The 144,179-nt window shown below is 46.7% G+C and overlaps 1 protein-coding gene across 1 annotated transcript; it reads left to right on the top strand.

Moving 5' to 3' along the window:
- The first annotated feature begins 61,824 nt into the window (after window positions 1-61,824).
- Window positions 61,825-133,505, top strand: BAD (BCL2 associated agonist of cell death). Its single transcript, XM_063944965.1, has 5 exons — window positions 61,825-62,114; window positions 62,571-62,712; window positions 86,112-86,287; window positions 102,870-103,021; window positions 133,244-133,505. Exons 2-4 carry the CDS (start codon window positions 62,571-62,573, stop codon window positions 102,993-102,995), a joined length of 444 nt encoding a protein of 147 aa, XP_063801035.1. The 5' UTR covers window positions 61,825-62,114; the 3' UTR covers window positions 102,996-103,021; window positions 133,244-133,505.
- Window positions 133,506-144,179: the final 10,674 nt, after the last annotated feature.

The raw sequence follows: 144,179 nt of genomic DNA, 5'->3' as shown, positions 1-144,179 counted from the left end.
CCCATATCGTCGGCGACATTGGAGACGTGGCAGTCGGCGGGTCAACATAGGTAAGTATGTGTGTGTCGGCATGTATGAAATAAACTTTTACTTTCATGGTGTCTGTGTCCTGTTTTTATTTGGGTATTTTTTTTCCAGTACAACTACAGGTACCAGCGGGCCCGTTTTTCTCCCGCATGCTGGTACTTGTGGTTCTCCAAGTACCAGCTTGCGGGGGAGGCTTGCTGGGACTTGTAGTACTACTGGAAAAAACAATATTCTTTCATTTTTCCAAAGGCTATCAGCCCCCCATCCGCAGCCCTTGGATGGGGGGGACAGCCTCGGGCTTCACCCCTGGCCCTTGGGTGGCTGGAGGGGGGGGACCCCTTGATTGAAGGGGTCCCCACTCCTCCAGGGTACCCCGGCCAGGGGTGACTAGTTGCGTATTTAATGCCACGGCCGCAGGGCGCTGTATAAAAGTGACCCCCGGCTGTGGCATTATCTACCCAGCTAGTGGAGCCCGATGCTGGTGTAAAAAATACGGAGGACCCCTACTCTTTTTGTCCCCCGTATTTTTTGCACCAGCACCAGGCGCAGAGCCCGGTGCTGGTTTTAAAAATACGGGGGATCCCCTGTCAGTTTTTCCCCCGGATTTTTAGAACCAGGACCGGCTCGAAGAGCCCGAGGCTGGTTATGCTTAGGAGGGGGGACCCCACGCAATTTTTTTTCGGGTTTTTTCCCGTTTTTTTAACATTTTTTAAAATCTAATCAAAATCTGTCAAATCGGCCGTTTTTCGACAGCGGGACTGTCGAATACGTTTTTTATTGAATATGTTGAATTCCGGCACCCACCTGCCGGAATTCGACGGTCGAATTGTGTCGAATTAAAAAACGGGCGAAAAATTGCCGCGATGCATATACCCCTTTATCTGCCTCCCCTGCAGTGCACATGGTTTTGCCCAACTGCTAAAAAATTTCCTGCTGCGATCAACTTGGAATTACCCCCATGGTTTTGCCAGTTGGCTAACAAAAATCCTGTTGCGATCAACTCAGAATTACCCCTAAAGTTCCTGCTGCGATCAACTCAGAATTACCCCCATTATTTCTTAGTTCATGACTGTACCTAAATTCAAAGGATAGCCAGGCGTCCTAAAGAATTAAAATGTCTCAAAGAATTTAACATTTACACATTAACAGCACAGTTAGATTGTTAATTTTCTGAAAGCAAATTTTACCATTTTTCTCTTTTTATTATCTAAACTTTGTACATGAATATGTGATGAGCTGGAGTACTTGGTATACAAGACAAGTGTATTCAACTTCTACTCACATGAGTAAGAATGATATGCAGGTCGTTGTCTTAAGCCAAAGTAGGGATGGACATTGCATGGCTAGCTATAGATATTCTGCATCGATATCAATCTATATTTTTTCACCCATACAATGCTCACCATAAATCACACGGATCAATTATACCATAATGACAGCTGTCCCCAGCGGTGCAAGTGGGCGGGTACGGGTGGGTACGGCGTACCCTTAAGAAATCAGCCGTGGGTACGCCGTACAAACGCCAACAGGCCGCCGCTCCACGCTGCTCCGTCCCTCCCTCCCTCTGTTGCTCACCGCCGCTTATGTGAGGGGAGGAGAGCGCAGCCTGCGCCTCTCCTGCCCCTCAGTGTCTTCGTTCAATTCAGCGCCACCCGTGAGCCAATCAGAGTTCGCGGACCGTGCCCGACCGCGAGCTTTGATTGGCTCACGGATCGGCGCTGAATTGAACTAAGACACCCGCACCCGCCGGAGACTGAGGGGAAGAAGAGGCGCAGGCTGCACTCTCCTCCCCTCACACACACACACACACACACAAAGGACAGCAGCAGCGGTGAGCAGCGTGGAAGGAGGGGCGCATGTAAACCAGGCACTGGGAGCATATCTGGCACTGGGGGCATATCTGGCACTGGGGGGGAGGGCGGACATGTGTATCTGGCACTGGAGGCATATCTGGCACTGGGGGATCATGTATACCTGGCACTGGGATCATATCTGGCACTGGGGGGGACATGTGTATCTGGCACTGGGGGCATATCTAGCACTGGGGGGGGGCATTTATACCTGGCACTGGGCGCATATCTGGCACATGTGTATATGGCACTGGGGGCATATCTGGCACTGCGGGGACATGTGTATCTGACACTAAGGGCAAATCTGGCACTGGGGGGAATGTGTATCTGGCACTGGGGGCATTTCTGTATCTGGCACTGGGGGCAGGACTGGGACCAAAAATAGGCCCTGGCATTTTTGAAGCACACAGGCCCACCTCGGTGTCAGCATCTGACTCCTCCCCTTACTATTCCCGACTCCTCCTACTTCTTAGTCTATGCTCTTACAAATATAAATTAATATTATAACAACATACAAGTGTACATCATTCTGTATTAAAATACACACAACCATTGGTTGAAGTGGAAATGTTGAAGTGGGGGTATGCAAAAATGAAGGTTGTAACTAAGCGCGCGCGCTCCAGAAAAGGGGCATGGACACGCATGCGCCCCATTCACTAGAATGAGAGCGTCTGTGTGCACTCCTGGCGGGGCTAAGCGGCAACCAATCAGACAGAGAGTGTCCCATAGAGGGTGTGGCCAATTAAAATGGGACGTGATACACAGACATATGCCCCGAATAGTGCAGTGCCAGATCCACAATTGCCCCCACAGTGCCAGGTATACAAATGCCCCCACAGTGCCAAGTATACAAATGCCCCCCACAGTGCCAGGTATACAAATGCCCCACAGTGCCAGGTATACAAATGCCCCCACAGTGCCAGATCCACAAATGCCCCCACAGTGCCAGATCCACAAATGCCCCCACAGTGCCAGATCCACAAATGCCCCCACAGTGCCAGATCCACAAATGCCCCACAGTGCCAGATCCACAAATGCCCCACAGTGCCAGATCCACAAATGCCCCCACAGTGCCAGATCCACAAATGCCCCCACAGTGCCAGGTATACAAATGCCCCCACAGTGCCAGATCCACAAATGCCCCACAGTGCCTGGTATACAAATGCCCCCCACAGTGCCAGATTCACAAATGTCCCCACAGAGCCAGATCCACAAATGCCCCACAGTGCCAGGTATACAAATGCCCCCACAGTGCCAGCCAATTGCCCCCACAGTGCCAGGTATACAAATGCCCCCACAGTGCCAGGTATACAAATGCCCCTACAGTGCCAGATCCACAAATGCCCCACAGTGCCAGGTATACAAATGCCCCCACAGTGCCAAATCTACAAATGCCCCCACAGAGCCAGATCCACAAATGCCCCACAGTGCCAGGTATACAAATTCCCCCACAGTGCCAGCCAATTGCCCCAACAGTGCCAGGTATACAAATGCCCCTACAGTGCCAGGTAAACAATTGCCCACACAGTGCCAGCCAATTGCCCCCACAGTGCCAGGTATACAAATGTCCCTACAGTGCCAGGTAAACAATTGCCCCCACAGTGCCAGCCAATTGCCCCCACAGTGCCAGGTAAACAATTGCCCCCACAGTGCCAGCCAATTGCCCCCACGGCAGTGCTGCAGCTGCTTACCGCTGCTGCTGCTGCTCCTCCGGCTCCTCCGGCTGGGATGTGACTGAGGCTGTCAGGAGATGAAAGCGCGCCAGCGCGCTATGTCTGGCGGCGTGTAGCGGACTTCAAACCAGCCGCCGGTTCGTGAGCCAATCAGAGCTCAAGGAACGGCAGCGGCGGCTCCTGATTGGCTGCCGGTCCGCGAGCTCTGATTGGATCACGAACCGGTGGCTGGTTTGAAGTCCACTATACGCCACCAGACATAACCGCGCTGGCGCGCTCTCCTCCCCTGACAGCTGAGACACGCTGCCGCCGGACTGAGCGGCAGCGTGTCTCAGTGAGCGCTGGAACGGCCCACGTGGCCATCGGCCCTTCTGGCATTTGCCAGAAGTGCCAGATGGCCAGTCCGGCCCTGTCTGGCACTGTGGGGGCATTTCTGTGTCTAGCATTGGGGGGCAATGTATATCTGACACAGTGGAGGCATTTGTGTATCTGGCACTGTGAGGCAATGTATATCTGGCACTCTGGGGGCATTTGTGTATCTGACACTGTGGGGCAATGTGTATCTGGAACTGTGAGGCAATGTATATCTGGCACTGTGGGGGCATTTGTGTATCTGACACTGTGGGGCAATGTGTATCTGGCACTGTGAGGCAATGTATATCTGGCACTCTGGGGGCATTTGTGTATCTGGCACAGTGAGGCAATGTGTATCTGGCACTGTGGGGCAACGTGTATCTGGCACTATTGGTGTCATATGTGTATCTGCCCCTCCCCCCATATGTGTATCACGCCCCCATTTTCATTGGCCACACCCCATGTGACAATTGGCTACACCCATTTACTGGCGCGCGCTCCTTCGGCGCGCGCACGCAGTACCTGTGAGACGTATTTTCTGCTTGCACCACTGGCTGTCCCAGGGCACAAACTCACATGCCAGGACTACTCTGAGGGAAATACAGCATCCCATTACCATTGATGTGATGATTGACATTAACAACAACTCATTAGTAACTTGTGATTTAATAATTGTGGAGGGGAAACTTGTGACTATGGTTTAATAATTTAGAATGCAAAAACTTAAACCCCAAAATGTGTGCAGCACATTGCGCTGAATGAGATTAGCGTCTACAGGAATATTGATAATAGAAAATATATGTTTATTACGTCAATGATTATTGCACTTATTTGATCTACATATGCCTATTCCGTATGGATTTGGATTGTCGATACAGGACCTACAATTGTTTATCTCTACACACCAAGTTCCTCCTATACCGTCCTTATCACATGATGTTCTTATATATTATATATTCTTTGGAAAATATTTTAAATTGTTGCCAACTTGTTCCCACTATTTGCAAACTGTTACAGTAGAGTGGGACCATTAAAGCTCAATTATATAAATTATCCTAGTGCTTAATATTGCTATATGTATTTAAAATGGTGAAAAAAATAAGAATTTACTCACCGGTAATTCTATTTCTCGTAGTCCGTAGTGGATGCTGGGAACTCCGTAAGGACCATGGGGAATGGGCACTCTAGAAGAAAGATTAGGTACTATCTGGTGTGCACTGGCACCTCCCTCTATGCCCCTCCTCCAGACCTCAGTTAAGGAAACTGTGCCCGGAAGAGCAGACACAACAAGGAAAGGATTTGGAATCCAGGGTAAGACTCATACCAGCCACACCAATCACACTGTACAACTTGTGATAACCATACCCAGTTAACAGTATGAACAACAACTGAGCCTCAGTAACAGATGGCTCATAACAATAACCCTTTAGTTAAGCAATAACTATATACATGTATTGCAGAGAGTCCGCACTAGGGACGGGCGCCCAGCATCCACTACGGACTACGAGAAATAGAATTACCGGTGAGTAAATTCTTATTTTCTCTGACGTCCTAGTGGATGCTGGGAACTCGGTAAGGACCATGGGGATTATACCAAAGCTCCCAAACGGGCGGGAGAGTGCGGATGACTCTGCAGCACCGAATGAGCAAAGGCAAGGTCCTCCTCAGCCAGGGTATCAAACTTGTTGAACTTAGCAAATGTGTTTGAACCCGACCAAGTAGCAGCTCGGCAAAGCTGTAAAGCCGAGACCCCTCGGGCAGCCGCCCAAGAAGAGCCCACCTTCCTTGTGGAATGGGCTTTTACTGATTTAGGATGCGGTAACCCTGCCGCAGAATGAGCCTGCTGAATCGTGTTACAGATCCAGCGCGCAATAGTTTGCTTTGCAGCCGGAGCACCCAGTTTGTTGGGTGCATGCAGGAAAAACAGCGAGTCAGTTTTCCTGACTCCAGCCATCCTGGCTACATAGATTTTCAAAGCCCTGACTACATCAAGTAACCTGGAGTCCTCCAAGTCCCGAGTAGCCGCAGGCACCACAATAGGCTGTTCAAATGAAACGCTGATACCACCTTAGGGAGAAATTGGGGACGAGTCCTCAACTCTGCCCTGTCCATATGGAAGATCAGATACGGGCTTTTACATGACAAAGCCGCCAATTCTGACACACGCCTAGCTGAAGCCAAGGCCAACAGCATGACCACCTTCCACGTGAGATACTTTAGCTCCACGGTCTAAAGTGGCTCAAACCAGTGTGACTTCAGGAAATCCAACACAACGTTAAGATCCCAAGGTGCCACTGGAGGCACAAAAGGGGGCTGAATATGCAGCACTCCCTTAACAAACGTCTGAACTTCAGGCAGTGAAGCCAGTTCTTTTTGAAAGAAAATAGATAGGGCCGAAATCTGGACCTTTATGGATCCTAATTTTAGGCCCTGATAAAGCTGATTGTATACCTTAGAACACAAGCTATTTACTAATATCGTGAAGCCGTAATGGCCGCTGTCCCTCGTGCACGTGCTACGCACTTCGTACGCTATTTGCGTACAAAGACCTCGCACGTGGTACTCAAGTTACGTACACACGCTGCGCTGTGAGTATGGAATACAGACAGCGAGCGTACACACAGATAATAACCTTTTAAACCTTACACAGAGTATGCTTATACTGTAAATCTTAGTGTTGAGATACTGCAATGATATAACACTGTTTAACCTTGGTCTGTAAGCTAGCTGTTTGAACGATTGAGATGCTCAGCAACCCTTAATAACAAATGGTGAGACACACTCCTTGCTAAGGTTCCAGCACCTTTACTAACAATATTTAGCTAAGTAAAAGGGAAAAAAACAGTTAACAGTTCATACACTACAGGCTAACATTAAAATCTAACAGAATAACTAAACAGAAATATACACAATAGCGAACGATCGCAAACACAAATACATCGACTAAGAATGAATGGCTAACATTAAAACGGGTAACAAAGTGGCCACAGAGAAACATACCATACGGGGAACACTCGCTAGCGCAACCGGATCCAGTCCTCCAATTATCAGAGATAAATGTTGATGAGAGAGAGTACTGGCCGGTCTGGGGACAGTGACCCTTATATACACAACATACAGTGTACTACAAAGGGCCCTACAATCTTATTGTTCATTGGACACAGGAATGTCTCTCCGCATTATAACAAAAGGTCATAGGTTAGTTTGAACAGGTGGGCTGTGACTATATCAAACTGCTCAGGTGGGAGGGAATCTCAGAATTCCCGCCGCATGGATAATGAACCGCAAATATAGTAAATGTCCAGAAACTACTAATAGACATAACTATACGCAGGAGCGATTAATCTTTACCTAACCAGCACCGGATTGTTCCTAATAAAATGTTCTTTAGTTAGGTACCAAACACCACTGCTCAAACCCTGTCTGACCCTTCGTATCATGCAAAGAGGAATTCCTCTGTCCAGCGACCAGTTACATTAAACAAACTTACAGTCATTATTAAGGGGAACATTATCTATAAAACATACTATTTGGTTTTATTATTTAACGATTGAGTCGCCCGCTAGACGCACACAAACTCTACCATAAATGCACATACCACGCGCTCGAGCGCATGGCCGAGGAGGCGCCATCACGCAGCTGCGAGTATCCGCACGCACGGGAGAGAATGTGCACGTGCAGCGGGCAAGCGCATGAGGTGAATATATGGCAACGTGTAGCATGATATTTTTCCGACTTTGACAGTCCACCCTTTGGCAGTCATCAATAACTGCCACTTCCTAAAACAGTTCAAAAAGAAAAATATATGTCATAATGTAAATACCATTTTATGATTGGGTAAAGGGAGGAGAGGAGCAGGTGGGAAAAAAGTATGACCTAGTGAGATAGTAGAAGCATGTGTGTATGAATCCATGTTTGAGGGGTCATGTATCATCGTGCCGTACGTGTTTTAAATCAAGCTTCGAGGTATTGCGAAGTATACATTTGAATCCTTCTTATCCCGTATTACGGGTCTGTGGATGGGCTGTCAAACTTTACCGAGCTCTTTTCGGCTTTTGGTTGCAACAAATGGGGGAACACATTTAGTTGATGATACATGAATGGGGGGATATGTGAGTGCTGATATCTGTATCTATATTCCCTATCGACTATGTGTGTCATTACCATAAGGTTGTAGAGGTGAAGATAAGAAGCAATTATTATAAATGCAGTCGTAAACTATGTGAGTTTAATATGCATTTGCTGATTGAGGTCTTGTCTGAAGTCTTGTCTTGATGTACATGTTGTCTGATGTCTCTCGGTGCTTTTGCTATAAATAACGAGCAAAAGTTGTTCCATTGTCCATAAAGTTACAGTCTCTAAAGTATTGGGCTATCGTAAAAGTTAAAGTCACTAGGGAAATTGGGGCTTGTAGCATAGTTCATCAATGGTCTGTATAAAAGAGGTTGTCAAATTCTTCTTCCAAGCGGATGTCTTCGTACCTTGGAGGAAAACAAAGGAGAAACGGGTGAAAGAAACGGACCGTGGAATCACATTTTCATCACAACATTGGCCCTCATTCCGAGTTGTTCGCAGAGATTCATCGCATCGCAAATGTACAAAACCTAACTAACCGCGCATGTGCAAAAGCGTAAATCCGCATGCGCGAGCACAACGATACGACAAATGTGCAAAAATACTTTTTAAAAAAACCACACGTTACTCACAAACGAAAACGGGGAGTGGCGGAGGCGTGGCGGAGGCGTGGCGGAGGCGAGACTTCGCAATGGTCCGACATGGGCGTGAAAGTGGGCATACAGTGTGGGAGTATACAACTGGCAATAGGCGTGTTTTTCGCATAAAAACATTTTCGCTGTTAAAACTAACATAGGAATCCGTTGCAATCTTCACGCAGCAGCCGAGTAGGTTTGAAGTTACTCTGCATTTGCGAAGTACTGTTACAAGTGTGTATGCACTAATTAGCAGTTAATTGGAGAGCACATTCATCTGTTGGCCAATTACTTGTTAAATACTGCTCAGATGAAAGTCAGCAAACAGCAATTGTCTTAACCCACATTACATGTTTATTCTAATCACATATAAATCTGTCACACTGCCAAATAAGGTTGTTATTTGTGTTCAAGTTGGTGTGTAAACATTTTTTTAAAGGGCAGGTTTTAATGTGTGTAAAACTACCAAATCCAAACAAGTAAAATTATCCAAAATGTAATTTAAAAGCTGCAACATTTTACATAAATAAACAGACACCACCATAATGCAGCATACGCTTACATTTCTGCATAAATGATACTTTAATCTTTGTTTTTAAGATCTGTCAATGTTTTAAATGATGTCCTGTTGCCCATAGTAAATAATAAAATGAGTTGTGTCATTTTTATTAATATGGACCTTAAAGTGTGCTGCAAGGCATACCTGTAGGATTTTAAAAGATGCAATTGTTTTAGGAATTTGCAGATTGTTCCCTTGTTTCCCAAGTGTCTATATGCTTACCTAATCTTCCTGGCACTAAGATTTACCTAATGCATTACCTTGAATAAAGTACACAGTTTGTTAATTTTTTTATTTTTTTATTACTGTAGTAATATATTTTTACATCAAAACAACATGGCTACAGGTGAGTCTCACAGGCAGAGATGGACCAAGCAGCAAGCAGATGGCACTGACAAAAATGATATAGCAGAACTCAGTACTCGGAAAACTCCAGCTTCTGACCAAATGATAATTTGAAGTAAAGAAAATTAAAAAAAAACCCTGCCAGACAACAATATTGGGCCAACTGAGAAAGAATTAGGATCCACCACACAAACACAGCAATACATAGCACACTAGTAAGAGGAAGATGGCTCTGGTGTTTCAGAAAAAAAGCTCACAGGCTACAATACCTCCAAACATTATTCATACATTTCACTAAGAGGGAGTTAGCCATTCTGGCCACACAAGCCAACTCCAAAATAACATAGAGACAACATGAAAAACATGGGTGCTGCACATCTGGAGAGACATCACTTTCTTTTTTTTCTCCCCGCCTGAGGCTGATCTTCTTGGCTTGGTCTGCGGAGCGACCTTCGTTGGCCCTGCCCAGTGGGCTGTTCTTCCTGGGCAGGGGCAGGGGAGGGAGCCGATGTGGGTGGCTCTCTGCCACTGTGGGCAAGGGAGACAGCGATGGCCTGGAGGCCTTGCAAGATGTTAGTTGCAAGGCTTTGGAATGAGGAGGCAAGTTGTTCTTGTCCCTGCCTGATCTCTGCCAGACCTTGGCAGAGTTGAGCAACACCTTGCTCAACACTGGTTCGGTGTTTACTGAGCCGGACAGCTATCTGGCTTACCTCCCGGATGACCCCGTCTTGAAAAGCATTTAGGCTCTCACCATACCTAGCTATTTCAAGCAGGATCTCCGGGATAGCAGAGGGTTGGGTGGGGGGGCAAGTTGGAACCTGGAGAGGTGGGATTTGTCGTCCCACACTGCCAGACCCACTAGGTCCCTCCACCTCAGCCTCAGCCACATAACCCTCCTGTGACTCCAACTGCTCACCCCCCTGTGCTGTGTTATGTTGCAAGCAAATAGAAGAATGTGTGGGAAAAGAGTACAAAAAAGAATTAGGTATTGTTTTAGAAATACAGTTTAAAGACCACACAAATAAGTGTGTAAACTTACCTGGCAAGTCATGTTCCGTCAGGATCTCAGGCAGGTCCGTGTCCATATTAGACACCCCTTGGGCCTCCTCATAACTGACACAGGCCATCGCCATCTCCTCCAAGTCTGTAAACTCCACAGCGACAGCTGGTCCTCCACCTGTAGCCCTTGAGGCATTCCACTCCGCAGACCTCTTTGCCTTCAGGCGGGATTTGAAGTCGGCCCAACTACATATGTTTGGGGAAATAGGGGCAAGGTAGAGTATTATTAATTTTGGACATAAATATATAGGACACATGTTCTGCTTTTGTTTGCTATACACAACATCACATGTAACTACATTTTTAAGACTACTTAGCACAGAGAATGGACTGGCAAGATGCACTTACCGTCGTCTAACTTCCTGTGATGTTCTGACGATAGAGCCGACTTCATTCACAGAATGTGTGATGTCCCTCCAGATGCGATCTTTCGTAGCAGCACCCATGTTTTTTGGTCCTCTATGTATTTGTTACATGGCCTGCGTGACCAAAACACGCAACTCCCTCTTAGTGAATGCTGGCTGTCTTTTTTTTTCGTCTGGAGGTAGCCTGTGAGCTTTGCTCCTGTTGCTCCTCACCATCTTCCTCGTCACTAGCAGCTTCTGTCTGTTGTGCTTGTGTGGCTAATGAAGATTCTCCCTCAGTTTGGCCAGTATGTGTGTCTGGCAGGGTATCCCCACTTAATTGTTGGGGCTCAGAAGCTGAAATTTCCAGAGTACTGGGTCCTGCGTCTTCCACATCCGCAGAGGCGGATTCCATCATTCGTCTCTGACAATCTATGCGTTTTTTTGCCAATGCCATCTGCTGCTGCATAATGCGGTCCATCTCTGCTGCTAAATCCTCACGAGTAGCCATGTTGGAGATGTCTGTACTGTGTTTGAACCCGACCAAGTAGCAGCTCGGTAAAGCTGTAAAGCCGAGACCCCTCGGGCAGCCGCCCAAGAAGAGCCCACCTTCCTTGTGGAATGGGCTTTTACTGATTTAGGATGCGGTAACCCTGCCGCAGAATGAGCCTGCTGAATCGTGTTACAGATCCAGCGCGCAATAGTTTGCTTTGAAGCCGGAGCACCCAGTTTGTTGGGTGCATGCAGGAAAAACAGCGAGTCAGTTTTCCTGACTCCAGCCATCCTGGCTACATAGATTTTCAAAGCCCTGACTACATCAAGTAACCTGGAGTCCTCCAAGTCCCGAGAAGCCGCAGGCACCACAATAGGCTGGTTCAAATGAAACGCTGATACCACCTTAGGGAGAAATTGGGGACGAGTCCTCAACTCTGCCCTGTCCATATGGAAGATCAGATACGGGCTTTTACATGACAAAGCCGCCAATTCTGACACACGCCTAGCTGAAGCCAAGGCCAACAGCATGACCACCTTCCACGTGAGATACTTTAGCTCCACGGTCTAAAGTGGCTCAAACCAGTGTGACTTCAGGAAATCCAACACAACGTTAAGATCCCAAGGTGCCACTGGAGGCACAAAAGGGGGCTGAATATGCAGCACTCCCTTAACAAACGTCTGAACTTCAGGCAGTGAAGCCAGTTCTTTTTGAAAGAAAATAGATAGGGACGAAATCTGGACCTTTTAGGGATCCTAATTTTAGGCCCTGATAAAGCTGATTGTATACCTTAGAACACAAGCTATTTACTAATATCGTGAAGCCGTATTGGCCGCTGTCCCTCGTGCACGTGCTACGCACTTTGTACGCTATTTGCGTACAAAGACCTCGCACGTGGTACGCAAGTTACGTACACATGCTGCGCTGTGAGTATGGAATACAGACAGCGAGCGTACACACAGATAATAACCTTTTAAACCTTACACAGAGTATGCTTATACTGTAAATCTTAGTGTTGAGATACTGCAATGATATAACACTGTTTAACCTTGGTCTGTAAGCTAGCTGTTTGAGCGATTGAGATGCTCAGCAACCCTTAATAACAAATGGTGAGACACACTCCTTGCTAAGGTTCCAACACCTTTACTAACAATATTTAGCTAAGTAAAAGGGAAAAAAACAGTTAACAGTTCATACACTACAGGCTAACATTAAAATCTAACAGAATAACTAAACAGAAATATACACAATAGCGAACGATCGCAAACACAAATACATCGACTAAGAATGAATGGCTAACATTAAAACGGGTAACAAAGTGGCCACAGAGAAACATACCATACGGGGAACACTCGCTAGCGCAACCGGATCCAGTCCTCCAATTATCAGAGATAAATGTTGATGAGAGAGAGTACTGGCCGGTCTGGGGACAGTGACCCTTATATACACAACATACAGTGTACTACAAAGGGCCCTACAATCTTATTGTTCATTGGACACAGGAATGTCTCTCCGCATTATAACAAAAGGTCATAGGTTAGTTTGAACAGGTGGGCTGTGACTATATCAAACTGCTCAGGTGGGAGGGAATCTCAGAATTCCCGCCGCATGGATAATGAACCGCAAATATAGTAAATGTCCAGAAACTACTAATAGACATAACTGTACGCAGGAGCGATTAATCTTTACCTAACCAGCACCGGATTGTTCCTAATAAAATGTTCTTTAGTTAGGTACCAAACACCACTGCTCAAACCCTGTCTGACCCTTCGTATCATGCAAAGAGGAATTCCTCTGTCCAGCGACCAGTTACATTAAACAAACTTACAGTCATTATTAAGGGGAACATTATCTATAAAACATACTATTTGGTTTTATTATTTAACGATTGAGTCGCCCGCTAGACGCACACAAACTCTACCATAAATGCACATACCACGCGCTCGAGCGCATGGCCGAGGAGGCACCATCACGCAGCTGCAAGTATCCGCACGCACGGGAGAGAGTGTGCACGTGCAGCGGGCAAGCGCATGAGGTGAATATATGGCAACGTGTAGCATGATATTTTTCCGACTTTGACAGTCCACCCTTTGGCAGTCATCAATAACTGCCACTTCCTAAAACAGTTCAAAAAGAAAAATATATGTCATAATGTAAATACCATTTTATGATTGGGTAAAGGGAGGAGAGGAGCAGGTGGGAAAAAAGTATGACCTAGTGAGATAGTAGAAGCATGTGTGTATGAATCCATGTTTGAGGGGTCATGTATCATCGTGCCGTACGTGTTTTAAATCAAGCTTCGAGGTATTGCGAAGTATACATTTGAATCCTTCTTATCCCGTATTACGGGTCTGTGGATGGGCTGTCAAACTTTACCGAGCTCTTTTCGGCTTTTGGTTGCAACAAATGGGGGAGCACATTTAGTTGATGATACATGAATGGGGGGAAATGTGAGTGCTGATATCTGTATCTATATTCCCTATCGACTATGTGTGTCATTACCTTAAGGTTGTAGAGGTGAAGATAAGAAGCAATTATTATAAATGCAGTCGTAAACTATGTGAGTTTAATATGCATTTGCTGATTGAGGTCTTGTCTGAAGTCTTGTCTTGATGTACATGTTGTCTGATGTCTCTCGGTGCTTTTGCTATAAATAACGAGCAAAAGTTGTTCCATTGTCCATAAAGTTACAGTCTCTAAAGTATTGGGCTATCGTAAAAGTTAAAGTCACTAGGGAAATTGGGGCTTGTAGCATAGTTCATCAATGGTCTGTATAAAAGAGGTTGTCAAATTCTTCTTCCAAGCGGATGTCTTCGTACCTTGGAGGAAAACAAAGGAGAAACGGGTGAAAGAAACGGACCGTGGAATCACATTTTCATCACAACATTGGCCCTCATTCCGAGTTGTTCGCAGAGATTCATCGCATCGCAAATGTACAAAACCTAACTAACCGCGCATGTGCAAAAGCGTAAATACGCATGCGCGAGCACAACGATACGACAAATGTGCAAAAATACTTTTAAAAAAAACCACACGTTACTCACAAACGAAAACGGGGAGTGGCGGAGGCGTGGCGGAGGCGAGACTTCGCAATGGTCCGACATGGGCGTGAAAGTGGGCGTACAGTGTGGGAGTATGCAACTGGCAATAGGCGTGTTTTTCGCATAAAAACATTGTCGCTGTTGAAACTAACATAGGAATCCGTTGCAATCTTCACGCAGCAGCCGAGTAGGTTTGAAGTTACTCTGCATTTGCGAAGTACTGTTACAAGTGTGTATGCACTAATTAGCAGTTAATTGGAGAGCACATTCATCTGTTGGCCAATTACTTGTTAAATACTGCTCAGATGAAAGTCAGCAAACAGCAATTGTCTTAACCCACATTACATGTTTATTCTAATCACATATAAATCTGTCACACTGCCAAATAAGGTTGTTATTTGTGTTCAAGTTGGTGTGTAAACATTTTTTTAAAGGGCAGGTTTTAATGTGTGTAAGACTACCAAATCCAAACAAGTAAAATTATCCAAAATGTAATTTAAAAGCTGCAACATTTTACATAAATAAACATACACCACCATAATGCAGCATACGCTTACATTTCTGCGTAAATGATACTTTAATCTTTGTTTTTAAGATCTGTCAATGTTTTAAATGATGTCCTGTTGCCCATAGTAAATAATAAAACGAGTTGTGTCATTTTTATTAATATGGACCTTAAAGTGTGCTGCAAGGCATACCTGTAGGATTTTAAAAGATGCAATTGTTTTAGGAATTTGCAGATTGTTCCCTTGTTTCCCAAGTGTCTATATGCTTACCTAATCTTCCTGGCACTAAGATTTACCTAATGCATTACCTTGAATAAAGTACACAGTTTGTTAATTTTTTTTTTTATTATTACTGTAGTAATATATTTTTACATCAAAACAACATGGCTACAGGTGAGTCTCACAGGCAGAGATGGACCAAGCAGCAAGCAGATGGCACTGACAAAAATGATATAGCAGAACTCAGTACTCGGAAAACTCCAGCTTCTGACCAAATGATAATTTGAAGTAAAGAAAATAAAAAAAAAACCCTGCCAGACAACAATATTGGGCCAACTGAGAAAGAATTAGGATCCACCACACAAACACAGCAATACATAGCACACTAGTAAGAGGAAGATGGCTCTGGTGTTTCAGAAAAAAAGCTCACAGGCTACAATACCTCCAAACATTATTCATACATTTCACTAAGAGGGAGTTAGCCATTCTGGCCACACAAGCCAACTCCAAAATAACATAGAGACAACATGAAAAACATGGGTGCTGCACATCTGGAGAGACATCACTTTCTTTTTTTTCTCCCCGCCTGAGGCTGATCTTCTTGGCTTGGTCTGCGGAGCGACCTTCGTTGGCCCTGCCCAGTGGGCTGTTCTTCCTGGGCAGGGGCAGGGGAGGGAGCCGATGTGGGTGGCTCTCTGCCACTGTGGGCAAGGGAGACAGCGATGGCCTGGAGGCCTTGCAAGATGTTAGTTGCAAGGCTTTGGAATGAGGAGGCAAGTTGTTCTTGTCCCTGCCTGATCTCTGCCAGACCTTGGCAGAGTTGAGCAACACCTTGCTCAACACTGGTTCGGTGCTCACTGAGCCGGACAGCTATCTGGCTTACCTCCCGGATGACCCCATCTTGAAAAGCATTTAGGCTCTCACCATACCTAGCTATTTCAAGCAGGATCTCCGGGATAGCAGAGGGTTGGGTGGGGGGGCCAGTTGGAACCTGGAGAGGTGGGATTTGTCGTCCCACACTGCCAGACCCACTAGGTCCCTCCACCTCAGCCTCAGCCACATAACCCTCCTGTGACTCCAACTGCTCACCCCCCCTGTGCTGTGTTATGTTGCAAGCAAATAGAAGAATGTGTGGGAAAAGAGTACAAAAAAGAATTAGGTATTGTTTTAGAAATACAGTTTAAAGACCACACAAATAAGTGTGTAAACTTACCTGGCAAGTCATGTTCCGTCAGGATCTCAGGCAGGTCCGTGTCCATATTAGACACCCCTTGGGCCTCCTCATAACTGACACAGGCCATCGCCATCTCCTCCAAGTCTGTAAACTCCACAGCGACAGCTGGTCCTCCACCTGTAGCCCTTGAGGCATTCCACTCCGCAGACCTCTTTGCCTTCAGGCGGGATTTGAAGTCGGCCCAACTACATATGTTTGGGGAAATAGGGGCAAGGTAGAGTATTATTAATTTTGGACATAAATATATAGGACACATGTTCTGCTTTTGTTTGCTATACACAACATCACATGTAACTACATTTTTAAGACTACTTAGCACAGAGAATGGACTGTCAAGATGCACTTACCGTCGTCTAACTTCCTGTGATGTTCTGACGATAGAGCCGACTTCATTCACAGAATGTGTGATGTCCCTCCAGATGCGATCTTTCGTAGCAGCACCCATGTTTTTTGGTCCTCTATGTATTTGTTACATGGCCTGCGTGACCAAAACACGCAACTCCCTCTTAGTGAATGCTGGCTGTCTTTTTTTTCGTCTGGAGGTAGCCTGTGAGCTTTGCTCCTGTTGCTCCTCACCATCTTCCTCGTCACTAGCAGCTTCTGTCTGTTGTGCTTGTGTGGCTAATGAAGATTCTCCCTCAGTTTGGCCAGTATGTGTGTCTGGCAGGGTATCCCCACTTAATTGTTGGGGCTCAGAAGCTGAAATTTCCAGAGTACTGGGTCCTGCGTCTTCCACATCCGCAGAGGCGGATTCCATCATTCGTCTCTGACAATCTATGCGTTTTTTTGCCAATGCCATCTGCTGCTGCATAATGCGGTCCATCTCTGCTGCTAAATCCTCACGAGTAGCCATGTTGGAGATGTCTGTACTGTGTTTGAACCCGACCAAGTAGCAGCTCGGCAAAGCTGTAAAGCCGAGACCCCTCGGGCAGCCGCCCAAGAAGAGCCCACCTTCCTTGTGGAATGGGCTTTTACTGATTTAGGATGCGGTAACCCTGCCGCAGAATGAGCCTGCTGAATCGTGTTACAGATCCAGCGCGCAATAGTTTGCTTTGAAGCCGGAGCACCCAGTTTGTTGGGTGCATGCAGGAAAAACAGCGAGTCAGTTTTCCTGACTCCAGCCATCCTGGCTACATAGATTTTCAAAGCCCTGACTACATCAAGTAACCTGGAGTCCTCCAAGTCCCGAGTAGCCGCAGGCACCACAATAGGCTGGTTCAAATGAAACGCTGATACCACCTTAGGGAGAAATTGGGGACGAGTCCTCAACTCTGCCCTGTCCATATGGAAGATCAGATACGGGCTTTTACATGACAAAGCCGCCAATTCTGACACACGCCTAGCTGAAGCCAAGGCCAACAGCATGACCACCTTCCACGTGAGATACTTTAGCTCCACGGTCTAAAGTGGCTCAAACCAGTGTGACTTCAGGAAATCCAACACAACGTTAAGATCCCAAGGTGCCACTGGAGGCACAAAAGGGGGCTGAATATGCAGCACTCCCTTAACAAACGTCTGAACTTCAGGCAGTGAAGCCAGTTCTTTTTGAAAGAAAATAGATAGGGACGAAATCTGGACCTTTATGGATCCTAATTTTAGGCCCTGATAAAGCTGATTGTATACCTTAGAACACAAGCTATTTACTAATATCGTGAAGCCGTAATGGCCGCTGTCCCTCGTGCACGTGCTACGCACTTCGTACGCTATTTGCGTACAAAGACCTCGCACGTGGTACGCAAGTTACGTACACACGCTGCGCTGTGAGTATGGAATACAGACAGCGAGCGTACACACAGATAATAACCTTTTAAACCTTACACAGAGTATGCTTATACTGTAAATCTTAGTGTTGAGATACTGCAATGATATAACACTGTTTAACCTTGGTCTGTAAGCTAGCTGTTTGAACGATTGAGATGCTCAGCAACCCTTAATAACAAATGGTGAGACACACTCCTTGCTAAGGTTCCAACACCTTTACTAACAATATTTAGCTAAGTAAAAGGGAAAAAAACAGTTAACAGTTCATACACTACAGGCTAACATTAAAATCTAACAGAATAACTAAACAGAAATATACACAATAGCGAACGATCGCAAACACAAATACATCGACTAAGAATGAATGGCTAACATTAAAACGGGTAACAAAGTGGCCACAGAGAAACATACCATACGGGGAACACTCGCTAGCGCAACCGGATCCAGTCCTCCAATTATCAGAGATAAATGTTGATGAGAGAGAGTACTGGCCGGTCTGGGGACAGTGACCCTTATATACACAACATACAGTGTACTACAAAGGGCCCTACAATCTTATTGTTCATTGGACACAGGAATGTCTCTCCGCATTATAACAAAAGGTCATAGGTTAGTTTGAACAGGTGGGCTGTGACTATATCAAACTGCTCAGGTGGGAGGGAATCTCAGAATTCCCGCCGCATGGATAATGAACCGCAAATATAGTAAATGTCCAGAAACTACTAATAGACATAACTATACGCAGGAGCGATTAATCTTTACCTAACCAGCACCGGATTGTTCCTAATAAAATGTTCTTTAGTTAGGTACCAAACACCACTGCTCAAACCCTGTCTGACCCTTCGTATCATGCAAAGAGGAATTCCTCTGTCCAGCGACCAGTTACATTAAACAAACTTACAGTCATTATTAAGGGGAACATTATCTATAAAACATACTATTTGGTTTTATTATTTAACGATTGAGTCGCCCGCTAGACGCACACAAACTCTACCATAAATGCACATACCACGCGCTCGAGCGCATGGCCGAGGAGGCGCCATCACGCAGCTGCGAGTATCCGCACGCACGGGAGAGAATGTGCACGTGCAGCGGGCAAGCGCATGAGGTGAATATATGGCAACGTGTAGCATGATATTTTTCCGACTTTGACAGTCCACCCTTTGGCAGTCATCAATAACTGCCACTTCCTAAAACAGTTCAAAAAGAAAAATATATGTCATAATGTAAATACCATTTTATGATTGGGTAAAGGGAGGAGAGGAGCAGGTGGGAAAAAAGTATGACCTAGTGAGATAGTAGAAGCATGTGTGTATGAATCCATGTTTGAGGGGTCATGTATCATCGTGCCGTACGTGTTTTAAATCAAGCTTCGAGGTATTGCGAAGTATACATTTGAATCCTTCTTATCCCGTATTACGGGTCTGTGGATGGGCTGTCAAACTTTACCGAGCTCTTTTCGGCTTTTGGTTGCAACAAATGGGGGAACACATTTAGTTGATGATACATGAATGGGGGGATATGTGAGTGCTGATATCTGTATCTATATTCCCTATCGACTATGTGTGTCATTACCTTAAGGTTGTAGAGGTGAAGATAAGAAGCAATTATTATAAATGCAGTCGTAAACTATGTGAGTTTAATATGCATTTGCTGATTGAGGTCTTGTCTGAAGTCTTGTCTTGATGTACATGTTGTCTGATGTCTCTCGGTGCTTTTGCTATAAATAACGAGCAAAAGTTGTTCCATTGTCCATAAAGTTACAGTCTCTAAAGTATTGGGCTATCGTAAAAGTTAAAGTCACTAGGGAAATTGGGGCTTGTAGCATAGTTCATCAATGGTCTGTATAAAAGAGGTTGTCAAATTCTTCTTCCAAGCGGATGTCTTCGTACCTTGGAGGAAAACAAAGGAGAAACGGGTGAAAGAAACGGACCGTGGAATCACATTTTCATCACAACATTGGCCCTCATTCCGAGTTGTTCGCAGAGATTCATCGCATCGCAAATGTACAAAACCTAACTAACCGCGCATGTGCAAAAGCGTAAATACGCATGCGCGAGCACAACGATACGACAAATGTGCAAAAATACTTTTAAAAAAAACCACACGTTACTCACAAACGAAAACGGGGAGTGGCGGAGGCGTGGCGGAGGCGTGGCGGAGGCGAGACTTCGCAATGGTCCGACATGGGCGTGAAAGTGGGCATACAGTGTGGGAGTATACAACTGGCAATAGGCGTGTTTTTCGCATAAAAACATTTTCGCTGTTAAAACTAACATAGGAATCCGTTGCAATCTTCACGCAGCAGCCGAGTAGGTTTGAAGTTACTCTGCATTTGCGAAGTACTGTTACAAGTGTGTATGCACTAATTAGCAGTTAATTGGAGAGCACATTCATCTGTTGGCCAATTACTTGTTAAATACTGCTCAGATGAAAGTCAGCAAACAGCAATTGTCTTAACCCACATTACATGTTTATTCTAATCACATATAAATCTGTCCCACTGCCAAATAAGGTTGTTATTTGTGTTCAAGTTGGTGTGTAAACATTTTTTTAAAGGGCAGGTTTTAATGTGTGTAAGACTACCAAATCCAAACAAGTAAAATTATCCAAAATGTAATTTAAAAGCTGCAACATTTTACATAAATAAACAGACACCACCATAATGCAGCATACGCTTACATTTCTGCATAAATGATACTTTAATCTTTGTTTTTAAGATCTGTCAATGTTTTAAATGATGTCCTGTTGCCCATAGTAAATAATAAAATGAGTTGTGTCATTTTTATTAATATGGACCTTAAAGTGTGCTGCAAGGCATACCTGTAGGATTTTAAAAGATGCAATTGTTTTAGGAATTTGCAGATTGTTCCCTTGTTTCCCAAGTGTCTATATGCTTACCTAATCTTCCTGGCACTAAGATTTACCTAATGCATTACCTTGAATAAAGTACACAGTTTGTTAATTTTTTTATTTTTTTATTACTGTAGTAATATATTTTTACATCAAAACAACATGGCTACAGGTGAGTCTCACAGGCAGAGATGGACCAAGCAGCAAGCAGATGGCACTGACAAAAATGATATAGCAGAACTCAGTACTCGGAAAACTCCAGCTTCTGACCAAATGATAATTTGAAGTAAAGAAAATTAAAAAAAAACCCTGCCAGACAACAATATTGGGCCAACTGAGAAAGAATTAGGATCCACCACACAAACACAGCAATACATAGCACACTAGTAAGAGGAAGATGGCTCTGGTGTTTCAGAAAAAAAGCTCACAGGCTACAATACCTCCAAACATTATTCATACATTTCACTAAGAGGGAGTTAGCCATTCTGGCCACACAAGCCAACTCCAAAATAACATAGAGACAACATGAAAAACATGGGTGCTGCACATCTGGAGAGACATCACTTTCTTTTTTTTCTCCCCGCCTGAGGCTGATCTTCTTGGCTTGGTCTGCGGAGCGACCTTCGTTGGCCCTGCCCAGTGGGCTGTTCTTCCTGGGCAGGGGCAGGGGAGGGAGCCGATGTGGGTGGCTCTCTGCCACTGTGGGCAAGGGAGACAGCGATGGCCTGGAGGCCTTGCAAGATGTTAGTTGCAAGGCTTTGGAATGAGGAGGCAAGTTGTTCTTGTCCCTGCCTGATCTCTGCCAGATCTTGGCAGAGTTGAGCAACACCTTGCTCAACACTGGTTCGGTGCTCACTGAGCCGGACAGCTATCTGGCTTACCTCCCGGATGACCCCGTCTTGAAAAGCATTTAGGCTCTCACCATACCTAGCTATTTCAAGCAGGATCTCCGGGATAGCAGAGGGTTGGGTGGGGGGGCCAGTTGGAACCTGGAGAGGTGGGATTTGTCGTCCCACACTGCCAGACCCACTAGGTCCCTCCACCTCAGCCTCAGCCACATAACCCTCCTGTGACTCCAACTGCTCACCCCCCTGTGCTGTGTTATGTTGCAAGCAAATAGAAGAATGTGTGGGAAAAGAGTACAAAAAAGAATTAGGTATTGTTTTAGAAATACAGTTTAAAGACCACACAAATAAGTGTGTAAACTTACCTGGCAAGTCATGTTCCGTCAGGATCTCAGGCAGGTCCGTGTCCATATTAGACACCCCTTGGGCCTCCTCATAACTGACACAGGCCATCGCCATCTCCTCCAAGTCTGTAAACTCCACAGCGACAGCTGGTCCTCCACCTGTAGCCCTTGAGGCATTCCACTCCGCAGACCTCTTTGCCTTCAGGCGGGATTTGAAGTCGGCCCAACTACATATGTTTGGGGAAATAGGGGCAAGGTAGAGTATTATTAATTTTGGACATAAATATATAGGACACATGTTCTGCTTTTGTTTGCTATACACAACATCACATGTAACTACATTTTTAAGACTACTTAGCACAGAGAATGGACTGGCAAGATGCACTTACCGTCGTCTAACTTCCTGTGATGTTCTGACGATAGAGCCGACTTCATTCACAGAATGTGTGATGTCCCTCCAGATGCGATCTTTCGTAGCAGCACCCATGTTTTTTGGTCCTCTATGTATTTGTTACATGGCCTGCGTGACCAAAACACGCAACTCCCTCTTAGTGAATGCTGGCTGTCTTTTTTTTCGTCTGGAGGTAGCCTGTGAGCTTTGCTCCTGTTGCTCCTCACCATCTTCCTCGTCACTAGCAGCTTCTGTCTGTTGTGCTTGTGTGGCTAATGAAGATTCTCCCTCAGTTTGGCCAGTATGTGTGTCTGGCAGGGTATCCCCACTTAATTGTTGGGGCTCAGAAGCTGAAATTTCCAGAGTACTGGGTCCTGCGTCTTCCACATCCGCAGAGGCGGATTCCATCATTCGTCTCTGACAATCTATGCGTTTTTTTGCCAATGCCATCTGCTGCTGCATAATGCGGTCCATCTCTGCTGCTAAATCCTCACGAGTAGCCATGTTGGAGATGTCTGTACTGTGTTTGAACCCGACCAAGTAGCAGCTCGGTAAAGCTGTAAAGCCGAGACCCCTCGGGCAGCCGCCCAAGAAGAGCCCACCTTCCTTGTGGAATGGGCTTTTACTGATTTAGGATGCGGTAACCCTGCCGCAGAATGAGCCTGCTGAATCGTGTTACAGATCCAGCGCGCAATAGTTTGCTTTGAAGCCGGAGCACCCAGTTTGTTGGGTGCATGCAGGAAAAACAGCGAGTCAGTTTTCCTGACTCCAGCCATCCTGGCTACATAGATTTTCAAAGCCCTGACTACATCAAGTAACCTGGAGTCCTCCAAGTCCCGAGTAGCCGCAGGCACCACAATAGGCTGGTTCAAATGAAACGCTGATACCACCTTAGGGAGAAATTGGGGACGAGTCCTCATCTCTGCCCTGTCCATATGGAAGATCAGATACGGGCTTTTACATGACAAAGCCGCCAATTCTGACACACGCCTAGCTGAAGCCAAGGCCAACAGCATGACCACCTTCCACGTGAGATACTTTAGCTCCACGGTCTAAAGTGGCTCAAACCAGTGTGACTTCAGGAAATCCAACACAACGTTAAGATCCCAAGGTGCCACTGGAGGCACAAAAGGGGGCTGAATATGCAGCACTCCCTTAACAAACGTCTGAACTTCAGGCAGTGAAGCCAGTTCTTTTTGAAAGAAAATAGATAGGGCCGAAATCTGGACCTTTTAGGGATCCTAATTTTAGGCCCTGATAAAGCTGATTGTATACCTTAGAACACAAGCTATTTACTAATATCGTGAAGCCGTAATGGCCGCTGTCCCTCGTGCACGTGCTACGCACTTTGTACGCTATTTGCGTACAAAGACCTCGCACGTGGTACGCAAGTTACGTACACACGCTGCGCTGTGAGTATGGAATACAGACAGCGAGCGTACACACAGATAATAACCTTTTAAACCTTACACAGAGTATGCTTATACTGTAAATCTTAGTGTTGAGATACTGCAATGATATAACACTGTTTAACCTTGGTCTGTAAGCTAGCTGTTTGAGCGATTGAGATGCTCAGCAACCCTTAATAACAAATGGTGAGACACACTCCTTGCTAAGGTTCCAACACCTTTACTAACAATATTTAGCTAAGTAAAAGGGAAAAAAACAGTTAACAGTTCATACACTACAGGCTAACATTAAAATCTAACAGAATAACTAAACAGAAATATACACAATAGCGAACGATCGCAAACACAAATACATCGACAAAGAATGAATGGCTAACATTAAAACGGGTAACAAAGTGGCCACAGAGAAACATACCATACGGGGAACACTCGCTAGCGCAACCGGATCCAGTCCTCCAATTATCAGAGATAAATGTTGATGAGAGAGAGTACTGGCCGGTCTGGGGACAGTGACCCTTATATACACAACATACAGTGTACTACAAAGGGCCCTACAATCTTATTGTTCATTGGACACAGGAATGTCTCTCCGCATTATAACAAAAGGTCATAGGTTAGTTTGAACAGGTGGGCTGTGACTATATCAAACTGCTCAGGTGGGAGGGAATCTCAGAATTCCCGCCGCATGGATAATGAACCGCAAATATAGTAAATGTCCAGAAACTACTAATAGACATAACTGTACGCAGGAGCGATTAATCTTTACCTAACCAGCACCGGATTGTTCCTAATAAAATGTTCTTTAGTTAGGTACCAAACACCACTGCTCAAACCCTGTCTGACCCTTCATATCATGCAAAGAGGAATTCCTCTGTCCAGCGACCAGTTACATTATACAAACTTACAGTCATTATTAAGGGGAACATTATCTATAAAACATACTATTTGGTTTTATTATTTAACGATTGAGTCGCCCGCTAGACGCACACAAACTCTACCATAAATGCACATACCACGCGCTCGAGCGCATGGCCGAGGAGGCACCATCACGCAGCTGCGAGTATCCGCACGCACGGGAGAGAGTGTGCACGTGCAGCGGGCAAGCGCATGAGGTGAATATATGGCAACATGTAGCATGATATTTTTCCGACTTTGACAGTCCACCCTTTGGCAGTCATCAATAACTGCCACTTCCTAAAACAGTTCAAAAAGAAAAATATATGTCATAATGTAAATACCATTTTATGATTGGGTAAAGGGAGGAGAGGAGCAGGTGGGAAAAAAGTATGACCTAGTGAGATAGTAGAAGCATGTGTGTATGAATCCATGTTTGAGGGGTCATGTATCATCGTGCCGTACGTGTTTTAAATCAAGCTTCGAGGTATTGCGAAGTATACATTTGAATCCTTCTTATCCCGTATTACGGGTCTGTGGATGGGCTGTCAAACTTTACCGAGCTCTTTTTGGCTTTTGGTTGCAACAAATGGGGGAGCACATTTAGTTGATGATACATGAATGGGGGGATATGTGAGTGCTGATATCTGTATCTATATTCCCTATCGACTATGTGTGTCATTACCTTAAGGTTGTAGAGGTGAAGATAAGAAGCAATTATTATAAATGCAGTCGTAAACTATGTGAGTTTAATATGCATTTGCTGATTGAGGTCTTGTCTGAAGTCTTGTCTTGATGTACATGTTGTCTGATGTCTCTCGGTGCTTTTGCTATAAATAACGAGCAAAAGTTGTTCCATTGTCCATAAAGTTACAGTCTCTAAAGTATTGGGCTATCGTAAAAGTTAAAGTCACTAGGGAAATTGGGGCTTGTAGCATAGTTCATCAATGGTCTGTATAAAAGAGGTTGTCAAATTCTTCTTCCAAGCGGATGTCTTCGTACCTTGGAGGAAAACAAAGGAGAAACGGGTGAAAGAAACGGACCGTGGAATCACATTTTCATCACAACATTGGCCCTCATTCCGAGTTGTTCGCAGAGATTCATCGCATCGCAAATGTACAAAACCTAACTAACCGCGCATGTGCAAAAGCGTAAATACGCATGCGCGAGCACAACGATACGACAAATGTGCAAAAATACTTTTAAAAAAAACCACACGTTACTCACAAACGAAAACGGGGAGTGGCGGAGGCGTGGCGGAGGCGAGACTTCGCAATGGTCCGACATGGGCGTGAAAGTGGGCGTACAGTGTGGGAGTATGCAACTGGCAATAGGCGTGTTTTTCGCATAAAAACATTGTCGCTGTTGAAACTAACATAGGAATCCGTTGCAATCTTCACGCAGCAGCCGAGTAGGTTTGAAGTTACTCTGCATTTGCGAAGTACTGTTACAAGTGTGTATGCACTAATTAGCAGTTAATTGGAAAGCACATTCATCTGTTGGCCAATTACTTGTTAAATACTGCTCAGATGAAAGTCAGCAAACAGCAATTGTCTTAACCCACATTACATGTTTATTCTAATCACATATAAATCTGTCACACTGCCAAATAAGGTTGTTATTTGTGTTCAAGTTGGTGTGTAAACATTTTTTTAAAGGGCAGGTTTTAATGTGTGTAAGACTACCAAATCCAAACAAGTAAAATTATCCAAAATGTAATTTAAAAGCTGCAACATTTTACATAAATAAACAGACACCACCATAATGCAGCATACGCTTACATTTCTGCATAAATGATACTTTAATCTTTGTTTTTAAGATCTGTCAATGTTTTAAATGATGTCCTGTTGCCCATAGTAAATAATAAAACGAGTTGTGTCATTTTTATTAATATGGACCTTAAAGTGTGCTGCAAGGCATACCTGTAGGATTTTAAAAGATGCAATTGTTTTAGGAATTTGCAGATTGTTCCCTTGTTTCCCAAGTGTCTATATGCTTACCTAATCTTCCTGGCACTAAGATTTACCTAATGCATTACCTTGAATAAAGTACACAGTTTGTTAATTTTTTTTTTTATTATTACTGTAGTAATATATTTTTACATCAAAACAACATGGCTACAGGTGAGTCTCACAGGCAGAGATGGACCAAGCAGCAAGCAGATGGCACTGACAAAAATGATATAGCAGACCTCAGTACTCGGAAAACTCCAGCTTCTGACCAAATGATAATTTGAAGTAAAGAAAATAAAAAAAAAACCCTGCCAGACAACAATATTGGGCCAACTGAGAAAGAATTAGGATCCACCACACAAACACAGCAATACATAGCACACTAGTAAGAGGAAGATGGCTCTGGTGTTTCAGAAAAAAAGCTCACAGGCTACAATACCTCCAAACATTATTCATACATTTCACTAAGAGGGAGTTAGCCATTCTGGCCACACAAGCCAACTCCAAAATAACATAGAGACAACATGAAAAACATGGGTGCTGCACATCTGGAGAGACATCACTTTCTTTTTTTTTCTCCCCGCCTGAGGCTGATCTTCTTGGCTTGGTCTGCGGAGCGACCTTCGTTGGCCCTGCCCAGTGGGCTGTTCTTCCTGGGCAGGGGCAGGGGAGGGAGCCGATGTGGGTGGCTCTCTGCCACTGTGGGCAAGGGAGACAGCGATGGCCTGGAGGCCTTGCAAGATGTTAGTTGCAAGGCTTTGGAATGAGGAGGCAAGTTGTTCTTGTCCCTGCCTGATCTCTGCCAGACCTTGGCAGAGTTGAGCAACACCTTGCTCAACACTGGTTCGGTGCTCACTGAGCCGGACAGCTATCTGGCTTACCTCCCGGATGACCCCATCTTGAAAAGCATTTAGGCTCTCACCATACCTAGCTATTTCAAGCAGGATCTCCGGGATAGCAGAGGGTTGGGTGGGGGGGCCAGTTGGAACCTGGAGAGGTGGGATTTGTCGTCCCACACTGCCAGACCCACTAGGTCCCTCCACCTCAGCCTCAGCCACATAACCCTCCTGTGACTCCAACTGCTCACCCCCCCTGTGCTGTGTTATGTTGCAAGCAAATAGAAGAATGTGTGGGAAAAGAGTACAAAAAAGAATTAGGTATTGTTTTAGAAATACAGTTTAAAGACCACACAAATAAGTGTGTAAACTTACCTGGCAAGTCATGTTCCGTCAGGATCTCAGGCAGGTCCGTGTCCATATTAGACACCCCTTGGGCCTCCTCATAACTGACACAGGCCATCGCCATCTCCTCCAAGTCTGTAAACTCCACAGCGACAGCTGGTCCTCCACCTGTAGCCCTTGAGGCATTCCACTCCGCAGACCTCTTTGCCTTCAGGCGGGATTTGAAGTCGGCCCAACTACATATGTTTGGGGAAATAGGGGCAAGGTAGAGTATTATTAATTTTGGACATAAATATATAGGACACATGTTCTGCTTTTGTTTGCTATACACAACATCACATGTAACTACATTTTTAAGACTACTTAGCACAGAGAATGGACTGTCAAGATGCACTTACCGTCGTCTAACTTCCTGTGATGTTCTGACGATAGAGCCGACTTCATTCACAGAATGTGTGATGTCCCTCCAGATGCGATCTTTCGTAGCAGCACCCATGTTTTTTGGTCCTCTATGTATTTGTTACATGGCCTGCGTGACCAAAACACGCAACTCCCTCTTAGTGAATGCTGGCTGTCTTTTTTTTCGTCTGGAGGTAGCCTGTGAGCTTTGCTCCTGTTGCTCCTCACCATCTTCCTCGTCACTAGCAGCTTCTGTCTGTTGTGCTTGTGTGGCTAATGAAGATTCTCCCTCAGTTTGGCCAGTATGTGTGTCTGGCAGGGTATCCCCACTTAATTGTTGGGGCTCAGAAGCTGAAATTTCCAGAGTACTGGGTCCTGCGTCTTCCACATCCGCAGAGGCGGATTCCATCATTCGTCTCTGACAATCTATGCGTTTTTTTGCCAATGCCATCTGCTGCTGCATAATGCGGTCCATCTCTGCTGCTAAATCCTCACGAGTAGCCATGTTGGAGATGTCTGTACTGTGTTTGAACCCGACCAAGTAGCAGCTCGGCAAAGCTGTAAAGCCGAGACCCCTCGGGCAGCCGCCCAAGAAGAGCCCACCTTCCTTGTGGAATGGGCTTTTACTGATTTAGGATGCGGTAACCCTGCCGCAGAATGAGCCTGCTGAATCGTGTTACAGATCCAGCGCGCAATAGTTTGCTTTGAAGCCGGAGCACCCAGTTTGTTGGGTGCATGCAGGAAAAACAGCGAGTCAGTTTTCCTGACTCCAGCCATCCTGGCTACATAGATTTTCAAAGCCCTGACTACATCAAGTAACCTGGAGTCCTCCAAGTCCCGAGTAGCCGCAGGCACCACAATAGGCTGGTTCAAATGAAACGCTGATACCACCTTAGGGAGAAATTGGGGACGAGTCCTCAACTCTGCCCTGTCCATATGGAAGATCAGATACGGGCTTTTACATGACAAAGCCGCCAATTCTGACACACGCCTAGCTGAAGCCAAGGCCAACAGCATGACCACCTTCCACGTGAGATACTTTAGCTCCACGGTCTAAAGTGGCTCAAACCAGTGTGACTTCAGGAAATCCAACACAACGTTAAGATCCCAAGGTGCCACTGGAGGCACAAAAGGGGGCTGAATATGCAGCACTCCCTTAACAAACGTCTGAACTTCAGGCAGTGAAGCCAGTTCTTTTTGAAAGAAAATAGATAGGGCCGAAATCTGGACCTTTATGGATCCTAATTTTAGGCCCTGATAAAGCTGATTGTATACCTTAGAACACAAGCTATTTACTAATATCGTGAAGCCGTAATGGCCGCTGTCCCTCGTGCACGTGCTACGCACTTCGTACGCTATTTGCGTACAAAGACCTCGCACGTGGTACGCAAGTTACGTACACACGCTGCGCTGTGAGTATGGAATACAGACAGCGAGCGTACACACAGATAATAACCTTTTAAACCTTACACAGAGTATGCTTATACTGTAAATCTTAGTGTTGAGATACTGCAATTATATAACACTGTTTAACCTTGGTCTGTAAGCTAGCTGTTTGAGCGATTGAGATGCTCAGCAACCCTTAATAACAAATGGTGAGACACACTCCTTGCTAAGGTTCCAACACCTTTACTAACAATATTTAGCTAAGTAAAAGGGAAAAAAACAGTTAACAGTTCATACACTACAGGCTAACATTAAAATCTAACAGAATAACTAAACAGAAATATACACAATAGCGAACGATCGCAAACACAAATACATCGACTAAGAATGAATGGCTAACATTAAAACGGGTAACAAAGTGGCCACAGAGAAACATACCATACGGGGAACACTCGCTAGCGCAACCGGATCCAGTCCTCCAATTATCAGAGATAAATGTTGATGAGAGAGAGTACTGGCCGGTCTGGGGACAGTGACCCTTATATACACAACATACAGTGTACTACAAAGGGCCCTACAATCTTATTGTTCATTGGACACAGGAATGTCTCTCCGCATTATAACAAAAGGTCATAGGTTAGTTTGAACAGGTGGGCTGTGACTATATCAAACTGCTCAGGTGGGAGGGAATCTCAGAATTCCCGCCGCATGGATAATGAACCGCAAATATAGTAAATGTCCAGAAACTACTAATAGACATAACTATACGCAGGAGCGATAAATCTTTACCTAACCAGCACCGGATTGTTCCTAATAAAATGTTCTTTAGTTAGGTACCAAACACCACTGCTCAAACCCTGTCTGACCCTTCGTATCATGCAAAGAGGAATTCCTCTGTCCAGCGACCAGTTACATTAAACAAACTTACAGTCATTATTAAGGGGAACATTATCTATAAAACATACTATTTGGTTTTATTATTTAACGATTGAGTCGCCCGCTAGACGCACTCAAACTCTACCATAAATGCACATACCACGCGCTCGAGCGCATGGCCGAGGAGGCACCATCACACAGCTGCGAGTATCCGCACGCACGGGAGAGAATGTGCACGTGCAGCGGGCAAGCGCATGAGGTGAACATATGGCAACGTGTAGCATGATATTTTTCCGACTTTGACAGTCCACCCTTTGGCAGTCATCAATAACTGCCACTTCCTAAAACAGTTCAAAAAGAAAAATATATGTCATAATGTAAATACCATTTTATGATTGGGTAAAGGGAGGAGAGGAGCAGGTGGGAAAAAAGTATGACCTAGTGAGATAGTAGAAGCATGTGTGTATGAATCCATGTTTGAGGGGTCATGTATCATCGTGCCGTACGTGTTTTAAATCAAGCTTCGAGGTATTGCGAAGTATACATTTGAATCCTTCTTATCCCGTATTACGGGTCTGTGGATGGGCTGTCAAACTTTACCGAGCTCTTTTCGGCTTTTGGTTGCAACAAATGGGGGAGCACATTTAGTTGATGATACATGAATGGGGGGATATGTGAGTGCTGATATCTGTATCTATATTCCCTATCGACTATGTGTGTCATTACCTTAAGGTTGTAGAGGTGAAGATAAGAAGCAATTATTATAAATGCAGTCGTAAACTATGTGAGTTTAATATGCATTTGCTGATTGAGGTCTTGTCTGAAGTCTTGTCTTGATGTACATGTTGTCTGATGTCTCTCGGTGCTTTTGCTATAAATAACGAGCAAAAGTTGTTCCATTGTCCATAAAGTTACAGTCTCTAAAGTATTGGGCTATCGTAAAAGTTAAAGTCACTAGGGAAATTGGGGCTTGTAGCATAGTTCATCAATGGTCTGTATAAAAGAGGTTGTCAAATTCTTCTTCCAAGCGGATGTCTTCGTACCTTGGAGGAAAACAAAGGAGAAACGGGTGAAAGAAACGGACCGTGGAATCACATTTTCATCACAACATTGGCCCTCATTCCGAGTTGTTCGCAGATATTCATCGCATCGCAAATGTACAAAACCTAACTAACCGCGCATGTGCAAAAGCGTAAATACGCATGCGCGAGCACAACGATACGACAAATGTGCAAAAATACTTTTAAAAAAAACCACACGTTACTCACAAACGAAAACGGGGAGTGGCGGAGGCGTGGCGGAGGCGAGACTTCGCAATGGTCCGACATGGGCGTGAAAGTGGGCGTACAGTGTGGGAGTATGCAACTGGCAATAGGCGTGTTTTTCGCATAAAAACATTGTCGCTGTTAAAACTAACATAGGAATCCGTTGCAATCTTCACGCAGCAGCCGAGTAGGTTTGAAGTTACTCTGCATTTGCGAAGTACTGTTACAAGTGTGTATGCACTAATTAGCAGTTAATTGGAGAGCACATTCATCTGTTGGCCAATTACTTGTTAAATACTGCTCAGATGAAAGTCAGCAAACAGCAATTGTCTTAACCCACATTACATGTTTATTCTAATCACATATAAATCTGTCACACTGCCAAATAAGGTTGTTATTTGTGTTCAAGTTGGTGTGTAAACATTTTTTTAAAGGGCAGGTTTTAATGTGTGTAAGACTACCAAATCCAAACAAGTAAAATTATCCAAAATGTAATTTAAAAGCTGCAACATTTTACATAAATAAACAGACACCACCATAATGCAGCATACGCTTACATTTCTGCATAAATGATACTTTAATCTTTGTTTTTAAGATCTGTCAATGTTTTAAATGATGTCCTGTTGCCCATAGTAAATAATAAAACGAGTTGTGTCATTTTTATTAATATGGACCTTAAAGTGTGCTGCAAGGCATACCTGTAGGATTTTAAAAGATGCAATTGTTTTAGGAATTTGCAGATTGTTCCCTTGTTTCCCAAGTGTCTATATGCTTACCTAATCTTCCTGGCACTAAGATTTACCTAATGCATTACCTTGAATAAAGTACACAGTTTGTTATTATTATTTTTTTTTTTTTATTACTGTAGTAATATATTTTTACATCAAAACAACATGGCTACAGGTGAGTCTCACAGGCAGAGATGGACCAAGCAGCAAGCAGATGGCACTGACAAAAATGATATAGCAGAACTCAGTACTCGGAAAACTCCAGCTTCTGACCAAATGATAATTTGAAGTAAAGAAAATAAAAAAAAAACCCTGCCAGACAACAATATTGGGCCAACTGAGAAAGAATTAGGATCCACCACACAAACACAGCAATACATAGCACACTAGTAAGAGGAAGATGGCTCTGGTGTTTCAGAAAAAAAGCTCACAGGCTACAATACCTCCAAACATTATTCATACATTTCACTAAGAGGGAGTTAGCCATTCTGGCCACACAAGCCAACTCCAAAATAACATAGAGACAACATGAAAAACATGGGTGCTGCACATCTGGAGAGACATCACTTTCTTTTTTTTCTCCCCGCCTGAGGCTGATCTTCTTGGCTTGGTCTGCGGAGCGACCTTCGTTGGCCCTGCCCAGTGGGCTGTTCTTCCTGGGCAGGGGCAGGGGAGGGAGCCGATGTGGGTGGCTCTCTGCCACTGTGGGCAAGGGAGACAGCGATGGCCTGGAGGCCTTGCAAGATGTTAGTTGCAAGGCTTTGGAATGAGGAGGCAAGTTGTTCTTGTCCCTGCCTGATCTCTGCCAGATCTTGGCAGAGTTGAGCAACACCTTGCTCAACACTGGTTCGGTGCTCACTGAGCCGGACAGCTATCTGGCTTACCTCCCGGATGACCCCGTCTTGAAAAGCATTTAGGCTCTCACCATACCTAGCTATTTCAAGCAGGATCTCCGGGATAGCAGAGGGTTGGGTGGGGGGGCCAGTTGGAACCTGGAGAGGTGGGATTTGTCGTCCCACACTGCCAGACCCACTAGGTCCCTCCACCTCAGCCACATAACCCTCCTGTGACTCCAACTGCTCACCCCCCTGTGCTGTGTTATGTTGCAAGCAAATAGAAGAATGTGTGGGAAAAGAGTACAAAAAAGAATTAGGTATTGTTTTAGAAATACAGTTTAAAGACCACACAAATAAGTGTGTAAACTTACCTGGCAAGTCATGTTCCGTCAGGATCTCAGGCAGGTCCGTGTCCATATTAGACACCCCTTGGGCCTCCTCATAACTGACACAGGCCATCGCCATCTCCTCCAAGTCTGTAAACTCCACAGCGACAGCTGGTCCTCCACCTGTAGCCCTTGAGGCATTCCACTCCGCAGACCTCTTTGCCTTCAGGCGGGATTTGAAGTCGGCCCAACTACATATGTTTGGGGAAATAGGGGCAAGGTAGAGTATTATTAATTTTGGACATAAATATATAGGACACATGTTCTGCTTTTGTTTGCTATACACAACATCACATGTAACTACATTTTTAAGACTACTTAGCACAGAGAATGGACTGGCAAGATGCACTTACCGTCGTCTAACTTCCTGTGATGTTCTGACGATAGAGCCGACTTCATTCACAGAATGTGTGATGTCCCTCCAGATGCGATCTTTCGTAGCAGCACCCATGTTTTTTGGTCCTCTATGTATTTTGGACATGGCCTGCGTGACCAAAACACGCAACTCCCTCTTAGTGAATGCTGGCTGTCTTTTTTTTCGTCTGGAGGTAGCCTGTGAGCTTTGCTCCTGTTGCTCCTCACCATCTTCCTCGTCACTAGCAGCTTCTGTCTGTTGTGCTTGTGTGGCTAATGAAGATTCTCCCTCAGTTTGGCCAGTATGTGTGTCTGGCAGGGTATCCCCACTTAATTGTTGGGGCTCAGAAGCTGAAATTTCCAGAGTACTGGGTCCTGCGTCTTCCACATCCGCAGAGGCGGATTCCATCATTCGTCTCTGACAATCTATGCGTTTTTTTGCCAATGCCATCTGCTGCTGCATAATGCGGTCCATCTCTGCTGCTAAATCCTCACGAGTAGCCATGTTGGAGATGTCTGTACGGCCAGGTGTGTGGCTATTTATACCTACGTGCGGCGCGTTCATTCACACAGGTGTACAGTATGCTAATAGTGCTACTGATTGTACTGCTTATTTAAGTGCCTGGTTTGCACGCTGTGAGTGTGTTGGTGATGAATGGAGTTTCTGTGTCGTGCGAGAAGGTGCTCTTTTGTACTTTGCAGAGTGAGTAATTTTAGCATTGTCAAGCATACAGTTTTCCGTTTATTAGCTTATAGCATATACACCGTATTGCCTTTTTTTTGCGATTTTCCGTTTGTGAGTATTCCTGCAATCGTCTTTTTGTTAAATGCAGGTATGTTTGTTGGTGCAATGCAGGTGTTTTTCTGAATTTGTAAGAATATCTGTTTTTAGATGTTGTTTTTCATTTTTTTATTTTATTTTTTGGCCTAACCTGTACTTTAGTGTTTCTGTTTTGTTTTTAAAATTTAAAATGTTGCTCTTACCCTCATTTTGTGTCTCTTGTAGGTATTTTTGCCTGGAGAATTAATCCACATTTATTTTGTTGGCAAGTTAGCCTTTTTTCTTTGGCCCAGTTTAAGCACAAAATCATCTCTGTTGTTTTCTGGAGCAGGTAAGTCCCCTAGGCCTGTGTGTGTGTCTGTTTGTGCTAATGGTCTATATGTGCTCTTACCCTCATTTTGTGTCTCTTGTAGGTATTTTTGTCTGGAGAATTAATCCGCATTTATTTTGTTGGCAAGTTAGCCTTTTTTCTTTGGCCCAGTTTAAGCACAAAATCATCTCTGTTGTTTTCTGGAGCAGGTAAGTCCCCTAGGCCTGTGTGTGTGTGTCTGTTTGTGCTAATGGTCTATATGTGCTCTTACCCTCATTTTGTGTCTCTTGTAGGTATTTTTGGCTGGAGAATTAATCCGCATTTATTTTGTTGGCAAGTTAGCCTTTTTTCTTTGGCCCAGTTTAAGCACAAAATCATCTCTGTTGATTTCTGGAGCAGGTAAGTCCCCTAGGCCTGTGTGTTGTGGAGTCTGTGTGTGTTCAAAGTGTTTAGCTTATGTTTGTCATCACTAATTTTTTTATTTTTTTTATTTTACCGGATTGATACGCAAAGTAGTGCTGTTCTTGCCTGTAATAGCTACTAAAGGGCTCCATTTTGTTTAGAATGTAGTTTTACTTTTTTACATATTTTTCATTATTTATACTTAGCTGTTTGAAATATTTGTGATGCTTTTATTATATGTGTATGTTTGGTTTGTTTACACATTGAGTTTTTGTTTGGTTAACCTATGTTTGTTCTTACAATTTAATTTGTGCTTTCCCTTTTTTTACACAATTTATACTTGGTCCGTAATTGAAACCAGAATAAATGTCGTATGCTCCTGCAGTAAGTTTACACCCAGACAATGTTACTTTGATTAATGTTGTAAATTTGAAATTTGAAATTGTCTTATTCTCAATATTATTACCTTTATTTTAAGTTGGTGATGTCGGTATTTGTGGCTGCTGAAGCCCTCCCACCCCAACCCACGGAAGCACTCCCACCCCAACCGCCAGCCCGCCAACCACAACCGGCTCCTCATCAACCAAGGCAACGGAGGCGTGCTAGGCCACCAATTTCCCCCACCCGTGTCCTCCTTTTTGGGATGCCAGATTATGTGGTTGTGCGAAGATACAGGCTGCCACCACATCTAATCCTAGACACTCTCTCCATAATAGAGAGTGATCTGGAGTCTTCAATTCGGTTTCCTACAGCAATACCACCATTGACACAATTCCTTGCTGTGTTACATTTTGTGGCCACAGGGTCATTCCAACATGTTGTGGGAGACCTGGTTGGCATGTCGCAGGGCCAGTTCAGTAAGGTCCTGCGGCGTGTCAGCCAGGCTTTCATAAAGCGTGTGAAGCAATTTATTGCTATGCCTTTGGATGATGGTGCCCTAGATGTGGTGAAGCGGCAATTTGAGGAAGGTGGTAGTCGCTTCCCACATGTTATTGGGGTTGTGGATGGGACACATGTAGCTATTGTGCCACCAAGACATAATGAAGAAATTTATAGAAGCAGGAAACTGTTTTATTCTCTGAATGTAATGGTTGTTTGTGGCCCATCCCTCCAGATCCTTTCCCTGAATGTCATGTTTCCAGGAAACTCACATGATGCTTATGTCATTAGACAATCAGGGATATGGCAGAGATTAAGATCAAGTCAACGAGCAGACATGTGGTTATTGGGTGAGTTGGCCAACATAATTTGCTGCAAATTTTTTAAAAATACATAATATTCTCATTCTAATTTTATCTTCTCATCAAACAGGAGACCGTGGATATCCTTGCACCCCCTGGCTCATGACTCCTTACCGTAATCCCAGGCCAGGACCACAGACGGCATTTAACTCCGCGCTTACTGCCACTAGACAGCTGGTGGAGCGCACAATTGGGGTCCTTAAAGGACGTTTTCGTGTGCTCCACCGCACTGGTGGCGACATCATGTATTCGCCGGAGATGGCAAGTAAAATAGTGGTCCTGTGCGCTATACTACATAACATCGCAGTAAGGAGTCGCGTAGAGCTTCCTCACACAGAGGAATTGCCAGATGAGGAGCCAGGGGTTGTCCGTAGATTCGGTGGGGGGAGTGTTTCACGGAGGGGAAGACAAGTAAGGGCAAGCATTGTGGAAGAATATTTCAGGTATAGTGTTTTTTTTTGTTTTACTTTTAGAAATTTATAAAAAACACTGTATGCTTATGCTCATTTTGGTCAGATGTCATTTCGATAGCTATTGTAAGGTCATTGTGTAATTGTTAGGGTGTGTGGGAATATCTGATTATGTTTTAAAAAAATAACATTAAACATGTTAAGCTTACAATGTTTTTTCATTGAATCTAATAATGTGACGTGCCTAAATAGTGTCCTTATTTGATTTTTTTCATCTAATCCTGTTTTTTACAAAAATAAACACCAACAAATGATACTAAATGTTGGCCACTTTGTGACTGTGCAGCTGATTTATCACACAAAATGTGGTGAGTACACAGAGTTTTGTGTTAATTTAATTCTAAGTGTGTGTGTGTCCGTGTGTGTGTGGGTGTTTGTGTTGGGGGTTGTGTGAAAATAAAAAATTTTTTCGCTTCCGCGACTGCGTATTTCCGCTCTAGAGAAATTACCACTCTGCTCTTAACAGCATTGCAGACATCAATAAAGTTTATTTTAATAACAGCATAGATTTTAGACCAATCACATGCTAACACACACTATAAATATATGCCCAAAAAAGGAAAACGCCATTGCCATGATGCGTGCAGCACCATTCACACGGCGGGAACTCCGCTTGCTAGTGGCGGTGATGGACCGACGCGTAGGCCGCGTAGGGCGTTTTATCCCAAATAGGGTTAAACGCGAGGCCTACGCGGAGGTCCGCCGCCTGCTACGGAGCCGCCTCCGCTGCCGCAGGAGCATAATCCAATTAGAGAGGCGCTGGAGCGACCTGCGGAGGCGCACGCCAGACCTCCTGGCGGAGCTCCGCCAACAGATTAGGACCCTACGTGTCCGCAGTAAGTAACATTTCGTGCTGTGACGGGTTTTACGCATAACCTTTGCAAACTTTAGTTAAGTGTGAGTGCAAAAATGTTTTATAAAAAAATTAGCATGAGTGTGTGTAGGTAGGTTATGCAGTGATGCATACCTCCCAATATGACCTTTTGCAAGAGGAACAGAATACTCTGCTTAGGGATTTGTCACTTAATTGTTAGTCTCAAGTTTTCTCAGCACAAGTGATGGCAATCATACATTAAGAGGGAAGTGACGGAGCAGAACATTATGTCCCTCCTGGAGAGACTCCTGTTGGGAGGTATGGTACTGACTGTATGTTGTGCATAATTACTACACAGGAAGAGAACTGAACAAAATAACCTGCTCAGTGGTTCACCAAATGTTAAAAATGTGTGCGTTTTATTACACTGGGGATGTTGTTTAGATTTTAAAATGTTTTTTTTTTTTTTTTTTGGATAGAAGGTATTTTTTTTTTTTAACAGATAATAGGTTTGTTGGCTAAGGCCAACATCAGCCTAATATATATTTCACTAACTTAGTAATGTTAACCCTGTCTCTTTAACATGGTACAGAACCGAGTAATAGGAATATGCTGTGGGACAAAATAATTATGTTTTAATACAAATTTAACATATGTCATTATAGGGCGAGCACAACGGCAAGGGGCTGGTGCTGGTAGGCAACAACAGCAACTTTCACCATCACCATCCCCTTCACCATCACCCTCCCCCTCTCCGGCCCAATCACCCTCTCCTGCCCAATCCCCCTCTCCGGCCCAATCACCCTCTCCTGCCCAATCCCCCTCTCCGGCCCAATCACCCTCTCCTGCCCAATCCCCCTCTCCGGCCCAATCACCCTCTCCTGCCCAATCCCTCTCTCCGGCCCAATCACCCTCTCCTGCCCAATCCCCCTCTCCGGCCCAATCACCCTCTCCGGCCCAATCCCCCTCTCCTGCCACCTCTCCCTCTCCTGCCCAATCCCCCTCTCCTGCCACCTATGCCTCACCTGCACAAACCCCCTCTGCAGGCCACACCCCCTCTCCAGCCCAAGCCCACAGTTTGGACAAATTCCCCTCTCTGCCCCCCTCACCCGCTGTGTCCCTAAATAACTCACCCACACCCTAACCCTATAATTCAAAATCCCACTCTCTAACTACATCCCCCTTCCATCCACTCACACAATTTGACCCTCCTTCCCCCATCCTGCCTCCTTCCCCCATCCAGCACCCATCCCCCATCCAGCCAACCTCACCCCTCCAGCCTCCATCCCCCAGCCAGCAACCACCACCCATCCAGCCTCCATCACCCAGCCAGCCGACGTCGCAGACAGAATGGGCAGCAGAGGCCCCGGAGCCACTACAGGGAAGTGTCCAAGTGGCAGAGGAGAGTAAGTTCCCACACATTAATTATTTTTTTTTAAATGTAAAAATATAAACATTATAAAAAATGCAGTTTTGTACTGTGGCCAATCTTTTGTCTAGGTTAAATGCTTGTCTTCTTCATCATGGTATGGATGATGCATTCACATTTGTGTGCGTGACATTATATGTACAGTGTGTACATCTGGTTGTTAATCACTATGTTGACAGGTTTGCCTGCACAACAAGGTTTGTATGTGAAACATTTTATGATACACATTTAGACCCCAGTTATTTTTTGGGTGTTTTTTTACTTTTACAATTGAGCTTGGCTATTGCAAAATTTACAAACAAAAGTCGCAGGAGTCACTTTGTTAGCCAGACTAACGACACAATGATATGTGTTATGAAAGTTACACGCCAAAAAATAAAAGTTGCTTTTGAAACACATGTTTGACGTGATATTTGATGTAAGGCAACCTTACAGGGAGTATGGGGATGCTAGGATATGTTGTCCTTCTGAAGATGATAATATGCAGTATGATGATGCAGGTGAAAACATCACACAAAAAATGTCTGCTTCACTACAGATGTGACTGCTGACCAGTATGGGGTTACATGTACTAATTTTGGGCTGTGATTGTAGCTTGGAGATTTACCATAGCAAACAAACAATAACAACTTCTCTGAAATTTACCACCTTCTACAAGATAAGTTTAATGAGATTGGTTGCTATGGGCAACATCACATCTTAAATATAACTCCCATCTTAGGAAATGTACATCATGGTGTGTTAAACTTTTACACATAGGCAATTTTTAAGAAAAAACATTGCTGAGTATGCTTGTGTGGTGCTATGCTACTGTTTGGAAATTTATACTTCCATGATGTATCTCATTTTATCTTAAAGTGTGCTTTGTGGAATTGTAATGTAATAGGTAATATTTTTTTTTATTATAAAAATTATTTACTCTGCATTTCAGATGTTGCCATTGGAGATCCCTCAAGCCTGGCAGGCATAATTGCAAGAATGCAGTCGAATTTGGAGGCCATGTTGGCTGAACTGAATAATTTAAAAGAATTTGTTCTCAAGAAATAAAACTGTTTTTTTGTAAAAAATTATTCTTAAAAGATTTTTGTTTAAAAAAAAAAACAAATTGTGTAACAAATAAATACACATTTTGAACCGTTATGCGCTTGTGATGTTTTGATTGCCCAAAAATTAAAGGATATTACAAAACAGAAATTGGTTAACAAACAAATAATAAGATTTTACTTACCGATAAATCTATTTCTCGTAGTCCGTAGTGGATGCTGGGGACTCCGTCAGGACCATGGGGAATAGCGGCTCCGCAGGAGACAGGGCACAAAAGTAAAAGCTTTAGGATCAGGTGGTGTGCACTGGCTCCTCCCCCCATGACCCTCCTCCAAGCCTCAGTTAGGATACTGTGCCCGGACGAGCGTACACAATAAGGAAGGATTTTGAATCCCGGGTAAGACTCATACCAGCCACACCAATCACACTGTACAACCTGTGATCTGAACCCAGTTAACAGCATGATAACAGCGGAGCCTCTGAAAAGATGGCTCACAACAATAATAACCCGATTTTTGTAACAATAACTATGTACAAGTATTGCAGACAATCCGCACTTGGGATGGGCGCCCAGCATCCACTACGGACTACGAGAAATAGATTTATCGGTAAGTAAAATCTTATTTTCTCTGACGTCCTAGTGGATGCTGGGGACTCCGTCAGGACCATGGGGATTATACCAAAGCTCCCAAATGGGCGGGAGAGTGCGGATGACTCTGCAGCACCGAATGAGAGAACTCCAGGTCCTCTTTAGCCAGGGTATCAAATTTGTAGAATTTTACAAACGTGTTCTCCCCCGACCACGTAGCTGCTCGGCAGAGTTGTAATGCCGAGACCCCTCGGGCAGCCGCCCAGGATGAGCCCACCTTCCTTGTGGAATGGGCCTTGACAGATTTAGGCTGTGGCAGGCCTGCCACAGAATGTGCAAGTTGAAATGTGCTACAAATCCAACGAGCAATCTTCTGCTTAGAAGCAAGAGCACCCAGTTTGTTGGGTGCATACAGGATAACAGCGAGTCAGTTTTCCTGACTCCAGCCATCCTGGAAACCTATATTTTCAGGGCCCTGACAACATCTAGCAACTTGGGAGTCCTCCAAGTCCCTAGTAGCCGCAGGTACCACAATAAGCTGGTTCAGGTGAAACGCTGACACCACCTTAGGAAGAAACTGGGGACGAGTCCGCAGCTCTGCCCTGTCCGAATGGACAATCAGATATGGCTTTTGTGAGACAAAGCCGCCAATTCTGACACTCGCCTGGCCGAGGCCAGGGCCAACAGCATGGTCACTTTTCATGTGAGATATTTCAAATCCACAGATTTGAGCGGTTTAAAATGTGATTTGAGGAATCCCAGAACTACGTTGAGATCCCACAGTGCCACTGGAGGCACAAAAAGGGGGTTGTATATGCAATACTCCCTTGACAAACTTCTGGACTTCAGGAACTGAAGCCAATTCTTTCTGGAAGAAAATTGACAGGGCCGAAATTTGAACCTTAATGGACCCCAATTTGAGGCCCATAGACACTCCTGTTTGCAGGAAATGCAGGAATCGACCGAGTTGAAATTTCTTCGTGGGGCCTTCCTGGCCTCACACCACGCAACATATTTTCGCCACATGTGGTGATAATGTTTTGCGGTCACCTCTTTCCTGGCTTTGACCAGGGTAGGAATGACCTCTTCCGGAATGCCTTTTTCCCTTAGGATCTGGCGTTCCACCGCCATGCCGTCAAACGCAGCCGCGGTAAGTCTTGGAACAGACCTGGTACTTGCTGAAGCAAGTCCCTTCTTAGCGGCAGAGGCCATGAGTCCTCTGTGAGCATTTCTTGAAGTTCCGGGTGCCACGTCCTTCTTGGCCAATCCGGAGCCACGAGTATAGTTCTTACTCCTCTACGTCTTATAATTCTCAGTACCTTGGTTATGAGAAGCAGAGGAGGGAACACATACACCGACTGGTACACCCACGGTGTTACCAGAACGTCCACAGATATTGCTTGAGGGTCTCTTGACCTGGCGCAATACCTGTCCAGTTTTTTGTTCAGGCGGGACGCCATCATGTCCACCTTTGGTCTTTCCCAACGGTTCACAATCATGTGGAATACTTCCCGATGAAGTCCCCACTCTCCCGGGTGGAGGTCGTGCCTGCTGAGGAAGTCTGCTTCCCAGTTGTCCACTCCCGGAATGAACACTGCTGACAGTGCTATCACATGATTTTTCGCCCAGCGAAGAATCCTTGCAGTTTCTGCCATTGCCCTCCTGCTTCTTGTGCCGCCCTGTCTGTTTACGTGGGCGACTGCCGTGATGTTGTCCCACTGGATCAATACCGGCTGACCTTGAAGCAGAGGTCTCGCTAAGCTTAGAACATTGTAAATTGCCCTTAGCTCCAGTATATTTATGTGGAGAGAAGTCTCCAGACTTGATCACACTCCCTGGAAATTTTTTCCCTGTGTGACTGCTCCCCAGCCTCTCAGGCTGGCATCCGTGGTCACCAGGACCCAGTCCTGAATGCCGAATCTGCGGCCCTTTAGTAGATGAGCACTCTGCAGCCACCGCAGAAGAAACACCCTTGTCCTTGGAGACAGGGTTATCCGCTGATGCATCTGAAGATGCGATCCGGACCATTTTTCCAGCAGATCCCACTGAAAAGTTCTTGCGTGAAATCTACCGAATGGAATCGCTTCGTAAGAAGCCACCATTTTTCCCAGGACCCTTGTGCAATGATGCACTGACACTTTTCCTGGTTTTAGGAGGTTCCTGACTAGCTCGGATAACTCCCTGGCTTTCTTCTCCGGGAGAAACACCTTTTTCTGGACTGTGTCCAGAATCATCCCTAGGAACAGCAGACGTGTCGTCGGAAAAAGCTGCGGTTTTGGAATATTTAGAATCCACCCGTGCTGTCGTAGAACTACTTGAGATAGTGCTACTCCGACCTCCAACTGTTCTCTGGACCTTGCCCCTATCAGGAGATCGTCCATTTTCTTTGAAGAAGAATCATCATTTCGGCCATTACCTTGGTAAGGACCTGGGGTGCCGTGGACAATCCAACCGGCAGCGTCTGAAACTGATAGTGACAGTTCTGTACCACGAACCTGAGGTACCCTTGGTGAGAAGGGCAAATTGGGACATGGAGGTAAGCATCCCTGATGTCCCGGGACACCATATAGTCCCCTTCTTCCTGGTTCGCTATCACTGCTCTGAGTGACTCCATCTTGATTTGAACCTTTGTATGTAAGTGTTCAACTATTTCAGATTTAGAATAGGTCTCACCGAGCCGTCTGGCTTCAGTACCACAATATAGTGTGGAATAATACCCCTTTCCTTGTTGTAGGAGGGGTACTTTGATTATCACCTGCTGGGAATACAGCTTGTGAATTGTTTCCACTACTGCCTCCCTGTCGGAGGGAGACGTTGGTAAAGCAGACTTCAGGAACCTGCGAGGGGGAGACGTCTCGAATTTCCAATCTGTACCCCTGGGATACTACTTGTAGGATCCAGGGGTCCACTTGCGAGTGAGCCCACTGCGTGCTGAAACTCTTGAGACGACCCCCCCCACCGCACCTGAGTCCGCTTGTACGGCCCCAGCGTCATGCTGAGGACTTGGCAGAAGCGGTGGAGGGCTTCTGTTTCTGGGAATGGGCTGCCTGCTGCAGTCTTCTTCCCTTTCCTCTAACCCATGGCAGATATGACTGGCCTTTTGCCCGCTTGCCCTTATGGGGACGAAAGGACTGAGGCTGAAAAGACGTTGTCTTTTTCTCCTTTATACGGCAATACTTCCATGTGCCGTTTGGAATCTGCATCACCTGACCACTGTCGTGTCCATAAACAACTTCTGGCAGATATGGACATCGCACTTACTCTTGATGCCAGAGTGCAAATATCCCTCTGTGCATCTCGCATATATAGAAATGCATCCTTTAAATGCTCTATAGTCAATAAAATACTGTCCCTGTCAAGGGTATCAATATTTTCAGTCAGGGAATCCGACCAAGCCACCCCAGCGCTGCACATCCAGGCTGAGGCGATCGCTGGTCGCAGTATAACACCAGTATGTGTGTATATACTTTTTAGGATATTTTCCAGCCTCCTATCAGCTGGCTCCTTGAGGGCGGCCCTATCTGGTGACGGTACCGCCACTTGTTTTGATAAGCGTTTGAGCGCCTTATCCACCCTAAGGGGTGTTTCCCAACGCGCCCTAACTTCTGGCGGGAAAGGGTATACCGCCAATAATTTTCTATCGGGGGAAACCCACGCATCATCACACACTTCATTTAATTTATCTGATTCAGGAAAAACTACAGGTAGTTTTTTCACACTCCACATAATACCCTTTTTTGTGGTACTTGTAGTATCAGAAATATGTAACACCTCCTTCATTGCCCTTAACAAGTAACGTGTGGCCCTAAAGGAAAATACGTTTGTTTCTTCACCGTCGACACTGGAGTCAGTGTCCGTGTCTGTGTCTGTGTCGACCGACTGAGGTAAAAGGACGTTTTAACGCCCCTGACGGTGTTTGAGACGCCTGGACAGGTACTAATTGGTTTGCCGGCCGTCTCATGTCGTCAACCGACCTTGCAGCGTGTTGACATTATCACGTAATTCCTTAAATAAGCCATCCATTCCGGTGTCGACTCCCTAGAGAGTGACATCACCATTACAGGCAATTGCTCCGCCTCCTCACCAACATCGTTCTCATACATGTCGACACACACGTACCGACACACAGCACACACACAGGGAATGCTCTGATAGAGGACAGGACCCCACTAGCCCTTTGGGGAGACAGAGGGAGAGTTTGCCAGCACACACCAAAAACGCTATAATTATACAGGGACAACCTTTATATAAGTGTTTTTCCCTTATAGCATTTTAATATATATAGTCATATCGCCAAATAAGTGCCCCCCCCTCTCTGTTTTAACCCTGTTTCTGTAGTGCAGTGCAGGGGAGAGCCTGGGAGCCTTCCCACCAGCATTTCTGTGAGGGAAAATGGCGCTGTGTGCTGAGGAGAATAGGCCACGCCCCCTTTTCGGCGGGCTTCTTTTCCCGTTTTTCTGAGACCTGGCAGGGTTAAATACATCCATATAGCCCCCAGGGGCTATATGTGATGTATTTTTAGCCAGAATAAGGTACTATCATTGCTGCCCAGGGCGCCCCCCCCAGCGCCCTGCACCCTCAGTGACCGCTGCTATGAAGTGTGCTGACAACAATGGCGCACAGCTGCAGTGCTGTGCGCTACCTTATGAAGACTGAAAAGTCTTCTGCCGCCGGTTTCTGGACCTCTTCACTTTTCGGCATCTGCAAGGGGGTCGGCGGCGCGGCTCCGGGACGAACCCCAGGGTGAGACCTGTGTTCCGACTCCCTCTGGAGCTAATGGTGTCCAGTAGCCTAAGAAGCCAATCCATCCTGCACGCAGGTGAGTTCACTTCTCTCCCCTAAGTCCCTCGATGCAGTGAGCCTGTTGCCAGCAGGACTCACTGAAAATAAAAAACCTAACAAAACTTTTACTCTAAGCAGCTCTTTAGGAGAGCCACCTAGATTGCACCCTTCTCGGCCGGGCACAAAAATCTAACTGAGGCTTGGAGGAGGGTCATGGGGGGAGGAGCCAGTGCACACCACCTGATCCTAAAGCTTTTACTTTTGTGCCCTGTCTCCTGCGGAGCCGCTATTCCCCATGGTCCTGACGGAGTCCCCAGCATCCACTAGGACGTCAGAGGAAAAAAAAAAAAAAAAACATATTTAAAACATACAAATTAGGTTAGTTAGTAGCTAATTTATTATAAAAACATGTAAGCACATACATTCACACACTAAACATCCACAACAAATTAAACTCTTTTCATTTCGGCAAGACACGGCTTACACATCTCTTGCACTTCTTTAAAAATAAACATGGTAATGTACAATTATGCATACAAAGTGTTCTTGAGGTATTCTTTGCAGACTTAATGGGTCATGCACACAATCAATTACACTAATTGGAATTGGAATTGAGGGACGCTTGCTGAGTTAGAATTGCAAGGTATCATGTAAATTAGTAGATAAATACCATTGCTATGCGTTTGTTTGCTAAAGCCTTAGCACATTTAAGAGAAATGTGTAAATCTAAGATGACATCGTATTTTTGCTATGAAGTTTGTGCGTATACGTTGGATTCGCATTACTGCGTTGGAATATGGCATACGCCTACCTTGTGTAATACTGCGTACGAAATTGCAAAAATACGTTGGGGGCGGATGTTCGCAATTTTACAACATTATCGCAACTTTGCGAATATGTTGTGCAAACGAAAAACTTAGCGACCAACTCGGAATGACCCCCATTGTCTCTATCGTTGGGTCATAAATCAAATTAGTTGTTGTTATTACAGTGTCCTCGCTCCTCAGACTCATCACTCTGGTACTACCTTTACACTTCGTTAAAGTCCGAACGCATCTAAATATCAGGCCAACCAATATGACGACTCCCAGAATACACAAGAGAAATTTCCCTACGTCCATTATAATACCTTGGGTCCATTCTCCTAAACCAGAGAACCAATTTCGTGGGTTCAACCATGACACCCAACTGGTCAGCTCATTACCCACGGCAGCGAGTGTGAGATTGTGTTTCCTTCGAAACTCCCATTTTAATTGTAAAATGTCATCCATTTTTTGGTCTATGACCTCGGCCGGGTCCTCCGTGCTGTTTGTAATGTACGTGCAGCACTTTATTCCATATTGAGTTGCTAGGGTAACACAATACCCGCCTGTCACAGCTGTGAGGTAATTAAGAATCATCCTATGCTGAACCAGTTCTGTTTTGTAGGCTTGTAACTCTTTCCCAGTGTACCTGAATGTGTCGTCATACATTTCGGTGATATTGTCTAATAAATTTGCAAGCGCAGATATATATCTATAATTTATCACTCCTCTGGCGGTACGAGTGATATCTAACGCGAGTAGGAATTGAATCCCGGTGGATTCATGGATCAGATCAGAGGCTGAATGCTCTGTCCTCTCTATCAGGTGCCGTTTAACGACGTGCTCGTAATGAGTGTGAGTATAAGGAGCTTGGGCACTGCGGTGAATATCTTTCATTTTGTTATGGGTTACAGTCATTACTTCAGGCAGTACTTTTCCAATATAGCACAATCCCTCTGAGTTTGGGGCAAGCCACTTATACGCCTTTCTCCCGCATATGAAATATGCATCATCGGGGAGAACATATGGGACGGAGTATGACATTATCATGTTACAAATTTTCCATGTGAAATCTCCTAACCCTAATTCTCCCATCTGTTTAGTACACGTATCTGTCTGTACGATATATACACAGTATCCTGGTGACACTTCTCCAACTCGCATAGTCCTACCTCCTAGAGTGTACCTATACCGGAAAAATCTTCCATGATCGGCTATCTGGCGTATAAGTTCTGTGTCTATGGGCATTCTGTCGGCTCTGTATGAAAAGGTCATGGTTTGATTACTCCATGACACTTCCCAATTTCCCGGCTTTCGGGGATTGGAAATGTTAAAGCATACTAAGGACCTATCCACATGATATTGGTGGAGCTTCAAACTAGGAGGACTAGAGATATTAAACCTCTTGTCCACCGGCCTCCCACCACTTAGATCAAGTACCTCTCCTACAGTTAAAGGGAATGGTACTAGTCCTGATTTGCTATGACCTTGAGGTACTTGAGAGCATACCCAACAGTCTGTCTGGTTTAACACTTTACCCACTAAGGAGTGATAGTCACTCAATGGATGCCGGTCCATGTGGACATTAAAACTGGACTGACATTTCTTGATGCACCCATCCTCAACTATATTGTCACAATGCCTACAAATGCAGTTCTCTTCAGCTAACAATCCTTCACAATTTCTTCTATTGTCAATGCTACCAGATCGTTTTCTGATACTCGCCTTTGCTCGGAGATTATGTTGCTCTTGGAAATTTACGCCTGCATCCTGGTCATCAGAACCCATTCCAGATCCTCTCTCAACCTCCATGGTACTCTCACCGAAACAGACTGCTCTGGTCAACATCATGGTCAACAGGAAAATACGGATCACAGTCTCTTAGGGCAAGTCCATCTTAGAGGAGTAAAAGGAGAAAAAATAAGAAGGGGGAAAGGAAATAGGAGGGAGGTGGGAACTGGAGAAAATAACAAATGGGAAAAAGAAATCTGGCTCGACAAGCTTCCGGTCTTATTATTCTCAGCGCTCAGGTGTCGTCTCAATCCTCCCTGAACAGACACTCTAGTGATACAACCTCTACCGTCTGTTCTTTATCACGGGACCTCTCTGGGTCAGTGGCCTTTTTACAATGAGACGAATGGACCCAAGTCTCTCTCTCGGCAACCTTCAATGCTGTTGTGCTGGTCAATAAGACTTGATATGGTCCTTCCCATCTGTCAATAAGGCAACCTGAGCGTAGAAAATTCTGTACCATTACATAATCCCCAGGTTCAATGTCATGACAATTACTGTCTGGCAGATCAGGAATCACCAACTTTAGATTATCATTCTGATTCCTCAATTGCTTACTCATTTTAACCAAATACTTTACGGTTACTTCATTGTTACATTTCAAATCATCCTGGGGGTTAATCATAACATGGGGTTGTCGACCAAACAGAATTTCAAAAGGAGACAGATTAAGAGGGGACCTGGGAGTGGTTCTGATGCTGTATAATACAATTGGCAAAGCTTCGGGCCATAACAGTCCTGTTTCAGTCATTACCTTGCTCAATTTATTTTTAATAGTGCTGTTTACTCTTTTCACTTTCGCACTCGCCTGGGGGCGGTACGGAGTGTCCAGCTTACTATTAATTCCCATCAACTTACACATTGTTTGAAAGACTTCACCTGTAAAATGGGTACCCCTATCACTTTCAATGATTCTAGGGATACCATACCTACACACAAATTCCTGCACAATTTTCTTTGCAGTAAATACAGCGGTATTTGTGGCCGCGGGAAATGCTTCAACCCAATTTGAGAACACATCAATACAGACCAATGCATATTTTAAATTTCTACAAGGTGGCAATTGTATGAAATCAATTTGTATTACCTGGAAAGGGCCATCTGTCGGAGGGATATGGGATGGCTCTGTCGGTATTGCCTTTCCGATATTCTTCCTCAAGCAGGTGAGACATGTCATCGCTCTTTTACCCGCATGGGAAGAAAATCCTGGGGCGCACCAATAAGCTCTTACGAACTTACACATTCCTTCTTTGCCTAGATGAGTCAGCCCATGTGCCGCTTCCGCTAGACTTGGAAGGTATGATCTGAGTGCCACTGGCTTACCCTGTCCATCTGTCCAGAGTCCTGAGGACTCCTGGCCATATCCCTTTGACCTCCAAACTGCCTTTTCCTGTGGGGAACACAAATTTTGCATTTCACACAATTTCTGTGTGTTTACAGTATTAAATACCATCAGTTGTGTACTGTCTGTTTGTATGGGGTTACTAGCTGCTGATTTAGCAACTTCGTCTGCTCGGCTGTTACCAAGTGATACCGGGTCTTGGCTATATGTGTGAGCTTTACACTTGATAACAGCCACTCTGTCGGGTTCCTGTATCGCTGTTAGAAGTCTTTTGATGTGGGCTGCATGCGCTACGGGTGTACCAGCTGCCGTCATGAAATTTCTGAGGCGCCATAGGGCCCCGAAATCATGGACTACTCCGAAGGCGTACCTAGAATCTGTGTAAATATTGGCTGACTTGCCCCTAGCCAATTCGCATGCTCTGGTTAGGGCAACCAGTTCAGCAACTTGTGCTGAGTGTGGTGGGCCTAGCGGTTCCGCTTCTATGGTACCTTGGTCATCTACGACTGCGTATCCAGTACACAAGTCTCCCGAGTCCGTCTGTCTGTGACAACTACCATCAGTGTAGAAAGTAAAATCTACATCTTCCAGTGGGTTGTCACTGATGTCAGGCCTTGCCGTGAAATTTTGGGTCAAATATTCCATACAATCATGCCTGTCATCCCCTGTACTAAATCCTCCTTCACCATCACTCTCATCCTCCACCCTTTGTGCCTGTCCAGGCACACCTGGGAGATACGTTGCAGGATTTAATGCGCTGCATCTCCTTATGGTGATGTTTACGGGGGCCATCGATGCCAATTCCCATCTTGTAAACCGCGCTGATGAGACGTGTCTGGTTTGGGCCGAATTCAGTAAGGCTGACACTGCATGTGGTGTATGAATTGTGAGGTTGTGTCCTAGCACTACATCTTCGCTCTTTGTGACTAGCAATGCTATTGCTGCAACACTTCGCAAGCATGTGGGGAGGGATCGTGCTACCGTATCGAGCTGGGCGCTATAGTAGGCTACCGGCCTGCTGGCATCACCATGCTTCTGGGTTGAGACACCTGCCGCGCACCCAGCACTCTCTGTTTCGTACAGCTCAAAGGGTTTCCCATAGTCTGGCATACCTAATGCCGGTGCCTGCGTTAGGCACTGTTTGAGTCTCTCAAATGCCATCTCGGATTCGTCTGTGTGCGAAATCCGATCAGGTTTGCTTGATGACACCATCTCCTGCAAAGGTAGGGCCAGTATGGAAAAACCTGGGATCCAGTTACGGCAATACCCACACATTCCTAAAAATGTTCTAATCTGTTGCTGGGTTTGTGGCAGGGTCATGTCACGAATTGCTTGAATTCTATCAGCGGTAAGGTGTCTCAGTCCTTGTGTTAAACAGTGTCCCAAATACTTCACACGGGTCTGGCATAATTGTAACTTGTCCATGGAAACCTTGTGTCCTGTGTCTGAAAGATGAAACAGGAGTTGTTTCGTATCTCTCAGGGACGCTTCCAGTGAATCTGAACACAGCAGTAAATCATCCACATACTGTATCAATATTGATCCACTCTCTGGTTGGAAAGACTGTAAACAATCATGCAGGGCCTGTGAGAAAATGCTTGGACTGTCTATGAAACCTTGTGGTAATCGAGTCCAAGTGTACTGAACTCCTCTGTATGTGAATGCGAATAAGTATTGACTGTCAGGGTGCAGAGGTACCGAGAAGAAGGCGGAGCAGAGGTCAATCACAGTGAAAAATTTGGCAGTGGGAGGGATTTGCATAAGGATGACAGCTGGATTTGGCACTACGGGGAATTGACTCTCAACTATTTTGTTGATCCCTCTTAGATCCTGCACTAATCTGTAACCCCTCCCCCCACTCTTTTTAACAGGGAAGATGGGACTATTGGCAGTGCTGGACGTCCTTACCAGAATGCCCTGTTGTAGCAAGCGCTCTATTACAGGGTAAACTCCTAACTCCACCTCTGGCTTCAGAGGGCATTGTGGGATTTTTGGAGCTATCCTACCATCTTTTACTTGCACAACTACTGGGGCTACGTTTGCCATCAATCCAGTGTCTTGTCCATCCTTGGTCCAAAGTGATTCCGGTATCTGGGAAATCATTTCCTCTACCTTGGACGGACACCTATTTACAACAACAGTGTGTGACATTAATCTTGTTGGGGAGTCTAGCATATCCTGCGCTTCCTGAGCGTGGTTTTCGGGTATGTCCAAGAACACACCTTCAGGAGTACAGTATATGACGCATCCCATTTTGCACAGTAAATCTCTCCCTAGGAGATTAGTCGGAGCCGATGCAGCCAGCAGAAAAGAATGCTTGGTATGCAAAGGCCCTATCGTAATCTCTGCTGGTTTGCTTAAAGGGTATTGTCGCACTACTCCTGTTACTCCCATGGCTGGAATTGTTTTACCAGTGGTTCTCATGCCCACGGTCGAATTTATCACTGACTTGGCCGCCCCCGTATCTACAAGGAAATTTAGAGATTTACCAGCTACATCAATTGTGACCTCAGGTTCATTTCCAAGGCTCGCAATTAATTTCACTGGTTGCAGACTACAGGTGTGGCCCCACCCCTATGGTGCGTGGTGAACTCCCTGCATTGCGCTGGCAGCTATTACCTGTGAAGGGGGTAAATGGGAACTATCAGAGACTTGCCAGTCTCTTCTTGGGGGATACCTCCTTGTTTCCCCTGCGTGTGGCTCATAACTCCGTCTCTGCGGTCCTTGATCCCAATCTCGTATGTCATGTCGTTGTCTAGGGTTTTTATATGCATTGTGTGGGTTACTGGTGCAGTTACGTGCAAAATGACCTTCCCTATTACAATTGTAACATTTTACCATATGCGGCTTACCACCAGGGGTCTGAGATTTAGACTGAGGCGGCCTTGTTGTAAGGGCTTGGATACTTATAGCCATCAGTTTATCACTCTGTGACTCCCTGCGTCTTGTGATGTTCCTGTCGTGCCCAACAGCAGTCTCTCTTAAGGCGGCCACCGACATACCTCTCCAGTTAGGTTGAGTGGTTTGTACCCTATTCCTTAATACCTCCTTTAAACCGTCCATCAAGACGGACACCGCCACCTCTCTATGGTGTACATTTGCCTCAATTTCCACGATCCCAGTATATTTAGCCATTTCCTCCAGTGCCCGGTGGAAATAGTCAGAGGCAGTTTCTCTTTCCATTTGTTTGATGGAGAAAATTTTGTTCCATTTTACCACAGCTGGGAAGTATATTCCCAGCTGCAGATTGATTCTGGTTACATTATCTTGATTATACTCATCTGTAAGGGGTACCTCTTCATCTAATTTACAGTCAGCTATAAATTTAACAAGGTCAATACTAGAGGGCAGACATGCCCTCAGTAGTGTCCGCCAGTCTTTGTTGTTGGGTTCAGTGGAATTACCCAGGTCCTTAATGAACCTCTGACATGCAGCTAAATCTTTTCTGGGATCAGGAAATTCAGACAAAATTGTTCTTAATTCTGCTCGGGACCAGGGACAGTGCATTGCAATATTCCTGATGGGTGTGACCCCATTTGTGTCGGTCTTTCCATTGGGGACCGCTATCACTCTAACAGGATTAATATTAATTACTTCACTCTGGGTTGATTCTACAGTGGGTGGTGCAACAGTTTCAGCATATTGTACAGTGCCGTACTTACCTCTAGATACAACCTCACCTGTCCCTGAACTATGTGCCTTTGATACCACTCTTACTGGTTGGGCGATGCCCACTGAAGTATCGTTTATGGTGGCCGCTAGAGAGAGAGCTGAAATCGTAGTGGGCTCATCTTCCTGGTCGTATTCCTGGGGGAAGTTTAAAATGGGATACTTAGCGTTAGTATCAACATTTGCATTAACTTTCCTTTTATTCTTATCATTACTACATTGGTTAAGTGCACCCTTATCGTACACCCGCATGTCATTCTCTGCAGCCACTTTGTCCCCTACTATATACGGTGGTGGTGCCGTTGCTATAAGACTCCTACCAGGATTTGAATTTGCTTTCTGAGCTAATTCCTGTTGTATTTCACTTTCCTGTTGCCATACCTGTAAACAATCATAATGTCTAATCCTCTGCTTTGCAGATTTTATTTGGCCTATCCTTTTTCTTAGATTCTGCAATACCTCAGGGTTCAAACTGCCTACCCGGGGAAACTGCTCCCCATCATCCTCTGTCATTCGTTCCCATTCTTTGCAAAATACCTGTGTGTGTGATCCGTATTTTTCACACATTATATACCGTGCTGACCCTTTGGGCCAACAAATACCAACGTGAACCCTTGTTGGACGTCCCTTCTTTGAACAACTGGCCCCCATTGTTTGCAGATATTGCTGTCTCAGCGAATTCTTACAAAACAAACCAAGTTGCCCGCGGTAAGGCGACGGTGAAAGTTCAACTAGTGCCTTCGCTCACTTTACGCCCCAATTGGCCAGTACGAGTTCCAGCAATGTGCCCACCACTGGACGTACCCAATCCGCGGGATCTTTTTGTAACCTCTATTTACTGGGGCGTGTGGGAGTATGCTACCCTCCCCAGTAAGTATTGGTTGTTGGAGATTTCCTGAGTGAACAGCGAAACTCCCTTAAAATAACAAAAACCTACACAAATCACGTTAGAATGTACAAATAGCGTTTATGATCCCACAGTAAATTTTAATGGGTATCAAGGTAACAAACTAATGCACACAATTACGTGCGGTCCAGTCGCACTGCGCATAAGTAACTTAATATTTATACGCTGTACGACCAACGGAATCAGTTGTTTAGGCTGCGAAACCTTCAGCCGGAGCTCAATCTATATGGGTAATACGCAAAACCCCCCGGGCTGCGCTTAAACCTTCGCAGTCCTTTTGTCTGCGATACTACTTGCTCCTTTTACCTTGTATAATGTTAACGCGGGCAAGCCAGTCCCACGCCACCAAGTGTCCACTCACCTGATGTGGTCTCCGACGGGATCCCGATTTCTGGGTTCACAAAATAATACCTTTATTTCCACACTCACTCCTACTCACTCATATACATACTGATCTTTCTGTACAGAAATTCCTTTCATACAGGCAGTAGTTCAATCCCTGGGTTTTGCAGTAGAAGAAGGTTCTCTTTTAACTAAGCTTTTTGGAAACTGAACAAACCTGTGCTATTATCAGGTGGCTATACTATACTGCCCCCACTAAAACAATGTTATCGTGTGATTTGAGTTTCGGTGGGCGTATCCGTATGCTCCGTTGCGTAAACACGCCACGTGCGTATGCCTTTGTGTTGCGTACGTAATCTCGCACGTTGCCCGAGACACGTATGCACAAAGTCCAGATATGTCCACAGCAACGCAACTAACACGCTTCTATAAATGTAAACGATGTTCAACTGTAATCGCTTACCGTACACCACACAGTATTTGCTATGCTGTGTGCGTGTCCTTTACAATTATTCCCTTAAAAATTATCCTTTATAATCTCAACTAAATAGCACCAGATTTCCTCAGCACGTCTCTAATAATCGATTCTAATGGCAACAAGAGAGTGAGATGCAACAATGCAGGTGTGTGCGTGCGTGCGTGCGTACGCAAAACAGAAATAAACAGTTTTAAAAGATAATAGCGTTTTGTTCTTACCTTCCTACCTTCCGGTTTCGGATTCCACCCCAGCACTCCTACAGCCTAGCGTAACAGACGCTTATCTAGTCAGCACCACTGTATCCCTCACCACCAATACGGATACGAAGGGATACTGCGTTCCCGCCCTTTGCTGACAGATAAAGTCTGTGTTCGCTAGTGCGGATATGTGGAGGACGGACGAGGCCCCAATTGATAAAGCTGATTGTATACCTTAGAACACAAGCTATTTACTAATATCGTGAAGCCGTAATGGCCGCTGTCCCTCGTGCACGTGCTACGCACTTCGTACGCTATTTGCGTACAAAGACCTCGCACGTGGTACGCAAGTTACGTACACACGCTGCGCTGTGAGTATGGAATACAGACAGCGAGCGTACACACAGATAATAACCTTTTAAACCTTACACAGAGTATGCTTATACTGTAAATCTTAGTGTTGAGATACTGCAATGATATAACACTGTTTAACCTTGGTCTGTAAGCTAGCTGTTTGAGCGATTGAGATGCTCAGCAACCCTTAATAACAAATGGTGAGACACACTCCTTGCTAAGGTTCCAACACCTTTACTAACAATATTTAGCTAAGTAAAAGGGAAAAAAAACAGTTAACAGTTCATACACTACAGGCTAACATTAAAATCTAACAGAATAACTAAACAGAAATATACACAATAGCGAACGATCGCAAACACAAATACATCGACTAAGAATGAATGGCTAACATTAAAACGGGTAACAAAGTGGCCACAGAGAAACATACCATACGGGGAACACTCGCTAGCGCAACCGGATCCAGTCCTCCAATTATCAGAGATAAATGTTGATGAGAGAGAGTACTGGCCGGTCTGGGGACAGTGACCCTTATATACACAACATACAGTGTACTACAAAGGGCCCTACAATCTTATTGTTCATTGGACACAGGAATGTCTCTCCGCATTATAACAAAAGGTCATAGGTTAGTTTGAACAGGTGGGCTGTGACTATATCAAACTGCTCAGGTGGGAGGGAATCTCAGAATTCCCGCCGCATGGATAATGAACCGCAAATATAGTAAATGTCCAGAAACTACTAATAGACATAACTATACGCTGGAGCGATTAATCTTTACCTAACCAGCACCGGATTGTTCCTAATAAAATGTTCTTTAGTTAGGTACCAAACACCACTGCTCAAACCCTATCTGACCCTTCGTATCATGCAAAGAGGAATTCCTCTGTCCAGCGACCAGTTACATTAAACAAACTTACAGTCATTATTAAGGGGAACATTATCTATAAAACATACTATTTGGTTTTATTATTTAACGATTGAGTCGCCCGCTAGACGCACACAAACTCTACCGTAAATGCACATACCACGCGCTCGAGCGCATGGCCGAGGAGGCGCCATCACGCAGCTGCGAGTATCCGCACGCACGGGAGAGAATGTGCACGTGCAGCGGGCAAGCGCATGAGGTGAATATATGGCAACATGTAGCATGATATTTTTCCGACTTTGACAGCCCATAGTCACTCCTGACTGTAGGAAGTGCAGGAATCGACCCAGCTTGAATTCCTCTGTAGGGGCCTTCCTGGCCTCACACCAAGCAACATATTTTCGCCATATACGGTGATAATGTTTTGCTGTCACGTCTTTCCTAGCCTTTATCAGCGTAGGAATAACTTCATCCGGAATGCCCTTTTCCGCTAGGATCCGGCGTTCAACCGCCATGCCGTCAAACGCAGCCGCGGTAAGTCTTGGAACAGACAGGGCCCCTGCTGTAACAGGTCCTGTCTGAGAGGCAGAGGCCATGGGTCCTCTGAGATCATTTCTTGTAGTTCTGGATACCAAGTTCTTCTTGGCCAATCCGGAACGATGAGTATAGTTCTTATTCCTCTCTTTCTTACTATCCTCAGTACCTTGGGTATGAGAGGAAGAGGAGGGAACACATAAACCGACTGGTACACCCACGGTGTCACTAGTGCGTCCACAGCTGTCGCCTGAGGGTCCCGTGACCTGGCGCAATATTTTTCTAGCTTTTTTGAGGCGGGACGCCATCATGTCCACCTGTGGCAGTTCCCAACGATTTACAATCTATGTGAAGACTTCTTGATGAAGTCCCCACTCTCCCGGGTGGAGGTCGTGCCTGCTGAGGAAGTCTGCTTCCCAGTTGTCCACTCCCGGAATGAACACTGCTGACAGTGCTAGCACGTGATTCTCTGCCCATCGAAGAATCCTTGTGGCTTCTGCCATTGCCATCCTGCTTCTTGTGCCGCCCTGGCGGTTTACATGGGCGACCGCCGTGATGTTGTCTGACTGAATCAGTACAGATTGGTTTTGAAGCAGGGGCTCTGCTTGACTCAGGGCGTTGTAGATGGCCCTTAGTTCCAATATATTTATGTGTAGAGAAGTCTCCAGACTTGACCACTGTCCCTGGAAGTTTCTTCCCTGAGTAACTGCCCCCCATCCTCGGAGGCTTGCATCCGTGGTCACCAGGATCCAGTCCTGTATGCCGAACCTGCGTCCCTCGAGAAGATGAGCACTCTGCAGCCACCACAGCAGAGACACCCTGGCCCCTGGGGACAGGGTGATCAACCGATGCATCTGAAGATGCGATCCGGACCATTTGTCCAACAGATCCCACTGAAAGATCCTTGCATGGAACCTGCCGAAGGGAATTGCTTCGTAAGAAGCCACCATCTTTCCCAGGACTCGCGTGCAGTGATGCACCGACACCTGTTTTGGTTTCAGGAGGTCCCTGACCAGAGATGACAATTCCTGGGCCTTCTCCTCCGGGAGAAACACCTTCTTCTGTTCTGTGTCCAGAATCATTCCCAGGAAAAGCAGACGCGTCGTAGGGATCAGCTGCGACTTTGGGATATTCAGAATCCAGCCGTGCTGTTGCAACACTACCTGAGAGAGTGCTACACTGACCAACAACTGCTCTTTGGACCTCGCCTTTATGAGGAGATCGTCCAAGTACGGGATAATTTTAACTCCCTTTCTTCGAAGGACTATCATCATTTTGGCCATTACCTTGGTAAATATTCTCGGAGCCGTGGAGAGACCAAACGGCAACGTCTGGAATTGGTAATGACAGTCCTGTACCACAAATCTGAGGTACTCCTGGTGAGGTGGGTAAATGGGGACATGCAAGTAAGCATCCTTGATGTCCAGAGACACCATAAAATCCCCCTCTTCCAGGCTTGCAATGACCGCCCTGAGCGATTCCATTTTGAACTTGAACTTCTTTATATAAGTGTTCAAGGATTTTAAATTCAGGATGGGTCTCACCGAACCATCCGGTTTCGGTACCACAAACATTGTGGAATAGTAACCCCTGCCCTGTTGAAGGAGGGGGACCTTGATTATCACCTGCTGGAGGTACAGCTTGTGAATTGCCACCAGTACTACCTCCCTTTCCCTGGGAGCAGCTGGCAAGGCTGATTTGAGGTAACGGCGAGGAGGAGTCGCCTCGAACTCCAGCTTGTATCCCTGAGATACAATTTGTACAACCCATAGATCCACTTGTGAGCGAACCCACTGGTAGCTGAAGTTTCGGAGACGCGCCCCCACCGCACCTGGCTCCGCCTGTGGAGCCCCAACGTCATGCGGTGGACTTAGTGGAAGCCGGGGAGGATTTTTGTTCCTGGGAACTGGCTGCCTGGTGCAGATTCCTTCCTCTACCCTTGCCTCTGGCCAGAAAGGATGCTCCTCTGACCCGCTTGCCTTTCTGAGGCCGAAAGGACTGCATTTGATAATACGGTGCTTTCTTAGGCTGTGAGGGAACCTGAGGCAAAAAAGTCGACTTCCCAGCAGTTGCTGTGGATACGAGGTCCGAGAGACCGTCCCCAAACAATTCCTCCAAGGCAAAACCTCCATGTGTTTTTTAGAATCTGCATCACCTGTCCACTGCCGAGTCCATAATACTCTCCTGGCAGAAATGGACATTGCATTAATTCTAGATGCCAGCAGGCAAATGTCCCTCTGTGCATCCCGCATATATAAGACTACGTCTTTTATATGTTCAATGGTTAGCAAAATAGTATCCCTGTCGAGGGAATCAATGTTGTCTGACAGGGTATCAGTCCATGCTGCTGCAGCACTACACATCCAGGCTGAAGCAATAGCAGGTCTCAGTAGAGTACCAGAGTGAGTATACACAGACTTTAGGATAGCTTCCCGCTTTCTATCCGCAGGATCCTTTAGGGCGGCCGTATCCTGAGATGGCAGTGCCACCCTTTTAGATAAGCGTGTTAGCGCCTTGTCCACCCTAGGGGATGTTTCCCAACGTAACCTATCCGTTGGCGGGAAAGGGTACGCCATCAGTAACCTCTTAGAAATCACTAGTTTCTTATCAGGGGAACTCCACGCTTCTTCACACAAATCATTTAATTCATCAGATGGGGGAAAAGTCACTGGCTGCTTTTTCTCCCCAAACATAATACCTCTCTTGGTGGTAACCGGGTTAACGTCAGAAATGTGCAATACATCTTTCATTGCAGTAATCATGCATCGGATGGCCTTTGTAGACTGTACATTTGTCTCATCCTCATCTACACTGGAGTCAGACTCCGTGTCGACATCTGTGTCTACCATCTGAGCCAGAGGGCGTTTATGAGCCCCTGGCGGCCTCTGAGTCGCCTGGGCAGGCGCGGGCTGAGACCCCGGCTGTCCCAAGGCTGCTGCGTCATCGAACCTTTTATGTAAGGAGTTGACACTGTCGGTTAAGACCTTCCACATATCCATCCAATCAGGTGTCGGCCCCGTCTGGGGCGAAACCACATGTATCTGCCCCTGCTCCGCCTCCACGTAACCCTCCTCATCAAACATGTCGACACAGCCGTACCGACACACCGCACACACACAGGAAATGCTCAGACTGAGGACAGGACCCCACAAAGTCCTTTGGGGAGACAGAGAGAGCGTATGCCAGCACACACCACAGCGCTATATAACACAGGGATTTACACTGCTAATAAGTGATTTTCCCAATAGCTGCTTGTTTTTATCGATTTGCGCCTAAATTTATGTGCCCCCCCTCTCTTTTTAACCCGTCTTGTACCTGGATACTGCAGGGGAGAGCCTGGGGAGCGTGCTTCCAGCGGAGCTGTGAAGGGAAAATGGCGCTGGTGTGCTGAAGAAGAAGGCCCCGCCCCCTCAGCGGCGGGCTTCTGTCCCGCGTTTTCTTTAACTTAATGGCGGGGGTTTTTACACATATACAGTTAGCTGACTGTATTATGTGTATATTTAGCCAAAAGGTAATATAATTGCTGCCCAGGGCGCCCCCCCCCCAGCGCCCTGCACCCTACAGTGACTGGAGTGTGTGGTGTGCTGTGGGAGCAATGGCGCACAGCTGCAGTGCTGTGCGCTACCTTAATGAAGACCGGAGTCTTCTGCCGCCGATTTCATCTCCTTCTTCTGTCTTCTGGCTCTGCAAGGGGGACGGCGGCGCGGCTCCGGGAACGGGAGATCGAGGTCAGGCCCTGTGTTCGAACCCTCTGGAGCTAATGGTTTCCAGTAGCCTAAGAAGCACAAGCTAGCTGCACGCAGGTAGGTTTGCTTCTCTCCCCTCAGTCCCACGTAGCAGTGAGTCAGTTGCCAGCAGATCTCACTGAAAATAAAAAACCTAACAAATACTTTCTTTCTAGCAAGCTCAGGAGAGCCCACTAGGAGCACCCAGCTCTGGCCGGGCACAGATTCTAACTGGGGTCTGGAGGAGGGGCATAGAGGGAGGAGCCAGTGCACACCAGATAGTACCTAATCTTTCTTTTAGAGTGCCCAGACTCCTATTCCCCATGGTCCTTTCGGAGTTCCCAGCATCCACTAGGACGTCAGAAAAACAACGATATGGAACACTGCAAGATTTTTGATTCTCCTGCCTAGAGTATGTATCTGACTGTTGCTACATGACTGTGACCCGTCTGTACAGGTATGTTTACAACATGGTTTATACTGTACAGAGGGAAGGGCATAGGACACTTGTTGCTGACACACACTCTGATATACACAACTTTCGTAATCATAAGCGTGGAGCATGTTGGGAAATAACACTTTGACTGTAGAGTTCAAAGAGGACAGCGGGTAAACGGTTGTCATAGAAACTGAGTGTATACATGTCACGTGTGCTCAATTGGGAGGAGGAATATTTTGTCGTTTCAGGCAGCGATTGGTTGAGCCGGGGAACTATAGAACGAGAGACCGGGAAAGGGGGCGGGGTATGCAAGAGAGATCCGGAAGGAGAGAACAAAATAAACACACTGTGAGGACGCAGGGAAGAGAGTGACAACTACGGATACTGTACTCTTTGTTCAGACGTCATCCCGGTACTCTTCTGCTGGCCGGACTGCGGAGACTCAGGGTGTGGGTCTCCCTGCAGAAACAGACCCAGGACCGAGGGAGACAAGAGGGAGCTGAGCTGGGCAACAGTGACTGGCTGCAAAGGTAGAGCCATTGTCCTGGTGGTGGCTGGTATATAGCACAGTGAAGCTGGGGCATCTTGGAAAGTGTATATAAATAATGGGATGGTAGAGACAGATCCATAATGGGAAGGGTATTTGAATAAGGGTCAACAGTGATGTAAGGAGGTGATTAGTAAATGCTTGGTAAGGCAATAGAAACAGATTTTACTGCACAGGGTAACAACAGTGGGATGGATTCTGAAACATGTTTAGGGTATATGAAGCCCACTTGCCTGGCTCAGGTGGTGCTTCTGGTGACCAGAATCTGCTCATGGGTATGTCTAGCAGATGAGACATACATCAGAGCACGTTTGAATTACGCAGGTTTTATGGCTGCAGTGCCTTTAGGTCACATACATGTTGCATTGCTATATAGAATAAAATAGAATACACATGGCTGAGTAGTGTAAGTATCATATTTATGTTTTCCTTTATGCAGATGGCAGCTTCTCCTACTTCAATGTTTAGTATAGAAGAGTTTCCCCCAGATGAACAAGGAGTAACTCTGCCTGAAACAAATCCTTCATCTAGGCGGGGTGCAGCAGACCACCGGAGTTCTCCTAACTTGAGACGGGGCAAAGGTAATTCTCATGTAGCTGAAAGAGGCAGACAATAAACATGAAATACAAGTTGGATTCTATTATGCGGAATGCTTGGGTCTTGAATTTTTGTAATATGGATCGCTATAAGATGTGGTAATATGCTGCACTTAGATTGTCCTGCACTCACATATGGTGCAGCGGACAGAATCCACCATTTTGGTGATTAGTTGTCGTGCTGCTGACGTTCTCACACCATTGCTATGCCGTATTGCATAGCTTGCAGCTAATTGAATCAACCTTTTGTCTTTTCTAAGTATGAGTTCCCATAATTATACTTTTTCTTTTTGATTGCTACGCAATTTTTCTATAGCTTTAGTTTTTCCATCACACTTTGCAAGGGGAGTCTTGGGCACTGTAGTTCTGTACCTGGTAACAAGTCATTGGCAAATTTCAGTGGTTCTGAAATTTGTGAACCACGGCACCCTAGAATACCATTTTTTTTTTTCGTGGCACCCCTAGCCTAACAGTTTCTTATTGAGAAATTCAGAAAAAAATATTAAAATAAGAAATGTTGTGTTTTATACAGTATGTCATCCTTAGATTCAATAGTGTAGTGAGAGAAAGGATTCACATCTGCTTGTCCACATATTTTATGATTAGCTGCCACCAGCACTGGTTTTGTCTATTAGGTTGACGTAAATAATTTGAATTGGTTCGGGACCACCAACCCAGGGTACCCCTGCAAGTGTCCTGAGGCACCCCAGGGTGCCACTGCACCCAGTTTGAGACCCACTGGCCTAATGTGACAGCGTTATATAGAGTTTAAGCTACAGTATAGGGAAGAGAACGGCATTGGTTTGTAAATATGTAAGACTGAAAGGAAGTATGTACCTTTGTGTTTGTTCAAGTGTCTAGCCATTGTATCAAGGTGGTTATACTGTGAATTCCATACCAGCCAAATATCACTGGAAGTTATTGTCTATATCGGGGAGCTGCATATTTTAGTTCCGCGTTTGTATATTGGATGTTAATCATGGGCGTTTCTAGAGAGGAGGGGACCCGTGTACAGACTCTGTGTGTGGGTCCACTCCTCTCCTGTAGCCGGTGGCGCTGTTAGAACTGTGAGTGAGCACGAGAGACTCTGGCACTGTGCCAGAGTCTCTAGTGCTCTCTGAGAGAGCTAACAGCGCTGCCGGCCACGGGACTCTGGAGAGGAGGGGGCCCATACACGGACACCGATGGACGCCAGAAAGGCAAGTATAGGAGAAATGGGTGCGGTGTGGGCTTCCTCTGGACCCAGGGGCCTGTGTGCACCACACACACTTTACCCATTATAGATATGCCACTGATGCTAATCTTATAGCAGTCTCTTTAGTTTTACTTGCATTGGTGCAAAAACGAAACGGACACCAATGAACTATGTAGAGCTGGATCTTCAAATGTGAGACTACATGACATTATGTGTAAACTTATATACTGAGTGAAAGTTGTTTTTATACCTACAAGTTTCCTTTTGCTCTTTTACGTATTACAAGTTCCTTAGAATTCTCAAGACAAAGGGGCAGATGTACTAAGCCTTGCAGAGTGATACAGTGGAGAGATAAACTACCAACCTATCGGCTCTAAACTGTCATTTGTTTTCAAACACAGCCTTACCTTGGCAGTTAGGAGCTGATTGGCTTGTACTTTAGCTCGCTTCACTTTATCTCTCTCCAAGCCTTAGTACATCTGCCCCAAAATAACTGATAAGAGAATAGACAGGAACTCCATTCTAGGTCCAGATAACGGTGTTCCACACAGATGAAAGTAAAAGTGCTGTTGTATTGGTTATAGCACATTATACTCTATTTACATTAAATTAATTAAGCTGAGCAGACAGAACTAGTATCTGAGCATGTTGCAGAGCTAATGAGATAAACATTTGCAGACTTGCATATACTCCTGGCAGCCAGGGGATATAACACTCTGCAGGATCTAGTGGAATTGTGATGTAGTAATGAGTCATCTTTATATGTTTAGGAGATTTTCTGCATACTGCAGACGGGTGTGGATCATAGGGTCGACAGTCATTAGGTAGACCGCTATTGGTCGACAGTGACTACATCGACACCTGAAAGATCGACATGGAAAAAGGTTGACATGAGTTTTTTTACATTTTTTTTTTTGGGGGGGGGGGGTTAGTTAGTTAGTGCACCGTATCCCCTCGCAAGGCTCACTTCACTCGTCATGCTTCGGGCACGGTGCCACACTCCGCTACTACTGCGCTCTGCACAGGTTACTATTCCCAGTTTCTCTGACGTCCTAGTGGATGCTGGGAACTCCGTAAGGACCATGGGGAATAGCGGCTCCGCAGGAGACTGGGCACAAAAAGTAAAAGCTTTAGACTAGCTGGTGTGCACTGGCTCCTCCCCCTATGACCCTCCTCCAAGCCTCAGTTAGATTTTTGTGCCCGAACGAGAAGGGTGCAAGCTAGGTGGCTCTCCTGAGCTGCTTAGAAGTAAAAGTTTAAATAGGTTTTTTATTTTCAGTGAGTCCTGCTGGCAACAGGCTCACTGCATCGTGGGACTAAGGGGAGAAAAAGCGAACTCACCTGACTGCAGAGTGGATTGGGCTTCTTGGCTACTGGACATTAGCTCCAGAGGGACGATCACAGGTTCAGCCTGGATGGGTCCCGGAGCCGCGCCGCCGGCCCCCTTACAGAGCCAGAAGAGTGAAGAGGTCCGGAGAAAGCGGCGGCAGAAGACGTTCCTGTCTTCAAATAAGGTAGCGCACAGCACTGCAGCTGTGCGCCATTGCTCTCAGCACACTTCACACTCCGGTCACTGAGGGTGCAGGGCGCTGGGGGGGAGCGCCCTGAGACGCAATAAAAACGATATAAAAACCTTATATGGCTAAAAAAAATGCATCACATATAGCTCCTGGGCTATATGGATGCATTTATCCCCTGCCAGTTTCCTGAAAAAAGCGGGAGAAAAGGCTGCCGTGAAGGGGGCGGAGCCTTTCTCCTCAGCACACAAGCGCCATTTTCTTTCACAGCTCCGCTGGAAGGACGGCTCCCTGACTCTCCCCTGCAGACTACACTACAGAAACAGGGTAAAACAAGAGAGGGGGGGCACTATTGGCAGCTAATATATAATACAGCAGCTATAAAGGGAGTAACACTTATATAAGGTTATCCCTGTATATATATAGCGCTCTGGTGTGTGCTGGCAAACTCTCCCTCTGTCTCCCCAAAGGGCTAGTGGGGTCCTGTCCTCTATCAGAGCATTCCCTGTGTGTGTGCTGGGTGTCGGTACGATTGTGTCGACATGTATGAGGAGGAAAATGATGTGGAAGCAGAGCAATTGCCTGTGTTAGTGATGTCACCCCCTAGGGAGTCGACACCTGACTGGATGGTAGTAATTAAAGAATTACGTGACAATGTCAGCACTTTGCAAAAAACTGTTGACGACATGAGACAGCCGACAAATCAATTAGTGCCTGTTCAGGCGTCTCAGACACCGTCAGGGGCGCTAAAACGCCCGTTACCTCAGATGGTCGACACAGACCCTGACACGGATACTGAATCCAGTGTCGACGGTGACGAGACAAACGTAATGTCCAGTAGGGCCACACGTTACATGATCACGGCAATGAAGGAGGCATTGAACATTTCTGACACTACAAGTACCACAAAAAAGGGTATTATGTGGGGTGTGAAAAAACTACCAGTAGTTTTTCCTGAGTCAGATGAATTAAATGAGGTGTGTGATAAAGCGTGGGTTTCCCCCGATAAAAAACTGCTGATTTCTAATAAATTATTGGCACTATACCCTTTCCCGCCAGAGGTTAGGGCTCGTTGGGAAACACCCCCTAGGGTAGATAAGGCGCTCACACGCTTATCAAAACAAGTGGCGTTACCGTCTCCTGATACGGCCGCTCTCAAGGAACCAGCTGATAGAAGGCTGGAAAATATCTTAAAAGGTATATACACACATACCGGTGTTATACTGCGACCAGCGATCGCCTCAGCCTGGATGTGCAGCGCTGGAGTGGCTTGGTCGGATTCCCTGACTGAAAATATTGATACCCTGGATAGGGACAGTATATTATTAACTATAGAGCATTTAAAGGATGCATTACTATATATGCGAGATGCACAGAGGGATATTTGCACCCTGGCATCTAGAGTAAGTGCGATGTCCATTTCTGCCAGAAGAACGTTATGGACGCGACAGTGGTCAGGTGATGCGGATTCCAAACGACATATGGAAGTATTGTCGTATAAAGGGGAGGAGTTATTTGGGGTCGGTCTATCGGACCTGGTGGCCACGGCAACGGCTGGAAAATCCACCTTTTTACCCCAGGTCACCTCTCAGCAGAAAAAGACACCGTCTTTTCAAACCTGAAGTCTGCTCTACCAACGTCTCCCTCCGACAGGGAGGCAGTATTGGAAGCTATTCACAAGCTGTATTCCCAGCAGGTGATAATCAAGGTACCCCTCCTACAACAGGGAAAGGGGTATTATTCCACGCTGTTTGTGGTACCGAAGCCGGACGGCTCGGTGAGACCAATTTTAAATCTAAAATCTTTGAACACTTACATAAAAAGGTTCAAATTCAAGATGGAGTCACTCAGAGCAGTGATAGCGAACCTGGAAGAAGGGGACTATATGGTATCTCTAGACATCAAGGATGCTTATCTCCATGTCCCAATCTACCCTTCTCACCAAGGGTACCTCAGGTTTGTGATACAAAACTGTCATTATCAGTTTCAGACGCTGCCGTCTGGATTGTCCACGGCACCACGGGTCTTTACCAAGGTAATGGCCGAAATGATGATTCTTCTTCGAAGAAAAGGCGTATTAATTATCCCTTACTTGGACGATCTCCTGATAAGGGCAAGGTCCAGGGAACAGTTAGAGGTCGGAGTAGCACTATCTCAGGTAGTGCTACGTCAGCACGGGTGGATTCTAAATATCCCAAAATCACAGCTGATTCCAACAACACGTCTACTGTTCCTAGGGATGATTCTGGACACAGTCCAGAAAAAGGTGTTTCTCCCGGAGGAGAAGGCCAGGGAGTTATCCGAGCTAGTCAGGAACCTCCTAAAACCAGGACAAGTGTCAGTGCATCAGTGCACGAGAGTCCTGGGAAAAATGGTGGCTTCTTACGAAGCGATTCCATTCGGAAGATTCCATGCAAGAATAAATATCCTAGAGCTAAGGGCCATTTACAATGCCCTAAGTCAAGCAAGGCCTCTGCTTCAGGGTCAACCGGTATTGATCCAGTCGGACAACATCACGGCTGTCGCCCACGTAAACAGACAGGGCGGCACAAGAAGCAGGAGGGCAATGGCAGAAGCTGGGCGGAAAATCATGTGATAGCACTGTCAGCAGTGTTCATTCCGGGAGTGGACAACTGGGAAGCAGACTTCCTCAGCAGACACGACCTCCACCCGGGGGAGTGGGGACTTCATCCAGAAGTCTTCCAAGTGATTGTAAACCGTTGGGAAAAACCAAAGGTGGACATGATGGCGTCCCGTCTCAACAAGAAACTGGACAGATATTGCGCCAGGTCAAGGGACCCTCAGGCAATAGCGGTGGACGCTCTGGTAACTCCGTGGGTTTTCCAGTCGGTATATGTGTTCCCTCCTCTTCCTCTCATACCAAAAGTACTGAGAATCATAAGAAGGAGAGGAGTAAGAACGATACTCGTGGCTCCGGATTGGCCAAGAAGAACTTGGTACCCGGAGCTGCAAGAGATGCTCACGGAGGACCCGTGGCCTCTACCTCTAAGGAAGGACCTGCTCCTGCAGGGACCTTGTCTGTTCCAAGACTTACCGCGGCTGCGTTTGACGGCATGGCGGTTGAACGCCGGATCCTGAAGTAAAAAGGCATTCCAGATGAAGTCATCCCTACCCTGATCAAGGCCAGGAAGGATGTAACTGCAAAACATTATCATCGCATTTGGCGAAAATATGTTGCGTGGTGTGAGGCCAAGAAGGCCCCTACGGAGGAATTTCAACTGGGTCGTTTCCTACATTTCCTGCAAGCAGGATTGTCTATGGGCCTAAAATTAGGATCCATTAAGGTTCAAATTTCGGCCCTGTCGATCTTCTTCCAGAAAGAACTGGCTTCAGTGCCTGAAGTTCAGACGTTTGTCAAAGGGGTACTGCATATACAGCCTCCTTTTGTGCCTCCAGTGGCACCTTGGGATCTCAATGTAGTTTTAGGGTTCCTAAAATCACATTGGTTTGAACCACTTGCCACAGTGGATTTGAAATATCTCACATGGAAAGTGGTAATGCTGTTGGCCCTGGCTTCAGCCAGGCGCGTATCAGAATTGGCGGCTTTATGCTATAAAAGCCCTTACCTGATATTTCATTCGGATAGGGCGGAATTGAGGACTCGTCCTCAATTTCTCCCTAAGGTGGTTTCAGCGTTTCACATGAATCAACCTATTGTGGTACCTGTGGCTACTAGGGACTTGGAGGACTCCAAGTTGCTGGACGTAGTCAGGGCCCTGAAAATATATGTTTCCAGGACGGCTGGAGTCAGAAAATCTGACTCGCTGTTTATACTGTATGCACCCAACAAGCTGGGTGCTCCTGCTTCTAAGCAGACGATTGCTCGTTGGATTTGTAGTACAATTCAACTTGCACATTCTGTGGCAGGCCTGCCACAGCCAAAATCTGTTAAAGCCCATTCCACAAGGAAGGTGGGCTCATCTTGGGCGGCTGCCCGAGGGGTCTCGGCTTTACAACTTTGCCGAGCAGCTACTTGGTCAGGGGCAAACACAAATTTGATACCCTGGCTGAGGAGGACCTGGAGTTCTCTCATTCGGTGCTGCAGAGTCATCCGCACTCTCCCGCCCGTTTGGGAGCTTTGGTATAATCCCCTTGGTCCTTACGGAGTTCCCAGCATCCACTGGGACGTCGGAGAAAATAAGAATTTACTTACCGATAATTCTATTTCTCGTAGTCCGTAGTGGATGCTGGGCGCCCATCCCAAGTGCGGATTGTCTGCAATACTTGTATATAGTTATGGTTACAAAAAAATCGGGTTGTTTATTGTTGGAAGCCATCTTTTCAGAGGCTCCTACGGTTATCATACTGTTAACTGGGTTCAGATCACGAGTTGTACGGTGTGATTGGTGTGGCTGGTATGAGTCTTACCCGGGATTCAAGATCCTTCCTTATTATGTACGCTCGTCCGGGCACAGTATCTTAACTGAGGCTTGGAGGAGGGTCATAGGGGGAGGAGCCAGTGCACACCAGCTAGTCTAAAGCTTTTACTTTTTGTGCCCAGTCTCCTGCGGAGCCGCTATTCCCCATGGTCCTTACGGAGTTCCCAGCATCCACTACGGACTACGAGAAATAGAATTATCGGTAAGTAAATTCTTATTTTCTCTTACGTCCTAGAGGATGCTGGGGACTCCGTAAGGACCATGGGGAATAGACTGGCTCCGCAGGAGACATGGGCACTATAAAGAAACTTTAGAATGGGTGTGCACTGGCTCCTCCCTCTATGCCCCTCCTCCAGACCTCCGTTAGATCCTGTGCCCAGAGGAGACTGGGTGCTTTCAGGGGAGCTCTCCTGAGCTTCTCTGTAAAAAAGAATTTTGTTAGGTTTTTTGATTTTCAGGGAGTTCTGCTGGCAACAGGCTCCCTGCATCGTGGGACTGAGGAGAGAGAAGCAGCCCTACTTCAGTGATAGGCTCTGCTTCTTAGGCTACTGGACACCATTAGCTCCAGAGGGATCGGTACGCAGGTCTCACCCTCGCCGTTCGTCCCGGAGCCGTGCCGCCGTCCTCCTTGCAGAGCCGGAAGATAGAAGCCGGGTGAGTATACGAAGAAAGAAGACTTCACAGGCGGCAGAAGACTTCGGATCTTCACTGAGGTAATGTGCTGCGGTAACGCTGCGCGCCATTGCTCCCACACACACACACACACACACACACACACACACACACACACACACACACACACACACACACACACACACACGATACAGGCACGGATGGGTGCAGGGGGGGGGGGGGGCACCCTGGGCAGCAATAATCCTCTTGGCTGGCATAAATAATTGTATATTAAGCTGTGGCATTATTATATACAATCCCCCGCCAGGTTTTTTGTATTTTGAGCGGGACCGAAGCCCGCCGCTGAGGGGGCGGAGCTTGATCCCACAGCACTAACCAGCGCCATTTTCTCCACAGCACGCTGCTGAGAAGCTGGCTCCCTGGACTCTCCCCTGCTGAACACGGTGACAGAGGGCTTTGAAGGAGGGGGGGGCACATAATTTTGGCGCAGTCAGTATATAAAAAAGCGCTATATATATATATATATATATATATATATATATATATATATATATATATATATATATATATATATATATATTATAATATAATATAATATAATCTGGGAATTGTGTTTCCAGGGTCATTGGCGCTGGGTGTGTGCTGGCATACTCTGTCTCTCCAAAGGGCCTTGTTGGGGACCTGTCTCCAGATTAGAGATTTCCCTGAGTGTGTGGGGTGTCGGTACGTGTGTGTCGGCATGTCTGAAGCGGAAGGCTCTTCTAGGGAGGAGGTGGAGCAAATGAGTGTGGTGTCTCCGTCGGCAACGCCGACACCTGATTGGGTGGATATGTGGAATGTTTTATATGCAAATGTGAATTTATTACACAAAAGGTTGGACAAAGCGGAGTCCAGGGAAAGTACAGGGAGTCAATCCCTACCTTTCAATATGTCACACGGCCCTTCTGGGTCTCAGAAGCGCCCACTATCCCAAGTAGTAGACACTGATACCGACACGGATTCTGACTCCAGTGTCGACTACGATGATGCGAGGTTGCAGCCAAAATTGCCGAAAAGTATTCATTATATGATTATTGCAATAAAAGATGTTTCATATATACCTGACACGAGGGTCCACATGTTTAAAGAAAAGAAACCTGAGGTTACTTTACCCCCTTCTCATGAGCTAAATGAGTTGTTTGAAAGGGCTTGGGAAACTCCAGACAAGAAACTGCAGATTCCCAAAAGGATTCTTATGGCGTATCCTTTCCCGGCTAAGGACAGAATACGGTGGGAATCCTCCCCCAGGGTGGACAAAGCATTGATGCGCTTATCCAAAAAGGTGGCGCTGCCGTCTCAAGATACTGCAACCCTCAAGGATCCTGCCTTGATTTACACGCATACTGGTACATTACTCAGACCGGCGATAGCGTCGGCTTGGGTTTGTAGCGCTGTAGCAGCGTGGACAGATACCTTGTCTGCTGAAACTGAGATACTGGATAAGGATACCGTTTTATTGACCTTGGGTCATATTAAGGATGCTGTCCTATATATGAGAGATGCTCAGGGAGACGTTGGCCTACTGGGTTCCAGAGCCAACGCCATGGCGATTTCTGCTAGGCGAGCCCTGTGGACCCGCCAATGGACGGGTGATGCCGACTCAAAGAGGCATATGGAGGTTTTTGCCTTACAAGGGTGAGGACTTATTTGGGGAAGGTCTCACGGACCTGGTTTCTACAGCTACTGCAGGTAAATCCACCTTTTCTCTGACGTCCTAGTGGATGCTGGATACTCCGTAAGGACCATGGGGAATAGACGGGCTCCGCAGGAGACTGGGCACTCTAAATGAAAGATTAGGTACTATCTGGTGTGCACTGGCTCCTCCCTCTATGCCCCTCCTCCAGACCTCAGTTAGAATCTGTGCCCGGCTCGAGCTGGTTGCACACTAGGGGCTCTCCTGAGCTCTTAGTAAAGAAAGTATTTGTTAGGTTTTTTTATTTTCAGTGAGATCTGCTGGCAACAGACTCACTGCTACGAGGGACTTAGGGGAGAGAAGCGAACCTACCTGCTTGCAGCTAGCTTGGGCTTCTAGGCTACTGGACACCATTAGCTCCAGAGGGATCGAACACAGGCCCAGCCTCGGTCGTCCGGTCCCGGAGCCGCGCCGCCGTCCCCCTTGCAGAGCCAGAAGACGGAAGATTCCGAGGAGAAAATCGGCGGCTGAAGACTCCGGTCTTCATTAAGGTAGCGCACAGCACTGCAGCTGTGCGCCATTGCTCCCCATGCACACCACATACTCCGGTCACTGATGGGTGCAGGGCGCTGGGGGGGGGGCGCCCTGGGCTGCAATTAGATTACCTTAAAAATGGCAAAAAACACATAATATAGTCTAATAAACTATATATGTGTAAAAATCCCCTGCCATAATATTAATAAAAGAGCGGGAGAAGTCCGCCGTGAAAGGGGCGGGGCTATCTCCCTCAGCACACTGGCGCCATTTTCTCTTCACAGTTCCGCTGGAAGACAGCTCCCCAGGCTCTCCCCTGCAGTTTCCAGGCTCAAAGGGTTAAAAATTAGAGGGGGGGCACTAAATTTAGGCGCAAACTATACATGTTAAGCAGCTATAGGGAAAAATCACTTTCTGTAATAGTGTAAATCCCTAATTATATAGCGCTGTGGTGTGTGCTGGCATACTCTCTCTCTCTGTCTCCCCAAAGGACTTTGTGGGGTCCTGTCCTCAGTCAGAGCATTCCCTGTGTGTGTGCGGTGTGTCGGTACGGCGTTGTGTCGACATGTTTGATGAGGAGGCTTATGTGGAGGCAGAGCAGGTGCCGATAAATGTGATGTCACCCCCTGCGGGGTCGACACCAGAGTGGATGGATATGTGGAAGGTATTAACCGACAGTGTCAACTCCTTACATAAAAGGCTGGATGACGTAACAGCCGTGGGACAGCCGGCTTCTCAGCCCGTGCCTGCCCAGGCGTCTCAAAGACCATCAGGGGCTCAAAAACGCCCGCTACCTCAGATGGCAGATACAGATGTCGACACGGAGTCTGACTCCAGTGTCGACGAGGATGAGACGTATACACAATCCACTAGGGCCATCCGTTGCATGATTACGGCAATGAAAAATGTGTTACACATTTCTGACATTAACCCAGGTACCACTAAAAAGGGTATTATGTTTGGGGAGAAAAAGCAGCCAGTGTTTTTTCCCCCATCAGATGAGTTGAATGAAGTGTGTGAAGAAGCGTGGGGTTCCCTCGATAAGAAACTGGTAATTTCTAAAAAAAATTACTGATGGCGTACCCTTTCCCGCCAGAGGATAGGTCACGTTGGGAGATATCTCCTAGGGTGGATAAGGCGCTCACACGCTTGTCAAAAAAGGTGGCACTGTCTCAGGATACGGCCGCCTTGAAGGAGCCTGCTGATAGAAAGCAGGAGGCTATCCTGAAGTCTGTATATACACACTCAGGTACTATACTAAGACCTGCATTTGCTTCAGCATGGATGTGTAGTGCTGCTGCAGCGTGGTCTGATACCCTGTCAGATAATATTGATACCCTCGACAGGGATACTATTTTGCTAACCATAGACCATATTAAAGACGTAGTCTTATATATGAGGGATGCACAGAGGGATATTTGCCGGCTGGCATCTAGAATTAATGCAATGTCTATTTCTGCCAGGAGGGTATTATGGACCCTGCAGTGGACAGGTGATGCTGATTCTAAAAGGCACATGGAGGTTTTGCCTTATAAGGGTGAGGAATTGTTTGGGGATGGTCTCTCGGACCTTGTATCCACAGCAACAGCTGGGAAATCGATATTTTTACCTCAGGCTCCCTCACAACCTAAGAAAGCACCGTACTATCAGGTACAGTCCTTTCGGCCTCAGAAAGGCAAGCGGATCAAAGGTGCTTCCTTTCTGCCCAGAGGCAGGGGGAGAGGGAAAAGCTGCACCAGACAGCCAGTTCCCAGGAACAAAAATCCTCCCCTGCTTCTACTGAGTCCACCGCATGACGCTGGGGCTCCACAGACAGGTGCGGTGGGGGCGCGTCTCCGGAACTTCAGCGACCAGTGGGTTCGCTCACAGGTGGATCTCTGGGTTCTACAAGTGGTATTGCAGGGATACAAGCTGGAATTCGAGGCGTCTCCCCCTCGCCGTTACCTCAAATCAGCCTTGCCAACTACTCCCCAGGACAGGGAGGTAGTACTGGCAGCAGTTCACAAGCTGTACCTCCAGCAGGTGATAATAAAAGTTCCCCTCCTTCAACAGGGACGGGGTTACTATTCCACTATGTTTGTGGTACCGAAACCAGACGGTTCGGTGAGACCCATTCTAAATTTGAAATCCTTGAACACTTATATAAGGAAGTTCGAGTTCAAAATGGAATCGCTCAGGGCGGTTATTGCAAGCCTGGAAGAGGGGGATTACATGGTATCACTGCACATCATGGATGCTTACCTACATGTCCCCATTTACCCACCTCACCAGGAGTACCTCAAGGTTGTGGTACAGAACTGCCATTACCAATTCCAGACGTTGCCGTTTGGTCTGTCCACGGCACCGAGGGTGTGTTCCAAGGTAATGGCCAAAATGATGATATTCCTTCGAAAGAAGGGAGTTATAATTATCCCGTACTTGGACGATCTCCTTATAAAGGCGAGGTCCAAGGAGCAGTCGTTGATCGGAGTAGCACTGTCTCAGGAAGTGCTACAACAGCACGGCTGGATTCTGAATATCCCAAAGTCGCAGCTGGTTCCTACGACGCGTCTGCTGATATTGGGCATGTTTCTGGACACAGAACAGAAGAAGGTGTTTCTCCCGGAGGAGAAGGCCAAGGAGTTGTCATCTCTGGTCAGAGACCTCCTAAAACCAAAACAGGTGTCGGTGCATCATTGCACGCGAGTCCTGGAAAAGGTGGTAGCTTCTTACGAAGCAATTCCCTTCGGCAGGTTCCATGCAAGGAACTTTCAGTGGGACCTGTTAGACAAGTGAGGATCGCATCTTCAGATGCATCTGCTGATCACCCTGTCCCCGGGGCCAGGGTGTCTTTGCTGTGGTGGCTGCAGAGTGCTCATCTTCTCGACGGCCGCAGATTCGGCATTCAGGACTGGGTCCTGGTGACCACGGATGCAAGCCTCCGAGGTTGGGGAGCAGTCACTCAGGGAAGAAATTTCCAAGGACAATGGTCGAGTCAGGAGACTTCCCTACATAAATATTCTGGACCTAAGGGCCAGTTACAATGCCCTAAGGCAAGCAGAACCCCTGCTTCAAAACCAGCCGGTGCTGATTCAGTCAGACAACACCACGGCTGTCGCCCATGTAAACCGACAAGGCGGCACAAGAAGCAGGATGGCGTTGGCAGAAGCCACAAGGATTCTCCGATGGGCGGAGTATCACGTGCTAACACTGTCAGCAGTGTTCATTCCGGGTGTGGAAAACTAGGAAGCAGACTTCCTCAGCAGGCACGACCTCCACACGGGAGAGTGGGGACTTCATCTAGAAGTTTTCACGCAGATTGTGAACCGTTGGGAACGGCCACAGGTGGACATGATGGCGTCCCGCCTCAACAAAAAGCTACAAAAGTATTGCGCCAGGTCAAGAGACCCTCAGGCGATAGCTGCGGACGCACTAGTGACACCGTGGGTGTACCAGTAGGTTTATGTGTTCCCTCCTCTTCCTCTCATACCCAAGGTACTGAGGATAGTAAGTAAGAGAGGAGTAAGAACTATACTCGTAGTTCCGGATTGGCCAGGTAGAACTTGGTACCCAGAACTACAAGAAAGGATCTCGGAGGACCCATGGCCTCTGTGTCTCAGACGGACCTGTTACTGCAGGGGCCCTGTCTGTTCCAAGACTTACCGCGGCTGCGTTTTGAAGGCTTGGTGGTTGAACGCAGGATCCTAACGGAAAAGGGCGTTCCAGATGAAATGATTCCTACGCTGTTAAAGGCCAGGAAAGACGCTGCCTGAAGTTCAGACGTTGTTAAGGGAGTGCTGCATGTTCAGCCCCTTTTTGTGCCTCCAGTGGCACCTTGGGATCTCAACGTAGTGTTGGTTTTCCTAAAATCACATTGTTTGAGCCACTTCAGAACGTGGAGTTGAAGTATCTCACGTGGAAAGTGGTTATATATAATTTCTCTATCGTCCTAGTGGATGCTGGGGTTCCTGAAAGGACCATGGGGAATAGCGGCTCCGCAGGAGACAGGGCACAAAAAGTAAAGCTTTAGGATCAGGTGGTGTGCACTGGCTCCTCCCCCTATGACCCTCCTCCAAGCCAGTTAGATTTTTGTGCCCGGCCGAGAAGGGTGCAATCTAGGTGGCTCTCCTAAAGAGCTGCTTAGGAAAGTTTAGCTTAGGTTTTTTATTTTACAGTGAGTCCTGCTGGCAACAGGATCACTGCAACGAGGGACTTAGGGGAGAAGAAGTGAACTCACCTGCGTGCAGGATGGATTGGCTTCTTGGCTACTGGACATCAGCTCCAGAGGGACGATCACAGGTACAGCCTGGATGGTCACCGGAGCCTTGCCGCCGGCCCCCTTGCAGATGCTGAAGTAAGAAGAGGTCCAGAATCGGCGGCAGAAGACTCCTCAGTCTTCTAAAGGTAGCGCACAGCACTGCAGCTGTGCGCCATTTTCCTCTCAGCACACTTCACACGGCAGTCACTGAGGGTGCAGGGCGCTGGGAGGGGGGCGCCCTGGGAGGCAAATGAATACCTATTTTGGCTAAAAATACCTCACATATAGCCTCCGGAGGCTATATGGAGATATTTAACCCCTGCCAGAATCCGTTAAGAGCGGGAGACGAGGCCGCCGAAAAAGGGGCGGGGCCTATCTCCTCAGCACACAGCGCCATTTTCCCTCACAGAAAGGCTGGAGGGAAGGCTCCCAGGCTCTCCCCTGCACTGCACTACAGAAACAGGGTTAAAACAGAGAGGGGGGGCACTAATTTGACGATATGCTTATATATATATATTAAGATGCTATAAGGGAAAACACTTATATAAGGTTGTCCCTATATAATTATAGCGTTTTTGGTGTGTGCTGGCAAACTCTCCCTCTGTCTCTCCAAAGGGCTAGTGGGTCCTGTCCTCTATCAGAGCATTCCCTGTGTGTGTGCTGTGTGTCGGTACGTGTGTGTCGACAGGTAGGAGGACGATGTTGGTGAGGAGGCGGAGCAATTGCCTGTAATGGTGATGTCACTCTCTAGGGAGTCGACACCGGAATGGATGGCTTATTTAGGAAATTACGTGATAATGTCAACACGCTGCAAGGTCGGTTGACGACATGAGACGGCCGACAAACAATTAGTACGGTCCAGACGTCTCAAAAACACCGTCAAGGGTTTTAAAACGCCCGTTTACTTTAGTCGGTCGACACAGACACAGACAGGGACACTGAATCCAGTGTCGACGGTGAATAAACAAACGTATTCCTTATTAGGGCCACACGTTAAAGGCAATGAAGGAGGTGTTACGTATTTCTGATACTACAAGTACCACAAAAGAGGGTATTATGTGGGATGTGAAAAAACTACCATAGTTTTTCCTGAATCAGATAAATTAAATAAAGTGTGTGATGATGCGTGGGTTCCCCCCGATAGAAAATTATGGGCGGTATACCCTTTCCCGCCAGAAGTTAGGGCGCGTTGGGAAACGCCCTTTAAGGTGGATAAGGCGCTCACACGCTTATCAAAACAAGTGGCGGTACCGTCTATAGATAGGGCCGTCCTCAAGGACCAGCTGACAAGGCTGGAAAATATAATAAAAAGTATATACACACATACTGGTGTTATACTGCGGCCAGCGATCGCCTCAGCCTGGATGTGCAGAGCTAGGGTGGCTTGGTCGGATTCCCTGACTAAAAATATTGATACCCTTGACAGGGACAGTATTTTATTGACTATAGAGCATTTCTATATATGCGAGATGCACAGAGGGATATTTGCACTCTGGCATCATGAATAAACGCGATGTCCATAACTGCCAGAAGATGTTATGGACACGACAGTGGTCAGGTGATGCAGATTCCAAACGGCACAGTATGGCCGTATAAAGGAAGAGGACTTGTTTGGGGTCGGTCCATCGGACCTGGTGGTCACGGCAACTGCTGGAAAATCCACCGTTTTTTACCCTAAGTCACATCTCTGCAGAAAAAGACACCGTCTTTTCAGCCTCAGTCCTCTCGTCCCTATAAGATCATATCTGCCCAGGGATAGAGGAAAGGGAAGAAGACTGCAGCAGGCAGCCCATTCCCAGGAACAGAAGCGTTCCACCGCGTCTGACAAGTTCTCAGCATGGCGCTGAGACCGTACAGGACCCCTGGATCCTACAAGTAGTATCCCGGGGGTACAGATGGGAATGTCGAGACGTTTCCCCTTCGCAGGCTCCTGAAGTCTGCTTTACCAAGTCTCCCTCCGACAAGGAGGTAGTATGGGAAAAAATTCACAAGCTGTATTCCCAGCAGGTGATAATTAAATTACCCCTCCTACTACAGAAAAGGGGTATTATTCCACACTATATTGTGGTACTGAAGCCAGAAGGCTAGGTGAGACTTATTCTAAAAAAAAAATTTTTTTGAACACTTACAAAGGTTCAAATTAAGATGAAGTCACTCAGAGCAGTGATAACGAACCAGGAATAAGGGGACTATATAGTGTCCCGGGACATCAGGGATGCTTACCTCTATGTCCCAAATTTGCCCTTCTCACTAAGGGTACCTCAGGTTCGTGGTGCAGAACTGTCACTATCAGTTTCAGACGCTGCCGTTTGGATTGTCCACGGCACCCTGGGGTCTTTACCAAGGTAATGGCCGAATTGATGATTCTTCTTCGAAGAAAAGGCGTCTTAATTATCCCTTACTTGGACGATCTCCTGATAGGGGCATAGTCCAGGGAACAGTTGGAGGTCGGAGTAGCACTATCTCGGATACTGCTACAATCAGCACGGGTGGATTCTAAATATTCCAAAATCGCAGCTGATCCCGACGACACGTCTGCTGTGCCTAGGGATGATTCTGGACACAGTCCAGAAAAAGGTGTTTCTCCCGGAAGAGAAAGCCAGGGAGTTATCCGAGCAAGTCAGGAACCTCCTAAAAACAGTGCATCATTGCACAAGGGTCCTGGTAAAAATGGTGGCTTCCTACGAAGCAATTCCATTCGGCAGATTTCACGTAAGAACTTTTCAGTGGGATCTGCTGGACAAATGGTCCGGATCGCATCTTCAGATGCATCAGCGGATAACCCAATATCCAAGGACAAGGGTGTCTCTCCTGTGGTGGTTATAGAGTGCTCATCTTCTAGAGGGCAGCAGATTCGGCATTCAGGATTGGATGCTGGTAACCACGGAGCCCAGCCTGAGAGGCTGGGGAGCAGTCACACAAGGAAAAAATTTCCAGGGAGTGTGATCAAGTATGGAGACTTTTTTCCACATAAATATACTGGAGCTAAGGGTAAATTTATAATGCTCTAAGCTTAGCAAGACCTCTGCTTCAAGGTCAGCCGGTATTGATCCAGTGGGAAAAACATCACGGCAGTCGCCCACGTAAACAGACAGGGCGACACAAGAAGCAGGAGGGCAATGGCAGAAACTGCAAGGACTTTTCGCTGGGCGGAAAATCATGTGATAACACTGTCAGCAGTTTTTCATCCCGGGAATGGAAACTGGGAAGCAGACTTCCTCAGCACGACCTCCACCCGGGAGAGTGGAAACTTCATTGAGAAGTTTTTTCCACATGATTGTAAACCGTTGGGAAATACCAAAGGTGGACATGATGGCGTCCCGTCTGAACAAAAAACGGGACAGGTATTGCGCCAGGTCAAGAGACCCTCAGGCAATAGATGTGGACATTCTGGTAACACCGTGGGTGTACCAGTCGGTGTATGTGTTCCCTCCTCTGCTTCTCATACCTAAGGTGCTGAGAATTATAAGACGTAGAGGAGTAAGAACTATACTCATGGCTCCGGATTGGCCAAGAAGGACTTGGTACCCGGAACTTCAAGAGATGCTTACAGAGGTCTTCTGGCCTCTGCCGCTAAGAAGGGACTTGCTTCAGCAAGTACCATGTCTGTTCCAAGACTTACCGCAGCTGCGTTTGTCGGCATGGCGATGGAAAGCCGGATCCTAAGGGAAAAAAGGCATTCCGGAAGAGGTCATTCCTACCCTGGTCAAAGCCAGAAAGGAGGTGACCGCACAACATTATCACCACGTGTGGCGAAAATATGTTGCGTGGTGTGAGGCCAGGAAGGCCCCACAAAGAAATTTCAACTCGGTCGTTTCCTGCATTTCCTGCAAACAGGAGTGTCTATGGGCCTCAAATTGGGGTCCATTAAGGTTCAAATTCGGCCCTGTAAATTTTCTTCCAGAAAGAATTGGCTTCAGTTCCTGAAGTCCAGAAGTTTGTCAAGGGAGTATTGCATATACAAACCCCTTTTTTGTGCCTCCAGTGGCACTGTGGGATCTCAACGTAGTTCTGGGATTCCTCAAATCACATTGGTTTAAAACCAGTCAAATATGTGGATTTGAAGCATCTCACATAAAAAGTGACCATGCTCTTGGCCCTGGCCTGGACCAGGCGAGTGTCAAATTGGTGGTTTTTTTCTCAAAAAAGCCCATATCTGTTTGTCCATTCGGACAGGGCAGAGCTGCGGACTCGTCCCCAGTTCTCTCCCTAAGGTGGTGTCAGTGTTTCACCTGAACCAGCTTATTGTGGTGCCTTGCACCTACTAGGGACTTGGAGGACTCCAAGTTGCTAGGAGTTGTCAGGGCCCTGAAAATATGTTCCAGGACAGCTGGAGTCAGAAAATCTGACTCGCTGTTTATACTGTATGCACCCAACAAGTTGGGTGCGCCTGCTTCTAAGCAGGCGATTGCTCGTTGGATTTGTAACACAATTCAACTTGCACATTCTGAGGCAGGCCTGCCACAGTCTAAATCGGTTAAGGCCCATTCCACAAGGAAGGTGGGCTCATCTTGGGCGGCTGCCCGAGAGGTCTCGGCATTACAACTCTGCCGAGCAGCTACGTGGTCAGGGGAGAACACGTTTGTAAAATTCTACAAATTTGGTATCCTGGCAAAAGAGGACCTGGAGTTCTCTCATTCGGTGCTGCAGAGTCATCCGCACTCTCCCGCCCGTTTGGGAGCTTTGGTATAATCCCCATGGTCCTTTCAGGAACCCCAGCATCCACTAGGACGATAGAGAAAATAAGAATTTACTTACCGATAATTCTATTTCTCGGAGTCCGTAGTGGATGCTGGGCGCCCATCCCAAGTGCGGATTATCTGCAATACTTGTACATAGTTACAAAAATCGGGTTATTATTGTTGTGAGCCATCTTTTCAGAGGCTCCGCTGTTATCATACTGTTAACTGGGTTTAGATCACAAGTTGTACGGTGTGATTGGTGTGGCTGGTATGAGTCTTACCCGGGATTCCAAATCCTTTCCTTGTAGTGTCAGCTCTTCTGGGCACAGTTTCCCTAACTGAGGTCTGGAGGAGGGGCATAGAGGGAGGAGCCAGTGCACATCAGATAGTACCTAATCTTTCTTTTAGAGTGCCCAGTCTCCTGCGGAGCCCGTCTATTCCCCATGGTCCTTACGGAGTACCCAGCATCCACTACGGACTACGAGAAATAGAATTACCGGTGAGTAAATTCTTATTTTTACCTTATGTTTCCTCACAGCCACATTATCAGATGCAGTCCTTTCGGTCGCATAAATCCAAAAGAGTACAGGGATCTTCCTTTCTCGCCAGAGGTAAGGGCAGAGGGAAGAAGCTGCCAACTACAGCTAGTTCCCAGGAGCAGAAGTCCTCCCCGGCTTCTACAAAATCCACCGCATGACGCTGGGGCTCCGCTGAGGGAGTCTGCCCCAGTGGGGGCACGTCTTCGACATTTCAGCCACGTCTGGGTTCAATCACAGGTGGATCCCTGGGCAATATACATTGTTTCCCAGGGTTACAAGCTGGAATTCGAAGAGGTGCCTTCTCGCCGGTTTTTCAAATCGGCCCTACCAGCTTCTTCCCCAGAGAGGGAGGTAGTTTTAAATGCAATTCAAAAACTGTGTCTTCAACAAGTGGTGGTCAAAGTTCCCCTGCTTCAACAGGGGACGGCGTACTACTCAACCCTGTTTGTGGTCCCGAAACCGGACGGTTCGGTCAGACCCATTCTGAATTTATAATCCTTAAACCTATACTTAAAAAAGGTTCAAATTGAAGATGGAATCGCTCATAGCGGTCATCGCCAGCCTGGAGGGGGGGGGGGGGGGGATTATATGGTGTCCCTGGACATAAAAGATGCATACCTTCATGTCCCCATATATCCTCCATCAGGCGTTCCTGAGATTTGCTGTACCGGACTGTCATTACCAATTTCAGACGTTGCTGTTTGGGCTTTCCACGGCCTCGAGGATTTTCACCAAGGTAATGGCAGAAATTATGGTGCTCTTGCGCAAGCAGGGAGTCACAATTATCCCGTACTTGGACGATCTCCTGATAAAAGCGAGATCGAGAGAACAGTTGCTGAACAGCGTATCACTCTCCCTGAGGGTGTTGCAGCAGCACGGCTGGATTCTCAATCTACCAAAGTCACAGTTGGTTCCAACGACCCGAATGCCTTTCTTAGGCATGATTCTGGACACGGAACAAAAAAGGGTTTTTCTCCCGTTGGAAAAGGCCCAGGAACTCCAGAACTTGGTCAGGGACCTGTTAAAGCCAAAAGGGTGTCTGTCCATCAATGCACTCGAGTTCTGGGAAAGATGGTGGCGTCTTACGAGGCCATTCCCTACGGCAGGTTCCATGCGAGGACCTTTCAGTGGGACCTTCTGGACAAGTGGTCCGGGTCACATCTACATATTCATCAGATGATCAGCCTGTCCCCCAGGGCCAGGGTATCTCTCTTGTGGTGGCTGCAGAGTGCTCACCTTCTAGAGGGTCGCAAGTTCGGCATTCAAGACTGGGTTCTGATGACCACGGACGTGAGCCTCCGAGGATGGGGAGCAGTCACACAGGGAAGAAACTTCCAGGGACTGTGGTCAAGCCAGGAGGCTTGTCTACACATCAACGTACTGGAATTGAGGGCCATATACAACGGCCTGCGTCAAGCGGAGAATGTTCTTTGCGACCTACCGGTTCTGATTCAGTCAGACAACGTCACAGCAGTGGCTCATGTAAACCGCCAAGGCGGAACAAAGAGCAGAGTGGCAAAGGCAGAAGCCACCAGAATTCTTCGCTGGGCGGAAAATCATGTAAGCGCTCTAACAGCAGTCTTCATTCGGGGAGTGGACAACTGGGAAGCAGACTTCCTCAGCAGACACTATCTCCATCCAGGAGAGTGGGGACTTCATCAGGAAGTCTTTACAGAGATTGCAAGTCAGTGGGGACTGCCTCAAGTAGACATGATGGCGTCACGCCTCAACAAGAAGCTTCCGAGGTATTGTGCAAGGTCAAGGGACCCTCAGGCGGTAGCTATGGACGCCCTGGTAACACCGTGGGTGTTTGAGTCGGTCTATGTGTTCCCTCCTCTTCCTCTCATCTCAAAAATATTTGGAATCATAAGACGAAAAGGAGTACAGACAATTCTCATTGTTCCAGATTGGCCTCGAAGGGCCTGGTATCCGAATCTGCAGGAAATTCTCACAGAAGATCCGTGGCCTCTTCCTCTCAGAGAAGACCTGTTGCAACAGGGGCCCTGTCTGTTCCAAAACTTACCGCGGCTGCGTTAGACGGCATGGCGGTTGAACGCCGGATCCTAGCTGGAAAGGGCATTCTGGATGATGTCATTCCTACTATGATAAAGGCTAGGAAGGAGGTGACAGCGAAACATTATCACCGTATCTGCAGGAAGTATGTGTCTTGGTGTGAGACCAAGAATGCTCCTCCGGAAGAATTCCATCTGGGCCGTTTTCTCCAATTCCTACAGACTGGAGTGAATTTGGGCCTAAAATTAGGCTCCATTAAGGTACAGATTTCGGCCCTGTCCATTTTCTTTCAGATGGAATTGGCTTCTCTTCCAGAAGTCCAGACTTTTGTGAAGGGAGTGCCGCATGTCCAGCCTCCTTTTGTGCCCCCAGTGGCACCATGGGACCTTAACGTGGTGTTACAGTTCCTTCAGTCTAACTGGTTTGATCCTCTTAAAACCGTGGAATTAAAGTATCTCACTTGGAAAGTGGTTATGTTGTTGTCCTTGGCATCTGCAAGGCGAGTGTCTGAGTTGGCGGCTTTGTCTCACAAAAGACCCGATCTGATTTTTCCATGTGGATAGAGCGGAGTTGCGGACTCGTCCTCAATTTTTGCCTAAGGTGGTTTCCTTTTTTCATATGAACCAACCTTTTGTGGTGCCTGTAGCTACAAGGGACCTGGTGGATTCCGAGTCCCTTGATGTGGTCAGGGCTTTGAAAATGTATGTAGCTAGAACGGCTAGGGTTAGGAAAACAGAGGCCCTGTTTGTCCTGTATGCAGCCAACAAGGTTGGCGCTCCTGCTTCTAAGCAGACTATTGCTCGCTGGATCTGTAACACGATTCAGCAGGCTCATTCTACGTCTGGATTGCCGTTACCTAATTCGGTAAAGGCCCATTCCACTAGGAAGGTGGGCTCTTCTTGGGCGACTGCCCGAGGCGTCTCGGCATTACAGCTTTGCCGAGCGGCAAATTGGTCGGGTTCAAACACTTTTGCTAAATTCTACAAGTTTGATACCCTGGCTGATGAGGACCTCATGTTTGCTCAATCTGTGCTGCAGAGTCATCCGCACTCTCCCGCCCGTTTTGGAGCTTTGGTATAATCCCCATGGTCCTTACGGAGTTCCCAGCATCCCTTAGGACGTAAGAGAAAATAAGATTTTAAACCTACCGGTAAATCTTTTTCTCCTAGTCCGTAGAGGATGCTGGGCGCCCGTCCCAGTGCGGACGACATTCTGCAAGACTTGTATATAGTTATTGCTTGCATAAGGGTTATGTTACAGATATGTTCAGTCTTTGACTGATGTTGTTCTGTTTCATACTGTTGACTTGTTCGTATATTCCAGGTTATACGGTGTGGATGGTGTGGGCTGGTGTGAATCTTGCCCTTGGATTAACAAAATCTTTCCTCGTACTGTCCGTCTCCTCTGGGCACAGTTTCTCTAACTGAGGTCTGGAGGAGGGGCATAGAGGGAGGAGCCAGTGCACACACATTCTAAAGTTTCTTTATAGTGCCCATGTCTCCTGCGGAGCCCGTCTATTCCCCATGGTCCTTACGGAGTCCCCAGCATCCTCTACGGACTAGGAGAAAAATATTTACCGGTAGGTTTAAAATCTTATTTTTAGTCCACGTGGATCGTAACATATGAGAGGGGGGGGGGGGGGGGAGTGAAAAACTCATGTCGACCTAATGCGTGTTGACCTAAAGACCGGATCCCCTGCAGACGTGGTAATAGTCTAGTCTAGAACTTATCATGTTTCTTTGGAGGACGTCTGAAGTTGGAGTAGTGAATGCATTATAAATCACTTGCTGTTTTGTATGTTATACAATGCTTCCTCCCTAGCCCTGCATCGTCTCCAGATTTCATGTAATTCCATTTGCTTGCATGCAGTAAGACATTGGCATATTGTTTTTGTTGTTATTATAGTTATAATTAATATAGTTTTACTTAAATTTATAGTATTGGTATCATCCTCCTTTGCAGCAAAGGAACCACGTACTAGGACAGAGTCTGTGTCGGAAGCCTCAGAGACCGATCACCTAGGCGAGCTCTCCCATTTCCGTTCACGTTCTCGCTCTGCTCCATCTTCCCTAATGGTCGCTGCCCGCTATGGACGAGAGCTACGGAGAATGAGTGATGAATTCGACCAGAGCTTCATGGTAATTCTTTCCTGCACGGCTCATTCTCACTGTAGTCTGTTTTGGTAAGATGCGAGGACTGGAAGAACAGTTGCCTGCATGATAGGTTTTATTTTTCCAAATCAACCAAAGTTCCCTGCTGAGTATTACATAATGTTCTGGGTGATTACAAATGTGTTTTGCAGCAGGAGAATCGGTCTACAAAGATGAAGCTGAAGGTAAAACCTTTTACCTGTGCCTTTAATTATTTGGTAGCTATAATATTGTTAAGTAGGTGGTAGGGGGGTTTACAGCTTTTCTTATTTCTGCAGCAGGGTGCACTGTGTTCCACAGGGAATACATTGGGGTGTAGAGATGGATCTTGATCCAGAGGCACCAACAGGCTAAAGCTTTAGAATGTCCCAGGATGCATTGCGGGGCCTCCTCTATATAACCCCACCTCCAGGCACTGTGAGCTCAGTTTTAGAGTTGGTGCCTGCATAAGCAGGTCACTTAACAGGGGGGGCTGCGCAGGCATCCCTGAAAAAGTTATTTAGAAGACTTCAAGGGCTGCAGCATACTGTGCTGCGGTTCCATCACCTCCCCAGCGGTGTTGCATACTCCCGCTGGCTGTGTTCCCGGCTACTTGCTTTGGAGACTCTCTGGTTCCTAGGCACACCACAGCAGACGCTCTCCTGGATCGCATGGCTGCTTCTCAGGGAGGAAGTAAGAGGGTCCCCCATGCGCGATCCGCCATTAAATCGCATCACGGTCTAAGGAGACGGACGGCGATGCTGGCGTGGACACTGTGGCCATGCAAGGACCCCACTATATCCACCAGGGCAGGGGAGCACAGGTCGGATAATACATTATCCATTTTTAACAAGGCTCCATAGTACCAGGTGATGAGGACCAGCATAGGGGATAAGGTGCTTGACCTGTAGCCCCTCCCTCAGCTCCGGGCGTCATCTACTGCTGGTGTTCCTGCCCTTGAGCTGCCTCACACTCTCCCTCACTCCCTGACTGAGATGCTGGGCGCCACCTTCTCACAGTAGCTGCGACTGGTCTCCGGGACTGCAGGGCATGGTCTCCTCTGTAAATCCGCCTGATTTAACAGCGCTGTGATTCTACAGACACTTAAGTATTCTACATGTCATTTTAAGACCGCGTTCGTTAAGAACAAGTGTACCTGTACCAGAACATATTGTACTAGTATTCTGATATATACATCCGGTCTCAGACCGCGCATTGTTGTATCTATCTATCTATCTATCTATCTATCTATCTATCTATCTATCTATCTATCTATCTATCTATCTATCTATCTATCTATCTATCTATCTATCTATCTATCTATCTATCTATCTATCTATCTATCTATCTATCTATCCCAGTGCAGTTTTATTGTCTGACTAAAATAATTATCTGCATTGTCACTGTGACTGTGTGTGCCTGTATCTGCCGTGTGGATTTCACTTTCAGTGTATCCCAGCTGTATCTATCACTGTATTCTGTACCCTAGGACTAGGTGTGTTAGGGTCTCATATATAGTGCTGCACAGTATTTACCGTTAAGTGTATTCTGCTGTGTACTTAGTCACATAATACCGGATTTATACGCTGGTGTTGTGTACTGTTTACGCTGTCACATACTAGGGGATTTATTTGCAGTTATTGTACTCTGTCTGGCTGTATCGTACTCATACGCACTGCGGTTACATTCACTGAAATGTCTAACACAAAGGGCAGGAAATCCGTGGACGCTCCTGTATCATGCAGCTTATGCACCAGGGATTTGCCTGAGGGGGAAGCTTTAAATGATGGTCTGTGTAATATGTGCCTTACATCTCCCAGTCAGCCCGCTGCCCCTGTAGGCAATCAGGAGCCACCTTGGGTGGCGTTCTCCAATATGCTTAATACGCTTGTGACACGCCTTACGCCCCCCTATGGCACCTCCTGTGCCATTGCAGCCACATATTGTCCCTATGGTTAATCCGCCCTGGGCGGATACTCTGTCTACCCAGACACAACAATTGAATCAATCTTTGGTTAAACAAAAAACCTACCCCACGTCCCTCTGCGGTCAAGGTGTCATCAAACTAAAGGGCCCCATACACTAGTGCGATATTGCACGTTTTCGTGCAATTGCAACGACTTCCTGAGATGGATAGCATGAAAAATGTCAAATTGCATGTACTTTTCTTGCGATTGCGCGCTCCTGTGTGTCACTCATCGCAATCGCTGCACGTGTGATTTATCTTAATTGCATGGAAATAGGTTTAATAACATTAGATTGTCTGAGATAAATCGCATGTAAAAATGCACTCAAGTACGAAATCGCAATTGCAGGCCCCCCGGGAAGCTTCCGGCCAGATTGCAGGAAAACTGCATGGAAGTCATTGCTGAGATACATCTCCCTAGTGTATGGGGCCCTTAAGCGGGCCTCCTCCTCCTCACAATCCACTAATATCTCAGATGATACTTCTGATGAGGATGGGGAGTATACTGATCTGTCAGACACTGATACCGTCGCTTCTGACGAGGAAACTACAACGCAAGTTGATGTCCCTGACCTAGTGAAGGCTATTAAGCTGGTTCTACAAATCGATGATGATGTAGATCCCACTACTGCGTCTAAGAAACCTGATAAATTTAAACGTCAGAAGGTAACTAAAGTAGTCTTACCACATTCTGACCATTTGGTAGACATATGTCAGGAACCCTGTTCTTCTCCAGGAAAGAAATTCTCCCTGTCTAAAAAGATGCTAGCTCATTATCCTCTCTCCGCTGAGTTGTGTAACAAGTGAGAAAATCCACCGACGGTGGATTCCCATGTCACCCGTCTTGTAGTGTCATCTACTCGGCCTGTCACCACTGTCACCTCACTAAAGGAAACGACAGATAAGCGTGTCGAAGGATGGCTGAAGTCTATTTACTCCTTTTACAGGTGCTGTACATAGACCCACTATAGTAGCCTCCTGGGCCGCAAAAGAAAAAGCATGGGTTCAGGCACTAGAGGAAGAGCTGCCTCAAGATATATCTGACACTGCCAGACAATATCTGTCTCATATTGCCACCGCCTCCCACTACATTCAGGAGGCGTCCTCTAAGGCAGCTGTGATGGCGGCCAAGGCGTCGACTACGTCTATACTTGCTCGCCGAATTCTGTGGTTGAGGTCCTGGAAGGTGGACCAGGACTCCAAAAAGACCTTGGAGGTACTCCCTTGTAAGGGAGGCATCCTGTTTGGGGTGGATCTGAATAAGATTGTGACTGACTTAGTGGCTGCTAAGACAGCGTTTCTCCCAAATACTAATCCTTCTAAACAGAAGGCAAAGAGTATCACTTTTCGTTCCTTTCGACCTCAAGGGAAAAGCAAAGGGTCAGGCATACCCGAGACAAGCTCGTGCTCCCAAAACCACTAAGCCGAAGGCAAACAATCCTGGGCTGCCCGTCGGCCTGCTTCCAAACAAGCCTGCAGCATGACTGGGCGGGCCTCCCCCTGGGGGATCCCAGGGTGGGAGGCCGACCTCAGCAATTCACTCAGATTAAAGACCACTTCAGATGCATGGATGCGAGAAGTCGTCTCTCACGGGTATGCAGTCTCTTTCAAGAGACGTCCCCCCTCGCCATTTCCGAATTACTGTTGTCCCTTCGGACCCGTTGAAGGCGCAGGCTCTACACCTGGTTGTGCGTTCTCTCCTGGATACAGGAGTGGTAGTGCCGGTTCCCCTGTCCCACGGAGGTGGAGGATACTACTCGACCCTGTTTCTAGTCCTGAAACCGAATGGATCTTTCCGGCCTATACTCAACCTCAAATCACTGAACAAATTTGTGACAGTGTCTAAGTTCCGTATGGAAACGCTGCGCTCGATTGTACTGGCCATGGAACCCGGCAATTATATGGTATCCCTGGATATACAAGATGCCTATCTGCCATATACCTATTGCCATATCGCATCAGCAATATCTGCGGTTTACTGTTGGCAACCTTCATTATCAATTCCAGGCTCTGCCGTTTGGACTGGCCACGACCCCTCGGATCTTCACCAAGATTATGGCCGTGATGACTGCTCATCTGCGTCGTCATGGAATCAGGATCCTGCTGTATCTGGACGACTTGCTGATCCTGGCGAACTCCCAAGATGTCCTTCTCAGTCATCTGCAACTGACCGTAAACTTCCTACAAGCACATCAACTGGAAGAAGTCCTCTCTGGTCCCTGCTCCGAGCATGGTGCACCTGGGGGCACTGCTGGACACATACAGCCAAAGTCTGTTTCTGTCTCCAGAGAAAATCCTGAAACTTCAGGACAGGATACGATGCTTCCTCTCTCGCCCAAGAGTGTCGATACACTCGGCGATGCAAGTACTAGGCCTCATGGTGTCGGCGTTCAGCGTGGTAGAGTACGCTCAGTTTCATTCCCGCCCTCTACAGAGGTTAATCCTTTCCAAGTGGGACGGCCTAGCTCATCGGCTCAGGTCTCAAATGATCTCCTTGACTTCGGAGGTTCATCTGTCACTGAGCTGGTGGCTACAGGACCAGCAGTTGAGCAGGGGCCGGCCCTTTTGGATTCCCAACTGGGTCCTACTGACAACGGACGCCAGTCTATGGGGTTGGGGCGCGGTGCTAGAGCAACAGTTTCTCCAGGGTCGGTGGACCAGGGAGGAATCTCTCCTCCCGATAAACATTCTGGAATTGCGGGCAGTGTTCAATGCTTTGACTATTGCCCTGCCTCTGATACAGAACAGGCCTGTTCAAGTACAATCAGACAACGCCACCACGGTGGCTTACATAAATCATCAAGGCGGCACTCGAAGCCGCATGGCAAATATGGAAATATCACAAATCCTTTGACGGGTGGAACGCCCTCTGCCAGCAATATTGGCAGTGTTCATTTCGGGGGTCCTCAACTGGGAAGCGGACTTCCTCAGTTGTCAGGACGTGTACGCCGGGGAGTGGAGTCTTCATCCGGAAGTCTTTCAACTCCTAGTGGACAAGTGGGGCCTACCAGATGTAGACCTGATGGCGTCTCGACACAATAACAAAGTTTCAGTCTTTGGATCACGGACAAGGGATCCTCAAGCAGCGTTCGTGGATGCACTGGCTATTCCATGGCACTTTCGGCTGCCCTACGTGTTCCCTCCAGTGTCACTCCTGCCCAGGGTATTACGGAAGTTCAAGCAAGATGGAGGAATACTACTTCTAGTCGCTCCAGCGTGGCCCCGACGGCATTGGTTGTCAGACCTGCAGGGTCTAGAGTTATAGCGTCCTTTTCTACTTCCTCAGTGCCCAGACCTCCACGTTCAGGGCCCTTGTGTCTGCCTGGACCTGGCCAGACTGGCTTTGACGGCGTGGCTTTTGAAGCTTCACTCCTGAGGGCCAAAGGATTCTCCGAGGCGGTTATCCAAACTATGCTAAAGGCCCGCAAACCGGCTTCTGCACGGATTTATTATAGGGTCTGGAATTCTTACTTCACCTGGTGTGCTGCTAAGAATTACGATGCTTTCAAGTTTTAGTACTTCTGGCTTTTTTTGCAACAAGGCCTGGATTTAGGACTTCGTCTGTCCTCCCTCAAGGTTCACATATCTGCCTTGTTGGTGTGGTTTCAGAGGAAAATTGCATCTATTCCTGACGTTCATATATTCACTCAGGGCGTACTGCAGATTCAGCCTCCCTATGTCCCTCCAGTGGCTCAATGGGATCTGTCTGTCCTGAATGCCCTGCAAGAGTCTTCATTTGAACCTAGAGTCAGTGGACCTTAAATGGCTCACAGCCAAGGTCCTGTTTCTGCTGGCTATTGCCTCAGCTAGGAGGGTGTCGGATTTATGCGCTTTGTGCTGTCTTCCACCCTTTCTGATATTCCATTGTGACCGGGCAGTTCTGAGAACTCGCCCGGGTAACTTACCTAAGGTGGTGTCATCTTTTCACCTTAACTAAGAGATTGTGGTTCCAGCCTTCATCTCTTCTGACTTGTCCTCCAAAGAGCAGTCTTTGGATGTGGTAATGGCTCTCCATGTTTATGGGAGAGGGCTGCCTCTATCTGGAGGTCAGATACCCTTTTTGTACATTTTGGTTTCAACAAACGTGGCTGGCCTGCGAATAAGCAAACCTTGGCTAGATGGATTAGAATGACGATTGCACAAGCTTATGCGCAGGCTGGGCTCCCGGTTCCTGCTGCTATTAAGGCCCATTCTACTCAGTTTGATGAACCTTCTTGGGCGGCCCGCCGTGGCGCGTCCGCAGAACAATTGTGCAAGGTGGCTACAACACGTTCATTAGTTCTATGCCTTTGATACTTCCGCCTCCCAGGATGCTTCCTTTGGACGCCGGGTTCTCATACCCGCTAAGGTGCGTCCCCTCCCTTGAGGAACTGCTTCAGGACATCCCCGATGTATTCCCCGTGAAACACAGTGTACCCCGCTGCAGAAAAGGAGATTTATGGTAGACTTACCATGGTAAAATCTCTTTCTGTGAAGTACGCTGGGTTTCACAGGGCGCCCACCCTGACGCACTTAGCTTCTTTGGGTTTGTATGGCATTAGCCGCTGGACCCTTTTCTTATCATGAGAACGTGGTTCTATGTGACTAACATCTGCCTTCTCTTTTGCCTGCTTCTGCATTGGACTGGTTAACTAAAACTGAGCTCACAGTGCCTGGAGGTGGGGTTATATAGAGGAGGCCCCACAATGCATCCTGGGACAGTCTAAAGCTTTAGCCTGTTGGTGCCTCTGGATCAAGATCCATCTCTATACCCCGATGTATTCCCTGTGGAACCCAGTGTACCTCGCAGAAAGAGATTTAACCATGGTAATTCTACCATAAATCTCCTTTTCTGTGGAAGGGTTGCAATGAAGATGCCGGATGTTGGGATCCTGGCAGCCGAAATACCAATGCCGGAATCCCAACACCCTTTAGAATCCTGACGCCAGAGCTCTGAAAGGGCCAGGAGACCGTTGCCGGAATCTCAACAGCTGGCATCCCGACCGTAAGTATAGCTGGCGGGTTAGGTTTAGGGCCGGAGGAGGGGATGGAGGGGGGGGGGGGGGGGGGGGGGGGGAGAGGAGTGTGTTGTTAGGTTTAGGGGCCAGACGGAGAGGTTCGGTTTAGGTTGGGGAAGGTTAGGGTTAGGCAGCTCTGGGGGGTGGTTAGAGTCCAGCACTAAGGCGGATGGTTAGGGTTAGGCTGCAGGAACAGAGGCTTAGGGGAGAGGGGAAAACAGCCCACACTCGCCCCTGTCGGTCTTTCACTCATCGGGACCTCGGTGTTGGTATTCTGACCGCCAGGATCCCATAAGCCGACACTTCATACTAAACCCCTATGGAATTCTGTAGTGTATACAGAGGTGAAACATACTGCAATTAGCATGGGTACAAACAAGCACATAACTTTACAAATATCCATAACTATAGTGTTCAGATGGCGTAGCAACCTATAGATTACAAAGGGTAGAAGACCTTGTTCACAAGAGTTTACATTCCAGGGGATGGAGAACACGGAGAGGGGAGCATAGCTGCAGAGATGGGAAATATAGGAGAGGTGGCAGTCTGGAGTGAAAAGATGGATTTAGAGGTTGGGAAGTTGGAGGCAAGCCTGATTGGGAGTGTAGTGAGGGGGGGGGGGGTGATTGTAAGGAGACAGTGGAGTAATTGGCTGATGAGGTAAATTGATGAGAGTGGAAAATAAGATGGGCAGCAGAGTTAAGGGTAGGCTAAAGGCCTGTGTGAGGTGAGAGTTTGGAAATCCAGAGGAGTAGATTACAGTAAAATAAGTGAAAGATGATGAGTGCTTGAATAATGGTTTCAGTAGTTTCCTAGGTGATAAAGGGACTGATCCTAGAGATATTATGGAGGTTGAAGCTGCAGGATTGGAAGAGGGACTAAATATGGGGCAGAAAAAGAGTGCAGAGTCAAGGATCACAGCGAAACAGCAGCATGAGGTACAGAGGAGAGGGAAATGTCAACTGAAAGGGGTCTGTTGAAGGCAATGTCTGGACATCAGGAAGAGATTTCTGAAACATAGCTTATGCTAGAGAAGTCAGGGGAAGAAAGTGGAATTTGGTTGTTATTGATATACAGGTGGTATTGGAGGCCAAAATAGCTTCTAAGCGAGAGAGAGAAGATGTGGTTGGACAAATAGGCGTTGAACCAGTAGAGAATTGCATTGCGTAAGCCAGACTGGTTCACTACGGCTGGCCGGCGGTCGGGCTCCCGGCGACCAGCATACCGGCGCCGGGAGGCCGACCGCCGGCTTACAGACAGTGTGGCGAGCGCAAATGAGCCCCTTGCGGGCTCGCTGCGCTCGCCACGCTACGGGCACGGTGGCGCGCTACGCGCGCCACACTATTTTATTCTCCCTCTACGGGGGTCGTGGACCCCCACGAGGGAAAATAAGTGTTGTATGCCGGCTGTCGGGCTCCCGGCGCCGGTATACTGAGCGCCGGGAGCCCGACCGCCGGCATACAGAAGACCACCCAAGCCAGACAGGTGGAGGACTTGGAGAAGGGAGGTCAGCAGAGAATATTGTAAGTCTTTCACATCAGTCCCTGTCCCAGTATGTTTTTTTCTGATTGTGGTAGAGAACATACAAACCCCATAGGTAGGGCCCTGGCTGGAATTGAGCCCGGTAGAGAAGCAGCAAACATATCTATTGTTGCAATATCCACTAGCACCAACTTCTTAAGCAGCACTTTACAGAGCATGTTCAATCATTTATATGCCCTACTGGAGCTTACAGTAATTCTCTACCACACTAGAAAACACACACTCTTTACATGAACCTACTTGTATGTTTATGGAGTATAGAAGAGAACTGGATCTACTTACTGTACATGATACAGTATTATATTCCGTGTCGGACCGGAGCATGAAGGGCCCTCCGGGGAAATGCAGTGGTATGGGCCCATAGTTAGAGGCCCCTTGATAAATATATATAGTAAATACTGCTAGTGCATGCATGATAGTGTACCAGAGTAATAACAGCAATGCACTGTAGAAAATGCACCACAGTCCTGTGCAGTATAATGTAACAATGTATGAATTCAAGTGCACAATCTGGAATCTGATTCCTAGAGGAAAGGGTGGGCCACCAGGTAGTGGTGCCAACCGGGGGTTTCCGATAATCGGGGCCAGTCTGACCCTGATTATATTGTTCATATTTTGTAATAAATTTTACTGCACAGCCAACAAGATGAAGGCCCAAGACAAGAGAGTAGACCAAACATCACATCACATAGTTGGGGGTATATTTACTAAAGGTCAATTTTAATTATTTTATTGATTTTTAATCGATGTTGTGTTTCAGGCTAAAACACACATTTACAAACATATAAAAACTAATATCAAAAATTGTCTGTTAGTAAGTGTGTTTTAGTTCCAGAAATAAATCTATTTAGATCAATTTTCATTGATTAACAATTTATGCAAATTAACCTTTATTCCGGTATATACAACCGTTCGTGTTCCCTCTGTTCAGTCACTGCCAGGAATGCATGTTTGGGGTTTTTTGTGAGGAATTCTGAATATTGGCCCTCATTCCGAGTTGTTCGCTCGGTATTTTTCATCGCATCGCAGTGAAAATCCGCTTAGTGCGCATGCGCAATGTTCGCACTGCGACTGCGCCAAGTAACTTTACTATGAAGAAAGTATTTTTACTCACGGCTTTTTCTTCGCTCCGGCGATCGTAATGTGATTGACAGGAAATGGGTGTTACTGGGCGGAAACACGGCGTTTCAGGGGCGTGTGGCTGAAAACGCTACCGTTTCCGGAAAAAACGCAGGAGTGGCCGGAGAAACGGTGGGAGTGCCTGGGCGAACGCTGGGTGTGTTTGTGACGTCAACCAGGAACGACAAGCACTGAAATGATCGCACAGGCAGAGTAAGTCTGGAGCTACTCTGAAACTGCTAAGTAGTTAGTAATCGCAATATTGCGAATACATCGGTCGCAATTTTAAGAAGCTAAGATTCACTCCCAGTAGGCGGCGGCTTAGCGTGTGTAACTCTGCTAAATTCGCCTTGCGACCGATCAACTCGGAATGAGGGCCATTGGTCTTGCTTCACTTAGGCATTTTGCAGGGGTGTGGTATGTTAGATCACAGGTTCTCAAACTCGGTCCTCAGGACCCCACACAGTGCATGTTTTGCAGGTCTCCTCACAAAATCAAAAGTGAAATAATTAGCTCCACCTGTGGACCTTTTAAAATGTGTCTGTGAGTAATTAATACACCTGTGCACTTGCTGGGTTACCTGCAAAACATGCACTGTGTGGGGTCCTGAGGACCGAGTTTGAGAACCCCTGTGTTAGATAGAATAGACTTAGGTCAACAGTGTCTAGGTCAACCACTTTTGGTCGACAGTAAGTAGGTCGACAGGGACTAGGTCGACATGAGTTTTTAACTTTTTTTTTCTCATACGTCCTAGAGGATGCTGGGGATGCTTCAAGAACCATGGGGTATAGACAGGATCCGTAGGAGACATGGGCACTTTAAGACTTTAAAAGGGGTGTGAACTGGCTCCTCGCTCTATGCCCCTCCTCCAGACTCCAGTTAGATTCTGTGCCCAGTGAGACTGGATGCACACTGAGGAGCTCTCCAGAGTTTCTCAGAAAAAGACTTTGTTAGGTTTATTATTTTCAGGGAGACCTGCTGGCAACAGGCTCCCTGCATCGTGGGAGTGAGGGGAGAGAAGCAGACCTACTTCTGTGAGTTTCAAGGCTCTGCTTCTTAGGCTACTGGACACCATTAGCTCCAGAGGGTCTGATCGCTAGGTACGCCTAGATGCTCGTTCCCGGAGCCGCGCCGTCACCCCCCCTTGCAGAGCCAGAAGTCAGAAGACGGGTGAGTAAAAGAAGATCAGAAGACTTCAATGATGGCAGAAGACTTCAGTGTCTTTGAGGTACCGCGCAGCGCGCCATGCTCCCGCACATACAGTGGCGTTGCAGGGGGGGCGCCCTGGGCAGCATAATACCTCATAAATACCTGGCAAAAAAGGAATACAGTGCTTTGGCACTATGTCCAGACCCCCGCCAGTATAAAGAATATGAAAATTAGCGGGACTGAAGCGCGCCATTAAGGGGGCATGGCTTAGCCCTCACAGCTCTAATCAGCGCCATGTTCTCTTCACATAGCTGCAGAGATGCTGGTCCTGACCTCCTACACTGCTGTACAAGTGGGGGGGGGGGCACAGTACACAGTATTTTGGTGCTGTTTTATTAGTATAAAAAGCACTAACAGGGCTGAGGCATTATTTTAATTGTTTCAGTATCGGGATGGGCGCTGGGTTGTGAGCTGGCAAAACTCCCTCTGTGTTTCTCTAACAGGCTTTGCTGTGGGTCTGTCCCCTATAGCCCCAGTGTGGTTGTGGGTGTCGGTATGCGTGTGTGGACATGTCTGAGGCTGAGTGCTCTTCCCAGGAGGAGGCTGGAGTGGGGGCAGAAAAGACTGTGGGAGTGACTGTGTCGGCACCGCCGACGGCTGATTGGGTAAATATGTTGAGTGTTTTGAATGCAAATGTGGTTCGGTTGAAAATCCATGGAGGATGCATTGTCGCAAGTTCAGACCCCCTTGGGGTCACAGAAGCGTTCATTTACCCAGATAGCAGATACAGATACCGACACGGACTCTGATTCCAGTGTCGACTATAGTGATGCCAGATTGAATCCTAAACTGGCTAAGAGCATTCAGTACATGATTGTGGCGATAAAAGTCGTATTACATATCATGGAGGACCCTGCTGTTCCTGATACTAGTGTCTGCATGTTTAAGGGAAAGAAACCTGAGGTGACGTTTCCTCCCTCTCATGAACTGAACGCTCTTTTTGAAAAAGCTTGGGAAAATCCTGACAAAAAGTCACAGGTTCCCAAGAGAATTCCGGTGGCATATCCATTCCCCTCTGGGGACAGGGAAAAGTGGGAGTCAACCCCCACGGTGGACAAAGCTCTATCGCGGCTGTCCAAAAAGGTGGGGCTTCCGTCTCCTGACACGGCAGCCCTAAAGGATCCTGCAGATCGTAAGCAGGAAAATACACTAAAATCCAGTTATGTCACTACAGGTACGCTGCTCAGGCCTGCAGTTGCATCGGCATGGGTGAGTAGCGCCATTGAAAAGTGGGCAGATAACTTGTCATCTGATATGGATTCCCTGGACAGGGATAGCGTGCTTTTGACACTGGGTCATATCAGGGACGCTGCAGCCTATCTAAAGGAAGCTGCGAGGGATATTGGCCTTTTGGGATCAAGGGCCAATGCCATGGCAGTCTCGGCTAGGAGGGCATTATGGATTCATCAATGGAATGCTGATGCTGACTCTAAGAAGACTATGGAGTCTCTGCCGTTTAACTGTAGTGTCTTGTTTGGTGACGGCCTCACTGACCTGGTATCTATGGCTACCGCGGGTAAGTCATCGTTCCTACCTTATGTTCCTGCACAACAAAAGAAAACGCCCCACTATCAGATGCAGTCCTTTCGGCCCAATAAATACAAAAAAGGACGAGGGTCTTCCTTCCTTGCTACAAGAGGAAGAGGAAGGGGAAAAAGGTCACAGGCTGTGGCAAGTTCCCAAGAGCAGAAGTCCTCCCCGGCTTCTACCAAATCCACCGCATGACGCTGGGGCTCCTCTGCGGGAGTCCGCACCGGTGGGGGCACGTCTCCAACTCTTCAGTCAGGTCTGGGTTCGCTCGGCCCTGGATCTTTGGGTATTAGAAATAGTAGCCCAAGGGTACAAATTGGAGTTTCAAGACGTGCCCCCTCACCGATTTTTCAAATCGGCCTTGCCAGCTTCTCTTCCAGAAAGGGAGGTAGTATGCGCTGCAATACTAAAGCTGTGTCAAAATCAAGTCATTGTCATGGTACCCCCGTCACAACAGGGGGAAGGCTTTTATTCGAGCCTGTTCATGGTCCCGAAGCCGGATGGCTCAGTCAGACTGATTCTGAACCTAAAATCCCTCAACTTCTATCTAAAAAAATTCAAATTCAAGATGGAATCTCTCCGAGCAGTGATCTCCAGTCTGGAGGAGGGGGATTTTATGGTGTCGGTCGACATAAAGGATGCCTACTTGCACGTCCCCATATATCCTCCACATCAGGCTTATCTGAGGTTAGCTGTCCAGGATTGTCATTACCAATTTCAGACGTTGCCGTTTGGTCTGGCCACGGCTCCGAGGATTTTCACCAAGATTATGGCGGAAATGATGGTTCTCCTGCACAAGCAGGGAATCACAATTATCCCGTACTTGGACGATCTCCTGATAAAGGCGAGATCCAAGGAGAAATTACTGAACAACGTTACGCTCTCCCTGACAATTCTGCAACAACATGGTTGGCTCCTAAACTTGCCAAAATCACAATTGGTTCTGACAACACGGCTGTTGTTCTTGGGTATGATTCTGGATACAGAATTACAGAGTTTTTCTTCCAGTGGAAAAAGGCTCTGGAAATACAGAACATGGTAAAACAGATTCTGAAACCGGCAAGAGTGTCGATTCTTCAATGCACTCGGTTGCTGGGGAAGATGGTGGCGGCCTACGAGGCCATTCAGTTTGGCAGGTTCCATGCCAGGGTGTTTCAGTGGGACCTGTTGGACAAGTGGTCCGGGTCTCACCTCCACATGCACCGGAAAATAATCCTATCTTCCAGGACCAGAATCTCTCTCCTGTGGTGGCTGCACAGTTCTCACCTCCTAGAGGGACGCAGGTTCGGGATCCAGGATTGGATCCTGGTGACCACGGATGCAAGTCTCCGAGGCTGGGGAGCAGTCACACAGGGGGAAAATTTCCAGGGAAAATGGTCAAGCCAGGAAGCTTGTCTGCACATAAACATTCTGGAATTAAGGGCCATTTACAACGGCCTTCGGCAAGCGGAACATCTTCGCGGTCTGCCCGTCTTGATTCAGTTAGACAACGTAACAGCAGTGGCGTACATAAACCGCCAGGGCGGACAAAGAGCAGAGTGGCGATTGCGGAGGCCACAAAAGTTCTTAGTTGGGCGGAGAATCATGCAAGCGCTCTGTCAGCAGTCTTCATTCCAGGAGTGGACAACCTGGGAAGCATTCTTCCTCAGTAGACACGATCTCCATCCAGGAGAGTGGGGTCTTCATCAAGAGGTCTTTGCAGAAGTGACAAGTCGTTGGGGAATTCCTCAAATAGACATGATAGCGTCCCGCCTCAACAAGAAACTTCAGAGATATTGTTCCAAGTCGAGGGACCCTCAAGCAATAGCGGTGGACGCCCTGGTGACACCGTGGGTGTTTCAGTCGGTCTATGTGTTCCCTCCACTTCCACTCATTCCAAAGGTGGTAAAGATCATAAGAAGAACAAAGGTTCAGGCGATCCTCATTGTTCCGGACTGGCCAAGGAGGGCTTGGTATCCAGACTTTCAAGAATTACTCATAGAAGATCCCTGGCCTCTTCCTCTACGAGAGGACCTGTCACAGCAAGGACCGTGCGTGTATCAAGACTTACCGCGGCTGCGTTTGACGGCATGGCGGTTGAACGCCAAATCCTAGCCTGAAAGGGTATTCCCAGTGAAGTCATTCCCACACTACTTCAGGCTAGAAAAGAAGTAACGGCGAAGCATTACCACCGTATTTGGAGAATATATGTGTCTTGGTGTGAATCTAAGAAGGCTCCTACGGAAGAATTTCAGCTGGGGCATTTGCTCCATTTTTTGCAAGCAGGTGTGGATGCGGGCCTAAAGTTAGGCTCCATTAAAGTACAAATTTCGACCTTATCTATTTTCTTTCAGAAAGAATTGGCCTCTCTTCCAGAAGTTCAGACCTTCGCGAAGGGCGTGCTGCACATCCAACCTCCCTTTGTGCCCCCAGTGGCACCATGGGATCTTAATGTGGTGTTGCAGTTCCGGCGATCTCATTGGTTTGAACCTTTGCGTAAGGTTGAGTTGAAATTCCTTACTTGGAAAGTAGTCATGCTGTTGGCCTTGGCATCCGCAAGGCGGGTGTCTGAATTGGCGGCTTTGTCTCACAAAAGCCCCTATTTAATCTTCCATGCAGATAGAGCGGAGTTGAGAACTCGTCAGCAATTTCTGCCAAAAGTGGTTTCGTTTCACGTAAACCATCCTATTGTGGTGCCAGTGGCTACTGACGCCTTGGCGGAATCGAAGTCTCTCTATGTGGTCAGAGCTTTGAAAATCTATGTTGCCAGAATGGCTCATATTAGGAAAACAGAGGCTCTGTTTGTCCTGTGGGCTCCCAACAAGATTGGGGCTCCTGCTTCCAAGCAGACTATTGCACTCTGGATCTGTAATATGATTCAGCAGGCTCATTCTATGGCAGGATTGCCGTTACCGAAATCGGTGAAGGCCCATTCTACCATAAAGGTGGACTCATCCTGGGCGGCTGCCCGAGGGGTCTCGGTATTACAGCTTTGCGGAGCTGCTACTTGGTCGGGATCAAACACCTTTGCGAAGTTTTACAAGTTTGATACCCTGGCTGAGGAGGACCTCTTGTTTGGTCAATCAGTGCTGCAGAGTCATCCGCACTCTCTCGCCCATTCTAGAGTGTTGGTATAAACCCCATGGTTCTTGAAGCATCCCCAGCATCCTCTAGGACGTATGAGAAAATTTTTTATACCTACCGGTAAATCCTTTTCTCTGAGTCCGTAGAGGATGCTGGGCGCCCGTCCCAGCGCGGGCTGTATCTGCAGTTATTGGTTATGGTTACACACATGTTGTGTTGAGTTCAGTCAGTCTGGGGCTGATGTTAGTCATGCCGTTGCATGCATTGTTGTTGAATGCCATGTTGAAGGTGTGAGCTGGTATGATTCTCACCTTAGTTTAAAAAAATTAAATCCTTTTCCTCTAAATGTCCGTCTCCCTGGGCACAGTTCCTATAACTGGAGTCTGGAGGAGGGGCATAGAGGGAGGAGCCAGTTCACACCCCTTTTTAAAGTCTAAAAGTGCCCATGTCTCCTGCGGATCCAGTCTATACCCCATGGTTCTTGAAGCATCCCCAGCATCCTCTACGGACTAAGAGAAAAGGATTTACCGGTAGGTATTAAAATCCTATTTTTATTTTTTTATTTTTTTTTGGTGTAGTTTTCTTTTGTACAGTGAGAGAGAACCCCAATTAGTGCACCGTGTCCCCTCGCATGGCTTGCGAGCTTCGGAACAAGGTGCCTCGCTCAGCTATCACTGCGCTCAGCACAGGTTACCGTTCCCAATTGTAGTCCACGTGGAGCGTAAATTATGAAAAAGTAAAAAAAAAAAAAAATGTGAAAAACTCATGTCGACCTAGAAACCATGTTGACCTACTTACTGTTGGCCAGTAATGATCGACCTAGACCAGGGATGGGGAACCTTCGGCCCTCCAGCTGTTGTTGAACTACACAGACCAGCATGCCTTGCTACAGTTTTGCTATTTGGCCATGTAAAAACTGTTGCAGGGCATGCTGGTATGGGTAGTTCAACAACAGCTGGAGGGCCGAAGGTTCCCCATCCCTGACCTAGACAATGTCGACATAGAGACCGGATCCCATTTTGCAGTCCCTTCATATATAGAAAATTGACCTTTCATAAACTGTGAACAAAGTTTTACCTATAATTCTACAGTATGCTAACACCTATAAATCCTTTTTCCTGGATTAGCTATGACTTATCTTTGACTTGGTAACAAATTTCCCCAGGCCCTCGCCCGTCCTAAGAGTGCAGGTGCTGCAACTCAGATGTGTGGGAGCAGGAGTTTCCATGGGATGCTTATGGGTTTATTGCGACGGAAGAGTAAAGACAAGAGCGAAGGAGAGACGCAATAAGGATTTATGTGGAGGAACAATATCTGGTACGTCACCTTGTGGTTTTCCTAAATTACTACATCTATGGCTGTGTATATTTCCTTTGTAAAAATCAGAATTTATCCTTTGCACTTGTCACTGTAAGAAATAATAAAAAAAAAACACAATCTTAGTGTGTAATTGAAATATCTCTATATGGTGATACAAGTTAAATGTGCTCCTTTACTGCAGACTTCTTATTAGAAGACCTAAATATGCATTTGATTATAATCTATGGATCTTAGGGGCCCAATATATATTGAGAATTATGTGCTAGTATTAAACAAGTTATATTTCACAATGTTGGATCGTGGGTTGCACTCCTCTTACAGATATTAGTAAGTGCACAAGAAGGAAGGTATTTAGGCAGAGGGGTCTTTAGCGGTTGTGCGCTCCATTTTCTAATGAATTGTGAACAAGGAGTCCGCTCTTCTTCCACACACTCTTGTACTAGTTACTGACGCTGCCACTGGAAACACTGGTTGTATGCCAAGGCTTAGTAAACCGTCTGGTATAAACAAGAAAATCATAGATAAAGAAATGTGTATATGTGTGTGTGAGATATATATATATATATATATATATATATATATATATATATATATATATATATATATATATATATATATATATATATTATAATATAATAATTTTTTCTTTTTTTTTTTTTTATGAAGATGCTCAAACTGTTCCAAAAACGATATCTACATAATGTATGTTGGGTATTTGGGGTACACAATGTGTTGTGTTTTAAAAATATGCCTCTGAACAAGTCATGAAAGGGATAATCATAACTTTGGAGTAGATGGTGTAATTGTAGCGGGCGGTTCAATTAATGCCAATGTGCCAATTCTCCGGCTAATTGCAGCCTTTGCTTCTAATTAAATTCCCCTGCATAGTTGAAAGAGAATTATTTTCATGTGTCTGATAGACTGGATTTTGTCATGTCATCATCCAAAAAAATAGGATTTCAATTACCTACCGGTAAATCCTTTTCTCGTAGTCCGTAGACGATGATGGGGTCCATTTTAGTACCATGAGGTATAGACTGTTCCGCAGCAGCCTTCGGCACTTTGAGACTTTTCAACAGTGTGAACTGGCTCCTCCCTCTTTGCCCCTCCTCCAGACCTCAGTATAGGAACTGTGCCCGAGGAGACTGACAACTTTGAGAGAAGAATTTACATTAAACTAGTGGCGAGATTCACACCAGCTCACACCATACAAAACATGCCGCCTAACATGGCTTTCAACATAACCCATGCTAACGTGCATGCATAACGCAACAGCTGTGAACATCTTAACACATGAGAACCTGTGTAAAAAGATAAAACGTAATTCTGCAGGAAAAATTAGCACTGGGCGGGCGCCCAGCATCCTCTTTGGACTACGAGAAAAGGATTTACAGGTAGGTAATTTCTCTATCGTCCTAGTGGATGCTGAGGTAATTTTAAAATCCTATTTTCTCTTACATCCTAGAGGATCCTGGGGTCCATTTCAGTACCATGGGGATGTACCAAAGCTCCCAGTATGGGCGGGAAAGTGCTAATGTTCCTGTAGAACTGACTGACCAAACTGAAGGTCGTCAGCAGCCAAGGTGTCAAACCTGTAAAACTTAGCAAACGTGTTTGCCCTTGACCAAGTAGCTGCTCGGCAAATTTGCAACGCCGAGACACCCCGGGCAGCCGCCCAGGAAGAACCCACTTCTTCCTGGGCCTTTACCGAACTCGGTAACGGCAATCCTGCTGTGGAATAAGCGTGCTGAATGGTACCTCTGATCCAGCGCGCAATAGTCTGCTTAGAAGCAGGACCCCCAATCTTGTTGGGGTCATAGAGGACAAACAAAGATTCTGTTCCTTATCCGAGCCGTTCTTGCAACATAAGTCCTCAATGCTCTGACGTCATCCAAGGACTTTTTGAAACGGCTGAGGTGTCAGAAGCCACTGGCACCACCACAGGTTGGTTGATATGGAAATAAGACACAACCTTTGGAAGAAAATGCTGATGCGTCCGCAGTTCAGCTCTATCTTCATGAAAAATCAAATAAGGACTCTTGTGTGACAGAGCCCCTTATTCGTCTGCCTGAGGCCAAGGCCAACAGCATGACCACTTTCCAAGTGAGAAACTTCAACTCTGCCTCTTGTAGAGGCTCAAACCAGTCCGATTTAAGGAACTGCAACACCACATTAAGATCCCATGGCGCCGCAGGAGGCATAAAGGGAGGTTGGATGCGCAGAACCCCTTTCACGAACATTTGGACCTCAGGAAGGAAAGCCAACTGTTTCTGAAAGAAAATGGACAAGGCCGAAATTTGGACCTTGATAGACCCTAATCTCAAGCCAGTATCCACACCCGCCTGTAGAAATATGAGAAGACATCCTAATTTAAACTCCACCGCAGGAGACTTCTTGGATTCACACCAAGATACATATTTTCTCCAAATACGATGGTAATGTTTGGACGTTACCCCTTTCCTGGCCAGAATAAGTGTGGGAATGACTTCATTGGGATTACCCTTACTGGCTAGGATCTGGCGCTCAGCAGCCATGCCGTCAAACGCAGCCGCGGTAAGTCTTGATAAACGGCCCCTGCTGAAGCAGGTCCTCGCGAAGAGGAAGAGGCTAAGGATCTTCCAGTAATAACTCCTGAAGATCTAGATACCAAGTCCTCCTAGGCCAGTCTGGAGCAATGAGAATTGCTCGAACCCTTGTTCTTCTGATGATCTTGAGAACTTTTGGTATTAGTGGAAGTGGAGGGAACAGATACACCGACTGAAACACCCACTGGGTCACCAGTGCATCCACTGCTATTGCTTGTGGGTCTCTTGACCTGGAACAATATTTCTGCAGCTTCTGGTTGAGACGTGATGCCATCATATCTACTTGAGGAACGCCCCAAAGATCTGCTACCTCTGCAAAGAATTCTGGGTGGAGGCCCCATTCTCCTGGGTGGAGATTGTGTCTGCTGAGGAAGTCTGCTTCCCAGTTGTCCACTCCCGGAATGAAAATTGCCGACAGAGCTTTTGCATGTCTTTCTGCCCAGAGGAGTATCTTTGTCACCTCTGCCATTGTCGCTCTGCTTTTCGTTCCGCCCTGGCGGTTTATGTAAGCTACTGCCGTTGCATTGTCTGACTGGATCTGTATGGGACGACCTTGAAGAAGGTGTGCCGCTTGATGAAGGCTGTTGTACACAGCTCTCAATTCCAGAATGTTTATGTGAAGGAGTACTTCTTGACTTGACCATCGTCCTTGGAAGCTTTCCCCTTGCGTGACTGCTTCCCAACCTCGGAGACTTGCATCTGTGGTTACCAGGATCCAAGTCTGAATCCCAAACCTGCATCCCTCCAGGAGGTGAGAACTTTGAAGACACCACAAGAGTGAAATACTGGCTTTTGTTGACAGGATTATCCTCCGGTGCATGTGTAGGTGCGATCCGAACCACTTGTCCAGTAGGTCCCATTGGAACACCCTGGCGTGGAATCGGCCAAATTGTAGAGCCTCGTAGGCCGCTACCATCTTCCCCAGCAGGCGGATGCACTGATGAATCGATACGCGTGCTGGTTTTAAAACTTGTTTGACCATCCTCTGGATCTCCAGAGCCTTTTCCACCGGTAGGAATACTTTCTGTGCTTCCGTGTCCAATATGATTCCCAGAAATGATAACCTCATTGTGGGTTCCAATTGTGATTTTGGAAGGTTTATGATCCAACCGTGCTGTTGAAGCACCGTCAGGGAAAGTGCAATGTTCTGCACTAGTTTTTCCCTGGATCTCGCTTTTATGAGGAGAATCCTCCAAGTATGGGATGACTTTGACTCCTTTCTTGCGAAGAAGAACCATCATCTCCGCCATCACCTTGGTGAATATTCTCGGAGCTGTGGAGAGCCCGAAAGGCAATGTTTGGAACTGGTAGTGGCAGTCCTGCACCGCAAACCTCAGGTATGCCTGATGCGGCGGGTAGATGGGAACATGTAAATAAGCATCTTTGATGTCCATCGATACCAGAAATTCCTTTTCCTCCAAGCTGGAGATCACCGCTCTCAGGGATTCCATCTTGAATTTGAACCTTTTCAAATAAAGGTTCAGAGTCTTTAGGTTTAAAATCGGTCTGACCGAGCCATCCGGTTTCGGCACTACAAACAGGCTTGAATAAAACCCTTTTTTCCTGTTGTGACACAGGAACTACGGAAATTACATTGTCTTGACATAATTTCTCTATTGCGTTCAGCACTTTTGCTCTGTCCCGAACAGAAGCTGGTAAGGGTGATTTGAAAAATCGGCATGGGGGAAGGTCCTGAAATTCCAATTTGTACCCTTGGGATACTATCTGCAATACCCAAGGATCCAGATCTGAGTGAACCCAGACCTGGCTGAAAGATTGTAGACATGCCCCCACCCGATCGTACTCCCGCAGGGGAGCCCCAGCGTCATGCTGAGGTTTTAGCAGAAATAGCTGTTGACTTCTGCTCCTGTGAGCCTGATGGTGTTGTAGATTTTTTACCCCTTCCTCGCCCTCTTCCTGCGAAGAAGGGGGTACCCGTTGCCTTTTTGGACTTGTTGGGCCGAAAAGGATTGCATCGTATGAGAATGAAATCCTTTCCTAGGTGGAGCAGCTGCGGAAGGCAGAAATGCTGACTTGCCTGATGTAGTTGTTGAAATCATGGCATCCAGCTTGTCTCCAAAGAGGGCTTCTCCATTGTAAGGAAGCGCCTCAATGTTCTTTTTTGATTCCGCATCAGCATTCCATTGGCGGATCCACAGCGCCCTGCGGGCTGAAATCGCCATAGCGGAGGATCTTGAACTCCGCAACCAAATATCCTTCATAGCTTCAACTAAGTAACCTGCAGCATCTTTGATATGGCCGAGAGTTAGGACTATGTCATCCCTGTCAACTGTGTCTATGTTAACAAGCAAGTTGTCAGACCATTTTTCCACAGCGTTACCCACCCACGCACAAGCAATGGTGGGCCTGAGCACCGTTCCGTTAGTCGTATATATGGATTTCAGGGTTGTTTCTAATTTACCGTCAATTGGATCTTTTAAAGAGGCTGAACCAGGGGCAGGCAAAACAATTTTTCTTAGACATCCGAGAAACTGAGGTGTCTATCATTGGGGGTGTCTCCCATTTCTGCCTGTCTTCCTCAGGGAAAGGGTACGCTACACGTATCCTTCTGGGAAGGGTACATTTCTTCTCTGGGTTAGCCCAGGATTCTTCAAAGAATGCATTCAAATCCTTTTGAAGGAGGAAAAGTCACAACTTGCTTTTTATTTAATTTAAAATAATCCTTTTCCTCAGGGACAAGTGTTTCAGGAAACTCCAACACTTCCTTTTATAGCAACTATCATACATTGTATGCTTTTGGCTAATTTGGGGTCTACCCCTCTCAAATCCCCAATGTTGACGTCCGAGTCGGAATCTGTGTCTGTGTCCCCTTGCATTATCTGGGCCAGAGACCTTTTCTGGGAATTGGATGATATGGAGGGGTCAGTAAACAGTGCATCCTCCACAGACTGCCTCCAATATTTAGTCTGTTGTTCAGACTCAGAGAATTTCTTTGCAAGCATTGACACATTCTTTTGCAACATTCTCACCCACTCCGACTCCTTCTGAGAGGGAAGGGCCACCATATTACCCTCTTGTGTATCTAAAATGGGTTCTTCCTGGGAAGAACCCTCCCCAATGTCTGACATGTTACACACCTGTGTACACACAACACACACACACACACACACACACACCACACACACACACGAGCTATTGGGGACAGACCCACACTAAAGTCTGTCAGAGAGACACAGAGGTTTTTGCCAGTCCACACACTGCGCCTTATTGTGAATTGTGGATATATTACCCACTTACAGCGCATATACCAATAATAGGCCCACACACCTAATTATAATGAATACTCTCTGCCCCTTCTATAACACCCTGTACTTGTATCAGCGTTGTCATGAGGAGAAACAGCGTTCAGGAGCTTCACACTGGAGTTTCTGCAGGAGAAAATGGCACCCAGCGAGTGTTCTGGCACCCTCGTGCTGAGAGACATGGCGTGCAGCGTCCCGCCGCTGCGCGTGTATCTGTATGCCGCCAACGATGACCGGTGGATCCCCTTTCTGCAGGACTCCGGTAATATACTCACCTGACTTCTGGCTCTGTTAGGGGGTGGCGGCAGTGCTGTAGGAGGAAATGCTGGCCAGGCTTGGGCTGTGTTCAGTACCCTTCAGGAGCTAATGGTGTCCTGTTAGCGGAAACAGAACCATTAACTAATTGAGAAGTTGGTTCCTACTTCCCCCCCCCCCCTCCCCCTCCCCTAAGTCCTATGAAGCAGGGAAGCTGTTGCCACCAGCTTCCCTGAAAAATAAAAAACCTAAGAGTCTTTTTCCAGCAAAGCTCTGTAGAGCTCCACTAGTGTGCATCCAGTCTCCTGGGCACATTTTCTAAACTGAGGTATAGAGGAGGGGCATAGAGGGAGGAGCCAGTTCACACTGTTGAAAAGTCTTAAAGTGCCGAAGGCTCCTGCGGAACAGTCTATACCCCATGGTACTAAAATGGACCCCAGCATCCTCTAGGACGTAAGAGAAAAAACAAATATATTACAGCGCTGTTCCAATCTTAATTATATACTGGGTGGAAACGCGTCGGCTGTAGGTGGACCTGGTCACAATACTACAGCCGGGGAGCAGTTTAACTTTGAACAGAGAGGGAGAATCGGCAGCATCGGAAGGTGCCTGGGGAACCGGAGACTGTAAGGCAGCTAGTGGTGGAAAGATCTTAAACATCAACATGGGTAACTGCAGTGCCAGTGTAAGAGGATACACCGCATTACATCAGGAGTCTTACGGGTCCGGTGAGATCATTCCCCAGTGTTTACAATATACAGCCGAAGCTATTGCCGCTGAACTCTGTTTATTTCTAAAGGAAGTTTTTTTTTTTTTATTTATTTATTTTTTACCTTGAGGATTATGCAAGCTTTTAAATAAATTACTTTTGGTTTTTTATTCAGAATGCACATATGATGGTGAGCTGCTCAATCAGATTGTGATTTCACTCAGGTGCTAAAAGGGAGGGGTAATTCTGTGGAAGAAAAAACAAATTGTGTTCCCTAATGCACACTGAGTGAAAAATAATAATACTACGTAATAATCGGATAATACGGAGATCTTAGTTGCGTATATCTGCAGGTATAGGGTTAAGCCCCCAGGCCGATCGACAAGGCTTCTCGCTTCACTGGGGGTCCCTAAGACTAGGTATGGGTCCGGGGTGCAGGACCCCATCACATCGGCACAGGTCGGCTACCCCAGGTCAGCACACAGGTGAAAATTAATAAGAAGCACAAGTGCTATGTAAGTGGTGTGATTAAAATAATACAAAAATATATACAAAGTTATAGGGAAAATCATAAGTGTTAACAAAGTGTTAGGGTGTGCCGACCTGAAGCCGCCCAGCCATACCGACACAGGGGCTACCGCACCCCACACCCACCCCATAAATAATTACACATATGTCTGGGTCTAAATTCCCAGTGTAAGGCTACATGATAATGGCTCCTACAGTATCTGAGAGCCAGCTTACCTGGAGACACCCCTGACTTCTCCAATGGCACTCTGGAATCAGCAATCCCTCCTAATGCTGACCCATCAAATGCCTCTCTAAATACAATGCACATATGATGGTGAGCTGCTCAATCAGATTGTGATTTCACTCAGGTGCTAAAAGGGAGGGGTAATTCTGTGGAAGAGAAAACAAATTGTGTTCCCTAATGCACACTGAGTGAAAAATAATAATACTACATAATAATCCGATAATACGGACCCCATCACGTCGGCACAGGTTGGCTACCCCAGGTCAGCACACAGGTGAAAATTAATAAGGGTTAATATGAAGGCGACGTGATGGGGTCCTGCACCCCGGACCCATACCTAGTATTAGGGACCCCCAGTGACGGAGAAGCCTTGTCGATCGGCCTGGGGGCTTAACCCTATATCTGCAGATATACGCAACTAAGATCTCCGTATTATCTGATTATTATGTTGTATTATTATTTTTCACTCAGTGTGCATTAGGGAACACAATTTGTTTTTTATTCACGTCTGGAACGTCTTCGTAATACAGTTGATTGCATGGACATTATATTCTTTGGAAGTGGCGTTGAGATATGCTGCTATATGTTTGAGAGCATTTAAAGGGGTGTACAAAGTCTGTGAAAAGCTAAATATAATTAAGACTGGAACAGAGCTGTAATATACAGTATTTCTGGTTGTTGTTTTTTTTTGGATGATGAAATTGTTATTATCTGCAGAAAGTAGAGATGAGCGGGTTCGGTTTCTCTGAATCCGAACCCGCCCGAACTTCATGGTTTTTTTCACGGGTCCGAGCAGACTCGGATCCTCCCGCCTTGCTCGGTTAACCCGAGCGCGCCCGAACGTCATCATGACGCTGTCGGATTCTCGCGAGACTCGGATTCTATATAAGGAGCCGCGCGTCGCCGCCATTTTCACACGTGCATTGAGATTGATAGGGAGAGGACGTGGCTGGCGTCCTCTCCATTTAGATTAGAAGAGAGAGAGAGAGAGATTGACCTGATTTACTGGAGCTTAGGAGTACTGTAGAAGTGTAGAGAGTGCAGAGTTTACTAGTGACTGACCACAGTGACCACCAGACAGTGCAGTTTTATTTAATATATCCGTTCTCTGCCTGAAAAAAACGATACACACAGTGACTCAGTCACATACCATATCTGTGTGCACTGCTCAGCCCAGTGTGCTGCATCATCTATGTATATATATCTGACTGTGCTCAGCTCACACAGCTTATAATTGTGGGGGAGACTGGGGAGCACTGCAGTGCCAGTTATAGGTTATAGCAGGAGCCAGGAGTACATATTATATTAAAATTAAACAGTGCACACTTTTGCTGCAGGAGTGCCACTGCCAGTGTGACTGACCAGTGACCTGACCACACTGACCACCAGTATAGTTAGTAGTATACTATATTGTGATTGCCTGAAAAAGTTAAACACTCGTCGTGTGACTTCACTTGTGTGGTGTTTTTTTTTTTTTATTCTATAAAAAACTCATTCTGCTGACAGACAGTGTCCAGCAGGTCCGTCATTATATAATATATACCTGTCCGGCTGCAGTAGTGATATATATATATATATTTTTTATATCATTATTTATCATCCAGTCGCAGCAGACACAGTACGGTAGTTCACGGCTGTAGCTACCTCTGTGTCGGCACTCGGCAGTCCATCCATAATTGTATACCACCTACCCGTGGTTTTTTTTTCTTTCTTCTTTATACATACATACTACTACATCTCTTTATCAACCAGTCTATATTAGCAGCAGACACAGTACAGTACGGTAGTCCACGGCTGTAGCTACCTCTGTGTCGGCACTCGGCAGTCCGTCCATAATTGTATACCACCTACCCGAGGTTTTTTTTTCTTTCTTCTTTATACATACATACTACTACATCTCTTTATCAACCAGTCTATATTAGCAGCAGACACAGTACAGTACGGTAGTTCACGGCTGTAGCTACCTCTGTGTCGGCACTCGGCAGTCCGTCCATAATTGTATACCACCTACCCGTGGTTTTTTTTTCCTTTCTTCTTTATACATACATACTACTACATCTCTTTATCAACCAGTCTATATTAGCAGCAGACACAGTACAGTACGGTAGTCTGCGGCTGTAGCTACCTCTGTGTCGGCACTCGGCAGTCCGTCCATAATTGTATACCACCTACCCGTGGTTTTTTTTTCTTTCTTCTTTATACATACATACATACTACTACATCTCTTTATCAACCAGTCTATATTAGCAGCAGACACAGTACAGTACGGTAGTTCACGGCTGTAGCTACCTCTGTGTCGGCACTCGGCAGTCCGTCCATAATTGTATACTAGTATCCATCCATCTCCATTGTTTACCTGAGGTGCCTTTTAGTTGTGCCTATTAAAATATGGAGAACAAAAATGTTGAGGTTCCAAAATTAGGGAAAGATCAAGATCCACTTCCACCTCGTGCTGAAGCTGCTGCCACTAGTCATGGCCGAGACGATGAAATGCCAGCAACGTCGTCTGCCAAGGCCGATGCCCAATGTCATAGTACAGAGCATGTCAAATCCAAAACGCCAAATATCAGTAAAAAAAGGACTCCAAAACCTAAAATAAAATTGTCGTCGGAGAAGCGTAAACTTGCCAATATGCCATTTACCACACGGAGTGGCAAGGAACGGCTGAGGCCCTGGCCTATGTTCATGGCTAGTGGTTCAGCTTCACATGAGGATGGAAGCACTCAGCCTCTCGCTAGAAAAATGAAAAGACTCAAGCTGGCAAAAGCAGTAGCACCGCAAAGAACTGTGCGTTCTTCGAAATCCCAAATCCACAAGGAGAGTCCAATTGTGTCGGTTGCGATGCCTGACCTTCCCAACACTGGACGTGAAGAGCATGCGCCTTCCACCATTTGCACGCCCCCTGCAAGTGCTGGAAGGAGCACCCGCAGTCCAGTTCCTGATAGTCAGATTGAAGATGTCAGTGTTGAAGTACACCAGGATGAGGAGGATATGGGTGTTGCTGGCGCTGGGGAGGAAATTGACCAGGAGGATTCTGATGGTGAGGTGGTTTGTTTAAGTCAGGCACCCGGGGAGACACCTGTTGTCCGTGGGAGGAATATGGCCGTTGACATGCCTGGTGAAAATACCAAAAAAATCAGCTCTTCGGTGTGGAGGTATTTCAACAGAAATGCGGACAACAGGTGTCAAGCCGTGTGTTCCCTTTGTCAAGCTGTAATAAGTAGGGGTAAGGACGTTAACCACCTCGGAACATCCTCCCTTATACGTCACCTGCAGCGCATTCATAATAAGTCAGTGACAAGTTCAAAAACTTTGGGTGACAGCGGAAGCAGTCCACTGACCAGTAAATCCCTTCCTCTTGTAACCAAGCTCACGCAAACCACCCCACCAACTCCCTCAGTGTCAATTTCCTCCTTCCCCAGGAATGCCAATAGTCCTGCAGGCCATGTCACTGGCAATTCTGATGATTCCTCTCCTGCCTGGGATTCCTCCGATGCATCCTTGCGTGTAACGCCTACTGCTGCTGGCGCTGCTGTTGTTGCTGCTGGGAGTCGATGGTCATCCCAGAGGGGAAGTCGTAAGACCACTTTTACTACTTCCACCAAGCAATTGACTGTCCAACAGTCCTTTGCGAGGAAGATGAAATATCACAGCAGTCATCCTACTGCAAAGCGGATAACTGAGGCCTTGGCATCCTGGGTGGTGAGAAACGTGGTTCCGGTATCCATCATTACTGCAGAGCCAACTAGAGACTTGTTGGAGGTACTGTGTCCCCGGTACCAAATACCATCTAGGTTCCATTTCTCTAGGCAGGCGATACCGAAAATGTACACAGACCTCAGAAAAAGAGTCACCAGTGTCCTAAAAAATGCAGCTGTACCCAATGTCCACTTAACCACGGACATGTGGACAAGTGGAGCAGGGCAGGGTCAGGACTATATGACTGTGACAGCCCACTGGGTAGATGTATGGACTCCCGCCGCAAGAACAGCAGCGGCGGCACCAGTAGCAGCATCTCGCAAACGCCAACTCTTTCCTAGGCAGGCTACGCTTTGTATCACCGCTTTCCAGAATACGCACACAGCTGAAAACCTCTTACGGCAACTGAGGAAGATCATCGCGGAATGGCTTACCCCAATTGGACTCTCCTGTGGATTTGTGGCATCGGACAACGCCAGCAATATTGTGTGTGCATTAAATATGGGCAAATTCCAGCACGTCCCATGTTTTGCACATACCTTGAATTTGGTGGTGCAGAATTATTTAAAAAACGACAGGGGCGTGCAAGAGATGCTGTCGGTGGCCAGAAGAATTGCGGGACACTTTCGGCGTACAGGCACCACGTACAGAAGACTGGAGCACCACCAAAAACTACTGAACCTGCCCTGCCATCATCTGAAGCAAGAAGTGGTAACGAGGTGGAATTCAACCCTCTATATGCTTCAGAGGTTGGAGGAGCAGCAAAAGGCCATTCAAGCCTATACAATTGAGCACGATATAGGAGGTGGAATGCACCTGTCTCAAGCGCAGTGGAGAATGATTTCAACGTTGTGCAAGGTTCTGCTGCCCTTTGAACTTGCCACACGTGAAGTCAGTTCAGACACTGCCAGCCTGAGTCAGGTCATTCCCCTCATCAGGCTTTTGCAGAAGAAGCTGGAGACATTGAAGGAGGAGCTAACACGGAGCAATTCCGCTAGGCATGTGGGACTTGTGGATGGAGCCCTTAATTCGCTTAACAAGGATTCACGGGTGGTCAATCTGTTGAAATCAGAGCACTACATTTTGGCCACCATGCTCGATCCTAGATTTAAAGCCTACCTTGGATCTCTCTTTCCGGCAGACACAAGTCTGCTGGGGTTGAAAGACCTGCTGGTGAGAAAATTGTCAAGTCAAGCGGAACGCGACCTGTCAACATCTCCTCCTTCACATTCTCCCGCAACTGGGGGTGCGAGGAAAAGGCTCAGAATTCCGAGCCCACCCGCTGGCGGTGATGCAGGGCAGTCTGGAGCGACTGCTGATGCTGACATCTGGTCCGGACTGAAGGACCTGACAACGATTACGGACATGTCGTCTACTGTCACTGCATATGATTCTCTCCCCATTGAAAGAATGGTGGAGGATTATATGAGTGACCGCATCCAAGTAGGCACGTCACACAGTCCATACTTATACTGGCAGGAAAAAGAGGCAATTTGGAGGCCCTTGCACAAACTGGCTTTATTCTACCTAAGTTGCCCTCCCACAAGTGTGTACTCCGAAAGAGTGTTTAGTGCCGCCGCTCACCTTGTCAGCAATCGGCGTACGAGGTTACATCCAGAAAATGTGGAGAAGATGATGTTCATTAAAATGAATTATAATCAATTCCTCCGCGGAGACATTGACCAGCAGCAATTGCCTCCACAAAGTACACAGGGAGCTGAGATGGTGGATTCCAGTGGGGACGAATTGATAATCTGTGAGGAGGGGGATGTACACGGTGATATATCGGAGGATGATGATGAGGTGGACATCTTGCCTCTGTAGAGCCAGTTTGTGCAAGGAGAGATTAATTGCTGCTTTTTTGGGGGGGGTCCAAACCAACCCGTCATATCAGTCACAGTCGTGTGGCAGACCCTGTCACTGAAATGATGGGTTGGTTAAAGTGTGCATGTCCTGTTTTGTTTATACAACATAAGGGTGGGTGGGAGGGCCCAAGGACAATTCCATCTTGCACCTCTTTTTTCTTTTCTTTTTCTTTGCGTCATGTGCTGTTTGGGGAGGGTTTTTTGGAAGGGACATCCTGCGTGACACTGCAGTGCCACTCCTAAATGGGCCCGGTGTTTGTGTCGGCCACTACGGTCGCTAATCTTACACAGCTACCTCATTGCGCCTCTTTTTTTCTTTGCGTCATGTGCTGTTTGGGGAGGGTTTTTTGGAAGGGACATCCTGCGTGACACTGCAGTGCCACTCCTAGATGGGCCCGGTGTTTGTGTCGGCCACTAGGGTCGCTAATCTTACTCACACAGCTACCTCATTGCGCCTCTTTTTTTCTTTGCGTCATGTGCTGTTTGGGGAGGGTTTTTTGGAAGGGACATCCTGCGTGACACTGCAGTGCCACTCCTAAATGGGCCCGGTGTTTGTGTCGGCCACTACGGTCGCTAATCTTACTCACACAGCTACCTCATTGCGCCTCTTTTTTTTCTTTGCGTCATGTGCTGTTTGGGGAGGGTTTTTTGGAAGGGACATCCTACGTGACACTGCAGTGCCACTCCTAGATGGGCCCGGTGTTTGTGTCGGCCACTAGGGTCGCTAATCTTACTCACACAGCTACCTCATTGCGCCTCTTTTTTTCTTTGCGTCATGTGCTGTTTGGGGAGGGTTTTTTGGAAGGGACATCCTGCGTGACACTGCAGTGCCACTCCTAGATGGGCCCGGTGTTTGTGTCGGCCACTACGGTCGCTAATCTTACTCACACAGCTACCTCATTGCGCCTCTTTTTTTCTTTGCGTCATGTGCTGTTTGGGGAGGGTTTTTTGGAAGGGCCATCCTGCGTGACACTGCAGTGCCACTCCTAGATGGGCCCGGTGTTTGTGTCGGCCACTACGGTCGCTAATCTTACTCACACAGCTACCTCATTGCGCCTCTTTTTTTTTCTTTGCGTCATGTGCTGTTTGGGGAGGGTTTTTTGGAAGGGACATCCTGCGTGACACTGCAGTGCCACTCCTAGATGGGCCCGGTGTTTGTGTCGGCCACTAGGGTCGCTAATCTTACTCACACAGCTACCTCATTGCGCCTCTTTTTTTCTTTGCGTCATGTGCTGTTTGGGGAGGGTTTTTTGGAAGGGACATCCTGCGTGACACTGCAGTGCCACTCCTAGATGGGCCAGGTGTTTGTGTCGGCCACTAGGGTCGCTTAGCTTAGTCATCCAGCGACCTCGGTGCAAATTTTAGGACTAAAAATAATATTGTGAGGTGTGAGGTATTCAGAATAGACTGAAAATGAGTGGAAATTATGGTTTTTGATGTTAATAATAATATGGGATCAAAATGACCCCCAAATTCTATGATTTAAGCTGTTTTTTAGGGTTTTTTGAAAAAAACACCCGAATCCAAAACACACCCGAATCCGACAAAAAAAATTCGGTGAGGTTTTGCCAAAACGCGGTCGAACCCAAAACACGGCCGCGGAACCGAACCCAAAACCAAAACACAAAACCCGAAAAATTTCAGGCGCTCATCACTAGCAGAAAGGCTGACCTGCAGCTCCCAGTTTTAACAGCTGCAGCTCATTTAAGCACTTGAGAGAGAGAATTCCTTTGTGTGTGACTTTTGGAGATTGTCATGTGCATTTTGGATTTAGATAACCTGCATGTCACCTAGAAGTGACACACATTGCCCAATTCTAGCGCACACACCTTCTCATTTAGGAGATCTTAAACGTAGCAAAACAAGCTATAGGTGTGATGTCCTAAATGTGTAAATTCCAGATAGGCATTGGCCATGACAATCTTTTTAATAGAACAGGCCTGTAGAGATTTTTCCAAAAGTTGCAAGTGACACAGAAATATCAAGGGATGTGATATCTATATTGGAAGGTAAAAGCATCATCCCTTACAATGACTGCTTGCAAACTTATTTGATAAACTAGTTACCATCCCATCAAAATGACAGAACAACATAACAGTAATGTCAGCGCTGGCGGCTGTGATCGCCCGAACGGAGCAACACTTGAATTGCTTCATCTGGCCCCAGCTAGTGGCTGCCAGCATGTAAAACACTTGAATTCCCCCCCAGAGAGGCATCCTTTTATTATATAGGAAAATAAAAAATTGGCAGAATATTATTCGCACCATGGGGGTAATTCCAAGTTGAGCGCAGCAGGAATTTTGTTAGCAGTTGGGCAAAACCGTGTGCACTGCAGGGGAGGCAGATATAACATGTGCAGAGAGAGTTAGATTTGGGTGGGTTATTTTATTTCTGTGCAGGGTAAATACTGGCTGCTTTATTTTTACACTGCAAATTAGATTCCAGATTGAACACACCACACCCAAATCTAACTCTCTCTGCACATGTTAAATCTGCCTCCCCTGCAGTGCACATGGTTTTGCCCAACTGCTAACAAAATTCCTGCTGTGATCAACTTGGAATTACCCCCCATATGCAACACTACATCGGTGTGTGCACAGTACTTCTCTACTTTCTGACCCCCAAAGAATGAGTTTCTATGTATACGTCGACAGTCAGTAGGTGGACCCCATATGGTTAACAGGTATAAGGTAGACTGTGCTTAAGGTCGACGTGACAATGGTCTGCACACAAATGGTTGACACAAGTTTTAATTTTATTTTTTTTTTTTTGGGGGGGGGTCTTTATTTTTTTACCAACTTTTGCTTGATCTACTATCCACATGGATTACGTTCAGGAATAGTAACCTGTGGCGAGAGCAGCTGTAGCAGAGCAAGGCACCTTGCCCAAAGCATGGCGAGCGTACACGTTTCCACTGTGCTTACACTAGAAAAGCAAACTTGTCTACCAGTGTCATGTCAACCTATTGTACCTGCCGGCCTTACCCACTGTCTACCTTTCTCTTATGTCCTAGAGGATGCTGGGGCCCACATTAGTACCATGGGGTACAGACGGGTCCACTAGGAGCCACTGACACTTTCAGAGTTTGAGAGTGTGGGCTGGCTCTTCCCTCTATGTCCCTCCTACCAGACTCCGTTTAGAAAATGTGCCCGGATTAGTCGGTCACAGGTAGGGGAGCTCTCCAGAGTTTCTCTAGTAAAAGTTTTCTTAGAGTTTATTACTTTACAGCAGGCATTCCCAACCACGGTCCTCAAGGCACACCAACAGTGCAGGTTTTAGTGATATCCAGGCTGCAGCACAGATGGTTAAATCAAAATAACTGAGCTACTAATTAAGTCACCTGTGTTGAAGCCTGGATATCACTAAAACCTGCACTGTTAGTGTGCCTTGAGGACCGTGGTTGGGAATGCCTGCTTTACAGGGAGGCTGCTGGCAACAGCCTCCCTGCTTCATGGGACTAATGGGGGGGGAGTAGTGTTCGCCCTGCGGGGTCTGAACCACTATCTCCGCTGACAGGACACTGAGCTCCTCAGGGTGCTGATCGTTAGCCGCTCCAGGCGACCGCTCACACCCGCAGCATGCCGCCACCCCCTTACAGAGCCAGAAGACTTCGGTGGCGAGTGAGTCACCTGCTCCCCTGGCAGGCGGGAAGCTGGTGTGAAGATGGCGGCAACAGGGTAGGGAGCACAGTACTAACTGCGCTCTGGGGCTCAGCGGTACATAGTGCGGCGCTGTGAGGGGCGCCCTGAGCCAGCACCTATACCCTCCACTGGTCAGCAAGCCTGTCGGGGTCCCCGGATCGCTGCCAGCAGAAATCCTCAGGCCAGTATAATATAATGAAGAGCGGGAAGCAGCACCATGTTCGGGGGGCGGAGCTTCTCAGAGCGGACCCAGCAGCGTTCATCGCCATTTTTCTGCCTGCAGTTCCTGTACAACAGACGCTGACAGGGAGATCTGTCCCTCAAAGCAACTCCAGCTATACTGTGCGGTAGAAGGGGGGGAGGCTGTGTAAAGTCTGTGTAGTCTATTAAGGTACACAGACAGCGCTGGTAGTTTCATTAGTTTTACCTCAAAAAGCGCTGTGTGTTGGTTGGCTCCAGTCTCTGTGTCTCTCTGTTGCATACTTGGGGGGAAACGGTGTCTGACATTTCCGTGTGTGTGTGTGTGTGTTTAATATCTTACATAGCCATGTCTAGGGACTCTGTGTCATATGCTGCAGAAGATGTTTCCTCTCAGGAGGGATCCATTCCATGTACACAGGATTGTAATGCTTTTGTCTCAGATCCCTATTGTTGACCCTGAGTGGTTAACTTCTATCAAAGGAAAGATCTGTTAGATCTCTACTAGGGTAGCTAATACTGAGACTGAAACTCAGGTGTTGAAGAAGTCTATGGCAGTTTGGTCAGGCTCTGTCCCTATTCCTGCAAAATCCCCTAGCATGCTCCCACAGAAATGTGCACTTGCCCAAATTATGCAAGATGACACGGATACCAATTCTGATACTGCAGACGGTGATGGGGGTGTGCTGAGGGGGGCAGCATCCCTTGCTAAGAGGGTGCAGCTCATGATTGAGGCCATTAGAGATGTGTTAAACATTAATGACACCACACCTGAGCAGGTTGAGGGGGCTTACTTCACTGACCATAAGAAATCCTCGCTAACCTTCCCTGCGTCTAAAGAATTAATTGGTATATTTGAAAAATACTGGGAAAACTGGGAGAAAAAATTCCAGATCCCAAAAAGGGTTCTGGTTTCTTTTCCTTTCCCTGAGGAAGATAGGAAAAAATGGGAACACCCACCCATTGTTGACGCATCTGTCTCCAGATTGTCTAAAAAGGTGGTTTTACCTGTCCCTGGATCTACTGTGTTAAAAGAACCGGCTGATCGTAAGATTGACACTACGCTCATATCCATTTACACTGCTTCAGGAGTGGCGTTAAGGCCCACTATTGCCTGTGCATGGATTTCTAAAGCCATAGTAAAGTGGTCATGCACATTACTAGAGGATTTGGTTACAATGGATAGAAGTGACATTGAATTGTTTTTACGTAACATACAGGATACTGCGGGGTTCATGGTGGAATCCATGAAGGACCTGGGTACGCTGACTGCACGGATATCTTCCATGTCGGTCTCAGCCCGCAGGGGACTCTGACTACGCCAATGGTCTGCAGACACGGAATCCAGGAGAAGTGGATTCGGGGATTTCCACGGCAACCGCGGGTAAGTCACCTTTCCTTCCCTCTGCTACACCTTCTACGAAGAACCATTTTCTTCAGCTTTACCGCAGTCCTTTCGGACCGCTAAGGCAAAAAAGTCCAAGCCTCCTACCACTTTTTAGAGGTGGTCGGGCAAAATCCAAAAAGCCTGCATCCGCAGGCTTCCAGGACCAGAGACCTGCTTCTGGTTCCTCAAAATCCTCAGCATGATGGTGGACCTCAAAGCCTGGAGGAGGGGCAGGTGGGTGCGAGACTCAGACAATTCAGCCACATCTGGGTGTCGCCCGGCCTGGATCCTGGGTACAGGATATTGTGTCCCAGGGGTACAGACTGGAGTTTCAAGAACTCCCGCCTCACCAATTCTTCAAATCGGGCTTGCCAGCTTTGCTGACAGACAGGGCTATCCTACAGGAAGCCATCCTAAAACTGGAGAAGTCACAGATCATTGTCCCAGTTCCACCTCATATGAAAAACATGGGCTATTATTCAAACCTTTTTTCATGGTACCAAAACCGTATGGTTCGGTCAGACCAATTTTGAACTTGAAACCGTTGAACCCTTACCTGAGGGTGTTCAAATTCAAAATGGAGTCTCTCAGAGCAGTGATTTCAGGTCTGGAGGAGGGAGAGTTTCTGGTATCCCTGGATATCAAGGATGCGTACCTCCACATTCCGATTTGGCCGCCTCACCAGGCTTATCTCAGATTTGCACTGTTAAGACAGTCACTATCCATTCCAGGCCTACCATTCGGCCTCTCCTCAGCACCGAGGGTGTTCACCAAGGTGATGGCAGAGATGATTGTTCTCCGAAGACGGGGGGTGAACATAATCCCATATCTGCACGATCTGCTGATAAAGGCATCGTCCAGGGAGAAGTTGTTGCAGTCCATTGTTCTCACGACTCATCTGCTCAGGGAACACGGTTGGATCCTGAATCTTCCAAAATCATATTTGGAACCAACCAGGAGGTTGTCTTTTCTGGGAATGATCCTCGACACGGAAGTGATGAGGGTGTTTCTCCCGGAGGAGAAAGCGTTGGTGATACAAATAATGGTCCGGGATGTCCTGAAGCCAGCCCGGGTTTCGGTTCATCGGTGCATTTGCCTTCTGGGGAAGATGTGGCCTCTTATGAGGCTCTACAGTACGGAAGGTTTCATGCTCGGCCCTTCCAACTGGATCTCTTGGACAAGTGGTCGGGATCTCATCTACACATGCACCGGAGAATACGTCTGTTGCCGAAAGCCAGGATTTTACTCCTCTGGTGGCTGCAACTACCTCACCTTCTGGAGGGCTGCAGATTCGGGATTCAGGACTGGGTCCTTCTAACCACGGATGCAAGTCTCCGAGGCTGGGGCGCGGTCCCTCAGGTGGAAACCTTCCAAGGATGGTTGTCAAGCCTGGAATCCAGCCTTCCAATAAACATTCTAGAACTAAGAGACGTCTGCAACGGTCTTTTCCAAGCGGCCCATTTTCTGCGAGATCGAGCCATTCAAGTGCACTCTGACAATGTAACGATGGTGGCTTACATAAACCAACAGGGTGTAACGAAGCACAGAGCTGCAATGTCAGAGGTAACAAGTATCATCCTCTGGGCAGAAAAACTAGTGATGAGCGCCTGAAATTTTTCGGGTTTTGTGTTTTGGTTTTGGGTTCGGTTCCGCGGCCGTGTTTTGGGTTCGACCGCGTTTTGGCAAAACCTCACCGAATTTTTTTTGTCGGATTCGGGTGTGTTTTGGATTCGGGTGTTTTTTTCAAAAAACCCTAAAAAACAGCTTAAATCATAGAATTTGGGGGTCATTTTGATCCCATATTATTATTAACCTCAAAAACCATAATTTCCACTCATTTTCAGTCTATTCTGAATACCTCACACCTCACAATATTATTTTTAGTCCTAAAATTTGCACCGAGGTCGCTGGATGACTAAGCTAAGCGACCCTAGTGGCCGACACAAACACCTGGCCCATCTAGGAGTGGCACTGCAGTGTCACGCAGGATGTCCCTTCCAAAAAACCCTCCCCAAACAGCACATGACGCAAAGAAAAAAAGAGGCGCAATGAGGTAGCTGTGTGAGTAAGATAAGCGACCCTAGTGGCCGACACAAACACCGGGCCCATCTAGGAGTGGCACTGCAGTGTCACGCAGGATGTCCCTTCCAAAAAACCCTCCCCAAACAGCACATGACGCAAAGAAAAAAAGAGGCGCAATGAGGTAGCTGTGTGAGTAAGATTAGCGACCGTAGTGGCCGACACAAACACCGGGCCCATCTAGGAGTGGCACTGCAGTGTCACGCAGGATGGCCCTTCCAAAAAACCCTCCCCAAACAGCACATGACGCAAAGAAAAAAAGAGGCGCAATGAGGTAGCTGACTGTGTGAGTAAGATAAGCGACCCTAGTGGCCGACACAAACACCGGGCCCATCTAGGAGTGGCACTGCAGTGTCACGCAGGATGTCCCTTCCAAAAAACCCTCCCCAAACAGCACATGACGCAAAGAAAAAAAGAGGCGCAATGAGGTAGCTGTGTGAGTAAGATTAGCGACCGTAGTGGCCGACACAAACACCGGGCCCATTTAGGAGTGGCACTGCAGTGTCACGCAGGATGTCCCTTCCAAAAAACCCTCCCCAAACAGCACATGACGCAAAGAAAAAAAGAGGCGCAATGAGGTAGCTGTGTGAGTAAGATTAGCGACCCTAGTGGCCGACACAAACACCGGGCCCATTTAGGAGTGGCACTGCAGTGTCACGCAGGATGTCCCTTCCAAAAAACCCTCCCCAAACAGCACATGACGCAAAGAAAAATAAAAGAAAAAAGAGGTGCAAGATGGAATTGTCCTTGGGCCCTCCCACCCACCCTTATGTTGTATAAACAAAACAGGACATGCACACTTTAACCAACCCATCATTTCAGTGACAGGGTCTGCCACACGACTGTGACTGATATGACGGGTTGGTTTGGACCCCCCCCCAAAAAGAAGCAATTAATCTCTCCTTGCACAAACTGGCTCTACAGAGGCAAGATGTCCACCTCATTATCATCCTCCGATATATCACCGTGTACATCCCCCTCCTCACAGATTATCAATTCGTCCCCACTGGAATCCACCATCTCAGCTCCCTGTGTACTTTGTGGAGGCAATTGCTGCTGGTCAATGTCTCCACGGAGGAATTGATTATAATTCATTTTAATGAACATCATCTTCTCCACATTTTCTGGATGTAACCTCGTACGCCGATTGCTGACAAGGTGAGCGGCGGCACTAAACACTCTTTCGGAGTACACACTTGTGGGAGGGCAACTTAGGTAGAATAAAGCCAGTTTGTGCAAGGGCCTCCAAATTGCCTCTTTTTCCTGCCAGTATAAGTATGGACTGTGTGACGTGCCTACTTGGATGCGGTCACTCATATAATCCTCCACCATTCTTTCAATGGGGAGAGAATCATATGCAGTGACAGTAGACGACATGTCCGTAATCGTTGTCAGGTCCTTCAGTCCGGACCAGATGTCAGCATCAGCAGTCGCTCCAGACTGCCCTGCATCACCGCCAGCGGGTGGGCTCGGAATTCTGAGCCTTTTCCTCGCACCCCCAGTTGCGGGAGAATGTGAAGGAGGAGATGTTGACAGGTCGCGTTCCGCTTGACTTGACAATTTTCTCACCAGCAGGTCTTTCAACCCCAGCAGACTTGTGTCTGCCGGAAAGAGAGATCCAAGGTAGGCTTTAAATCTAGGATCGAGCATGGTGGCCAAAATGTAGTGCTCTGATTTCAACAGATTGACCACCCGTGAATCCTTGTTAAGCGAATTAAGGGCTCCATCCACAAGTCCCACATGCCTAGCGGAATCGCTCCGTGTTAGCTCCTCCTTCAATGTCTCCAGCTTCTTCTGCAAAAGCCTGATGAGGGGAATGACCTGACTCAGGCTGGCAGTGTCTGAACTGACTTCACGTGTGGCAAGTTCAAAGGGCAGCAGAACCTTGCACAACGTTGAAATCATTCTCCACTGCGCTTGAGACAGGTGCATTCCACCTCCTATATCGTGCTCAATTGTATAGGCTTGAATGGCCTTTTGCTGCTCCTCCAACCTCTGAAGCATATAGAGGGTTGAATTCCACCTCGTTACCACTTCTTGCTTCAGATGATGGCAGGGCAGGTTCAGTAGTTTTTGGTGGTGCTCCAGTCTTCTGTACGTGGTGCCTGTACGCCGAAAGTGTCCCGCAATTCTTCTGGCCACCGACAGCATCTCTTGCACGCCCCTGTCGTTTTTTAAATAATTCTGCACCACCAAATTCAAGGTATGTGCAAAACATGGGACGTGCTGGAATTTGCCCATATTTAATGCACACACAATATTGCTGGCGTTGTCCGATGCCACAAATCCACAGGAGAGTCCAATTGGGGTAAGCCATTCCGCGATGATCTTCCTCAGTTGCCGTAAGAGGTTTTCAGCTGTGTGCGTATTCTGGAAAGCGGTGATACAAAGCGTAGCCTGCCTAGGAAAGAGTTGGCGTTTGCGAGATGCTGCTACTGGTGCCGCCGCTGCTGTTCTTGCGGCGGGAGTCCATACATCTACCCAGTGGGCTGTCAGTCATATAGTCCTGACCCTGCCCTGCTCCACTTGTCCACATGTCCGTGGTTAAGTGGACATTGGGTACAGCTGCATTTTTTAGGACACTGGTGACTCTTTTTCTGAGGTCTGTGTACATTTTCGGTATCGCCTGCCTAGAGAAATGGAACCTAGATGGTATTTGGTACCGGGGACACAGTACCTCCAACAAGTCTCTAGTTGGCTCTGCAGTAATGATGGATACCGGAACCACGTTTCTCACCACCCAGGATGCCAAGGCCTCAGTTATCCGCTTTGCAGTAGGATGACTGCTGTGATATTTCATCTTCCTCGCAAAGGACTGTTGGACAGTCAATTGCTTGGTGGAAGTAGTAAAAGTGGTCTTACGACTTCCCCTCTGGGATGACCATCGACTCCCAGCAGCAACAACAGCAGCGCCAGCAGCAGTAGGCGTTACACGCAAGGATGCATCGGAGGAATCCCAGGCAGGAGAGGAATCATCAGAATTGCCAGTGACATGGCCTGCAGGACTATTGGCATTCCTGGGGAAGGAGGAAATTGACACTGAGGGAGTTGGTGGGGTGGTTTGCGTGAGCTTGGTTACAAGAGGAAGGGATTTACTGGTCAGTGGACTGCTTCCGCTGTCACCCAAAGTTTTTGAACTTGTCACTGACTTATTATGAATGCGCTGCAGGTGACGTATAAGGGAGGATGTTCCGAGGTGGTTAACGTCCTTACCCCTACTTATTACAGCTTGACAAAGGGAACACACGGCTTGACACCTGTTGTCCGCATTTCTGTTGAAATACCTCCACACCGAAGAGCTAATTTTTTTGGTATTTTCACCAGGCATGTCAACGGCCATATTCCTCCCACGGACAACAGGTGTCTCCCCGGGTGCCTGACTTAAACAAACCACCTCACCATCAGAATCCTCCTGGTCAATTTCCTCCCCAGCGCCAGCAACACCCATATCCTCCTCATCCTGGTGTACTTCAACACTGACATCTTCAATCTGACTATCAGGAACTGGACTGCGGGTGCTCCTTCCAGCACTTGCAGGGGGCGTGCAAATGGTGGAAGGCGCATGCTCTTCACGTCCAGTGTTGGGAAGGTCAGGCATCGCAACCGACACAATTGGACTCTCCTTGTGGATTTGGGATTTCGAAGAACGCACAGTTCTTTGCGGTGCTACTGCTTTTGCCAGCTTGAGTCTTTTCATTTTTCTAGCGAGAGGCTGAGTGCTTCCATCCTCATGTGAAGCTGAACCACTAGCCATGAACATAGGCCAGGGCCTCAGCCGTTCCTTGCCACTCCGTGTGGTAAATGGCATATTGGAAAGTTTACGCTTCTCCGACGACAATTTTATTTTAGGTTTTGGAGTCCCTTTTTTACTGATATTTGGTGTTTTGTATTTGACATGCTCTGTACTATGACATTGGGCATCGGCCTTGGCAGACGACGTTGCTGGCATTTCATCGTCTCGGCCATGACTAGTGGCAGCAGCTTCAGCACGAGATGGAAGTGGATCTTGATCTTTCCCTAATTTTGGAACCTCAACATTTTTGTTCTCCATATTTTAATAGGCACAACTAAAAGGCACCTCAGGTAAACAATGGAGATGGATGGATACTAGTATACAATTATGGACGGACTGCCGAGTGCCGACACAGAGGTAGCTACAGCCGTGGACTACCGTACTGTACTGTGTCTGCTGCTAATATAGACTGGTTGATAAAGAGATGTAGTAGTATGTATGTATGTATAAAGAAGAAAGAAAAAAAAACCTCGGGTAGGTGGTATACAATTATGGACGGACTGCCGAGTGCCGACACAGAGGTAGCTACAGCCGTGAACTACCGTACTGTACTGTGTCTGCTCCTAATATAGACTGGTTGATAAAGAGATGTAGTAGTATGTATGTATGTATAAAGAAGAAAGAAAAAAAAACCACGGGTAGGTGGTATACAATTATGGACGGACTGCCGAGTGCCGACACAGAGGTAGCTACAGCCGTGGACTACCGTACTGTACTGTGTCTGCTGCTAATATAGACTGGTTGATAAAGAGATGTAGTAGTATGTATGTATGTATGTATAAAGAAGAAAGAAAAAAAAAACCACGGGTAGGTGGTATACAATTATGGATGGACTGCCGAGTGCCGACACAGAGGTAGCTACAGCCGTGAACTACCGTACTGTGTCTGCTGCGACTGGATGATAAATAATGATATAAAAAATATATATATATCACTACTGCAGCCGGACAGGTATATATTATATAATGATGGACCTGCTGGACACTGTCTGTCAGCAGAATGAGTTTTTTATAGAAAAAAAAAACACCACACAAGTGAAGTCACACGACGAGTGTTTAACTTTTTCAGGCAATCACAATATAGTATACTACTAACTATACTGGTGGTCAGTGTGGTCAGGTCACTGGTCAGTCACACTGGCAGTGGCACTCCTGCAGCAAAAGTGTGCACTGTTTAATTTTAATATAATATGTACTCCTGGCTCCTGCTATAACCTATAACTGGCACTGCAGTGCTCCCCAGTCTCCCCCACAATTATAAGCTGTGTGAGCTGAGCACAGTCAGATATATATACATAGATGATGCAGCACACTGGGCTGAGCAGTGCACACAGATATGGTATGTGACTGAGTCACTGTGTGTATCGTTTTTTTCAGGCAGAGAACGGATATATTAAATAAAACTGCACTGTCTGGTGGTCACTGTGGTCAGTCACTAGTAAACTCTGCACTCTCTACACTTCTACAGTACTCCTAAGCTCCAGTAAATCAGGTCAATCTCTCTCTCTTCTAATCTAAATGGAGAGGACGCCAGCCACGTCCTCTCCCTATCAATCTCAATGCACGTGTGAAAATGGCGGCGACGCGCGGCTCCTTATATAGAATCCGAGTCTCGCGAGAATCCGACAGCGTCATGATGACGTTCGGGCGCGCTCGGGTTAACCGAGCAAGGCGGGAGGATCCGAGTCTGCTCGGACCCGTGAAAAAAACCATGAAGTTCGGGCGGGTTCGGATTCAGAGAAACCGAACCCGCTCATCTCTAAGAAAAACACGCATTGGCGATGTCGGCAATCTTCATTCTGGGAGTAAACAACTGGGAAGCGAACTTCCTCAGCAGACACTATCTCCATCCAGGGGAGTGGGGACTCCATCCGGTGGTGTTCGCGGAGGTAACAGATCTTTGGGGTGTACCTCAAATACACATGATGGCCTCTTGTCTCAACAAGAAGCTTCGCTGGTATTGTTCCGGGTCGAGGGACCGGCAACCCGTGGCGGTGGACGCCCTAGTGACTCCGTGGGTGTTCCAGTCGATGTACGTGTTTCCTCCACTTCCACTCATTCCAAGAGTTCTAAAACTTATAAGGAGAACAAGAGTTCAGGCAATCCTCATTGTTCCAGACTGGCCGAGGAGGGCTTAGTACGCGGATCTACTGCTAGAAGAGCCGAGGCCTCTTCCTCTTCGGGAGGACCTGCTGCAGCAGGGGCCGTTCGCTTATCAAGACTTGCTGCGTTTGACGGCATGGAGGTTGAATGCCAGATATTAGCTCGGAAAGGCATTCTGAACAAGGTTATTCCTACCCTGATACAGGCTAGAAAAGGAGTAACATATAAACATTACCATCGTATTTGGAAAAAATATATGTATCTTGGTGTAAGTCTAAGAAGTTTCCTACGGTGGAGTTTCAACTGGGACGGTTTCTCCTCTTCCTGCAAGCAGGTGTGGATATGGATGCTAAAGAAATTTACCAAAAGGAAAACTTGCTTCGGCGCTAACCAGGGGCTCCTCTCAATAAGCTGCTGCTAATTAAGAATAGTCAATTCACATAAACATAGAAATATATAAAAAACAAGTAGCAGCGCTTATTCAAAATACATACATAAAAATGTCTTTAAATGATAATTTTTAATAAGAACAATGTGCAATACATGATAGGTATGAGGATAAATGAACATATCTCGTATGGAAACCTAACTAAGTCAAAGGACCTTTGATAAAGCTGCTAGACAGCAGTGAAACGCGTCAAAATTTGGAACCTATACCTCCCCGTCAGCAGACCCCTTCACTTGCTATCCGCTGCATCAACGGACCCGATCGGACCCAGCAGTCGGTGGACACTGCCAGTTCTTTGGCTTATTTTGTCTCGAAGTACATTATCCGGATTGGATACCGCACACTAGTGAGGACAACTTTAATTCCAAAAAGCTCTAATGGATCAAAGTCACAGATCTTCCTCCAGCGGCTCCTACTGGTAATGTTACCTATACAAACTGTGTCCACAAATATTTCCTATAAAGGGTCCTTGAAGGCCAATGAACATTTGTTTAATATATTCATTGTGATCTGCACAATTGTACGGGACTTATTTAGGTTTCCATATGAGATATATTCATTTATTCTCATACCTATCATGTATTGTACATTGTTCTTTTTAAAAATTATCTTTTAAAGACACATTTTTATGTATGTATTTTGAATAAGCGCTGCTACTTGTTTTTTATATATTTAGGTGTGGATATGGGCCTGAGGTTGGGATCCGTAAAGGTCCAGATTTCGTCCCTATCCAATTTCTTCCAGAAACAGTTGGCTTCCCTCCCTGAGGTTCAGACTTTTCTGAAAGAGGTTCTGCACATCCAGCCTCCCTTTACGGCGCCCTAGGATCTTAATGTGGTGTTACAGTTCCTCCAATCGGATTGGTTCGAGCCTCTACCGGAGGTTGAGGTCAAATTTCTCACATGGAAGGCTGTCACTTTGTTGGCCTTAGCCTCTGCTAGATGTGTGTCAGAGTTGGGGGCTTTGTCTTGTAAGAGCCCCTACTTGATCTTCCACGAAGATAGAGCTGAGCTCCGGACACGTCAGAAGTTCCTTCTGAAGGTTGTGTCGGCATTTCATATCAACCAACCTATTGTGGTGCCAGTTGCTACTGGCTCCTCAGTTTCTTCAAAGTCCTTTAATGTTGTAAGGGCTCTGAAAATCTAAGTGAAGAGGACTGCTCGTCACAGAAAATCGGACTCTCTGTCCTGTATGATCCCATGAAACTTGGGTGTCCTGCTTCTAAGCAGACGATCTCTCACTGGATAAGGTTCACTATCCAGCACGTGTATTCTACGGCAGGATTGCCATGTCCTACGTCGGTTAAGGCCCACTCTACTCGTAAGGTGGGTTCTTCCTAGGCGGCTGCCCGGGATGTCTCTGCTTTACAGTTTTGCCAAGCAGCTACTTGGTCTGGGTCGAACACGTTTGCAAGGTTCTACAAGTTCGATACTTTGGCCACTGAGGACCTGAAGTTTGCTCAATCAGTTCTGCAGGAGCCTCCGCGCTCTCCCTCCCGTTCTGGGAGCTTTGGTACATCCCCATAGTACTAATGTGCACCCCAGCATCCTCTAGGACGTAAGAGAAAATAGTATTTTAATTACCTACCGTTAAATCCTTTTCTCGTAGTCCATAGAGGATGCTGGGCGCCCGTCCAGCACTTCGTGATCTTGCAGTGGTTACTTAGTTTAGTAATCCTTAGTTCTTGGTTAAGTACTGTTTTGTTACTTGGTTAAGTAATATTGTTCAGCCGTTGCTGATGTTTCAAGCTAGTTAGCTTGGTTTGCCTTGTGTGTGAGCTGGTATGAATCTCGCCACTATCTGTGTAAAATCCTTCACTGGAAGTTGTCAGTCTCCTCGGGCACAGTTTCTAGATTGAGTCTGGTAGGAGGGGCATAGAGGGAGGAGCCAGCCCACACCCTCAAACTATTAAAGTGCCAATGGCTCCTAGTGGACCCATCTATACCCCATGGTACTAATGTGGACCCCAGCATCCTCTACAGACTACAAGAAAAGGATTTACCGGTAGGTAATTAAAATCCTATTATTACAGCAGACTGTGTAATTCCTAACACAGAATTGCAAGCTGCACATGTCCTCTCAATCAAATAAATCATGGTCCAATCATGTTTTATCACTTTATATGGTGCAGTTGTCAGGATTATTTCATTATTACACTATGCATCTAACTGTGATTGACCATCATGATGCATTAAATAGGGGATTCCAGTAACTCTTGTTTACTAAAAGAACACCAGACAAAACCTATATGAAACGGAACACTCTTGAAAACGGTCAACGATCTTGCCCTCTGAATAATACTCTTGCAGCATCCTGTCCGTGTTCTGATTGCACTCTGCATGCAATGCCCTGGCTTGTATTTGCAATTTTAACTGACATTGTGTTTACATGGAATAAATAGGTACTGCTTTATTTGGGTCCTACATTATGTAGTGAAGAGCAATTCGAGCTACAGGTTGCCATTATTTGTTATTCTTTTGATTAGCGATGCCCCGCACCCCTGGTGGCGGTGTGTGCGGGGTTCATGGCAAACTAATATTGTTCTTTACAGTCGGCCTACAGGTCCCAGCAAGCCTGCCCAAGCATGCCGGTACTTGGAGAACCACAAGTGCCAGCATGCCCGGACATTAAGGACCCGCTGGCACCCGTAGTCTGCCTGTAAAGAAAATATTAAAATAAAAACAAAAACACCTGAGGCGCCATTTTTGAAATTGGAAGTTGACGAACTCTGCAGAGTGGCTGGCAGGGGCTGGATCCTCTCGGATCCAGGTCTGCCGCCAGCCACCCTTTCTCCGCCAGGTCCCGCCGCCACGTTGCCTGATGCGTCGCGCCGCCTCATGTGCCCGCTGGCCAGCAGATCCAGTGGATCCGCTGGCCCAATCACATCTGGGGGACTGACAGGGGCGTGCATTCATGTGGTATGAATGCACGCTAGTGTCATTGAGGCACCAGTATAGGTGTCGCTTCACCATACATTTTCAGTGGGCTTTTACAGCCCATTGCTTCGCCCTGCCCGCCCCCCGCTGCCCGGACTTTAATGTTAGCCAGTGGGAGGCACCTCTCCCACTGCCTCCCACCCTAAGATGCAGGGATTTACTAGGGGGGAAATGGTTACAATAATAAAAGAAGATATTTATCACAGATTCTTTTTATTATTTTAATCATTATAACAGGGGAGGCACTGCCTACCCTGACTGCACGTCCCTGCGAAACACACACACTGCTCCCGCTGTATGCTTTGTAAGTGTTTTATTCCTTGTTATTTTTTATTTAACTATACTTAATTGCCTGTTACAGTCATCTGGTTTTTAGTTATAATTTACATCTTATTATTTTACACATTTCATGGAAAGGTCTCATTTGCTTATTTAAACTGTGTGTTAGTTCTGCAAATAATACAGTACATTTTTATTTATCTTTTCTCCCACTTTTTTCTTACAGCTGCATAAAAATGACGGTGCTCTTCTGATACGCATGAGGAAAATAGCAACCATTTTATTTTAAACAATAAGCAGCCGAACATTGTCATTTAAAGAACAAAAAATGGACTGAGCTACTTGATCATTTTGTTTGAATAATGTCTGTGAGACTGGGGGATTTCACAGGAGAACAGACTCTGAAGTTTTTGAATCTGATGTGCCACTTTTTTAAGATATGTAGAATTGTAAAAAAAAATAAAGAACAAAACCAGGTTTTAAAGGAGGAGCTGAGAACTACGATGAAATGTGACTAGGTTTAAAAAAAAATATGTTTTAAATCTAACTTTTTTGGTAATATTTTCACACGCTGACTGTCTCATTATTAATTTTTATTAACACAAATTTTAAGTCAATAATGGAAAACAGCATAATTTCTGCAGCAGAGTACACTGTGTTCCACAGGGAATACATTGGGGTGTAGAGTTGGATCTTGATCCAGTGGCACCAACAGGCTAAAGCTTTGACTGTTCCCAGGATGTATTGCATGGCCATCTCTATAACCCCGCCTCCGGACACTGGAGCTCAGTTTGTAAGTTGGTGTCACTTAACAGGAAGGCGGGGTGCTGCGCTAGGCAGCCCTGAAAAGAGCTTTTTAGAAGACTTCAAGGGCTGCAGCACTTTCTATGTCATTATGACATGTGCTGCGGCTCCATCACCTCCCCAGCAGCGCTGCATACTCCCGCGGATGGTTCCCGGGTACTTGCAGTGGAGGCGCACCGGTCCACAGGCACACCACCGCTGACGCTCTCCAGGATCGCGTGGCTGCACATTAGCGAGGAGGTAAGAGGGTGTCCTTGTCAGCGCTGTGAATTTGCAATCACTTAAGTATTCTACATGTCATTTTAGACAGTGTTAGTTAAGAACAAGTGTACTTCTACCTGAATATTTAGTACAAGTATTCTCAGATATACTGTACATCCAGTATCTACTGTGCATTGATATAACTTCTGCATTGTACCTGTGACTGAGTGTGCCTGTAGCTGCTGTGTGGATTTCATTCTCGTGTATCACACTTAATGCTATCACTATATTCTGTACCTTGGGGGGCTAGGTGCGTCAGGGTGTCTCTCTCTCTCTCGATATAGATATATATATATATATATATATCTATATATGTGTGTGTATTATATATATATATATATATACACACACACACACACACACACACACACATATAATAGTGCTACACAGTATATACTGTTTTTTGGGGTTTTTACTGTGTATTTGTCACCTCATACCGCTTTAATTCTCTGTCTGTGTCCTGTATTTACTGTCACATAAATCAGGGGTTTATTTGCAGGTATTGTATTTGTCTGACTATATTGTACTGTTACGCTCTAAGGCTACATTCCCTATAATGTTTGCCACACAGGGCGGGAAATCCGCGGAAGCTTCTGCATCATGCACCAAGGATTTACCTCAGGGGGAAGTTTTAACTGATGGTTTGTGTACTCTGTGTCATACATCTTCCCAGTCAGACCGCAGCCCCTGTGGCCAATCAGGAACCACCTTGGGCAGCGTGCTCAAGTATGCTGAATATGCTGGTGACAAGTCTTACGCCCCCTGTGGGACCTCCTGTGCTGGGGCATTTTAAGAGAGGAGGAGGCCCGTGTGCAGCCTTCTGCTTCAGGGGCCCCCTCCTCTCTGACCGAGGCACAGCATTTAATACTTACCTCTCCTGGGTCCCCCGGCGGTACCATCCTTCTCCGCAGCGGCAATAGAGTCTGAGACCAGACTCTATTGCGCATGCGCAAACCTCTGGGAACACGGCGCAGCGGCCATTTTCCTGAAGATTTTGCTACTGCGCATGCGCAAAACTCCGGAAAAATGGCCGCCATGCCACCTTTCTGGGGTTTTCAGCAGGCGCAATAGAGTTTGTTCCCCCTAGTGTTCAAACTCTATTGCGCTTCCGAAAAAGGGATGGCTTCGACGGGGGACTTCAGAGAGGTAAGTATTAAGCAAATGGGTGCAGTGTGTGCCCCCCTAGACCTGGGGGGCCCGTGTGCCTCGCACACACTGCACCTATTATAGAAACGCCAATGCTCCTGTGCCATTGCAGCCACATATTGTCCCTGTAGTTAATACGCCCTGGGCTTGACACTCTGTCTACCCAGATACAAAGTGGGAAAATCCACCGCCGGTGGACTCTTCATGTCCCCGTCTTGTGGTGTCATCTACTCTGCCTGTCACCTCACTGAAGGAACCGACGGATCAGCGGGTGGAGGGTTGCCTGAAGTCTATTTACTCCCTTACCGGTGCTGTACATAGACCCACCATAGCAGCTATCTGGGCTGCAAAAGGAATTGAAGCATGGGTTCAGGCATTAGAGGACGAGCTGCCTCAGGATATTTCTGATACTGCCAGACAATATCGGTCTCATATTACCACCGCCTCCCACTATATACAGGAGACGTCTTCTGAGGCAGTTGTGATGGCGGCCAAGCAAGGCGTCCACTACATCTATACTGGTTCGCCGAATTCTGTGGTTGATGTCATGGAAGGTGTACCTGGACTCCAAAGAGACCTTGGAGGTGCTCCCTTTTAAGGGAGACATCCTATTTGGGGAGGTTCTGAATAAGATTGTGACTGACTTGGTGACTGCTAAGACTGCGTTTCTCCCAAGTACTAATCCTTCTGCACCGAAGGTAAAGAGTACCACTTTTCGTTCCTTTCAACCTACAGGGAAGAAAAGGGTTAGGCGTACCCGAGACAGGCTCGTGTTTTCAAAACCAATGAGACCAAACCTAAACAATCCTGGGCTTGCCCATCAGCCTGCTTCCAAACAAGACAAGCCTGCTGCATGACGGGGCGGGCCTCTCCCTGGGGGAACCCAGGGTGGGTGGCCGACTTCTGCAGTTTACCCAGGCCTGGTTAAAGACCACTTCGAACGCCTGGGTGTGGGAAGTTGTCTCTCACGGGTACGCAATCTCTTCCAAGAGACGTCCCATCGCCAGTTCTGCTCGACTGTTACCCCTTCGGGTCCGTTGAAAGCGCAAGCTTTACTCCTGGTTGTGCGATTCCTCCTAGACACAGGAGTGGTAGTGCTGGTACCTCTGTCCCAGAGAGACAGGGGATACTAATCGACCCTGTTTCTAGTCCCAAAACCCAATGGGTCCTTCCGGCCTATACTCAACCTCAAATCCTTGAACAAATTTGTGAGAATGTCCATTTTCCGTATAGAAACTCTGCGCTCTATTGTACTGGCCATGGAACTTGAAGACTATATAGTATCCCTGGACATACAGGATGCTTACCTGCATATACCTATTGCCTTATCGCATCAGCAATATCTGCGGTTTGCCATTGGCAACCTACACTATCAATTCCGGGCTCTGCCATTTGGACTGGCCATGGCCCCTCAGATCTTCATCAAGGTCATGGCCGTGATGATGACCCTTCTCCGCCGTCAGGGAATCAGGATCCTGCCGTATCTGACGACTTGCTGATCCTGGCGAACTCCCAAGATACCCTCCTCAGTCATCTGGAACTGATGGTCCAATTCCTACAAGCCCACAGGTGGCTCATCAACTGGAAGAAGTCCTCACTGGTCCCTGCTCGGTGCATGATGCACCTGGGGGCACTTCTGGACACACACACAGTCAACGGCTGTTTGTCTCCAGGGAATGTCCTAAAACTTCAGGACAGGATCAGATACTTCCTCTCTCGCACAAGTGTGTTGATACACTCGGCGATGCAAGTACTAGGCTTTATGGTGTTGGCTTTCGACATGGAAGAGTACGCTCCATTTCATTCCCGCCCTCTGCAGAGGTTAATCCTTTACAAGTGGGACGGCCTGCCTCATCGGATCAGGTTTCAAATGATCTCCTTGACTCCGGAGGTTCGTCTGTCAGTTGAGCAGGGGCTTTCCCTTCTGGGTCCTACTGACAACGAACGCCAGTCTATGGGGTTGGGGTGCGGTGATAGAGCAACATTCTCTCCAGGGTCGGTGGACCAAGGAGGAATCTCTCCTCCCCGATTAAACATTCTGGAATTACAGGCAGTGTTCAATGCTTTGACTCTTGCCCTACCACTGATACAGAACAGGCCTGTTCAAGTACAATCAGACAATGCCACCACGGTGGAATACATAAATCATCAATGCGGCACTTGAAGCCACATGGCAATGATGGAAGTGTCGAAAATGCTTTGTTGGGCGGAACGCCATCTGCTGGCAATATCGGCAGTGTTCATTTACAGGAGTCCTCAACTGGGAAGCGGATTTCCTCAGTCGTCAGGACGTGCACGCCGGAGAGTGCAGTCTTCATCTGGAAGTCTTTCAACTCCTAGTGGACAAATGGGGCCTACCAGATGTAGACCTGATGGCATCTCAACACAATCACAAGGTTCAGGTCTTCGGATCAAGGACAAGGGATCCTCAAGCAGAGTTTGTGGACGCCCAGACCTCCTCGTTCAGGGCCCTTGTGTCTACCCAGACCTGGCCAGACTGGCTTTGACGGCGTGGCTCTTGAAGCTTCACTCCTGAGGGCCAAAGGATTCTCAGAGGCGGTTGTCCAAACTATGCTAAAGGGCCGCAAACCGGCTTCTGCACGGATTTATTACAGGATATGGAATTCTTACTTCACCTGGTGTGCTGCTAAGAATTACGGTGTATACACTTTCAGATTTTTGGATTTTCTGCAACAAGGCCTAGACTTAGGCCTTCATCTGGCCTCCCTCAAGGTTCATATTTCTGCCTTGTCGGAGTGGTTTCAGAGGAAGATTGCGTCTATTCCTGACGTTCATACTTTCACTCAAGGTGTTTTACGGATTCAGCCTCCCTATGTCCTTCCTGTTGCTCCATGGGATCTGTCTGTTGTTTTGAATGCCCTACAAGAGCCTCCATTTGAACCTCGAGTCAGTGGACTTTAAATATTTTATGCTTAAGGTTGTGTTTCTGATGGCTATTGCCTCTGCTAGGAGGGTGTCGGACTTAAGCGCTTTGTCCTGTCGTCCACCCTTTCTGATTTTTCACCGTGACCGGGCAGTTCTTAGAACTCTTCCCAGTTATCTACCTAAGGTGGTGTCATCTTTCCATCTTAACCAAGAGATTGGTTCTGGCTTTTATCTCTTCTGGTTTGTCCTCCAAAGAGCCGTCTTTGGATATGGTACGGGCTCTCCGTATATATGTGGAGAGGACTGCCTCTCTCAGGAGGTCTGATACCCTTTTTTGTACTTTTTTTGGTTTTCACAAATGTGGCTGGCCTGCGAATAAGCAAACCTTGGCCAGATGGATTAGAATGGTGATTACACATGCTTATGCACAGGCTGGTCTTCCAGCTCCTGCTGCTATCAAAGCCCATTCTACTCGGTGTGTTGGACCTTCTTGGGCGGCCCGCCGAGGCGCGTCCGCTGAACAATTGTGCAAGGCGGCTACGTGGTCGTCAGTGAACACGTTTATTAGGTTTTATGTCTTTGATACTCCCGCCTCCCAGGACGATTCCTTTGGACGCCGGGTTCTTCTGCCCGCTACGGTGCGTCCCCTCCCATGAGGAACTGATTTAGGTCATCCCCGATTTATTCCCTGTGGAACACAGTGTACCCCGCTGCAGAAAAGGAGATTTATGGTAGACTTACCATAGTTTAAATCTTTCTGCGAGGTACACTGGGTTCAACAGGGCGTCCACCCTGACGCACTTAGCTTCTTTTGGGTTTGTATGGCATTAGCCGCTGGTCCCTTCTCCTGTCATGAGACTGTGGTTCTATGTGACTAACATCTGCCTTCGCTTTACCTGCTATTGCATTGGACTGGTTAACAAAACTGAGTTCCAGTGTCCAGAGGCGGGTTATAGAGGAGGCCATGCAGTGCATCCTGGGAACAGTCAAAGCTTTAGCCAGTTGGTGCCTCTGGATCAACATCCAACTCTACACCCCAGTGTATTCCCTGTGGAACCCAGTGTACCTCGCAGAAAGAGAGTTAACAATGGTAAGTCTACCATATATCTCCTTTTTGTAGGACTATTGGCAACATACAGATGTAGCCACCTTTATCTTGACTGGCTGAGGCGTTTGTCCCGATAGAGCATACGCAGCGTAGGGAGGCGCGCCTAGTCACAGAGAGGCGTACCTAATCGCACGGAGGCAGACAGAGCGTTTGGCGTTACCTTTACGTGTAATACCTGCGATCATCCACCAGATGTCGCCTTTTACAATCACCACTGCGCATGCGTGTGGTCTCCCGTAAAATACAATACTGAAATATATAATAAGGACTACTTTACTAAGCGTCTCATTACGCTGCATACAGTAAATACTCATTACGCTGCATTATTTAATACAGTAAATACTCATTATGCTGCATTATTTAATACAGTATATACGGTACAGACGCAAATAGTACAGCATACAGTATATGATCCATCTACAGTACTTTATGAATATGTGAGCGTCCAAGTCCCGCAGACAAAACAACATAAAACCAGTAGTTTACACTGTCGCAAATGGACGTGTTAGAAGTTCACTATTGCCTCTTGAGATTAGGAATTTTGTACAGTATGTTAGCGTCCCAATCCCATAGCCATTACAGCATAATCAAAACCAATGGATTTATTCATCTGTCTGCGGCGAAGTGGTGAAGTGTTCCGCTTCCTATACTCAGAGTCCCGAGTTAGATTTCTAAAGTACGAATGCATGTTAGTTTTTTCCAGACACTTTATTATTTTTTTATTCACATAAACCAGGGCAAAGCTGCAGGAGCGGTTCTGTTATACAATTCTGTAGCAGGGCAGACTCAATTGAAATGGCTACCACCTATGACTCCTTGCTCCACGGAGGCCCTAGGCTACGGAGCAAGTAACAGTCCAGATTGTGCAGGCTATGGGGCAATGCTGAAGGAGCGTCACAATCCCCTAGCTAAAATACACAGGGGCGATAGGACTAAGCGAGGTATATGCACATAACGATACACTGCAAAGTTCCCCATGGTTTTAATTATGCCTTTTCTTTGAACACAGTATTTTCGACTGCCTCGCCCTACACCCATCCCACTTTCCCCTTCCCCCCTGGGAGCCTGCAATGTACATGCAGTAGACAGGGAGGGAGTTCCGATCAGGTTACAAGACGTGCAACAGTATACTACTGTATGTAGGAAAATCCCCCGCCCACTCTGATTTATGTGAAACCTGTGTGCACCCTTCCATTGAATGTATAACAAAGAAAAAAAATAATAATAAAGTGAATGTTACAGGAACACATTAAAAAAAGGTTGGCACTTCCTTCCCATTGGTGTTGGTTTATGCCTTAGGGGACTCGGACGCAAATACTTGTATTTGAAAAGCACGTATTTTCCACTGCCTCTCCCTACCCCCATTGCCCTTCCCACCTGGGAGCCTGCACAGGTCATGCAGTGGACAGGGAGGGAGTTCAGGTCAGGTACAATACACAAATGCCGACAATCTACAGTACTGTGTTGCTCAGTTAGTTGCGTCGGAATACACTAGTTTATACTCATTACCGCTGTGTATTTGTATATAGTGGAATGAATCGCTGCTGCAGATTTACTTTGATTTATGTGAAACCTGTGTGCACCCTTTCATTGAATGTATAACAAAGAAAAACAATAATAAAGTGAATGTCACGGGAACATATAAAAAAAAAAGGTTGGCACTTTGGGACTCAAAGCTGGGACTCTCAGTGTGGGATGTAAGAGCCTTCATCGCTAGGTTGGTATGGAAGAGGAGACAATTAGCTACCAGAGGGTACCAACTCCAAGTTTCTGTGACCCCCACAAGGCTCATGGCAAGCGTCGGAACCCATGGTGGGTCTGAATTAACGGGCCCATTATAGTCTATGGGAAAATGAGTCCACTTTGCGTACTGATATCTCTGGTTCTGGGTGTCCCAGAGACTCGGGACTGGTACCATTTAAAAGAGGAGACTCTTGGCTTTCAGGGCAGACCAACAACTAGTTTGTGACACTGGAAAGGGAAACAGTAAGCAACCGTATATCGGGTCCCCTCCAGTTGTCCGCCTAGCTTGCACAGGATGCAGGGTTTCTGGCTAGCTAGGAAATACTGTACAGAAATGCTAAGCATGGTAATTTGACATCCAGGAACATAGGGAGGAGTTTATCTCTCTCCATTATACTTAGAAAAATTACACTTGCCACTGTACGTTACAAGCTGTTCGTGCTAATTAGTACAATAGTAGAACATACTGTACAGAGATACTAAGTACAGTGATTTGGCATCCACAAACTTAGGGAGGAGCTTTAATCTCTCTCCATTGTAATCTTTCTAAGCATAATGGAGAGAGATAAAAGCTCCTCCCTAAATTCCTGGATGTTAAATTGCCATCCAGAGTATCGCTGTACTCTATGTTCTACTAGTGTACTAATTAGCACGAACAGCTTGTAACATACAGTGGCAAGTTTAATATTTCTATGTATAATGGAGAGAGATAAAAGCTCCCCAGTAAGTTCCTGGATGCCACATCACTGTACTTAGTATCTCTGTACAGTATTTTCTGTTAGGGTACTAATTAGCTGTTCGTGCTAATTAGTACCCTAATAGAACATACTGTACAGAGATACTAAGGACGGTGATTTGGTATCCAGGAACTTACTGAGGAGCTTTTATCTCTCTCCATTATACATAGAAAGATTAAACTTGCCGCTGTATGTTACAAGCTGTTCGTGCTAATTAGTACCCTAATAGAACATACTGTACAGAGATACTACAGACAGTGATTTGGCATCCAGGAACTTAGTGAGGAGCTTTTATCTCTCTCCAATATACTTAGAAAGATTACAGCGGAGAGAGATAAAAGCTCCTCCCTAAGGTTCCTGGATGCCAAATCACTGTCTGTAGTATATCTATACAGTATGTTCTACTAGTGTACTAATTAGCACGAGCAGCTTGTAACGTACAGTGGCAGTTTTGATCTTTCTATGTATAATGTAGAGAGATAAAAGCTCCTCCCTCAGTTCCTGGTTGCCAAATCACCATCCTTAGTCTCTCTGTATAATATTTTCTATTAGGGTACTAATTAGCACGAACAGCTAATTAGTACCCTAATAGAAAATACTGTACAGAGATACTAAGTACAGTGATGTGGCATCCAGGAACTTACTGAGGAGCTTTTTTCTCTCTCCATTATACATAGAAAGTTTAATCTTGCCACTGTACGTTACAAGCTGTTCGTGCTAATTAGTACACTAGTAGAACATACTGTACAGAGATACTACATACAGTGATTTGGCATCCAGGAACCTTAGGGAGGAGCTTTTATCTCTCTCCATTATGCTTAGAAAGATTACAATGGAGAGAGAATAAAGCTCCTCCCTAAATTCGTGGATGCCAAATCACTGTACTTAGTATCTCTGTACAGCATGTTCTACTAGTGTACTAATTAGCACGAACAGCTTGTAACGTACAGTGGCAAGTTTAATCTTTCTATGTATAATATAGAGAGATAAAAGCTCCTCCCTAGGTTCCTGGTTGCCAAATCACCGTCCTTAGTATCTCTGTATAGTATTTTCTATTAGGGTACTAATTAGCACGAACAGCTAATTAGTACCCTAATAGAAAATACTGTACATAGATACTAAGTATAGTGATGTGGCATCCAGGAACTTACTGAGGAGCTATTATCTCTCTCCATTATACTTAGATAGATTACATTGGAGAGATTAAAGCTCCTCCCTAAGTTCGTGGATGCCAAATCACTGTACTTAGTATCTCTGTACAGTATGTTCTACTAGTGTACTAATTAGCACGAACAGCTTGTAACGTACAGTGGCAGTTTTGATCTTTCTATGTATAATGTAGAGAGATAAAAGCTCCTCCCTCAGTTCCTGGTTGCCAAATCACCATCCTTAGTTTCTCTGTATAGTATTTTCTATTAGGGTACTAATTAGCACGAACAGCTTGTAACGTACAGTGGCAGTTTTGATCTTTCTATGTATAATGTAGAGAGAGAAAAGCTCCTCCCTCAGTTCCTGGTTGCCAAATCACCATCCTTAGTTTCTCTGTATAGTATTTTCTATTAGGGTACTAATTAGCACGAACAGCTAATTAGTACCCTAATAGAAAATACTGTACAGAGATACTAAGTACAGTGATGTGGCATCCAGGAACTTACTGAGGAGCTTTTATCTCTCTCCATTATACATAGAAAGATTAATCTTGCCACTGTACGTTACAAGCTGTTCGTGCTAATTAGTACACTAGTAGAACATACTGTACAGAGATACTACATACAGTGATTTGGCATCCAGGAACCTTAGGGAGGAGCTTTTATCTCTCTCCATTATGCTTAGAAAGATTACAATGGAGAGAGAATAAAGCTCCTCCCTAAGTTCGTGGATGCCAAATCACTGTACTTAGTACACTAGCAGAACATACTGTACAGAGATACTAATTAGCACGAACAGCTTGTAACGTACAGTGGCAAGTTTAAGCTTTGTATAATATAGAGAGATAAAAGCTCCTCCCTAGGTTCCTGGTTGCCAAATCACCGTCCTTAGTATCTCTGTATAGTATTTTCTATTAGGGTACTAATTAGCACGAACAGCTAATTAGTACCCTAATAGAAAATACTGTACAGAGATACTAAGTATAGTGATGTGGCATCCAGGAACTTACTGAGGAGCTTTTATCTCTCTCCATTATACATAGAAAGATTAATCTTGCAACTGTACGTTACAAGCTGTTCGTGCTATTTAGTACACTAGTAGAACATAGAGTACAGCGATACTCTGGACAGCAATTTGGCATCCAGGAATTTAGGGAGGAGCTTTTATCTCTCTCCATTATACTTAGATAGATTACAATGGAGAGATTAAAGCTCCTCCCTAAGTTCGTGGATGCCAAATCACTGTACTTAGTATCTCTGTACAGTATGTTCTACTAGTGTACTAATTAGCACGAACAGCTTGTAACGTACAGTGGCAGTTTTGATCTT

The sequence above is a fragment of the Pseudophryne corroboree genome, chromosome 11, assembly GCF_028390025.1.
Source record: "Pseudophryne corroboree isolate aPseCor3 chromosome 11, aPseCor3.hap2, whole genome shotgun sequence".
NCBI classification, from domain to species: domain Eukaryota; kingdom Metazoa; phylum Chordata; class Amphibia; order Anura; family Myobatrachidae; genus Pseudophryne; species Pseudophryne corroboree.
This window is presented reverse-complemented; position numbering and strand designations above follow the sequence as displayed.

What these genes read in the sequence shown, in the direction of transcription:
- BAD (XM_063944965.1), top strand. Translation starts at nt 62,571, where the DNA reads ATGGCAGCTTCTCCTACTTCAATGTTTAGTATAGAAGAGTTTCCCCCA. An exon ending in TAACTTGAGACGGGGCAAAG is followed by an intron (nt 62,713 to 86,111) that starts GTAATTCTCATG and finishes CCTCCTTTGCAG; the next exon opens with CAAAGGAACCACGTACTAGG. An exon ending in AATTCGACCAGAGCTTCATG is followed by an intron (nt 86,288 to 102,869) that starts GTAATTCTTTCC and finishes AAATTTCCCCAG; the next exon opens with GCCCTCGCCCGTCCTAAGAG.